At 38.3% G+C, this 144179-nt stretch overlaps 6 protein-coding genes, 1 long non-coding RNA gene and 1 pseudogene across 12 annotated transcripts in view; 2 read left to right on the top strand and 6 right to left on the bottom strand.

Annotated features, from left to right (window-relative positions):
• The window catches only part of LOC127437586 (activating molecule in BECN1-regulated autophagy protein 1B-like), a 22656-nt gene extending 6365 nt beyond the window's left edge, over positions 1-16291 (bottom strand). Inside the window, exons 1-17 of the mRNA XM_051692608.1 lie at positions 16041-16291; positions 14869-15078; positions 12741-12799; positions 12443-12626; positions 12066-12238; positions 11882-11948; positions 9845-11316; positions 9637-9723; positions 9063-9245; positions 7673-7753; positions 7434-7534; positions 7080-7190; positions 6675-6863; positions 6300-6454; positions 5771-5910; positions 1954-2052; positions 1620-1819 (exon numbers count right to left, since the gene is read on the bottom strand). Of these exons, the coding sequence (XP_051548568.1) occupies positions 1620-1819; positions 1954-2052; positions 5771-5910; positions 6300-6454; positions 6675-6863; positions 7080-7190; positions 7434-7534; positions 7673-7753; positions 9063-9245; positions 9637-9723; positions 9845-11316; positions 11882-11948; positions 12066-12238; positions 12443-12626; positions 12741-12799; positions 14869-15000 (3433 nt within the window). The 5' untranslated portion in view covers positions 15001-15078; positions 16041-16291. The remainder of the gene's footprint in view (positions 1-1619; positions 1820-1953; positions 2053-5770; positions 5911-6299; positions 6455-6674; positions 6864-7079; positions 7191-7433; positions 7535-7672; positions 7754-9062; positions 9246-9636; positions 9724-9844; positions 11317-11881; positions 11949-12065; positions 12239-12442; positions 12627-12740; positions 12800-14868; positions 15079-16040) is intronic.
• Positions 16292-18027: 1736 nt separating this feature from the next.
• LOC127437561 (D-glucuronyl C5-epimerase B-like) lies at positions 18028-24459 on the bottom strand. The gene is made up of 4 exons (XM_051692555.1): positions 24262-24459; positions 22002-22586; positions 19915-20154; positions 18028-19656 (listed from the first exon to the last, which is right to left on the bottom strand). The coding sequence occupies exons 2-4, from the start codon at positions 22528-22530 to the stop codon at positions 18632-18634; spliced, it is 1794 nt and encodes a 597-aa protein (XP_051548515.1). The 5' UTR covers positions 22531-22586; positions 24262-24459; the 3' UTR covers positions 18028-18631.
• A 630-nt stretch (positions 24460-25089) lies between these two features.
• Positions 25090-38132, bottom strand: LOC127437812 (NADPH oxidase 5-like). Of its 2 annotated transcripts, none has more exons than XM_051693001.1 (17): positions 38013-38132; positions 36861-36996; positions 36355-36505; positions 35714-35924; positions 33971-34208; positions 33721-33874; positions 32784-32959; positions 32325-32507; positions 32103-32235; positions 29161-29303; positions 28497-28667; positions 28346-28390; positions 28131-28255; positions 27462-27546; positions 27277-27376; positions 27025-27191; positions 25090-26418 (listed from the first exon to the last, which is right to left on the bottom strand). In XM_051693001.1, exons 2-17 carry the CDS (start codon positions 36978-36980, stop codon positions 26287-26289), a joined length of 2334 nt encoding a protein of 777 aa, XP_051548961.1. In that variant the 5' UTR covers positions 36981-36996; positions 38013-38132; the 3' UTR covers positions 25090-26286. The 2 variants fall into 2 exon arrangements, with proteins under 2 accessions (XP_051548961.1, XP_051548962.1); XM_051693002.1 differs by having other exon boundaries at positions 27025-27117.
• A 3549-nt stretch (positions 38133-41681) lies between these two features.
• Positions 41682-50837, bottom strand: LOC127437559 (histidine ammonia-lyase-like; annotated as a pseudogene).
• Positions 50838-57985: 7148 nt separating this feature from the next.
• LOC127437689 (unique cartilage matrix-associated protein-like) lies at positions 57986-64368 on the top strand. Its single transcript, XM_051692761.1, has 5 exons — positions 57986-58132; positions 58316-58381; positions 58470-58565; positions 62550-62648; positions 63782-64368. The coding sequence occupies exons 1-5, from the start codon at positions 58075-58077 to the stop codon at positions 63859-63861; spliced, it is 399 nt and encodes a 132-aa protein (XP_051548721.1). The 5' UTR covers positions 57986-58074; the 3' UTR covers positions 63862-64368.
• Positions 64369-64524: 156 nt separating this feature from the next.
• LOC127437687 (calcium/calmodulin-dependent protein kinase type 1D-like) lies at positions 64525-95387 on the bottom strand. Of its 4 annotated transcripts, none has more exons than XM_051692757.1 (11): positions 94910-95387; positions 77213-77344; positions 75891-75965; positions 73281-73419; positions 72949-73078; positions 72784-72859; positions 72571-72683; positions 70391-70469; positions 70001-70088; positions 69720-69867; positions 64525-66174 (listed from the first exon to the last, which is right to left on the bottom strand). In XM_051692757.1, exons 1-11 carry the CDS (start codon positions 95002-95004, stop codon positions 66071-66073), a joined length of 1179 nt encoding a protein of 392 aa, XP_051548717.1. In that variant the 5' UTR covers positions 95005-95387; the 3' UTR covers positions 64525-66070. The 4 variants fall into 4 exon arrangements, with proteins under 4 accessions (XP_051548717.1, XP_051548719.1, XP_051548720.1 ...); XM_051692759.1 differs by lacking the exon at positions 94910-95387 and adding an exon at positions 84639-84765 and having other exon boundaries at positions 64541-66174; XM_051692760.1 differs by lacking the exon at positions 94910-95387 and adding an exon at positions 77440-77528 and having other exon boundaries at positions 64541-66174.
• A 1034-nt stretch (positions 95388-96421) lies between these two features.
• LOC127437690 (uncharacterized) lies at positions 96422-98479 on the bottom strand. Its single transcript, XR_007896590.1, has 3 exons — positions 98215-98479; positions 98030-98107; positions 96422-97293 (listed from the first exon to the last, which is right to left on the bottom strand). It is a non-coding gene; the product is annotated as an uncharacterized LOC127437690 (long non-coding RNA).
• Positions 98480-109135: 10656 nt separating this feature from the next.
• On the top strand, positions 109136-140771 carry LOC127437725 (potassium voltage-gated channel subfamily C member 1-like). Of its 2 annotated transcripts, none has more exons than XM_051692829.1 (4): positions 109136-110988; positions 126941-127874; positions 130472-130648; positions 136704-140771. In XM_051692829.1, the coding sequence occupies exons 1-4, from the start codon at positions 110422-110424 to the stop codon at positions 136811-136813; spliced, it is 1788 nt and encodes a 595-aa protein (XP_051548789.1). In that variant the 5' UTR covers positions 109136-110421; the 3' UTR covers positions 136814-140771. The 2 variants fall into 2 exon arrangements, with proteins under 2 accessions (XP_051548789.1, XP_051548788.1); XM_051692828.1 differs by lacking the exon at positions 136704-140771 and adding an exon at positions 133041-135237.
• Positions 140772-144179: the final 3408 nt, after the last annotated feature.

Here is a 144179-nt window from a genome sequence, read left to right as displayed (position 1 = left end):
TGGATCCAGCTCCATTCCTGCTTCGTGTTGGACTCCACTGCTACGTGTCTCTGAGCGATGATGACTAAATGCAGCCGGTGCCAGCCAAACATCACTTCAGTCTATTACAATGGACTTCAGAGGATGAACTGATGCCAATTCCAACCATAAGACATGGGATACTTCATATGCCATGGCCTGAACCTTGGACTTAGGATAGACCTCAAGGAAATTACCGACCCGTTGAACTGCAATGCACATCACTGAATTCTGCCTGAATCACCTTGGTATAATGATGGACTGCACTCTTATAATGGAATACACAGACTGTCAATTAACTGCTAACTAAAGCCTTCATCAGCCAACTAACACAGGACAATTGCATCTGTGTGAACGTCTGCAGTTAATCCAGGATGGACTTCAAAGACATTAGTCATTAATCTTTTTAAACACTGACCTTAACACTTACTTAAGTTTAATAACTTTAAACCATGACTTGCACTATACATAAGTAATATTGGCATTATATTCGTGATGTTAGTACTTATTATCAAACTACACAATGATGATTCTAAGACATTATAGATTTCACAGTTTCATTTTCTGTTAAAGCATGATTTTCCGTAAAGCTGCTTTGAAACGATGTGTGTTGTGAAAGGCGCTATACAAATAAAAATGACTTGACAGTGCAATGCATAAAATCATGCAGATACGGGTCAGGAGCTTCAGTTAATGTTCACATCAACCATCAGAATGGGGAAAAAATGTGGTCTCAGTGATTTTGACCGTGGCACGATTGTTGGTGCCTGACGGGTTGGTTTGAGTATTTCTGTAACTGCTGATCACCTGGGATTTTCCCACACAACCGTTTCTAGAGTTTACTCAGAATGGTGCCAAAACAAAAAACATCAAGTGAGCGGCAGTTCTGCGGATGGAACACCTTGTTGATGAGAGAGTTCAATGCAACGCTGACAGAAAGGCTACGGTAACTCAGATAACTCCTCTGTACAATTGTAGTGAGCAGAATAGCATCTCAGAATGCATAACATGTCGAACAATGAGGCGGATGGGCTACAACAGCAGAAGACCATGTCAGGCACTTTATTAGGACCATAGTGTTCCTATTAAAGTGCTCGTGAGAGTATATGTAAAATCTAAATTATGATTTATAATTTTTTCCTTTTGATTTAGGGGTGAAATGTGAACTGTACATGTTTTCATGGGATTCACCCACTAAAGGCCAAGGCATGCTTTGGTTGTCTGCATTGCTGATCGCTCTGCGCAGAGTATGCGTGACGCAGATTTCGTCATCAGCACAGTCTGTGCATTTTCTCAACACGCGGACAGCCCTCGTCTGAATGCATCATCAGCTGTCCCAATAGAGTATCTCAAAGCCGCTGTAGTGGGCATGAGTTGAACTCGTTCGTATTCGTTCGCAGTAAGAACGGTATACTCAGAAAGACAACACAGTCGACCGGGCACGATCCGATCCGGAACGCACAAAAACAAATTATATCTGGGCCTTAAGTCACTTTGGATACAAGCACATTCTTCACTTATGCAAATGTTAGAAACGCAAACAATATTTATTTATATGGCATTTTTATGTCTGTTATGAGTTTAGAAAGTATGTGTCTTACTGTGTCTGGATGTGTGCGTGTTCTGGAAGGTGCTGGTTGTAGGAAGTTCTCTCTCCGTCTGTGTCTCCGCGTTCTGCAGTCGCACCACTGGCGTCTGCGTCCCCTGCGAAGTCACAGAAGGAGCGGGCTGACGCGGCTGCAAGCCGATAGCGTTCATGAGGCCCATGTCTCGGTCGAATCGCCAGCCAGACCTGCTCGTCCTAGAAGAAATAAAAGCAGATTAGAAGCATTTTATTTGCTTGAATAATAATATAATTCTAAACTATGGTAAATAATGTTTGTTATGAAAAACGTCTGAATCAAAAATGGAATTCAGAATGCGTTCATGTCTGACCCTGGACGTTCCACTCCACGAGTTCGGCTGCTGCTATTGACTGTAAACAAAGTATCCGAGTTCAGATCCGACTGACTGTCTCCATCACTGCGGAAATCACTGTGAACAAAGAGATTTTAAACTTCACTGTATTTACACATCTAAGGGAGTTATTTACCCAACAATTACCTAAATCATCTCTGATCATGTTTTTTTGAAGTCAACATGAAACAACATTCTCCACCCATTATACTACCTAAGTAATGTGATGTGTTTCTGAATAAAACAGAATATTCAATGAGAATAAAACAGTAGGGCGGTCATAGCTTGGATCATGAAAAGTAGAACTAATATGGCACTATACCTGAACGTGAATTTGCAGTAGATTGCAGAGGACAACTCCCCTCCTGACAGATCCACATTTGAGGAGGCTTTTTGACAGATGTGGAAGCTCAAGGTCAAATTCATTCTCAAGTTTCAAATCAGACGTTATTTGCTATATTGTCAAACCTTTATTACATTACCTGGCATTACTGGGTTAACAATTGGCAAGATTTAAGATAGGCGGCATTATCTATTACAGCAGCCTAAAACAGTGTCTCAATAGCTCTTTAGTTATTGCTTAGCATCAATATCCTGTGCGGCCTCGGTGACTTCATCCGAAAAGGAAAGTCGTTTCAGAGGCGTTTCAGAGTTTTCTTTTGAATATCATGCACTGAAGAAACGTACACAATAAGACCAGAAACATGCATTAAGAAAATAAATATGGAATTCCAAAGAAGCAACTGATTATTGCAACATTGCATCTGTCCATGTGGGCTGTGATCTTATTATGAATCCATCAGTTTGGGGGAGAAATCCTCGAAAGCAATAAACTGCAAAAAGACACCGAGTGCAGAGGTAATCAGACATGTAACCTCATTTAAAAAACAATAATTTTCTGCATCTTTCCATTGGAACACTCGAGTTTCCTGCCACTAATGAAGACGGTAATCTAATGAAAGGGCCTGTCCGTGGCATCAGGTAACATGGTTCAAATCAGAAGACCTTATCTACCCAACATATCTGAAAAAAGTTTATCATCTATCATTAGGAACTCATTTGTCGGGTAAATTATGAAAGATGACGCAATGACAAACTGCTGTCTGAAATGTTTAACTCCCTTGAGTCTATATTGCCACGAGCTTTGGCACGTTTATGAAAATATCTGTTTGTAAAAATGCGACTTGTCACGTCGTTAAATAGTTTTGATTTTATCAGCAATTTCCATAGCTACTGTACAGCCATTAAAAGGCAAACTGCAGTAACTCATGATGTTTTGGGTAAACTACACATTTTGTCAAAATTAAGTTTTGATGGAAATCGGGTCACTTAGGTTTTTCTGATGCCACTTTCAGTTAACCACTAATCTACATGCTCTAAAACAGTGTTTCTCAATTGGTGGGTCATGACCCAAAAGTGGGTCTCAGGTCTGTTCGGATAGGGTCGCTGACAGCAGGGATAGGACAATGCCATTTTTTGACGGCCGTCCAAGCTAAATTTTGGAACTCCGAATCAAATTTTATTCTGAGCTTTATATATGCTTCTCATCTACAACGCAATAATATCGTGTTTTTTTCTTTCCTGGTTTTTGCGCAAGCCATCATAGAACTGCTCACACCAATGATCTGCTCTGCTCTAACCTACTGTATCTCTGGAGTGCAAGCGCATCAACAGGTCTTTCCTCGTTATTGTGGCGCAGTCCACAAAACTGATGTGACCCATTTGAATTCTAGAGAGAATTTCTAGTTTAAAGCACTATGGTGGAAGTCCTCTCAAACAGTAGACAGCCCTGGCATGCTAAACAGCACCAAGAAGGAAAAGGGCAACACTTTGCTATGCACCAAAATATTGGTACTATTTTTTCATAACAAATACTATAATTTATTAGGGGTTCAAGCACGAAGTGCTGAAACCCTGTTGTAATTGTCAAGATTTTTATTATCATTATTATTCTACACAAAAACTTATCGTGCAGACCAAACCATAAGGCCTAGAGATTTGAAACTTTGGGGAATGGTTGTACTCCAGCTGGCTAGCCATTCGCATGGACAGTTGGTGGCGCTATAGTAAACAAAACAACAACAACAAAACTTTTTGGGCCATAACTTTTGAACTGTAAGGTCTAAAAACTAAATTCTAGCTCCACCCACTTGTTTTCAGGCTATTTTTTGCTTGATTGTTTACTAAACATATTTTCAAACTAGTCCTAGGCCGTTTGCCCGATCGAATCAAAACCAGTGCAGAAAGATTGTCTGGGTTCCCAATATCAATAATTATCAAAAAAAGTTGGAACTTTCGATTCATCGTCGCAAAGGTACGTCAAAACGTACGTAGCGGGCATGGCCACTTTTACTTTAACAGTTATAACTCTTGAACGGAATGAGATATTTTCACAAAATTATGTAGGAGGTCAACCTGAGGACACATGAAAAAAACTGCGCACCTCGGCCACTTGGTGGCGACACACCAATGACGAACGTAAAAACGGCTCTAACTACAGAATCGTTGGTGCGACCGTCTTGAAATTTTGCAAGCAGTGTCTTTGTCCAAGGTGCTATCAACGTCATTGAGGAAAGTCGCATATTTTAAAAAACATGGCTGCCATCGACCAATCAACTTTCAGCAGCTATTTGAAACGGTTAAAAAAGATGGATCGAAATGAAATTTGAAAAAAAATTAAAAATGATAAATGGCCACAGTGAGACGCTATCATGTTTTACATGTGTATAAATGGTTGTATATACTGCTGTATTTCAGACAGACACACATTATTCATATCATATGATAGATCTCCTCATTCTGAACAACTTTGCCTCAAGAACCATTGTTGTGAAACAAACTGTTTGTTAAATATTTGAAGATTAAGATTAAGATTACTTGAAAAACCTACTTTTTCGAACTAGTCCTAGTCCGTTCACCCGATCAGAACCAACCCAGTGCAGAAAGATTCATCGCAGTTCCAATATCAATAATTATCAAAAAAAAGTTGGAACTTTCAATGCACCATTGCAACAGTACGCCAAAACGTACGAAGTGGGCGTGGCGACTTTTTCTTGTAAAGTTAAAACTCTTGACCGGAGGAAATATTATCACCAAATTAAAAACACTTATGTAGGAGGTCAATCGGAGGACACATGAAAAAATTGCATACCTATGTCCCTTGGGGTGCTAGAACAGTCAGGAATGTAAAAAATACCACATCTCTGTGCTAGAAAGACTAGCTAGATTGCCCCAATCATGGTAATGAGGAGTCATGCATGGTTTTACCTGTGCTTATATGGCATTGCACTGTAAATATACAGTAAGAGCAAGTACATTAAGGGTTTTAAAGTCTGGACTTCCGAGACTTATGGACAAATTTTGGACAAAGATTTCCTCCTGTGTGTTCTGTTAGAATGACACTTGATATCAGGGTAATAAATATAACAGGCTCATATAAATAAATGGGCTAATCAACTTTTAAAAGGGGGGAAAGAAAACGTCCTTTATCTTTTGTTGTTGGCATCAACAACAACAAAAATAATGTCTATTGATACACGCCCTTAGACTTGAAAACCATGAACAAAACTACGCAAGATAAAATAAAATGCAACCAAAGCTACATTAAATACAGGTAACGTTTTGTACTAAGTTGGGTCGCCACTTGATGTCCAATGTAAAATCTGGGTCCCAAAGTAAAACGAGTTCAGAAACACTGCTCTAAAATATCTGACCAGTCCTCAGACATGCATGTATGAGACACAATCAGCTGGGTGTCTGCTGTTTTAGCTGGCTGTATTAAAAATGGGTCACTCACACTGGCCTGCAGATGACCAGGTCCCCTTTGTTGGTTCCATAGGCCAACCCAATGCCTGGCTCCGGAAGCCACCGAGCGGAGTTAATACTGACGTGTCTCCTCTGGTCTGGAGCCATGGGGTAGACCACATTAAACATCATCTGTTGGAGTAAACAATCAAACACATGGGAAACAAAACTACAAAACTAAAAGCAGAGTCCTCTTTGGAATGACTTTTATGAAAGTACTGCAAATACAAATTTAACACACTAGTAAAACCACACTAATGTCATCAGAATCATCACTCTAAATGTCTCTTAAAGGGATCGTTCACTCAAAAACTTTCTCGTATGGAAAACAAATGCAAAGAAAGTCAATGGTGACCGAAGCTAATATTCTGCCCAGCATCTCCTTTGTGTTCCATGGAAGAAAGAAAGTCATATGAGTTTGAACTGTCCCTTTAAAGTTGAGGGTTATGGGTATACTACAACATATTTTCAGACTTTATAAAGTCTCTCTTCAGAATTCTGTGTCATTTTCAGGCCCTTACTCTAATGGAGGTCTCTCCTCCATGTGGCTGCTGCAGGCGGAACACTTGCGCCACCATGTGGTCAGTGGTGGGATGCAGCAGGATCCGTCGAGAGGCCAGTCCCACCATCACATAACAGCCCATGGGAGAAAGACTTACTGAGATTGCGTTCGGGCCTAAACAACAGGCAAAATTTAAAAAAAAATAATAATAACATAATTTGAGTCACATATTTAATTTTTACGGGTTCCAAACATTCTCTGATTACAATGTCATTCTTTTGCAAAACTCTAAAGAGGAAGGCCAAATATAAAAAAGTATCTAATTCATGTCAAAGCCTGAACTGTGCTCCACCTCAGTAAAACTGAGGTATAAAAACTGCTGTTCAACACTGACCGAATCTCTTGGTGTAGAGCATCTCTCCCAGGTTATGGGGTGCGAGGGAATAGACAGCCAGAATGCCCTCATCAGCAAAACCCCGCTGGCTGCTGGGAATGAACACTGCCAACAACTGCCCGTCTGCTGAGATATCACAGCTGGCATCATTGTAGATCTTACAGTGAGGAACCAGCACATTCACAGAGGCTAAAGATGAACAGGAGAGAAGAAAACAAACATGCAATAGCGTCATAATGGCCATTTAAATTTGGTAGTAAAATGACAACTGTCCAACAGTAAACCTCCGAAGAGTCCCAAGATATCTTCTTGTCAAAAAAGCCATAGAGTTTTCAAGAAATTTCAAACTACCTATCTTGATTCAGTCATGCAAATTATATGTGCAAATGATTGTGAAGAACGTACCATTGCTGATCTCTGGAAGGTCAAACTTAGTGAAATCCCACCACTGTAACCTGTAGGTGGTGTTAGCGATGTTACTGGCCACGGCCGACTGACCATCACCTATAGACGCACCTGCAGGAAAATATTTGGGGTAGACCTATAAGAGACTGGTGCGCCATATCTCAAACATCATCTGAACAGACTTTTGAAATCTTTCTTATCTAATATTAAATTTGTATATCTACAGTTTCTGACATTATAGACCCTTTAACAATCATACAAACATATATTTTTAATTAATGAATAAACAAGCATTCTACATGAATTTCAGAAGGAATAATAATAATAAAAAAAACATATAACATCTCAGTGTACCTGCTAATACTCTGTTAATAGAGGAGTGAGTGGCCAGGCCTGACTGACCCCTTTCGTGGAAGAGTCCAGCATAAGGCAAATACTCTGGTAACAGGAACCTCCTAAAAAAAATAATAAATAAATAAAAATAACTCTAGATGTTCGTTCACCCCTTGATATGGTGGGAAGGAGTTCAAAGAAATGCATTAATTCTTTTTTATATCCTGTAGTGCCAAAAATTATTTTCTGATCTCACAGACCGTGGGACAAAGCGCCCGAGAGAGGGGGCCGACATTCGAGCGTTGCGGGGCATTCTGTGTCTGGTCCTGTCTCCTGGTTCCCTGTGATTGGGAGTAAAAAAAAAAGATAAAAGTTAAATATCTTTTCAATGATATTTTACTTGTGTTGTTCTTGTACTTTTAAAGTGAACTATAGCAGTAAAATAGACAACGCACTAGTTATATTACAATAATGTAATAGTAATAGCAACAAAAAGCGATTGGACGATATGGGTATCCCACGATTCGGATCGATATACGATATGAGGTTCACTATTCAATATAATAACACAAATGACAAAATATGACAGAAAATGTTGTTTATTTTTTTGAAAAATGTTTGTGCAAAATGCACATTATAATTTCTCATCAAAATAAAATTCTTTAATACACAATATCAATTCTCAAAGTTTAAATAAGAGTTTCTCATATAAGATCACAAACAAATAAGCCTTTAAAAATAGTGGGCTACATTCAGGCTGATCAGGTGCACAACAACAGAACTGAACAGAACCTGTCCTGAAAAAGTATGTGAAAGTGTATATTTATTTTTTTATCATTTGTCATCATTTCTGTAATCTTTTAATAATATAAAAAAATCTGCATTCTATCAATTAATATTATATCATGAAACTGTATATATAATAATGTAATGAGCTGTCAGTGGTTGAAATAATACGTACAATTTACAAGTTAACATTGAGTTTGCACTCATTTGTATTATAACAAGCGTTAAAATGGTACTGTCATTTTAAGAGTTCAGCGTGCGTCTCACAGACTCGCACAGGTGTTCTGGTTCATTTGTTAACAAGAGAGAAGTCTTGTTTTTTTAGCACATCCGTACTATTTGTGATTCAAATTACTATTTATTTTTACTTTTTTATTTGACTGTAAAGAACAGGAAAGGTATCAAAAGACACATTATTTAACATAAGTGGAGTGTGGGATCTTGTCTTTGATGGAGACACATTACACAGAAGAAATGTTCTATTTTAATCTCAAGCACTTTTCAACAAAACAAGGCCATTCAAAATCCAGGTATTCCAGTATTTAAATTTCTAAAAGCTAAATTCAAGCACTTCAAGGACCTTGTGCGAACCCTGTAAACAGTGTAGAAAACAGTGCAATAGAAGTAAAATTAAGCAATGGAGAGATTATGATGTTTGACAGGTCATTTGACTTATGATCACATGGACAGAATTTATTTTTGTTGAAATTTCTAGTGATATGGTTCGTCGTTTCTTTGATTTGCGATATTTTGAAATTCGATATATTGTTTCATCCCTAGAACAAACTATTACAAATAAATTAGTATTAATAAACACACTTATAGGTCATTTAATACTGAGGATATGAGTATTATCAGACTTACTCAATGTCCTCATAGTCTCCATCACTGGCCTCTGGTGGCGTGGAGGAGGGGTTGTTGGACTGGCTATCCAATTGAGAGTTTGAGAGCGTCCGCAGGCGATTCTGTAGGGAACGCTGTCGAATACTTTCTCTCCGAGACAGATACTGGATCATCCTCTGGGCATAGTATGCAGCCGGAGACAGTCTGAGAAAAAGAGAGGTCACCCTATATAATAATTGTAATAATAATCAGGTCTGTGTTACAGTAGTAGCAAGTGCGCAAGTACGCGAAGGAACATTCCCACCCAATGACAGCGCTCAATTTTGTATTGCTTATTATGAAATATGACTGAGAAGCCCCTTTTAAATATGATTTTTTTTCAAGGCCCACCCAAATGGTCTATAGGTTAATAATATTATTTTCCCAGCCCACATGCCCCATATCAAAGCATGTGGCCTTCATGACAACAGCCGAAAAGGAAAGTCATTTCAGAAGTTGATACGTTTAAATGAAAGAGATTTTAATGAAAATCATACACAATAAGTCAAAAAGTGTGTATTAAGAAAGTAAACAGCATCAGTTTTGAAACGGGTACCTGGCAGGGTCTGGATATATTGGATGATCTCTGGACCCTGATATATCATACCGAGAGAACGGAAAAAGTGAAGATTCCAACAACCTCCTGAGACAAAACAAAAGATGACAAACCAATAAGTAACAAGCAACATGATGTAATAACCAGATTTAGATGTCACCTGGTTGCTTTGTTTTCTTTGTTCAAACTAAAAAACAGACATTCCTACCTCCTGAGTGAGTCCTCGTCTGGATTATCAACAGGCACCTCTGGGTTTAAGGCGTTTTGTGCTGCTTCAGAGGAAGCGCTGGCCGTCGGCTGCCGGTACACGCTTTCCCACTGCCCTGACTCCTGGTTATACACTAGACCCATGGGCTGCTGCCCCTGTAGACCAGAAGAGGCTTCGCCCAGCTCCATAGGCCTCATCTCAGGGGGTTGGGCCTCCACTATGGCACCCTGACCTGGGTCCTCAAAAGGAGGCACTGAAAGCGGCCATGACGGCCCTTCTTGAGAGGCGGACGATGAGGACGTCTGACCGGAACGCTCCCAGCGCTGGGTGTCGTGGTTAAAGGTAAGAAGGTTGTGGCATGAACGACAGCGATTGGGGTGGTTTTGAGACGGACCTGCGACCGCACCTACATTCCCAGTATTGGGAGAGGAGCTATGATGGGAAGGCCCTGGACGTTCAGTGTCCATGCTACTACTGAGCAGCTCCTGCATGGGTCCCGGTCTGCCCGCCACTTCTCGGCTGCCACCGGGTCGCTCTAATTCCTGCATACGCTCGTATTCCATGAAGTAGCGGCTCAGGTTGCATTGCAGAACGTTCCGTATAGAGGCAGGATTGTTTCGTTGGGTGTTCTCGTAGAAAGGGTGGTGCCCGCTGCTTGTGCCGTCGTTGGCTCGACCCCGGTTGGGTTCTGTGCCAGGCAACACAAGGCCCCGCCCCTCGGTAGCAGATGTGTATATGGGTGATGATGAGGAACCATCGGGGAACCTACGTAAGGAGAGAAGATCCATAGAGGAGGAACTGGTTCTGGGAGGGGGCACCACACCCCTCGAATCTCCCCCAATCAGACCCAGGTCTTGTTCATGCCCCGTACTAAGCAGACTTCCAGACCAATCGGCCCCTGGGAGACGCCCGGGAACCTCAAGAGGGCTGGGTGTCTGTGACCCTATGGGACCAATAGTTCTATGGGGCAATAGACCTCGATGTGTAGAGTTTCCAGAAGTTCCACTGAACACACTGCTAAACGCAGAGGGGTGGTCTGTGGAAGGGCGGGTCTGACTGGGGGTGGGCGTGAAGGCAGAGGGACCCAACAGAGTCTGTGGTTGAGGCAAAGGGTGAGAAGAATCCGCAGGCTGGAGAGACGTTGGATTGTGCGTCAGTAAGTTCCGCGAGGCGGCGCAGCGACTGCACAAGCAGCCCAGACCCAAGTGCTGCGTGCAGCCCTGTAAGGCAGTGTGGTCGCCTGGATCTGCCCGCACTGGGTACTGGAAGCGGGGTATGCTGGGAGACTCTCGGGGCTCTAGGGACGGGCGGGACTGATCGCTGGATTGCACCCCAGATGAGCGGGAGGATAAGATGTGGAGGAAATTGTGCAGTATGGGTGTGCGACGCACGGGTGGAGAACGCAAGATAGAACGTTGGCGGAATAAAGCCATTTCCATACTGTCCATAGGGACCTCTGAATCATCTTCATTCTATTTAACACACATACACAAAAACATCAGCAAGACACTACAAATAAAACCCATTATATTTGGCTATTTTTGGAATAGCATTCTACTCTTACTATTTCTGCAGTATGCATGCGATGAAAAGCTTGCAAATTTTCCATATACACCGAATACCCGGATGACCTACTACATTTGCCAAAATGCACATGTGCAAAGCACACATGCTCAAACTTGCCCTTTTACTTCCACGATTGAACAGAAATTATATCAAACTCTATTTTTAACTCATTATTTGACAGGACTACAAAAAGTTAACACATTTTTTTCACAAATTTGAAATAAAAAACAACAACTTTTTATTCCCAAGAGGATAACTGATGAGATGATAAACGTGATGGGTCGTGAGACAATGTAGCATACTACTGTTAGTTTACATGTGCATAATGTATAGTGTTTCACACACTATTTTTTAAAACAGTGTGCAGTATGCTAGTACTTTATTCAGAACAAAGCCACAGTCATTATATGAAAACAATCATGCAAAAAGTAAACAAAGTATAGATATAATGAAGAAAGTGCCATTTCTCACCTGCTGGTTGGATGGGTTCACAATAGCAGTCAAAAGATTATGACCTAGAGGATCAAACCTCACCAACCTGTCCCAAAAAACAAGGATTAACAGTTAAAAGATTATGGGAAAAGAACATTAAATACCACAACAGCAAATCAAATTAATCTGAAAAGCCATAACATAAACACGTCTGCTTCCCCACCGGACACGTTCAGTCTCGCTGGCGGTCTTGACAACCGCAAATGGCTCTGGTCTGCTCCAGTCCCAGAAATGGAGTTCGTTGTTGGTGGCGATGAGGAGAAGTTGAGCAGTGGGGTGGAACGCAAGAGAAGCAATTGCTACATTACTTTCCGTGAACCAGCTCTCACTACCACCCTGTGAACAGAACATTCATGTAAATGATAAGTCTGGGCCTCTGGTGTGTGTGTGTGGCAAAAAACACGAGAGGAACTACCTTGGGCTGCTATTTTATGGTTTGGAAATCAAACATGAAGTAACAAACAAGATAACAGTGTTTGCTAAAGGGGAAGGTCTGCACATCATTTAAATATCTAAAGTATAAACCGGACTGGTACTCACATGTAGGTCCCAAATGCGTACTTCTCCATCAAGGCAACCAGAGGCCACCAAGCCAGGAATGGTGGGGTGAAAGGTCACACACCAAGGCGTCCGTCGGTGACCCACCAGAGAGTGCAGGCACTTTCCAGTTTTGACATCCGTGATGTAGATGTTATGGTTGACATGCGTTGAGGCAACAAGATTCCTATAAAACATGCAAATAGAATGTTAGAAAGGGGATCCTTTCTAACAGCATCCAGTGTTTCTGTCTCATTGTTGATATCTATGTTTCTTTTTAGCTATTTATTTATTTTTTTACCTATCTGGGCTGAAGGCCAGCAGGAAGGTTGATCGTGGATTATCAGGCAGCTCTACTTTCTGTAGAAAAAAAAAAAAGGCATAAAATACTTTAAAAAAAATACATAAACGCTACAAGTCAAAAGTTTGGACATGCTTGAATTTATGAATTTTATGATCTTAAAAACCTTTTGATCTAAAGCCACATGCTTACGTTTTTTTAAATTAGCTTTGTAGACAAATATAGGTTAAATAAGAGAGTTTTGATTTGTTTAACATTTTGTTGGTCACTACATACTGATAAATCCATACTTCCATAGTGTTTTTGTACACTTTTGATAAATTTACTATCATTCCAAAATGTCTGTCCAAACCCTCAACTTTGGAAATGAATAGCTTTTATGCAATTTATTTACAGAAAGCTTACAATATATATTATGAAGAAGTTAAACAAGTTAAGCTCATAGAAAGCATTTGTGGTATGACCTGATTGTTTGATATTGATTACCACAAACAAATTATTTAAACTTGTCCCTCGTTTATTGAAAAAAAAAAAAAAGAAAAAAAAAAGAAAACAATTATTGCTGTTATAGTAAGGCACCTACAATTGAAGTGAATGGGGCCAGTCCATAAACATTAAAACACTCCCCCGTTTCAAAAGTATAGCCATAACACACAAACGTTATACCCGTTAACATGATTTTAGGGTGATAAAATCGGGTACTAACTTAATCTATCTGTGTAAAATTATATCCAATATTACTAATATAACTTAGTTGTCATGACGATGCAACACCCTGCAAGCAATTTTATCACACTAAAATTCATGTTAACAGAGATTTTATCATAATAAAAACATGTTAACTCCTATAATGTTCAAATCATGTGAATTTACTTTTGAAACTGTTTTATTTTTATTTTATATATATATATATATATATGGACTGGCCCCATTCACTTCCATTGTGAGTGCCTCACTGTAACCACAATTTTTTTTTTAAACGAGGGATTCATTTTTCTTTTTTATGGTAATCAACATTATGCCACAAATGCTGTCGATTGAGCTTAACTTGTATTGAACCATCAACATTCCTTTAATAACAGGCTTGAAATCCCTTTAATTTAATGGACGCTTGTCATAGACTGTAATTACAAATTTACGCCTTAATTTAGCAGTGTAACTCTGTCAAACTTTTGTATATTTCTTTTTCTTTTTTTTTTTCCCTTTTCTCCCTGATTTGGAATTCCCAATGCGCTCTAAGTCCTCGTGGTGGCGTAGTGACTCGCCTCAATTTGGGTGGCGGAGGATGAAATCTCGGTTGCGTAGTGACCGTCAATCCACGCATCTTATCACGTGGCTTGTTCAGCATGTTACCACGGAGATATAGCGCGTGTGGAGGCTTCAGGCTATTCTCCGAGGCATCCACGCACAACTTTCCACATGCCCCACTGAGAGCGAGAACCACATTATAGACCACGAGAAGGTTACCCCATGTGACTCTACCCTCCCTAGCAACCGGGCCAATTTGGCTGCTTAGGAGACCTGGCTGGAGTCACTCAGCACGCCCTTGATTCGAACTCATGACTCCAGGTGTGGTAGTCAGCGTCTTTACTTGCTGAGCTACCCAGGCCCAAACTTTTGTATATTTCAAATTTTTTCATTAATATAAATTTCTAACATTATTCTTTGTTTTATATTACCCTAGAATTCATGAAAAAATTAAAAATATTGTCAAAGCTGGAGCGACAGGGTTTCAAACAGCAGCTGAGAGAGTGACACTAAATTTGGCATCTTTCTCTCTTTTGACTGCCATTACTCATCTCTCTCTATTTGTTCTTCTTTTGGAAAGTTGTGGAAACGTAATATTGCATTTTTTCTTTTTCTGTTTGAGCAAATGGGAATGCAAAAATAATATCTGCTGTGGTCTCCCATTCACTGCTACAGAAGTTTACATCCACATTCCTAACACACAAATGTGAAAAGGTTCCTTTGTGACCATGACAAATATAAAAAAATAAAAAATAAAAATAGTAAAACTCATTTTACCTTCCCTCTGATTATGAAAATCATATTAACTGGACTATATAGGATCGTCCGCTCAGCTGTATAAGCCAGAGAGAACCACTAGAGATAGTGGGTGATACTCTACCTGGCTCTGCCATTTCATCCAGCGGGTCCTGTCCTCCACCAGCTGCTGCAGGAGCCGCTGGGAGCCCAGCACGCGAGCTCCTCTCTCTCGACCCGACAGGATCATCACGGAGTTCCTGTTCTGCGTGGCCATTTCTCACTTTTGGACTCTGCGGCCTGGCCGCTGGCCTTTCTCGCACACAAACACCAACTCAGCAGCCGGCCATGCAGACTGCAAGAGAGAAATAACACAAAAAGCAGACGTTAGGGAGTATTTTAGTCTCAGTCCACGCACTTTTAACGGATCTTTGATCAATACAATCAAAGTGAATGGCGACTAAGGCTTACATCACCTTTTGTATTCCACAGTAGAAAGAGTCATTCAGGTTTGGAACAAAAATAAAGGCAAGTACATGACAGAATTTTCATTTTTGGGTGTCAGTGATCATTCCCTGCTTTTCTAACCATATTTCAACACACATATGCATGTTGCCTAAATGACAGCTCATCTTCTGGCAGAAGCCTGAACTAATATGACTGATGCAATTACACGCTTCAATGCGAAGTTTTTTCGGCGTAGGTAATACAAATGTCTCTTGAATATAGCTCTTTTGGAAACACCACGATCTGTTTTGGTACAATTGGGCCCCCGGTTGGAGCCAAATCCTCAAGTCACCTTCGCTGCACCATATTTTAAATGTCAGAACTATAAAAGGAAAATCTCTGGGTACTTTGCCGTAACGTTTAACCACAATTTGAAAGTTACTTCGATCATAATAAAAATTTAAACACAGATCAATAGAATATTATGCTGCTGTGGCAATTAAAGCCCTATCGGATGTGCTGAACCGTGTAAACAAACAAGGCATTTAAATAAGCCCCATGCCAACGAAACCAACATACACATGTGATCAAAAGCAAACCAACACAAACAACATTTATAAAGGCATTAGATGCGTTTTCTGATCACGTAACTAACAAGAACTGACTGTCGTGCCGCCCAAATATGGAAACTAAACAGAGGCTACAACATTAGCCACCGTTTATACGCTATAAATATTACTTTATTTGTACATATTTTAGCTCTGACATTCGCACAACCACGAATTCAAATCCAAACGGTTTAATCGAGATACAAATGTCATCGAACATAAAATGTTATCGAAACTGTGAATTTATGGAGGTTTTACAGACCTGTTTTGTTGTGTTTGTCACTGAAATGTCATCGAAGGTCTGCTAGCCGCTTTGCCCGTTAGCAGAACTGGTTTCCAATAAACCGACCTGGACTGACAACCGAACGATCCGAACCACCAAGCAGGTTACATTCATGTCTTTTTTGAGTATCTCGATTAAACCAGTGAGATTATCGGGACACAGAGAGGTTGTATTGAGGTGGTTGTGGGAGAAAAGATGCTAGCTAGCTAGTTTGTGGCTAGCTCGGCGTAGGCAGGCATACTAATCGAGAGCAGACACAGCCGTGAGCTGCGTTAGATTGAATAATCGATGCAAGAAGGTCCCCGGTTCGAGTCCCAGTGTTGTGTCGAAGTCTGTTCTCCCTATGTTTAGTGTTCAGTCCCGGTTAGTGTTCCCCATAGTGGTGTTAAAAATTAAACAGTGGGAACAGACTTCGACAAAGGGGAAACATAGGGGCAACAGACTTCGACAAAGGGGAAACAGACTTCGACAAAGGGGAAACATAGGGGCAACAGACTTCGACAAAGGGGAAACAGACTTCGACAAAGGGGAAACATAGGGTCAACAGACTTCGACAAAGGGGAAACAGACTTCGACAAAGGGGAAACATAGGGGCAACAGACTTCGACAAAGGTGAAACATAGGGGCAACAGACTTCAACAAAGTGGAAACAGGGGGAACAGACTTCGACAAAGGGGAAATATGGGGGAACAGACATCGACAAAGGGGAAACAGAATTCGACTAAGGGGAAACATAGGGGGAACAGACTTCAACAAAGGGGAAACAGACTCCAACAAAGGGGAAACAGGGGGAACAGACTCCAACAAAGGGGAAACAGACTTTGACAAAGGGGAAACAGACTTTGACAATGGGAAAACATAGGGGGAACAGACTTTGACAAAGGGGAAACAGACTTCGACAAAGGGGGAAACAGACTCCAACAAAGGGGAAACAGGGGGAACAGCCTTCGACAAAGGGGAAACAGACTTCGACATAGGAGAAACAGACTTCGACAAAGGGGAAACATAGGGGGAACAGACTTCGACAAAGGGGAAACAGACTTTGACAATGGGGAAACATGGGGGAACAGACTTGGACAAAGGGGAAACAGACTTTGACAATGGGGAAACATAGGGGGAACAGACTTCGACAAAGGGGAAACAGACTTCGACATAGGGGGAACAGACTTTGACATAGGGGGAACAGACTTCGACACAACCCCCTATGTTTCCCCCGTTAGTGTTACCCGTATTGCCTTTAAACATGGGGGTAACAGACTTCGACACTAACCTAAGGGGAAACATAGGTGGAACAGACTTCGACAGTGCCGTTAAAAATTAAACATAGGGGGATGAGACACCCCCTATGTTTAATGGCACTAAGGGGAACACTAACCGGGGAAACATAGGGGGAACAGACTTCGACACAACACCGGCTCACCCAGGGCATTTGTGTGTGGAGTTTGCATGTTCTCCCCGTGTTCACATGGGTTTCTTCCGGGTGCTCCGGTTTCCCTCACTGTCCAGAAACATGCAGGTTAGGTTAATTGGAATCTCTAAACTGTCCATTGGTGAGAGTGTGAATATGTATGTCTGTGTGTGTTAGCCCTGTGATGGACTGGCCACCTGTCCAGGGTGTTTTGCTGCCTTTGGCCCACTTGGATATGCTCCAGCACTACACACGACCCTAGATAGGACATGCGGCTATAGAAGATGGATGGATGGATTTTTAACTTGTCTAGAAGTGCAATTGCTCGTTGTTTTTTAACATTTGACTCAGACCTGCCATGGTACTTTGCTTTCATATGCCATGTACCATGTCTAAAAACATATTATTGTGTATCTCACCTAATCTTAGACATGCCTTGTCTAAATCACACATCAGAAGTCTTTTTCAGTTCATTTTTAAGTAGCAATGAATAGACAAAGGAAACATTACCTGTTTTAAAATATGTTAAAACATTTATTTTAAATCTTTAATTGCATACTGAAAAAAATAAAAATAAATAAATTCAAACTGTGCAACTGTGTTGAGAGTCATCTGATTGGATTGTGCTTCACAAACTAAAATCCAAAGAGTCCAAAGACCACATAAACTCAATAATTATAACTCAATAAATGCAATAATTATAACATATGTTATGCTTTGTTAAACTATTGCACGGCCATACAGTAATGATGATAAATGCATTATATCTTAATGCACAATTATTTGTTTGGCCTCTCACATTTACTAATTTTACTTCACACATCTTCTGATTTTCAATCAGATTTTATTTCAGGGCAAAACTGGTGTGCTTGCTTTCAAGTATGTAAATAGCTATGCATTGCTTCTTACATTCTATTATATTATATTCTAATATACCATAACACTTTGAAAATAAATTATATTACGTGACTTCACATTCTCAAAATCTCTACAACAGCTCTCCAGAACGACACCTAAAAGCAATCAAGTAGGATACAATATGCACCTTTTTCTGAGAATAGTAAAATTGTTTGTCCAAAATTCTGGTTTTGATTCTCAAACAACAGCCAAAGATGTGATAAGATCTGATTAAGGAAATCATGACAATTAGTTTTTCCTAGATTTAGTTGTGCTTGGCACGGCCTCCTTTCAGGTACGTCTTCCAGCGTTTTACGTACTCCCTGAAAATGGGGGCGCTGTCAATCGATGCAAGCAGCTGTAACTGGTTAATATGAGTGGTGTGGTAGTCCCAGCGTGCTAAATTTGGTGCTACGCCCAACGTAAAGTGCCTGAGGTCATAAACGGTCCCAGAGCCCGTGTCGAACAATGGCAACATGGCCTTGAGCGACTCCAGTCCTTGACTGAAGAGTACGCCTGGTTCTCGGCCAAGCTTGTTGCCTGCTGTCTCCGCCACATCGTACAGTCCAATCAGAGAGTAGATAAAGCCATTGAGAACAAACGAACTTGGCGTTGTGGGGTATTCCTCATACCAGTCGAACCTGTTCATGAATGTCGCCTTGACACCACGTTGTTCCGAAGTCCTCTTGAAGGGGGATGTTGCACGTAGAGCGGCGCTGAGGTATGCGGGGTTGTGCGTGACCAGGTACGCCCTCACTAACGTTGACATGGCCTGGCCCTGGGCCATTGCAGAGTACCATCCAGGCTCCAAGCTCTTGAAGCCCTCTCCGAGCTTGCGATTCACCTTGATTGGCCAACCGCCATGCTCATCCTGGTTATGAAGAAGCCAATCGCTTGCAGCAAAGAAGGCGGCCATATGCGCGGTGGAAGACACGGTGATATTGCTGATGAAGCCAGAACCTCTAAGAACCAGGTGAACCACGCGACGAGGCATGATCTTGGTCGCCTTGACCACTTTGGTGTTAGACAAGCCAACTCCTTTACGCAGGTCTGTCACTAAATCACGACTCACGGTAATCCAAGATGCGCAGGGTCCGATGCCGTAGAAAACCTCTCTGTCTTTGAACGAGAGGAGAAGTGGGCTTGTGATATAATGGATGGTATAAGGAGCTCCCTTTTCTGTTGTCTCCAAAACAACAGAGACACTGCCGTTGGAGAGGAACTTCACGTCAAAGGTCAGGACAAAATCTTTTGGGTTATCCAGGAGCAGAGACACACCGTCTGAGTTCTCTAGGGAAATAAAATGAAATAATCATATTATATTGAAGTAGAGGACCAATGAGAGCCAAACAACCTAGGTTTTGTCTCTTTAAGTCAACATGAAATGGCATTTGTAACCCATATTTTCTTCTGTAATATGAAATTGCAAGATGATATGCTTGGAATTCCACAATTTGGTTCTCTTGAGAGAGATTTGCATTTGTAAGAGTAACAAAAAAAAAAAAGACTAGACTACATGGGGCACAGGTGATTATGCTGACTTCTTACCCACTGTGACAAAGTGGTGCACAAACCCAGTGCGACTTTGATCCTGAAGCTTGGAGAGAGAGCAGCCCTTAGGGATGACCCACTGACTCGAGCCACCCTCTCTCTCCTCTGACATGCCATAGACCTTTAGGTCAGGCGGTTTCTCTGTTAGGTTCTTGCTGTAATGGCTCAGTCCATATTGAGCAATCTGAATGGGGTAAAAATACCCTTGAGGACCCCACTGTGTGGAGACTGGTACACCTTTAAAAGAAGCAAATAAAATAAAAATAAATAAAATACAATGTTTACAGGTAATAAATGATACTGAGCTGCAATCAGTTACAGAAATGCAATGACTCATTATGGAACCATTAAAGAGGCCACTTCATGTGTTTTTATTAGGGCTGTTGATTGAATGTGTTAATTCAGTTTGATTAATTATACTGTATAAAAAATAACGAGTAAAAAAAAAAATGTACTTAATTATTAATTCCCCCGGACCATAATAAGGAATATTCCTACTATGGGAGCAATTCAAGCTTGAAGTACCACCTGTTTTCAGCAGGGTGCAGTAAGCGAAACTCCAGCTGTCTAGGCAACGCACAATTGTACAGACAACAAACCATGCCGACGGAACAAAGGTACCTCAGTTTGTTCCTGGCAGGCAGCAGATGCCTTAACCCCACCCCCACCCTTATCCTAACCATAAGGAGCCTGTAAGGCTGAGCAGCCTGCCAGGAACAACGTGTGGCACCTTTCAACCATCGCGACAAACAACACTGTTGCTTGACCCTAACGAAAGCGCAACATGAGGACGGATGCATTCTTGCCTTCAAACTCAGCTGGACAGAGTGCAATTCCAAATGCGAGGATCTTGAGACGTGTTTTACTAAAGGGGTTCGCACACCGAATGCGTCTGATGGACGAAATGCACGTCCTAAAATTCGAAACAATTGTTTACTATGAATGTATGCACACCGCCACTCAGCGTCTGTCGGCGGCGCCCCCCTACAACTCCGGAGGCTGCTCAAATTTCTGCCGCGCCACGGAGCGCAACTCGAATATTTTCCATTAAATTCGACCCAAATCATTAGCAATGGACATATATTATTTACTCTAGCCTTGTTCATTCTTTAAGAAGGGAAAAACCTTGCTAACTTTTGCATGTATTCTCTGTCACATGAACCTCATGGACGCGCCCTGTGTTTGATACCTGTGCCGTGTCCTATCCGCGAAGTGGCATGGCGCTTCTCGTCTAGTGTGTGACTGCCTTTAGTTTCAAACTACATTTAACTTGATACAGGGACCTAAAAACTTTGTTTATGATGCAACACAAGCAAAAAGAGATGCTCCAAAAATTTACACAAAATGTGTACATTGACGCGTCCTTAGAAAAGCCCTTATAATAAATCTATCTCTGACAGATTTACGAATTCAATTCAATCATAGACGAATGATTGGCTTATTTTCAATAATATGGAAATAAACAACATATTGCCTTCTAAAGCCACTTTTGTATTGTCTTATCAATGCTTTACTTGTCAGCCACAATAATGAAATGCATTTTAATTAGGACTATCTGAATTACTATATTTCATAATAATGTAAGCTATATATTGATAATTATTTAAATATAACAATTTCTAATTATTTAATAATTAAATATTGATTTATTGTTATTGTAGGTCCTTTCTCAGCAAATATTTAGATGTGTGATTAATTGTGATTAAAAAATGTAATCATTTGACAGCCTTAATTATTATAATTTTATTTTTTCCCAGAGCTGCAATTATAAAGTTAGAAGAGTTTTTGCACTAAAAACACATATTTAGTTTTTCATGACCATTTTCCACCCTCTCTCAGGCCCTTAGAATTAAACAAACTGTTTTTGCTGCTGTACCTTTAAGAATTATCCCATTTGCATGTAAAAAGGGGGCAATAGTCCAAATTTTGACAAACTTTCTCTTATTTTACTCTTAACAAAAGTTCTTCTAGGGTTTAGTTTCGATAAATGCTCTTTGCAGACTGAATGTTTTTACAGTATGTTTTCATAGTCCACTGAACTCTTTCATCTCATAAAAACAAGGAAAATTTTAAACTTAATATACCTTCCACACCGCTGATACATTTCACCCTATCCCGAACTTCCACATTATAGCCCTCAAAGGACATGAAGACCCCATCAGGGTGATAGGGCTCCCTCTGGGTGTACACCCGTGAGTAACTGTGGGAAAACTCGAAGTGTTCCACCCCCTCATACTGTACCAGCCGCCCATACACGTCGAAGTACCTCTCCACCCAGCTGAAGGGCAGGTACACCTCGCCCCCTTCTCTCCGCCCTTTTATGATGACATCCTCATTGATAAGGCAGTCAATCTGCTCATAGGTGACCTCTCTGGACCCCGGCGGGCCCTCTGGGCCCTGTCCGTTCTCCTCTTCCCTCTCTGGGGTGGGCACAGACTCAAGTTGAGGTCTGATCTGAGTGGGCAGGTCTTTGTCGCTAGAGCACTTGTTCCAGAGGAGTATGGTGATGAGAGCAAACGCAGCACAGATGAATATCAAAGTCTTGTGATTGACTCGTGCAATCAAGCAGCGCATTGTCACATCACAGCCATTGCCAGTGGCAGTGGAACACATAGAGTAACATCTCAGGATCCGCTTATGATCCAGTGAAAGTGATTAGGGTGCAACATCTGCAGACGGAAGAAAATGTTAGGTATAGTTTACCCAAAAATAAAACCCATACAATGAAAGTGAATGGTGACTGATGACACTGGAACATTCTGCCCAACAAAAAAATGCCCCATCTTAAATTCATTTTCTAATCTTTTATTTAACATCTGATATATTTAATTATATTTTATTCTAATATATATATATATATATATATATATATATATATATATATATATATATATATATATATATATATATAGTTATGGGTTTAGAATTGGTTTAGTGCAGACACTGTAGTGACTGTCAGAAAGCTGCAAATAGCAAGTGTTTTTGCATAGCAAATATGATGTTTTAATGTATAACTTCAAAATCTACTGTGACAGTAGACAGTATAGAGCTGTATAATTTAACATAGGGAGAGGTAAATTATTTAAAATGTATTTTAGCAGAGTGTTGTATTGTGTAAAGATTTCTTGTGCATTATTCACAGCTAGACTTCAGTATTTGACATTGATTTGATTTTATAATAAACAGCTTTATTTGTTTTGATTGAGAATACATATCAATTAATTGATTTAATTGGAGTATTTGACAAAAATGGATGGCATGCTGTATGTTTTTATAAGTTTAGAAAACAAAAATGCCCCATGAAAATCAATTTCAGAGTGCAAATATTGGCACTTAAAGGAATAGTTCACCCAAAAATGAAAATTCTCTCATCATTTACTCACCCTCATGCCATCCCAAATGTATATGACTTTCTATCTTCTGCAGAACACACAAAAAAAGATATTTAGAATATCTCAACTCTGTAGGTCCTTACAATGCAAGTGAATGGTGACCAAAACTTTGAAGCTCCAAAAAGCATTTAAAGGCAGTGTATAATTAAACCACAAGACTCCAGTGGTTAAATCCATGTCTTCTGAAGTGATATGATAGGTGTGGGTGAGAAACAGATCAATATTTAAGTCCTTTTTTTACTATAAATCTCCACCTTTGACCAGCCCTGACCAGTGGGTAGCGATATGCACGAAGAATGCAAATTGCCAAAAAAAAAAATTTTTTATGCTGCCTTTATGTGCTTTTTGAAGCTTCAAAGTTCTGGCCACCATTCACGTTCATTGTATGGGCCTACAGAGCTGAGATATTCATTAAAAAAAAATTTTTTGGGGGGGTTCTGCAGAAGAAAGAAAATCATACACATCTGGGATGGCCTGAGGCCGAGTACATGATGAGATAATTTTCATTTTTGGGTGAACTATTCCTTTAATAATAAAGTTAATGTCTGACACTGGGTCCACCATTTTGCCAAAACCATAGACTAACTACAAAATGTGACATCAAATTCCAGTATCAACATATCACTACATAGCATGTACACAATACATGAGTATATATGTAAATATATTTAAGTCTGTCAGTAAAGGCTGGCACTCATAACACATGTAATTTTAAAGTCTAACTATACGTCAAATTACATTATAATATGCATATTTTCTTGATGCGACTTAGATGGCCACATTATGGATGAGACAACAATCTGTTCAGCATTTCCCCAAATAAATCAGCGAATGAATATAAAATCGAATCGCATCACTAAAGCTGAGATTTCTCATGTGATTTTGAATGCGAGGGAGGGCGTTGAGCGACATACAGTGCTATAAATTGAAATGAAGGCAAACTTACACCCACCTGAAATAAGTGCACTGTCCGTGCGGCGGTGTATGAACGCAAAATATAGACGAGAACAAAGAAATGTATATGCGGACAGATTCTTCTCGCTCCAAACCTGCAACGTTGTACATGTCACCGATGTACTGATGCGGCACTGGCCAATGAGAGGCGGCAGATCTGCGTGTCAGCCAATCAGCTATCAAATAGGTGTGACATAAGGTGATTATTGAGACTGATAAACAAGCCCACATGCGTTTAATAAGATTGCATTCTATTTCTTTTTATCCAATTTTCTTTTTGTGTTTTTTGTTTTGTTTTTAGGATTAGTAGTATTATTATTATTAAAAAAAATTTTTTTAAACTTTATTATAAGGATTATCGATGTTTTATTATTTAGTAAAGATAGTAGGCCTATTCACTTTGATATAAATATTCCTATTATAATTCCTAATTATTAAATGTTAAGTTGTTTAAAGGAGAAATCAGAATCTTCATGAACTTTTGTGATAAGCAGTGTCCATACTGTCACTATCAATAAATTGTGGTGATCTTCTTGTGTTGCGTTGTTGAACATAATCGCAAGATGTCACTATTTACCAGGCTAATATAGGATGGAATTTCATTGTTTAAAACGGGTTATCTATCCGAAATGTTCCACAAAATGTAACAGTTTACAACAGAAAAGGAAACTAAATGCAACAGGTATGGACCACAACTTTCTCTTGTTATAATTTTGAACCAAGAGCACCTACCTCCCTTCTACCAAGATAGCAAACATTTTAATTTTAGAAATCTTAAATTTAAAGATAATATATTTAATGTACAGTACTGTGCAAAAGTCTTAGGCACATAAGATGCTTCACAAAAACATTTGTCTTAAGATGGTTATTTATATTTTTAGCTTTAGTGTGTCAATAGGAAATATACATTTTAGACTCCCAAACATTTATTTTGCAAAAAGAATAGAATAGCCCTAATAGAAGAACAGGGAGCCCTGCAACAGATGGCATGGTCCCCACAGAGCCCCCCACTGAACATTGTGTCAGTCTGAGATTAAATAAAGAGACAGAAGCAATTGAGACAGCCTAAATAGATAGAAGAACTGTGGCGAATTCTCCAAGAAGCTTGGAACATTCTATCTGCCAAAAACCAAGAAAAACTGTGTCCAGGTGTACCTAGGAGAAATGGTGCTGTTTTGAAGGCAAAGATGGTTACACCAAATATTGATTTTTATGTTTACTGTACTTTATATGACATTAATTGATAAATAAAAACTATTTATGGCATTATTTTTGAAGACATACACACTATGCAACATTTTTCCCAAGTGCCTAAAACAGAAAAACATAATATTCTGTGTTCTGTATCAGAACCAGAGGGGCAACACTTACACATACACAATGAAGTACAAAGAACTAGCATGCCATTTGAAGTAATTCAAATTTTCTATCTACTGTATTTTGTGTGTGTGTGTGTGTGTGTGTGTGTTTGTGTGATGTTAATCATTATTATGCCTAATAATGCTTTGTAATATTAAATCTATTAATGCTTTGGTGTTGTAAACTCTTGTTTATGTCATCAAAGGTTTGTTGAATATTCAGATTTTTTTCCATTGTTTGTTCTTTTACATATGGGTATCTGATGTCTCTTATAAGTTAATTCAATGTTAATATTATAAATAATTAATAATATGATTTACAGGAAAACTTTAAATGGCACCAACTGAAGTGTCTACTCTCTCATTGAAGTTAACACTCACTCACATCTATTTTTACACTATTATCTGATAAAAACAAAAGCTATACATGATGCATAATAACCAAAATCAACATTGTAAGACAATTAATAAACAAACATACATACAGTATGTATTCAATAGAAGCGTTGAAATGATTTTTTTTCTGGCTTCTGACACAGAAGAATAATGAGCCTAGATGAACTGAAAAAGCAATATAATACATGTTTAACATCAGAAGATTGCTAGTTGTGACTTGAGACCAATAACTGGTGAAGCAAGACCTGAATTGAGACATTTTTAATTCTTCAAAAATGTTCTTTGTAGAAGTTGAAGCCAAAATGTTCACACTGGGCCTTGATGGCTTTGGCCAGAGCAGGAGAACCGCAATAAAAAACATGAACCTTTCCTTTCTTTTCCTCTGACACCTTCTGAAACACCTGTAAAGAATTCAATTTTAAATCAAACATATATGCTCACAAAAACACTTTTAAAATGACTGGGTGAAATACAAAAGAAGAAGAAGAAAAAAAAAATAATAATGTTAGTGCTGGTAAACCCAAAAATAAATAATTATATGAAACTAAGAACAAGAATGATGCAAATATAAACCACGAATATAAAGAACAGAACAGAACAGAATAGAATAGAAAAGAAGAAAATAAAACAGAATAAATCAGAATAGAATAGAATAGAATAGAATAGAACAGGACATAATAGAATAGAAGAATAGAATAGAAGAAAACAGAATAAAATAGAACAGAACATTATAGAATTGATCAGAACAGAATAGAATAAAGTAGAATAGAAACTAAAAGAATAGAACAAAACAGAATAGAACAGAAAATAATATAACAGAGGAAAATAGAATAGAATAGAATAGAACAGAATAGAAAATAAAAGAGTAGACCATAACCGAATGGAACAGAACAGAAGAAAACAGAATAGAATAGAACAGAACATGACAGAGTAGAATAGTTTAGAACAGGACAGAATAGAGTAGAATTAAACAGAACAGAACAAAATAGAATAGAATCATTTCATACCTTTGCCCAGTCTGGTCTGCCTGGCTGGGTTCGTGTACGAAGCCCTGTAATTGAGTCTTTCTTTTCTTTCTTGGCCAGCAGGTCCAGAGCCATCTGCAAACCAATCGCCTTCATGTCATTCTTACTGAGGGCTGATGTCATGTACATGTGCATCTCCAAAAAACGTCCTAAAAACAGCAAATAAACATGCAGGATTGGCCAACGGTAGTGTTGTTTCTGCCCCATCCCTCTCTTTCTTTCATTCTCTTTTACCCTCTGGTTCTTCATCCGCTTGGTCCATCTCCAGTTTGGTCAGAAGACTCACAAACCACTCAAAGGATTTCTGATCTCGGTTGATCCAAATGAAGTCCACCTGCAGAAATTTGAGAACAAAGATTTTAAAAAAGAATTTTAAATAAAACTTTTTCAATGTAAATTTGCCAAAATACCATCCTCACCTTCCTCAGCTTCATTTCATTGTCTTTAATGGTCTCGCACCAGGAGTAGTTGCAGCTGGGGCAGTTTTGCTTTCTCATGCGGTAACTGGCAACAAATGGTAGGTTAAATGTGCACTATTTCAAAAAAAAATTGTTTATCCCCTTTTCTCCCAATTCGGAATGCCCAATTCCCACTACTTAGTAGGTCCTCGTGGTGGCGTGGATACTCACCTCAATCCGGGTGGCAGAGGACAAGTCTTAGTTGCCTCCGCTTCTGAGACAGTCAAATCCGTGCATCTTATCACGTGGCTCATTGTGCATGACACCGCGGAGACTCACAGCATGTGGAGGCTCATGCTACTCTCCACGATCCACACACAACTTACCACATGCCCCATTAAGAGCGAGAACCACTAATCGCGACCACAAGGAGGTTACCCCATGTGACTCTACCCTCCCTAGCAACCAGGCCAATTTTGTTGCTTAGGAGACCTGGCTGGAGTCACTCAGCACACCCTGGATTCGAACTTGCGACTTCAGGGGTGGTAGTCAGCGTCAATGCTCGCTGAGCTACCCAGGCCCCAATGTGCACTATTTTTTAACTGTTGAACAGAAAGAAATGAACAGTACCTTTAAAAAATAAAAAATCTTTAAAATGATGTGATTTGAGAAGTTGCATGCGTGTCTTACCGGCACATGATACTCTGCAAAATGGATGCAAAGGGAGTGATTCCGATTCCAGCTCCAATGAGCACTGCATGCTCAGACGCAAAGATCTGTCGGGTGGGAGTGCCAAAAGGTCCGTCCACATAGCACTGACCAAAAAAAAATTTGACATCTTCTTAGAATTAATATGCAGAAATGCAAATGGTCCACCACCATTTAAGCTGTAAAACAATACTTGCCTTAATGTTACAATATCTGTGATTTTCACTTAATTTTGCTGAGAGCTGAAAAACAACAGAGGATATGTTACCACAACTGCAGTTACTGTATGGACCTTAAAATGTAAATAGTACACATCTGTTTTGTTCAGCAAACAGACAAAAAACTCACCTCTCTGGTGACTGGACTAGCATCTCCTAGTTCTTCATGGGCCACTGGGTCTCCAACAGGATTTTGATAACTTGTGCAAGTTCCGCTCGTCCGGTACAGGGTCAGTTCAACAGCACTGTCTTTATTAGACGCCACTGTTCCATTGCAGCCTGTGGGTATGAAAATATCTTCCTACAAGGGAAAAGAAGTGTACATTTCTATTAAAGGGATAGTTTACCCCAAAATGGAAATTCTGTCATCATTTACAGCACTCACATTCATGTTGTTTCAAACCCATATGACATTCTTTTTTGTGTGGTATCCCAAACAATAAAAAAAAAAAAAGTGAATGGTGACAAAAGAAAGTGAAACTTGGATATTCTGCCAGATCACTCCTTTTGTATTCCATGGAAGAAAGTCATACAGGTTTGGAACAACATGAGGGTAAAAATTATGACTTTAACTTGTCTTCCCATAAAATAAATCGCAATATTTGTTTCAAAATGTGTTGGAGAGAAGCCAGTATAGACAATGCAAGAAAATCAATGAGTCTTGTAACATCAATAATTGAGAATAAAGAACAAACATCCAATGGCATTGATAAAACATGACAATAATGAATAATTATTATTGTGTGTTTAAACTCCGGCCCTCAGAGATTGGGGCGATGAAGAAAAGCATAGACCTGCGCTCTCCTCTGGTGTTGTCTGTTCCTCAGGCTGGTGGTGAGCCTCTTGTTGCTCATTGCTTGACTCTCTGGCTCTCTAAAATACTCGTACAGGCGGTTTGTCCACTGGCCCATAGAACGAACATGGAGCCACAGCATATCTGTTTATAAGAGAAAATAAGAATCAGTAGGGGACATAAAATCACTTTATACAGTCATAAATAGCCACAAACAATTGTTTTAGGGTTGGAGTTGCACCAAGTAGTCTATTAGTTCTGCACTACAACGAAGACTGCAGATGCTGCATGACACATTTTGATTAATTCACATTAGGTATATGTTAACCCACCAATTAGTCAACAATTTTCAGTCTGAACTCTGGAAACTTGTTTTTATTTCTAATAAATATATGACCTTTGGGAACCTTTAATCACTTCATACAGTCATAAACAGCCATAAAAACTTGTTTTACTTGTTTTTTGTTTGTTTGTTTTTTGATGAGTTGATTTTTGATTTTCTTTTTTTCAATAGTTGACAACAAAGACTGCAGATGCAGATGCAGATTTTTATTTACAGTTATGCTCAAACGTGCATACCCTTGGAGAATTGGAAATATATGTACCATTTTTAAAGAAAACATGAGTGAGCAGGCAAAACACATTTCTTTTATTTCTTATGAGATTCATATTCAATTGTAGGTTATAACAGAATGGCACAATCATAAAACAAAACATGGCAACAAAGAAAAGAACTTGAAATGACCCCTGTTCAAAAGTCTGCATACCCTTAGACCTTTAACCCGTGTATTGCCACCTTTAGCATCAATGACAGTGTGCAGTCTTTTGTAATAGTTGTCTATGAGGCCCCAAATTCTTGCAGGTGGTATAGCTGTCCATTCGTCTTGGCAAAATGCCTCCAGGTCATGCAAAGTCTTTGGCTGTCTTGCATGAACCGCACATTTGAGATCTCCCCAGAGTGGCTCGATGATATTAAGGTCAGGAGACTGTGATGGCCACTCCAGAACCTTCACCTTTTTCTGCTGTAACCACTGGAGGGTCAACTTGTCCTTGTGCTTAGGGTCATTGTCGTGCTGGAAAGTCCAAGTGCGTCCCAAGCGCAGCTTTTGTGCAGAAGAATGCAAATTGTCTGCTAGTATTTTCTGATAACATGCTGCATATACCATCAATTTTCACAAGACTCCCCGTGCCTTTAGAGCTCACACACCCCCAAAACATCAGTGAGCCACCACCATGCTTCACAGTGGGGATGGTATTCTTTTCACTATAGGCCTTGTTGACCCCTCTCCAAACATAGCGCTTATGGTTGTGACCATAAAGCTCTATTTTGGTCTCGTCACTCCAAATTACAGTGTGCCAGAAGCTCTGAGGCGTGACAAGGTGTTGTCGGGCATATTGTAACCGGGCTTTTTTGTGGCATTGGTGCAGTAAAGGCTTCTTTCTGGCAACTCGACCATGTAGCTCATTTCTATTTAAGTATCGTCATATTGTGCTCCTTGAAACAACCACACCGTCTTTTTCCAGAGCAGCCTGTATTTCTCCTGAAGTTACCTGTGGGTTTTTCTTTGTATCCCGAACAATTCTTCTGACAGTTGTGGCTGAAATCTTTCTTGGTCTACCTAACCTTGGTTTGGTATCAAGAGATCCCTGAATTTTCCACTTCTTAATAAGTGATTGAACAGTACTGACTGGCATTTTCAAGGCTTTTGATATCTTTTTATATTCTTTTCCATCTTTATAAAGTTCCATTACCTTGTTACGCAGGTCTTTTGAGAGTTCTTTTCTGCTCCCCATGGCTCAGTATCTAGCCTGCTCAGTGCATCCACGTGAGAGCTAACAAACTCATTGACTATTTATACACAGACACTAATTGCAATTTAAAAAGTCACAGGTGTGGGAAATTAACTTTTAATCGCCATTTAAACCTGTGTGTCACCTTGTGTGTCTGTAACAAGGCCAAACATTCAAGGATATGTAAAATTTGATCAAGGCCATTTGGGTGATTTCTGTTACCATTATGATTTCAAAAAGGAGCCAAACAACTATGTGATGATAAATGGCTTCCTATGATCACTATCCTTAAATAAAAGACAGTTGTTTTGCATGATCAGTCATAGTCAAAATCGATGCCAAAATTTCACAATGTCTGCCAGGGTATGCAAACTTTTGAGCACAACTGTACATAAGGTAAACACTGACCCACAGACTAGTCAACTTTTCTGGAAAACTAGTCGACTGGTAAAAGTAAGTAATCTTACAAGGCATAATGTTTTGTTTTGTTTTGTTTGGCTTTTGATTAGTTACTGAACCCCAGATAATTAAAAAAAAAAAAAAAAAATTTGATCTTTTGGCTGTACAGTCATAAAAAGCCATAATCAGTAGTTTTATTTGTTGTTGTTGTTTTTTTGTTTGTTAGTTTTTTGATGAGTTGAATTTTGTTTGTTTCTCAGATGCATAGGTAAATGTCTAAACCTGCTGGTCATTACTGCCTGCTGCACCTCTGCCGGTGCCTTCAGTTGTCCAGCTACGGGGTCAACAGCTGGGAGCCACCTATCACGGATGTTTCGCCCCATCAATCCCAGAACATCTCCTGGTGGTGGGGCAGCGGTCAGGGACGTCTTCCTGCCACCCCCCCACCCCCATCCCGCAGCTGGACACCAGATCCTCTCGATTGGCTCTCGTTCTTGTTCTCCCATCAACACATTATTATTTGATTTGATTTGATCTTATTTTGGCTCTAGTTGACAATAAACAATTTACGTTAGGTAAACTTTGACCCACAGACTAGTTCACTACTTGTCTGGACAAATAGTCGACTGGTAAAAATAAGTAATTGTGCAAGGCATAAATTACACTGGAATTAATAAGTTTAATAACAACAAATCAATGAAACATATTTGAATAGTGAAAGACTAACACAATAATGGTTTCTATGTGTTTTACCTTGCTGCTCAGGGGCACTGCTGATGGTAAACGGATGCCATTCGTATTTGGCGATGACAGGGATGTTTATAAACACATAATCTCCAGGTTTGAAGTGAAAGAAAGGAGGCCTCTTGATTACCAAATGTGTTACCTTCAAAGAACAACCAAATAGCAATAGTGGTTAGGCATAGAGTATACATACAGTAGGGTTGTATATACTGTATATGATGCAGATGGTACCTTTGAGGGCAGTAAGTTGACTTCAACAATGTACAGTCCACCCATGCGAGAAACTGCTATTCCGACCAGCTTTTCAATGAGGAATACGATGCCTGGTACCACAAACCACTTCCAAAAGTTGGCACAATGTACAACCAACAGGGCCCAAACCCAGATATAGGCAAGATGAGACCAGTAGAACACCTACACAAACACAAACCAGAATTTTAAACCTTCTATTGAGACAAAAATATTGAAAATATAGGGTGAGTTTATTTAAGCATATGAGAATAGGGTCTTTATTTGTAGGAATAATTAGCAATTACATTGTACAGTTCTCTGCAAAGTTTTTAACTGCCTTAAAATAACAGCAAAGAACTTAATATTTCCCAATTCAACAACTATTCACAAAAACGAGTATATGCTGATTGTTTCATAAATTTAATCAGCAAGTCATGAGTCTTGGACTATACCCATCACCTCAAAATGGCCACTGCGTCTGACAAACGTGCTGGAACACACCACCATTATGCAAATGAGAACCTGCAAAACCACACCAGTAATGGAGGCAGTGCCATTCACCCAACCAATACCCGGACGACTGGTGAACAGATACTCCCACAGCTGGTACGCTCCATCATTCTGAGACATACAGGCTAACAACAAGGAGAGCATGTATAACATCATAAATTATTTGGGATATCTGTCACGAAGACATTGCCTTTTTGTGTTACATTTAAAAAAGAAATGGTTCACAAATTAAATTTCTGGCATTCTTTTCTCACCCTCGTGTTGTTCCAAACCCGTAAGGAGAATTTTTCGAAGAACCCCAATGACAGTTCATATTGACCATGGCTGTCAAGCTCCAAAAAGGAAAACACCATAAAAGTAGTAACTATTGTCCAACTTGTGCACTATACTCCAAGTGTTTTGAAGTGATTACAGTAGTTTTGTATGAGGAAAAATATCAAATTTAAGTTGTTATTCAGTGATAATATTGATAATTTCTTGTCTATCCCGCTTCCAAATCCAGATTCAAAAATGTTGCTTTTGTTCCTCACACAAAGCTATTGTATGGCTTCAGAAGACTTGGAATACAGCACGTGAGTCATATGGACTACTTTAATGGTGCCTTTTTTTTATGTTTTTTGTCTTTTTTGGAGCTTGACAGATGTGGTCACTATGAACTGATGCTGTATGGCAAGAGCTGCGTTAATATTCTTTATAAATGTCTACTTTTTGTGTTTCGTGGAAAAAAAAAAAAAATAACAGCACAACCGACGTGAGGGAGAGTAAATAATGACAGAATTTTCACTTTTTAGGTAAACTATACTTTTACTTTGTATACTTGCAAAATCAGACCTAACATTTAAATATTCCATTTAAACTAAAAAATAACATTTTCATTACAGATTACCAAAGTTCATGACATGAGCTCCAGTGTGCACAACGGAGAAGATCAAGATAGCGTAGCCCACGATCTGATGTAGCAGAATGGTCTGGTCTAATGGTAAGACCCTCACCACCCAGGTAGCACGCAGCCACGTCAGACAACGTCTCAACATCAGCACCTGCAGTTTCAGCCAAGACAAAAGAGTGCCCACTGTCACTAATCTTAGGAAACTATCTTTGAAATGTGATGTCACCTCCCAAGGATCTCAACCCACCATAACAAAAGTGCAGTTGAGGTTGAGACACTGGCCACAGCCCCTAGCTACCATGAACCAGGGCCCTCCGTTTGAGTTCTTCAGCATTGCGATGAAGAAGAGAAGCACGTTAAGGAGGGTGTACATACAGAGGAAAAGTAGCTTGCGGCTGTTGTTGTGCCAGTACGCACGCGTCAGGTAGCGAGGGGTCTTCCGTTTCTTCTGCTCCAAATCGGGAGGTTTTAGCCAGTTAGCGGCACTGGAGAAGACATAGGAACTCAATGAATTAAAGTTTTTAATTTCTAATTCTGCCAACAGTTTTATCCAAATTGACTCCGCCTGGAGCAACTTGGGGTTAAAGCTGTATGAAAAATCTGTCAATAATTACCCTCATGTTGTTCCAAACCTACACTGAAAAATAAAATTACTAGGAACATTTACTTAATTTTTTATTTCCAAAGTTTTGCACACTTTTTCTAAGTACATTTTAATGGCATAAAAATTAAGTAAAATCTACTTAACTTCATGGCATAATATTGATTAAAGTGAGTAAATTTCACTTAAACATTTTAGTTAATGCAGTAACTTTTACTTACAGATCTGATATACATGGTACTTACATGAACTTAATAAAATCTAAATAAAAAAAAAAAAATCTATTTAAATCAGAAAATGTCACTTTTTGTACTTATGAACACGTTTAACCCTACTAGGCTGTTCGGTCATTTTTGACCGATTCAATTTTTTTATTTTTTTATTTTATTATTATTTTTATTTTTAGTTTCCTCAATCTGAGTGGTTCAAAACTTGCTTACTTTATTTAGAAAAAAAAAAGTCTAAGTGGTCATTAAAAAAATGTGACACCTAGGCTGTTAGCAGTCAAAATTGACCAACCAAAGGAAATGAATGGGAATCTTTTATGCTATATATACAGTACTTCACCACATAATCATTTTTTTCAGTGCATATGCTGAAATTTATTCTGTTAAGCCAAAAGCAAATTTTTAAAGAATCGTTATGCAGCTCTTTATCCTACATGACAGTTCTTACTGAAAACGTAAGAGCACACACACACACACACACACACACACACACACACACACACGCGCGCGCACACACACACACACACACACACACACACACAAAAAAACACAATAAAGTATCATAAAGTTAGTATCATAAGTATCATAAAGTTTGTCCAAAAACTCTATATTCTATAAACTCAACACTCTTTACTCTTAGTGTAAGCATACAACAAAAGTAATGAATGAAGAGAATGCAAATTAAATAGTTATTCATTGAAAATATTTCTCTCTCCTGAAGCGCTGAAATCTCATTCACATTCAAAAAGCTGCATTGATGCATCACGACAGGTTTGACAACATTATTGAAGCCAAAATGCTGCTGGCTTGGACCATTTATGGACTACATTTATGTCATTTATACAGTGCTTTTTGTCCTTCTCTGAGTTTTGAAGCTGTGGTCACTTTGAACTATCTTTGTATGGGAAAAAGCTGTGTGAAGATTCTTCAAAACAGCATACAGGTTTGGAACGACAATAAATCACAGTAAATAATGACAGAATTTTTGTATTGGGGTGTCCTATTTTTGAGTCCCATGCTCAAGGACAAAATGACGATAGTTTACACCTTCTTGTGGGGTTCGAACCTACAACCATTCACCACCATAACATTCTACAACTTGTTTATAAAGCTAATAGTGTTAGAGGCTCTGTGATATGTGTAATGAGTGTATTTATCCCACCTGATAGTAAGGTTCTCCATAACTTCAGGGAAGTTCTCCAGCTCAGCCTTCAGCTCTTCAAATGTTATGGAGCCGCTGTTGTCTTTATCGGCAGATTCAAACAGCGCCAAGGTCAAGTCATCCAGCTTTTCCTCTGGGAGAGATATCGCGCTCTCACGCAGGCAGGACTTCAGAACCGTACGCAACTCATCTGGATCAATGGAACCGCTGCCTATTGCCCGACATTGCAAGAATACATTTTTAATACTCATTGTTTAATAAATTGATGGGTTTAACACAGCTTGACATAATTTTCCCAGTTAGGACTTGTTCCTAGATCAACTGCCTTTGTTGTTCCAGGAACATTTCAATCAATAAATCACAGTCCTTTGATATTGGGAATACTGTAGGGCTATTGTACCAGGAACACCAAAGGATATAGATTTAGGAACATGTTCTGCTTGTGTAAATCATTCTATGCATTAACACATCAGTACACTTGGGAATCAGAGATGTTTATATCATTTATATCATTTATCTAAGTATTTAAGTACCTTCAGAAAAAAAATATTAACTCTGTGCTTAAAACGTGCTTTTACACTCAATAAATACAATAGATTATGTAATGAAAGAGTAAACTATGATGGTATTGAACACCTCACCATCCACATCGTAAACCTGAAAGAGGAAATGCAGTTTGTCGGTCTCGCTGCCGTGGATCAGAAGATCCAAAGCTTTGAGAAGTTCATCCAGACTGATGGAGCTGCTGCCATCAGAGTCAAACAGGGCGAAAAACCTCTCCGCAAAAAATGACTATAACAATAGAAGACAAAAAGAGAATAAAGATGTTAATTTAAGACTTTTCAGAACAGACTGCATTGCTTTAAGTCAGATGGTTTGTGGTTAACTTTTAAGCCTTGATAAAAAAACAAAGAAGCAAATTTATTTCATTCTAATGAATTAAGTTAGCTATTATGCATAAAATAGGATATATAGATTTCTTAATATATATGAACACAATATATTTTGCACAATTCTGCTTTTCAAGTAAATATACCTTGTTTTAAAGATACCTAGATATGTTTTTCTAGAAAACAAGACCAAAGTGTTTTTTTGTTGTTTTTAGCATTTGCATTTGCGTTTCCAAAGGTGTTCAGTCAGCTCTCACCTCTTTTACTTTCAATGCCTTTTTAAACTCATCAAGGTCGATTTCTTTGTCATCTCCTGCAATGCTCTCGAACTGCTTGGTGACCCATTCCAGCCAGCGTGTATCGTCATCTAGACTCATGTCTCTGCTCCACACACTGTATCAGCATTTTCATAAACATGTCTTATACAAATCTAGTCAAATACTTCTCTATAAGTTTTCTTTAGTCTAAAACTAGGCTGAATGGACAATTTTGTGCAGGAAATAAGTTCATAGGCAGAGATTTCTGGATTTAGTACTGTCCTAATGTGGTTGTAATAATCAAAATCAGTGGTGTGGTAGTTTAAAAGCAATTAAAGAGTGACCACATTTAAATAATTAACTTGAATGTGGAAACGTGCTCTAGAAGTGGTAGTCTGGAAGTGTATGACCTGGTTGTCATCATATAGATTTTATAAAAGCTTACATTTGCATTATTTGTTTTAATAAGTCTGAATATACATTATCCACTAGACCAGTAAATTAAAAAAAAAAAAAATATATATATATATATATATATATATATATATATACATACAGTAGAGACACCAGTGAAAATTCTTCTATTATGCGTTTTTCTACAACAACAATAATAATTGTGAAAAAGATTCACAAATTGTAACAAAATTCCATCAAACTGAATTGAATAATCTTTAATAATATATATATATATATATATTTTAAGTTTGTTAATATTACACAATTCAGTGTAATGGTATTTTGTTATGAACTTGAAATGCGTAAATCTTAAAAATAGAGTAAACATTTTTCGAGTGTAATTTCATTAAAAAAAATGTTTTTATTTTTATTTTATTATATTATATTAGCTAAAAAGTTGAATAAAAAAATAACATGATAGTACAGAAACTTAAATATTTTGTATTAATTTCACTTTATATACCGTACTATGTTTTGAATAATTCAAAATCCTAAAACTTTCTATTTTACATGTTTATATTAAACGTTTGGAGCCTACTGTATTTAATCTTTTTAATTAAAAAACTAGACTAATAAGTGATATGTACGCAGGTAAAGGTATTTAAAGATCTTCAGAAATTTAACAAAAACAATTTACCATGAGTGTAGCTACAATGTTCACTCAATTTCCTTTTTTAAACAAAAAGAAAACATTACCTTTGAAAGAAGTATTCCCTTTCGGCTCCTCACAAAAATGTCCTCACAGACAAAAATGAATAGGTATAAAAATATACTGAGGTTTTATAGCAGTCTCAAGTTGTTGCAGCTCCAGTTAATTACATTTCAGAAAGAAAGAGAGAGGGAGAGAGAGACAGGATAAAGAGAGATAGAGAGGAAGAGGGAGGCTGAGCCATATTGTTATGGACATTCAGTATCTCGTACACACAGCAGCTGCCCCTGACATCCCTGTGTCTGCTGAGCGGCCCTCAGTATAGAACTGTACTGCACTTGTGATCAAGAAGAAAGATAAATAAATAAATCACAGCTAAACACTAATTATAGGCTTCATGATGTTTATCATGTAAAGCAAACTAGAAACTGCGAAATGGAGAGGATCCAACCAAATTCATGTAAGGTATAATGTAAAGTTGCAAAATAAACCAAAACAGGGTGATAAGGATCACGATTTGTCATTTACAATTACTTATATGTAACTAAGCTGAGGTTTTCAAATGATAGAAGATGAAAAGAACCCAAGTACATTTTACAAATTACAAATTGGTTACACTTTAGAATCAGGTTGTATTCGTTAACATTAGTTAACTGCATTAGTTAACATAAACTAACAATGAACAATACATTTACTGTACTTAATCTTGGTTAATGTTAATTTCAACATATATATATATATATATATATATATATATATATATATATATATATATATATATATATATATTTACATTAAATGTGTTGTATGTGGTTAGTTAATGCATTTTAAACTAAAATAAACTAACAATGAACAATTGATTTTTTTTGATAAACAAACAATAACCAAGATTAATACATGCAGTTAAAAAATATTGTTCATTGTTACTTCATAATACCTAATGCATTTACAACCCCAATTCCGAAAACGTTGATACAGTATGAAAAATGCTAATAAAAACAAAAAGGAGTGATTTGTAAATTATATTCAGCCTTTGCTATATTGAAAGCACTACAGCTAAACATTATATGATGTTTTACCTTGTGAATTTCATTGTTTTTTTATTTTTTTTAATTTTTATGTACAGTAATTTCAAATCAGATGATTGCAACACACTCCAAAAAAGTTGGGACAGTTGAGTGTTTACCACTGTGAAATTTCTTCTAATAACATTTATTAAGCATTTGGGCACTGAAGACACAAGTTTGTTAAGTTTAAAAAGTGACATTTTCCCCCATTCATCCATTATGTAGGTCTTTAGCTGCACAAATGTACGGGGTCTTCATTGCTGTATTGTGCGCTTCATAATGCTCCACACATTCTCAATTGGAGATTGTCAGGACTGCAAGCAGGCCAATCTAGCACCCACACTCTCTGCTTATTCGGCCAGTATGTGGTATGAAGTTGTCCTGCTGAAAATTCCGGGATGTCCCTGGAAAAGATGGTGCTGGATGGCAGTATATGCTGCTCCAAAATGTTTACATATCTGTCTGCATTCATGTGTTCTCACAGATGTGTGAGTTACCTATGCCATGGGCAATGACACACCCCTGGCCCATACAGACACTGTCTTTTGAACCTGACGCTGATGACAGCTGGATGGTCCTTTTCCTTTTTGGCCCGAATAACACGATGGCTGTGTTTTTCAAAAACATTTTGAAATGTGGACTCATCGGACCAAAAAACACAGTTCCACTATTCTACTTTCCATCTAAGATGAGACCAAGCCCAGAGAAGTCAGCAGCGCTTCGGGACAGTGTTGATGTATGGCTTCTCCTTTACATAGTAAAGTCTTAACTTGAGTGGTGGTGTTGACTAACAAAGGTATACTAAAGTTATCCCAAGCCCATGTTCATGATATCCATTACAGATGAATGATGTTTTTTAAGACAGTGATGTCTGAGGGATCAGAGATCACGCGCATTCAGAAATGGTTTTCGTCTTGCCCTTTATGCACCGAGATTTGACCAGATTCCTTGAATCTTTTAACTATATTGTGCACTGTAGAGGGTGAAATGCCCAAAATCCTTCCAATTTGCCTTTGGGGAACATTATTCTCAAAGTGCTGGATTATTTGCTGAAGCATCTGTTGGCAAATTGACAAATCTTGAATGATCATTGCTCTTGAAGGTCTAGTCGTCAAATTGTTATTAGTCTTAAAATTGCCACTGTCTCAACTTTTTTTGGAGTGTGTTGCAATCATCTGATTTGAAATTACTGTACATAAAAAAAACAAAGAAATTCACAAGGTAAAACATCAGATAATGTGTAGGTGTAGTGTTTTCAATTTAGCAAAGGGTGAATATAACTTACAAATCACTACTTTTTGTTTTTAATAGCGTTTTTCATACTGTACCAACTTTTTTGGAATTGGTGTTGTACTAATTAACAAATAAAACCTTATTAATGTGTAGCTGATTAATTAAATTTGATTATTACACAGCACACTGGAATACTCAATTCTGACTGGTCAATGGCGCCATCTAGCAGTCTGACATCTCTGAGTAACAACCGCACATTCGGGGATTAAAACGTATCAGACTGCTTCTCGGATCACTGTGCAATCACTACAAGTAAGCCAATAAAATAATTTAAACTCAAATTAATATTTAATGTCTATTTATATATTTATTTGGCAAGTAGTCTTGTAATAACATGAATAATGAGCAATCAGACAGTCATTAACTACAAAATATAGACAAACAGAACTCTGACACAAATCAGAGGGGGATTTCAGCTGTTCTGCAATTTATTACTTGTCACTTAATTACATAATTTCAATGCAAATCAATCTTTTATGTTTATTTATTTATTTATTAGCTGTGTAATAAGTGGGATAATGTACAGTCAGACGGTTGTCATCACAAAATAAACCCCTTCAGGGTGATACAAGACCCCTCCACTTCTCTTCGGTGTCCTGATCACCCTGTCGAGTTATATTTTGGGGTGGTGGGTGTCTGTTTCGTCCGACTGGGGGGAGCACAAGAAGCAGGCTACACCACCCCCAGTACATCTCATATGTGTGGGAACAATGTGTGTGTACAAACTATAAACAAAGCAATAAATGTGATTTTACTCCTTTTTCAGCATGAGCCGATGGAACTGACACAGAGCAATGAATTCTGTTAGCAAAAACAGTGTTTTAGGAGAGTAAAAACAACATTTCACATGACAGTGAGTCTCCACAAAAAGACCAATTCCACCTGTCAAAATATCCAACATGACCACACAGGAAATCGGAGTGTTAGTTCAAGAATGAGATCAAAGACACTTCCTTTAAGGCAGGACTGATACAACTGGTCCATAAACATTTCATTATCTGAATAAAAACATAAAAGACTTGGCTGCCCCTCACTGTGTGCTTTCTTCATTGAAATTTGGAATATAAAATAAACATTGATATTAAAAGACATTTATTCACTATAGTGCTGATCAAGGGGCTAATCCAGAGACTGACAAACTGCATATACAGCTGCAGCGGAACATTTTACAAAAACATCCTACAATGACTTAATTCAGGGAAAACAACACCTGAGAAAGCAGTGAAAACATTTAAACAACAATAAGAACTAAGTTGAAATATGCACAAATGCTGCCCACTGAAGAAGCTCTATATGAATTCATGCTAATTTTTTGAATGCGAGACTGCAGGATAGTATCAGTGTGTGTCATCTCTGTCACTCCAGCCTGACCCGTTTCCATGGTGACGGGGGGAGATCCAGAGTAAAAACTGTGGGAGAAGAGGGGTGGGACTCTGGTATGTGTTCCATACAATATTTCTCGATGTACGGTCCTGCAATATTCCACACCTGAATGCAACAGATAAAAACAGGGAGATAAAACTAGTTTCATGTCAAATATGCTCATGAAGAAACAGATATCTAATGCTATGCTATCAGTCAGACAAAATGCTTAAAACGGTGCACTTTTGTATGCATGTTCTATATAATTAATGTATATAATTACATACAGTACAACATGTACCATACATACAGTAATATAATATACACTCACCGAGCACTTTATTAGGAACACCTGTACACCTACTTATTCATGCAATTATCTAATCAGCCAACTGTATGGCAGCAGTTCAGTGCATAAAATCATGCAGATACGGGTCAGGAGCTTCAGTTATTGTTCACATCAATTATCAGAATGGGGAAAAAATGTGATCTATGTGATTTCGACCATGGCATGATTGTTGGTGCCAGACGGGCTGGTTTGAGTATTTCTGTAACTGCTGATCTCCTGGGATTTTCACACACAACAGTCTCTAGAGTTTCAAGCTGACAAAAAAGGTTATGGTTACTCAGATAACCACTCTGTACAGTTGTTAAGAGCAGAATAGCATTTCAGAATGAACAACATGTTGAACCTTGAGACTGATGGGCTACAACAGCAGATCACGTCGAGTTCCACTTCTGTCAGCCAAGAACAGAGAGCCGAAATCGTTGAAATCACTGAGATCAAAGTTTTTCCCCATTCTGATGGTTGATGTGAACATGAATAAGTAGGTGTTCAGGTGTTCCTAATAAAGTGCTCATGAGTGTATAACATAATTATAAGAGCACCAAACTTACACAAATGCTAAACTTGCAGAAACAAGACTGCATATTATAATACATCTATAATGCATCAGGATTTAAAAAACTTCTGTTTGTAATATTAATTATAAATGTATTTTATATAAAATAATTACCATTCTGTTTGGACCATGTATATCAAAAGCTAGACCACAATAACACATTGAAACTTTTCAATTATCTGAAGAAAATGTCAGTGGTGCCTGCCCGTGTTGTGGGTAGTTGCAAGGGTGTTTCTATGTGGTTACTAAGGTGTTGTGAGTGGATTTTAGAGTACTGCTATGTGGTTAGGATATTTTTGTTGGTTGCCAGGGCATTGCTAGGTGGTTGCTTATTGGTCCAAGTCAAAAGAGTCCTGGTCCCTATATATGTCTCGGTGCTCTTTCAATGTAAGTCTATGGGATTTTTTTGCCCGCATTATGGTCTGCCGTACATCTGGTCGCTTAGAAAAGTAATAGCACACCTCTCCTCAAAAAGCCACAAGATTTAAGGTATCATCCATGTGTGTGATGGTTACAGTGATTCTTGCCTTCTGGTCAACGAGAAGCCGATGCACAGCTTCAATATCCGGAGCCATGAATCTGTCTTTGATCCAGGGCCTGGGGATCAGATAATGAAATGCAGACAGAGAGAAAACAGACAAGGAGGAAGAGGCTCATGAAAAGATGTTTGATAATTATTAACCATATGTTCAGTATTTTGGGGTTTTTGAGGTTAGTGTAACACTGTTCGACCCACTTGACTGTACTGCGCACAAGGTCATACATTTTCTCCAATAGCGTCGTTGTACGGAGGGGGCGTAGAAACTCAGTACCCTGACAGGCTGCTAACAGCTCAATAGCCAACACTGTAAGCAAACAAAAAACAGACATATACGACTTTGTTCTCACTCAAAATCACAGGCATTTAGCATTTTTTATCTCTATTTGAAGATTGGTGGTCTGTAGACAAATGCAATCACACACACAAATTTTATCTTGCACATTGTGTGTGACGCACATTTTGTCATCAGCACAGTCTGCGCGGACTGTCCGCGTGCAGCCTAGTGTATTCTAGACATGTGAACAGTTCACATCCAGTGTTAATCTTGTCAACGAAATTACTGACAAAAATGTTCGCTGACGAAAGTTTATTCATTTTGTATACAATAATGAAGATGAGAAAAGATGCATTGTAAAGATAATGAAATGGTTTTAATTAAACCATACTGTTGACGAAAATATGATGAGAAAAAATACTGCACGATTTTAACAATGCATAAAATGAATGTTACGGGTTCAATTCAAGTTAAGCTCAATCGACAGCATTTGTGGCATAATGTTGATTACCACAAAAATGTATTTTAACTCATCCCTCTTTACTTATTTATTTTAAATTATAGCCACAAGACATAAACAATATAAGTGTAAACATGATTTTAGTGTGATAAAACCACTTACTAACCTTTTCTGTGTCAACAAACCCTAAAACTCTAAAATGACAGTATAAATTATGATTTAAACAACTTTTCAGCTCAAATAATACATGCATTTTAACAGAAGAATTAATAAAAGTGATAAACTTCACATTTCTGCTTTTAAACCCTCCAAAAATGGGCCCCATTCACTTCCATTGTAAGTGGCAGTGCCTCACTGCAACATCAATTTTTGATATTTTTTTTTAAAGGAGGGATGAGTTGAAATCAATTTTTGTGGTAGTCAACATCATGTCACAAATACTCTCAACTGAGCTTAACTTGTATTGCACTTGTATTTACTCAATCCAGTTATGGTACACTGCAGATAAAACCCTAACTTAAACGCATCCTACATATGTGAGCTTAATCAGCTACTGTATATACACAACATTAACGTAATGTCACAACTTACATCTGCACAGACAATCAAGCAAATGAACAGGTGAATTTAAACCAAGATACGCGCTAGTTACGCTTGCATTGTCAATATGCCATTTCCTTAAAAATGCGCCAAGTGTAACGCAATATTCCAAACTGTCTAAACATGAGGAATTCACAACAGATTAACTTGTAAAAAGTAGCTAGTACTTAAGTACTAATTACTTCTTGAAGTATTGGCTGTCCGCGTCACACTTGCTGCGTCTTTGTCCAGAGTCCATGCATTCACATGGCGTTGACTATGCTAAAAGAGTATTACAAAGCAGTTATATTGCGCATGCTTTGAACATGTCCGTACAGGCTTGTGGTCAAAGAATATACTTAGAAAGCCTGAGCACTCGACCATGCTCTGGACATAACAGCACGCAGAAAAACTAAGTATCCCTTAGCTTTTACTTTTTAGGTAGGCCCCATTCTGAAACACTGGTGGTAATAATTCTCTCCTTGCATTATGAATAAATATCACAAATATTCTGAAGCATTATTACAAAACTGTGTCTTTGTGCTTTGCACAAGTTACATTTCAATCATCATAATCCTTCTCCACTAGGGGGCACCACAAAAGTATAAATTTTAGTCATTTTGAACTGCTGTGGGTGTCAGTGGGCATATGGGAGGTATGGGAGGTTGATATCAGGTATTCGACCTTGTTCGACGTGCTCCACCACTGATCGTTTGCGAGCAGCCCAGCCTCCCATAGACACATGTAGCCGCACTAGTAGACAGTGAGTCGATAGAGGAGGGGTGGCAAAGTACTTTGTTCTCTGAAACTGAAGAGAACAAATGTGTTTTAGTTAATGGTCAACATGACTTCAGTATTCAGTCCAGTAGTCAAAATTTAATCAAACTGTCACCTATTTGTTTTAGAAAAAGAGAAACTTTTATAAACGTTGATATTGACCAAGAGCCACGGCAGTGCAGTGTGCAATCATGAATCCAGAGTTCAGGCCTCCTTCATTGACGAGGAATGCAGGCAGCTCACTAAGAGAAGGATTACAGAGCCTTTCAATATGTCTCTCACTGATGGAGGCCAATTCATGCACTCCAAAGCCTATAAATGGAAGAAGAGAGAAAGAGAGGGCAGAAGGCAACAGAAGGATGTTACTGATGGTGATGCGCTTTGCTAAATAAATGGCTTTATTGTTTTTCTGTTTTTGAAAGGTGAAATACCTTTGCTGGATGTTCTCCGTGGAAGTTTCCGCCAGAAATGGTCTCACCTCTCTCTGCGAATACCATCTAACTTAAAGTCAAGGCCAAAAGAGCAGAAGATCAAGAAGTTTAACAGGTCAAAACTGAATGAACAGACTGGCATATGTTGCGTTCAGCATGTTTGTCCACAACACGTGGTGCTGATGTCCCCGTCAGACCTTTTAACTTCTCTAACAAGCAAGACTTCCTTGGTCAGCCAGCTTTACCACCAAGGTTTGCTGGTGAAAAGCATGGCTATGCTAATTTCACCAGTTACACTGGCACCAAACCAGCATTAACCAGCCTGAACCAGCATGGAAATTCATCTTATAAATAGGTGTTTTAAATGGGGCATATTATGGCAACATGCTCCAAGAGCAAGCTTTACAAGAAGATTTGGTACAAACTTCTAAATAAAGGATACAGGATAATCTGTGGCGCTGTTGATTTCATTATTAATGATTTCCTTGACAAACTCTATTGTGTCATTGATGATTCCATGGACCTGTGAAATTTAAGGCAAACACTGAATAAAAATTTGGTTTAGATGTGTTACAAATTTTATTTTGAAAACACATTTTTAGATTTGTTTGGGATTTCCAATGGGAAAATCCCACTGATGTTACCTGTGGACAACAACGCATGGTGTAGGCATCTTGAACACGGTCGCAAATCCGATGGCTCTCTGGAAAAATCGGAAAAGCAAGAGTAGATACCTCTAAATGGTTTATCATAAGCTTGGAGTATATGAGCACTGTGGATTAACCTGCAGTTTCAGATGGGTGGTGATCAGAATCCAAAAGGGAGCGGAAACGCAGGGCCACCTCTTTCTGTCCTGGATGAGGACGCAGTTCATGGATATCTGCAGGAATTCTTTAGTTTTTTCTTTAAAATTAGTTCCAGTAATTGAGGAAATGCAATGCCAAGGAAAATGATCAGTGGACAGCTAAACATATATACAGAACTCTGTTCACAAGTCACATTTTGCAATATAGGTCATATTTTGTCTATATGCATATGACAAAATATATTTAAAACATACTGTAAATGTATGTTGCAAACAGCATGGTTCAAAAAAATATATTTTTCAAATAAAAAATATAAATGTATATATATATATATATATGTATATACAGTATGTATGTGTATATATACTATATATATACAGTATATACAGTTGCAATCAAAATTATTCAACCACCCTGACCAGCAATACATTCTGGTGATGTGAATTAAAACACATCAACTAAAACCTCAGTAAACAGTCAAAGTAAGTTTTTAATACACATTTGAATGATTTTGAGAACAAAGAGTTCAGTTTACCCAAATTTTAAAATAAAAAATAAAAAAATTCTCTCCACAAATGTCATGTCAAAAACATTCAACCCCCAAAGTCAATCATTTGTGGAGCATCCTTTATCCTTAATAACATCAAATAAATGTTTCAGGTAAGTGTTCTCAAGCTTCGGACACCTCTCTATTAGAATGTTTACACATTTCTCATGAGCAAAAGCTTCCAGCTCATTGACATTCTTTGGTTTCTGTGCTGGCACTGCTTCCTTGAAATCCCAACAAAGGTTTGCAATGGGATTTTAATGATGGACTGAATGGGCCATTTAAGGACATTTCACGACCTATCCCTGAACCAGATTTTGGACAACTTGGATGTATCCTTGGTGTTATCGTCTTGCTGGAAAGTCCAGTGATCACTGAGCTTCAATTTACACACTGAAGGCATCACATTTTTCATGCCAAAATGGCCTGATACCTGAAAGAATCCATGGTGTCAGTCACATAGTCAGGATAGCCATTTCCTGCAGCTGCAAAACACCTCCGTAACAGGACTGACTCAGCTCCATGCTTGACTGTGGGGATGGTGTCGTTCTTGTCATCACCTTGTCATCTTACACCAGACGTACTGCTGACCCATGGGTCTAAAACTCATTTTCAGTTTAGTGTCATACGTCTATAAAACCTTCTTCCAGTACTCCACAGGTCTTTCCTAATTACTTCTTGAATATTCAGTCAACTGGAGTCAACATTTCCCCTGGTGAAGTTTTGCTTTCTTCCACACCCCAAGAAGGTTGCTGTTGTACCATATTTAAAAAATGTATGAATGGTGCTGCCAACTTTGTCTATTGGGAATTGAAGTGCCTTGAAAATGTACTTTTAGCCATGACCTTTCTTGTGTTAGGGAGACTATTCCATAGTTTAGGAGCCAAATAGGAAAAGGATCTACCTCCTTTTGTGGATTTTGATATTCTAGGAACTATTAACAGGCCAGAATTTTGTGATCGTAATGAACGTGATGGAATATAGCGTGGTAGAAGGTCACTTAAGTACTTATATAAGATATATAAGATATATATACTGTATATATATATATATATATATATATACAGTTGCAATCGAAATTATTCAACCCCCCCAAGACAGTAAGGATTTACAAAGGTAAGCTTTTCTGATGACCCAGAATTTTTAAACTTTACATCTATATCAGTTGAGTGACACATTCAAAGTCATAGTGTGAATATATAACCTAATATTTCTAAATAGCAGAATTTTTTAAAATACAGCCATGTCATAATTATTCAGCCCCTATTGCATGTAGCTGTTTCTTAAATATGTAAGGCTACACAAGTAATTGTTTTAAAACAAAATTAAGTCATCAATCTGCAGTGGCACTTATTTAAGTTTTAGCATTGTAAGCAAAAATGTATTTCTATGCAAAAAATGCAATTAAAAATAAGCTGTCTCAAAAGCTAATAGAGGAGATTATTTCATTACACTGTTCAGGACGCAGACACACTCACACAGTTTAAGTCTAGATTAAAGACTCGTCTATTTAGCCAGGCATACACCTAATTTATCCATCAACTCACAATTAGGCTGCTTAAGTTCAGTCTGCCGGAACCAGAAACATTTCTCAGAAACATTTCTCATAATCTATAACTCTGCAATAAATTGAATGGCATCTATGCTAATATTATTCTATTTGTTTCCCTGTCTCAACCCCGGGATTCATAGCCAGATCCAGCTCCGTTCCTGCTTGGTGTCGGACTCCACTGCTATGTGTCGATGAGTGATGAAGACAAACTACAGCCGGTGCTATCCAGACATCACTTCAGTTTATTACGATGGACTTCAGAGGATGAGCTGATGCCAACTCCAACTGTAAGACATCGGATACTTCATATGTCACTAACTGAAACTTGGATTTAGGATGGACCCCAATGAACCTCACCGAAATGACCTGCCGGTTGAACTGTGATGCACCTCATTGATCTCTGCCTGCATCACCTTTGTCTATTGATGGACTACACTCTTGAATACATAGACTATCAATTAATTGCCAACAAAAGCCTTCATCAGCCAACTAACATAGGACAATGCATCTATGTGAACTTCTGCAGTTAATCCAGGATGGACTTTAAAGACATTAGTCATTAATCTTACAGTTCATACAAAATCTTTGTTTAAACACTGACCCTTAACACTTACTGTAGTTTACTATTTTTAAACCATGACTTGCACTGCACACAAATAACTAATATTGGCATTAAATTCATGCTGTCTAGCCAGAGGGGAACTGGCCCCCACTGGGGGCCTGGTTTCTCCCAAGGTTAAATTTCTCCATTAACCAACATCTTATGGAGTTTTGTGTTCCTTGCCACAGTCTGTGAATAATACTGTCATTGTCATGCTGTTTGTTTGTCCTCACCACTATCAAATGCTTTGGTGGTCCCCTTCAGGACTTCCAGGGTCAGAGCAGCAATGATGTCAGCCTGCTGGGCGATGGCCTCAGCTCTCTCCACGGCCTCTGCTCCCAAAGAAGTGATCATCTGTGTCCCATTGATCAAAGCCAAATCCTGCAGACAAAGATAAACATATCAAATCCACTAAAAACAGAGCAAAACCATGTAACTAAAAATGATAAAAGTCAATGAGCCGATTATTTGGTCAGCTGCATGCTTTATCCCAGGTGTCCGCGATCCTTTAAGAACAGACCTGCAACCCATTTTTGGGTCGTGACCTACCAATTGAGAACCACTGTTAAAAACTATAGATCAGATAGGTCAAGGACACACATTTTTGACTTACAAAACAACTGTAAGTCAGTAGAGGAAGATACTGACAGAACAGAACAGAACAGAACAGAACAGAACAGTCAGGCGATTAACCGTACCTCCTTTGGCTTCAAAGATATGGGTTTCAAACCATGAACCCCCAATACCTGTGGAAATTATAAAGGTCAAATGTGACTTTAAAGGCTTAAAAAAGAGAGTAAATATGTTTATGCATTGGTTTCTTTATTGCCAGGCAAAGTTTTGCAAACACAGCATCAAATACATTTAAACCTCTACAGAAATCCAATTTATGGTCATATATAAAGTACTGTATGAACACATATATACTGTAAAATTATAGTTAATATTTGGGCATACAGTATTTGTACATATTAAAATTCCAATCTGATTTGGTAAAATTTACATTACATGCACAAAAATTGAAATTTTTGTAATATTTTGAAAACATACAACTATGTGACTTTCTTATAGCATATAAGGCAAACCATACAGTACATAAACATACATTGCCATATATCAGATTTCTGTATTTCTTTTGTTACCAGTCAGGAAACAAAAGATGCTCACGTATTTGGCATCTGCCCAGCCGCTCTTGGGTGACCACATCTTGCCCCCTCCCATTAGACTGAGAGCAAGGTGAGAGAGAGGGTCGAGATCTCCACTGGCACCTACTGTTCCCTTCTCTGGGACGTAGGATAAACAGGATGCTGATAGGATAGGAGAAGAAAAATCACAGTAAATTACCAGCTATAAAATTCATACACAAACAGAGCAAAAACCAAGTATACCTTAGGGAGAAGTTCAAAGAATCTTTTTGCTAATATTATTTTAAAGAAGCTTTTATTCCCAGTAACTGATTTAAAAATATTTCTTAAAATGGCACACCATGTTTCATATGCTGTGCCAATGAAACCAAACAAGCAATACTCCCTTCAGACAAAATAATGAGGAATGCATTAATGTACCATTGAAAGCCTGTATCATGCTGTGCAAAGTCTCCAGTGACACCCCACTGTACCCTTTGGCCAAAACATTGATTCTCAGGGCGAGCAGCATTCGGGTCCTTTCAGGGCTTAAAGGGCTTCCTGCTTCCTTCCAGACCTACAGTGAAAAATCATCAACAATAATAATCATTCAGTGGATAAGATCAAAGTTGGTTCAATATTATTTCAGTCAGTTCAGGAAATTAATTTAACTCTCATACTCTGTTTGGGTTCTGAGAGGACCAAAGGGCGCTTTTAACAAAAAACAAACAAAACAAAAAAACAAAACAAAACAAAACTGAAAATAAAATAAAACAAAACAAAACAAAACAAAACCAAATGCAAAGGAACAAAACAGAACAAAAAACAAAACAAAAAGCCTAAACAAAATGTAAAGCAAAGCAACATAAAAACAAGACAAAAACAAAAAGCAAAGCAAAACAAAAATCAAAGCAACAAAACAAAAAGCCAAGCCAAAAATAAATAAATAAATAAAGAAATAAAAATTAAAAAAACAACAACAACAACAACAACAAAAAAAAAAAACAACCAACAACCAAACAAAATAAAATAAACATAGAAGTATCAGGTGGATACTTTGACCTTCCTAATCTTATGAAATTGATTTACCAAATCCTGTCGTGATCCCATATACAACAAATCTGTGTTTGTTTTGTGCTAAATAATTTAAATAAACAAATAAAAATACAAAAATAATCAATCAATCTACCAGTCAGGTTTACAGTCCAAGTTCAACTAATTATATAACTTTTTCTTTTCTTTTTTTTACTTTTTAGATACTGTATATCAATCAGTAATACCCATTGAGTGTATCTCCAAAATGCTCACTTTTGTTTTCTTTTACAATGGTATCCAGAAGCTCTCTAGATTGCACAACCTTCTGCTCTGCCTCTGGGGTCAGCTGAATGTCAGATTAATTTCAATTAACAAAAATGTGAAAATGGAATTGTTGTATACATCCACCATAACCAACTCACCTTGATCTTGTAGAGGCCTTTCCCTAAATTAACCAGATCTGTTGAGCTCAGGCTGTTTCCATCTAGAGAAATGTACTGCACATAGATAGTTGTTAAAAATAACACAAATGATCATGTTTTATTTTATATATCGGTACTTTCCATGAACAGGAAACATGGCCTCAAAATCGCAATTTTATTCTTCCCTATTTTTCAACAAATGGTAATTGAACAAACATGCTTAACCTTTAGAAAATGTTGATCGTTAACCAAAGGAGGTCAAACTAAATATTATAAGAGCTGTTTTATTTTCTATTCATTTTGTAATTTAAAATTGAACTTAATATTGTTTTTCTTACTACAATGAATTATCAGTTCAATGTCAAATTTATGACATTATTGTATGATTTTAATTATAGATTCTAAATGTTGGACTAGGTGAGAATCTTGTATGACAATGTGATAAGTTAAAGCCCATTTAACAATATCTCCAAGAAATCCTCAAATATACAACAATAACAGGACAAGTAAAACTGTAGTATAAAGATACAGATGTGAAGTCCCAGGTTGACTTGTTATGAAGTCTTGAGATATGGTGTCCCCTTCTATAGCTGCAGATAACGGTAAAATAACAAGTTATTGACTCATCTTGCAAAACAAGATTTACTAGTTATGGTAAACAACTCCAAAAAAGATGACTGAATTCTCCACAAAAAAAAAAAAAAAAAAAAAAAAAAAATCACAATGGCACCATATTTATAACATTACCAAGTTCCACAAGTCATTATCTTCAAGCACATCTTCTATGATATCATCAATGTCCAGCAGCCCCTGTCCCTGACATCTTCTGAATACAAAACGCACATCTTTAATAAGATGGATCCCTCCATTATCAGGTTTGTTTTTGATGTAGTGCTTTAGAGCCTCCATGCCCAGCCATTTAATGGTGCAGGTGACATCTTTGCATGGAATGGATAGCCACTCGTCCCGAAATGGACCGTGAAATGAGGCATTACACTGGACCGAACAACCTGCTAAGGAGTGTGCAAACCAGCAAAGCAAACCAGTTCACTTGCTGGTGTACACATATTCCACTGGACCAGTCAAAAGCTATTCTTTGGACCCCTCGTTTTTGACTCCGACAGAGTGCATGGTAGTGTTTGAATATGTTATCTCAGCACCAAAGTTTCTGCAATATAGTATGGTTGTCAAAAAAAAAAAAAAAAAAAAAAAAAAAGAATATATATATATATATATATATATATATATATATATATATATATATATATATATATATATATATATATATAGACAGGCCCCATTTCCAGCAGCCATCACTCCAACACCTTATCCTTGAGTAATCATGCTAAATTGCTAATTTGGTACTAATAAATCACTTGCCATTATATCAAACACAGTTGAAAGCTATTTGGTTTGTTAAATGAAGCTTAACATTGTCTTTGCCACAGTATGCAATAGACTGGCATGTCTTAAGGTCAATATTAGGTCAAAAATGGCAAAAAAGAAACAGCTTTCTCTAGAAACTCGTCAGTCAATCATTGTTTTGAGGAATGAAGGCTATACAATGCTTGAAATTGCCAAAAAACTGAAGATTTCATACAAAGGTGTACACTACAGTCTTCAAAGACAAAGGACAACTGGCTCTAACAAGGACAGAAAGAGATGTGGAAGGCCAGATGTACAACTAAACAAGAGAATAAGTACATCAGAGTCTCTAGTTTGAGAAATAGACTCCTCACATGTCCTCAGCTGACAGCTTCATTGAATTCTACCCGCTCAACACCAGTTTCATGTACAACAGTAAAGAGAAGACTCAGGGGTGCAGGCCTTATGGGAAGAATTGCAAAGCCACTTTTGAAACAGAAAAACAAAATGAAAAGGTTAGAGTGGGCGAAGAAACACAGACATTGGACAACAGATAATTGGAAAAGAGTATTCTGGATCTTAACCCCATTGAGCTTTTGTGGGATCACAAAAAACTCTATCTCAAAAAAGTTTGTGCAGTTCAAATAAATAAAAAAGAAAGAAAAACACTAACACAAGAAGTCTGTGCACAAATGAATGAATGAATAAATAAATAAAAGATGATAAGAACTAAAGACGATCCACTGTGAATCCAATTTACATGTTTATTACAAATAAAAGTATTTTTACCTGGCATGTGGAACTTTTGATATGAAAAATACTACTTTTGGCATAATAACATTTTCATTTTGGCAGTTTTTTAAAGAGTAACACTGACACAAAATAGTTCAAGCACTTCAAGATAAAATAAATAAATATTGACTAACCATTCAATTTTAATAACAAATAAAACTCACATTACTTGTAAAAAAAACAAAAAAACAAAACAATAAATAAATAAATAAATTATCATTGCTTTTCTCATGGGATCTTTCAGATTATAAGGCCACATGACAAAAATTGTGCACAGTTTAGAAGATTAAGGGGCCGACACAGTTTACCCACTTTCCTCCTATGTGTGTTATTTAATCACCACTGCTGTCTGTACAGTCTGTGTACATTATCTACATAACAAAACTGTTAAGTAGTGTGACTCTCTGCCACTGAGCAGTTGCATAGTCATGTAAAATGTTGGACTATTTAATGTGTCACCCTGGGCTGTGGTGGATTGTGGGATTCTTGCAATGACAGTGCAGTAAGTGTGGTATGTTATAGGTTAACAGTGGTCTCTAATTATACATAATGCATCAATACAAATTTCTAAATTGTATTTCATGTAGTCCTAGGCTTTTGTGGGCCACAGCCCGATGCCTGGTGATAAAGGGATTGTTCACCCAAAAATGAAAAGTCTGTCTTTATTTACTCACCCTCAGGTTGCTTCAAACCTGTATGACTTTCTTATCCACTAAACAAAAATAGAGATGCTAGGCAGAATGTTCAGTCTCAGTCACTATTCACTTTCATTGCATATTCTTTTTCTACTATGAAAGTGAATGGTGAATGATGCTAATTTTGTCTAAAATGTCAGTTTGGAAGAAGAATTTGATAAGATCCCTTCAAGTTTGACACCTACAAGCGCAGCTTGTAACTGACTCTTTAGTGCAACAAAATACCTTTTCTGCCATTGCAATTCTATTAGCACTGGTGCAAGTGCTATTCATCTAGGATTTTTCTTAAGATAGGGCAAGCATAAGGTAGATAAGCCTTAAGATAACTAGAGTGTAGTTTGTATGTAAAATATCTCTACAGAAAGACTGACAACAGCAGTGATGGAATACCACACGTACACATAACAATCCCCCTAGCCAGACTCTCAAGTAATACATGATGGGGAAAGGCATTCTTAAAGGCTTATTAATATATCAAATCCAAATGGGATTTAAAAAAAAAGTTAAGTCATTTGCAGTGTTTGTATAGTGTAATTAAATTATCATCAAAGCTCAAAAGTGTCCACTACATGGCCAAAAGTATGTGGACAGCCCCTTATAATTAACAGGTTGGGCTATTCCAGTAATTCCAGTGTAAACAAGTCTTAATGCCACATCATACAGTGACATTCTAGGGAATTCTGTGCTTCCAAATCTCTTGCAGCAGTTTGTGGAGGAGGGTCCTTTCTGTTCCAGAATGACAATGCCCATGTGAGCAAATCGAAGTCCAAAGAAACACAATTTACTCATTTCATTTACTCACCATTTCAACATCTCATGTTAAGCAGAATAACAGTCTCAGTCACCATTCACTTTCATTGCATGGAAAAAATATATTTTTATGTTCCACAAAAAAGAAAGTCACATGGGTTTGGAACAACACGAGGGTGAGTGAATAAGAGAAATTTCATTTTGGGGTGAACTATCCCTTTAAAAGGATTAGATAATGTAACATAAATGTCCTTCAAGAATTTAAATAAAATGTTCTGATTTATTGCATTGAAAGATTAATTCACCCTACAATGCTAAAGTTTTCCCTGCTGTTTTAATGCTGTACAAGTTTGCTCTAAAAAAGAAACAGGTTTTGATAAATCTGGATTTGCCGCTCCCCTTAGGACAGCGAGTAAATGACCATGGCTGTTGCACCTGAGATCATGAACAAGTTATTTACACTTTGAGTAAAATCATAAATTTTACTAAACTAAAATGCCACCCTGTCAACAGAGATCCATTAATTCTTTTATTAATATCTACATTAGACATAGACAATATATAAACGTAAAAATGTCACACAGTGGCTCTGTGGTACTATCAAAACATTCCTCTATTTGTTAGAGCATCCCAACCAGCCCGACAAAGCAACCTTGACTCAACCAATGGTGTGCCAAACCAATGGAAGACAGGGGGATTGTTCAGAAAATAGTTTTTATTTTCGCATTTCCTTTCTAGTTGCACAGAAATGACACACAACACCTTTAAAGGGATAGTTCACCCAAAAATTAAAATTATCTCATCATTTACTCACCCTCATGTCATCCCAGATGTGACTTTTATTCTTCAAATTAAGATTTTTAGAAGAATATTTATGTCGGTCAATTCAATGCAAGTGAATGGTGGCCGGAACTTTGAAGCTCCATAAGTAGTAAACTATAAGTAACAAGTAATAAGTAAACCATAAGACTCCATTGGCTAAATCCATGTCTTCAGAAGCGATATTATATTTTTGGGTGAGAAACAGATCAATATTATGTTCTTTTTTACTATAAATCTCCACCTTTGTCCACCCCCTACCACTAGGTGGCAATATGCATGAATAATACAAATTGCCAAAAAACAAAAGAAGAAGAATGTGGAAGTGAAAGTGGAGATTTATAGTAAAAAGGACTTAAATATTGATCTGTTTCTCACCCACACCTATAACATCGCTTCAGAAGACATGGATTAAACCACTGGAGTCTTATGGATTACTTTTACACTGACTTTGCGTGATTTTTGGAGATTAAAAATTCTGGCCACTATTCACTTGCATTGAATGGACCTAGAGAGCTGAGATATTCTTCTAAAAATCTTTGTTTGTGTTCAGCAGAAGAAAGAAAGTCATACACATCATGTGAGTAAATGATGAGAGAATTTTCATATTTAGTGAACTATCCCTTTAAGACGAATTAAAAAGAGTGAAAATGTCACATGTAAAAAACTCTGCCTCGATTTTGAGGGTGAAAAAAGAGAACAGTTTTGGAATGTTTGCAACTGTCTGGTGACAGCAAGGAATATTTTAAGAGGCTCATCACTCATATGTGAAACACCTTCTTGCAGAGTCCACAAAACTCTTCTCTCTTTCACCGAAACAAACTCTCTCTCTCTCCCTCAGTTTTTCTTTTATATCTCCTTGACATATCCTTTACATATTCTCAAGTCTCAGTTCTCAAGCCCCAGGCTCTCGGAATGAGGCCTTCACAATTTCATCATTCATTCAGTTCTGGCACTGACTAGATGCCAGGCAGAAAAAAAAAAAAAAACTTCACAAAGTGAACAGAGCTGCAGACGTTTTCCAAAAGCCTGGGGTTTGAGGTATGAGAGGAGCCTCTTGTGTCAGATCACACCCCTCAGGTGCAAACCACTCTCCACAGAAGCAACATTTTGGTGCTCTGGGGACATGAACACGTCTTGGTGAAATCCTTTGCTGCAAAAGTAATGTTCTCAATGAGAGAAAAATGTTTTGTGTGTGTGTGTGGTTGAATGTACTGAACACAACAAATTTGCAGGGTAAAATGAGGTAACTGGCATCATAGGAGATCATGGCATCAACTCCACACTTCAAAAAACTTTGAATCTAAAAACTAGTGCCTTTAAATGGATTTAGGAATCAAAGACTTCATTTTCAGAAATGTTGGTCTATGTCAGTGTTTTAATGAATGCTTAGTCACACTGGTTATTTTCTGTGTTGATAAGTATCCTAACTAACTAAATGTAATGACGATGCTGCTAACTTTACTGCATTTTTCAGTAGCATGACAGAAGCTCAGCTATTTTCACAATAGTGTAGCTTTTCCAGTAACTAACTACATTTTCCAATGAGTCAAAATTATTTTTTGTGGTAATCAACATTATGTCACAGATACTGCTGATTGAGCTTAACTTGTACTGAACCCAGAATATTCCTTTAAGCAACTTGATTCCATCTCTAAGAAAACAACCCATGTCATTTGACAATTCCCAGAGTGGTCCCTCAAAATCTGATCCATTCCACCTTCCCATTGAGGAGTCACCCCATCCTCCCCCCATCCCAAAGCAACACATTCCCCAATCTCCACCCCTCCTTCACCCTCCTGGTCGAATTCCATTCACTGCGACCACAATCCCCATCTCAGGCTAGACGTCCCCGAGAATATCAGCTGGTTATCCTTTGTCCCTGTTCTTCCTTGGCTCAGACGCAAATCTAAAAATGTCCTGGACGCAGCCTGTTCTCCTCACCTGTCTGGTTGTATTGTTCGCCCTTACCTGTGAGTAACCGGACCTGATAGTACTGACCCACAGATCTAATACTCCATGAAAAGGGTGTTGAATCACTGGACCCTCTTGGATTCCCCTGGATAATTCAAGGATTCATTAAATTACTTGTCCTTTGTGTCTGTTGTTGGATTTGGAGGCAAGAAACAACAACATAATTTTTTACTCTTTTACAGTTTTCCAAGGGACTGACAGCACAGCTGTGTCAGATAAGAAGGATTCAAAGGCAGCCAACCCTCAAGGTGACCAAAAAACCCAATGTTCCCTTAGATCTCTCTCAAGCTCTACAGGTCTTACCTAAGTCCTCATCAATGCTCTTCTTCATCGAAGGTCCACTGTGGAAGATCTTCATGCCTGAAGCAGATGCCTCTAATTTCTTCAAACGCCGAAGTAGAAGGGCTGCGAAAAGTCAGGATGAGATAAATGGTGAGGTTATTTGTGCTTCTTTGAAAACTTGACTTGAATTCAAGTAGGGCAAGGGCAGTCCCCTACATTTAAAATGCATTTGCAGATGATTTTATCCAAAACAACTTGCCTTGACAGTATACGTTAGATTAGTTTGTGTTCCCTGGGAATTGAAACCATAACACTGGCTTCACTACCATGATGTTCTACTAGTTGAACTCTCTCTTTAAGTAGAAGGGCATAAAAAACAGTGCATCAGTCTTGTGGCTCGTAGGACTTTTTAATTGGACTCTGTAGTGGAAAACTGAAAGCCCTTTTAGTAGTGGTCACACAGGTGTAATCGTGACCACTGTGCTTTGAGCGAGCTGTGGAATGCAGGGGAGGCTAACCACAGCTCATAGCAGGAGCCACAGGGCAGCCTGGAGAAACCAGCCTTCAGTATTCAACTCCTGCAGCTGTGGTAGTACTGTTTTTTTAATGGCTTTCCTTTGGCTTTGACCTTGTTAGTTTGTGGTTATTGGCTCTCCACAAAGGCCATGTAACCCAGACTGAGTCATTGGTGATAATGCATGACCATGAATTCAATTACTGTATCTAGACAAAATCCTCTGCAAAATAAAGAATGCACACTAGTCAGGTAGACATGAGTTTTGAAGATTGAATTGGTCAAATGCCAATTGCCATGAACTTGGATTAGCATAGATAATAAAAACACCAGTATTATCGTCCAGCTCTTCTTGAGGAATCTAATTTCCTTGATGTGGAAGTGCAATTGCCTAAAATTATTTAAATGTGTTCATGACTATGTTAAAGGTGCAGTATGTAAGATTCAGAAACCCTTGTTATTAATGACACCTGTGGCCGTTAAGTGAACTGCAGCCAGCTACCTGTTACTCGTGCTCGTGCACACACTCCATAGAGCATCCAAAACAATGACGTAACGTACAAAGAGACTGAACGTAATTCATCAGCATCATGCTGACAGATGAGGTAGCATAATTAAAATTACACAGTTATGATTGTTTTACTACAAACTTTGAGACTGTATATTATATTTGACTCTACTGTGCTGGAACAGGGCTAATTAAAGTGTGGATATAGGTCTGACTATGCGAGACTGTAGTTTGAAGTAATCACTTTTCTTTGCATGATACATTGACTGCATTTATACGATAGCCTATGTCGGCGTTAGCTGGCTAGCCAGCTTTATCAATAGCTGTTAGCTAAATTTGGTGGATGATGACAGTAACTGTTTATAAAATAGACTGTACTTTATAAATATGTTGACACAATTCAGTATTGATGTGATTCCATCACAACTGTCATTTTGATATATCGATGCGCTATTGTTTTATAATAATAGAATGTATATATTTTCTGTATAACCAAGTTACGTTACACTAATGAATGGGTCTTTTTGTATTATCTTGAACATTGTCTAGCATTCATTTCATGTGTTATTGTAGTTTAGCTAAAATTACACAGATCAGTCCTTATGGCACTATATTTCACATGTTTTGCAGTTATGTATAAGAAGAACAATAAGAAGAACGCCAATTCAGGGTCGGTTTTGATCCCCAAAACTGAACGAAGGTCCCTCCAGAAATCAAATGCCCTGCCAATGTTCATTCTAGTTTTCGCTCGACCACGATCATGTTACCACTTAGCCAGATGGGATTCAGTAGATAAATGTTTTTGTTTTTTTTTGGCTTACTCTGAGTTTGTGTATGAGTCAGTGTTGTGCTGGGAGCCGGACGTCTGCTGGATTCTAAGATAACATTACCTAGTGTTGCAGACTGTTGTCGCTGTTGAATAGCGGAAGAGAAGCTATTACTATCAAAGGCAAGGCTCTCGGGAGCGTGCATATACGTCACATCCTTTGGATTTTCCCGGCAAAAGCGACCCGCTCCTTTCACATGAAAATCAGTCTGCAGGCTTTAATATGCAACCTAGGAAGTCCGCGAAGGGCTCATTTTTTAAGTTGCGTTTCAAGCCATTCACACATTGGCTAAAAATATTATTACATGAAAAGAATATTGCATGAAAATTGTTACGTATTGCACCTTTAAGTCTAACTTGTGGTGTATCACATGTAAGAGACCTTAGTGAAGGTAGACGCCCCGTTAAATTTGTTGCTAAGGAAAATGATAGTGTTGGGTTTGAGTCCACCTTAGTTGAGTCCGAGTCAAGTCTGAGTCTTTAAACAATCAAGTCCGAGTCGAGTCCGAGTCCAAAAGGGGCTGAGTCGGACTCAAGACCGAGTCCATAACAGGCCGAGTCCGAGTTGAGTCAGAGTCAGAATTAATCTATTCATGAATCTGAATTCAAATTGTAACCATAAACTCAACATCAATATGTTAAGATTATTTTATCCTTCATAACTAAGAAAAACAATTTGTCAATATAAATGCAACAAAAACACCTCTACTGCATTTAATATTCACATTTTATTAGTATCCTGCTGAACAAACTTCAAATGGGTTTCAGAGTGAAAGCATATGCTTTAGGTGTATGAAGACAAAACTGTCCTGTTGACTTTTTCAATTATTTGTTGATTTTTCCCCTCCACTCAAACACACTAAAGAAAGTGAAAGCTGTGTTAGTCATTATAACCAGAGTTAATATTATTTAGAATTTTGATTTTAGTTTTCAATTTGTCCATTCAATTTAGTTTAGTTTTATCTAAAATTAGGGGTGAAATACATTTAATGTAATTAATTAAATACATTTAATGTGTTTAATACATTTGATAAATGTTAACATTAAAACATTTAATAATGCCCATAAAATTAAACAGAAAATAAAACAGAAAAGATCAGATACCGTTAGAAATTTATTTTTATTGTTTGTCATTGCATCACAAATGCCATGGACTCGGCTGGACTCCAGAGTCCAGAGTCCTAAAGGCTCGAGCCTGAGTCAAGTCCTAGTAAAAAATGCATCCGAGTCCGTGACAAGTCCAAGTCCATTAAAACTGGACTTGTGTCTCGGACTCGAGTCCAAATCCGAACTCGAATATCCCAACTATAGAAAATTATGCTTAAAGGGACATGCATAGAGTCTGTTCAATGGGTTGGACAATCTAAATGTTTTAGATCATCTCTAATCACAACCCATACATTTTTTGTCAACTTGAATTCTTTAGGCATGACGTATTTTGAACATTTCGGCAGCTGAGCAACCAATACAAAGATATTAAACTGTACAAACCATTGAACTGACTGTACATCCAACACGGTCTTTGAGAAGTCGTAATAACAGCAAGAGGTGACAAAACCGTATGAAATCATTCAAAAATTTACAACTTTTCCTCTTTAAACATATTTTTCCTAATTAGTTTATTCCCTAACCCAAACCTAAACCTTACCATTATGTCGTACGTTTTTGTACGAGCCAAGTCGTATGATATCACACCATTTCGCCATCTTGTACGAAATATTTTGAGTTATCATGAGATTATGTTGGAATGTTTATCTCTCACAGCCTCATTTTCAATCGCCAAAAATGAAATATTGTGTCTACACTAAGCTCTATGGCTACAATAGAGACATCGAGTTATGTAGTACAAACAGTGATCTAATCACCCACACCCCTGCCATTATAAGCAGCATTGAATGAATTACATACAACGAAACTGGATTGTTGTGAATATTTAATTTAATTTAATTAGCTGTCTATGATGAAAAAAATACTTTTAGCCCAATTGGATGTCTAGCAATCTAAGGGCATACTTGTGATAGATTATAATGATATTGTTTAATTATTTTCATAAAAGGCTAACATAGTTCTCTCAGTTATTTATGTGTACCATGTCTAAAAGCAAACCATATTTTGCTTGATTAAGCCCAATGGAAACCTGGAACTCATAAGAAAAGGGACGTTTGTTGTCCTTGATACTCAAATTAGAGATTTAATGCAATTTTAGAGCAATTTTTGAATATTACCTAATATTCCTGCGCAGATTGCTTTATTTCTCTCACTGACATCTTTATTTCATACTGTTAGCTGAACAGAGGCAGAGACTGGCTGCAGACAAGAGGAAGAGAGAATATCACGAGGAACAGAGTAATGAGTTTGAGAGTTATGCTGAAGAGGAGCATGATGGTGAGTCACAGATTTACTCACACTTACCTGGCAGCCTTTTTGGATCTGGCAGCATGATTAGCACTGTGTTCAGCATTCAGCACAGTTTACATTCACTGAGGCCTATTAACTCCATGGAAACATAGTGTAGTTTTGCAAAGCAGAATTAGCAAATCATAAACTAAATATCATCTGAGAATCCTTAATAATCAGTTTTTAATTAATCTTCCACTTGACAAGTTCAGACAAGTTTGTCTCACGCTCACACATTTACCTGGTGGCCATATTGGCTCAGGGAGTATTATTAGCATTCAGCAAAGTTTGCATTCACTGAGGCTAATGAACTTGGACTCTACTGAAACATAGCATGGTTTTGCAAAGCAGATTTATCAAAATTAAATATGAGACTTTCTGAGAATCCGAAGAAACCATTTTTAAATTAAATATTTACTTTTTAATAACTGTACTTGTATTCAGACAAGTTTGTCAAGTCCAATTGACAAACTTCCCTTCCACTTCTACCTCTGCTGAAAAAAAAAAAAAAAAACCCTGGTCTTCACTGATTTAAGATGGTTTTAGCTGGTTCAAACTGGTCTAGCTGGTCTCTCAGCCAAGCCAAGTTGATGCTCAGTTGGTTTTAGCTGGGAGGCTAGCTCGTCTCCCAGCCTGACCAGCTTAAAAGTGCCCCAAACCCCCTTTTAAACCAGCCAAATGGCCATGCTGGGAGACCAACTAAAACCAGGCATCTTAGGCTGGCTATAGCTGGTCTTTTCAGTAGGGAGCTCAGACAAATGAAGGAAAATATGCTTTCTATGTAAAAAAAAAACAAAAAAAACAAAATTGCACTATTCATAAAACAAACTATAGTGTAAAGTTGTAGGGGAAAACACTTGTAACTGTATACAGTAAAATGTATTAGGCTACTATTCAGCATATTCATATTCTGTACTATGGTAAGTGATATAAATGCCAAGACAGTGCATTATTATGCAATGCTTTCTACTGTACATTGATAAGCTGATATTAGGTAAACCCTTTGCACTTGCTTTGCAGTTTCAAATACGTAACAGTTACACATATAAGTGTACTATAGCAATCTTTACACATAAATTACTTTGAAGTGTTACATTTCTTAATTCTTTGCACTTCTCCAGAGCAAGATGAGCGTACCAGAGAGAAGACAGAGCAGTGGAGACAGTTCCACTACGATGGACTTGACCCATCTTATGAATAAAACAGACACACGATCTAAGACAGCAGTTACCTACAAGGAAAGGGGTAGAGGATACATTAGAACGTCCTGACCAGCAACATCTGAACAGATGCTGCAGTGCTCCCTCATGCAGGCCAAGGCAAAATTATAAAAAAATTTCTCTGGGTTTCTGGCACGTTTGCAGTAAACATGCACAGGCAAGAGTGGATATCAATGTAGACCTGTTTGGGTAAAACTGTATTCATGCATGTGGCATATATGTAATCCATGTATCATAGTTCTTTAAAAAGATGTACATTTATTCCAATATTTTTTATATAAGCTAGTATAATCCTAGTAGTTTTACTAATATTTAGTGAGTTTTTTGTTTTTTGTCTATAAAGACAAAAGGCTTTTGCACAACTCCTATATATTTTATGCTGTTGAAGAGAAGCACAAACTGATCACAATATATTGAAATTTGAAAATCTGTGCAAGCAGATGCTGAAAATGAAAATAAGCTTCAATATTACCTGTTTTTCTTACTCGAATAATAATAACAAGTTGCTTTTTGTTCGAGGTGATACTGTCAGAGTTGATGCAAGCGACATTGTAAATTTTTGTAAGTTAAAGGATTTCGTAGCAACTCACTTTGGTTTTTAATAAAAACAATTGAAATTCAAATAACTTTGAACAACAGCCAAACATTGGTGTAATCTTGTTGTTTAATTAATTTTTTTTAATCAACTCACTATACACTCACCATAGAACAAATCGACCTAGTAAACACTGCCATCATTTCTGCAAACTGAATGAAAGATCCAGCACCTAGCTGTTAAATTCAGAGGGCTGGTGTGAAGACCATTTATGACACACAAGATTTAGAGCAGAAGCTGTTTGCAACTCTCACAGTCATATTTCATGAGACACATCTATTCGAAACAGCTTCAGCTGAAATGAAAACTGTGATTTATGCATTCATATTGTACACGAACAGTGTGTGACATTTTTGTAATATTTTCTCACTTGAAACAGGCAGCACAAGTTCAGCAAATACAAATGTCCGTCAAAAATAGCTATTCTGTCACTGAAACTAATTCAAACTCATTCATTATGATAACAGTTTGTATTACAGTGTCCATGTTGCATACATTACACATTAAAATGTTACATTAAATAGTTAATTCAAGCACTCACTATGTAATTACACTGTAACATAAACACTGCAATGCAAAGTGTGACCACAATTCATCTGTAAATGCCACAAAGTGTTTAAAGTCATTAAAAAAAATCAAAGCTTAGAAATGTATTTAAAAAGTAAATCCAAAACATACACAAGTGCATGTCAACACTATGGATCATTTTATACAGACCTTCAAAAACATTTGACACACAAATCACTCCAAATTCTTTTACAGATATTAACAAATTGTTGATAAAACCATTAAACTTCACATTTACATATTTTTTATACAATAATCACATCCTTCACTCACTTGTTCATATATGCAAGACGCATCCAGAACCAAATTTCCAATTTATACACGTTGGATGACAATAAACATGGCCATAAAGTATTAAAGCTTGTAGATTTACTACATTTACTTCTCTAGACATTCTGTTAAAGTGATAGTTCACCCCAAAAAGGAAAATTTGTTGTTTCATTCAGTCTAACATCCCCATATTGTGTTCCATGGAAGAAAGGCATCCAGGTTTGAAACAACATGATGGTGAAGCAATGATGACAGAATTTTATTTTTGGATGAACAGTCCTTTTAATGTTAATTATCTTTTATCGTTTGGTTTGTTAAAAACAGCAGCAGGTTCAAATACAGCAGCAACAATTACAACAGCAACAGTTTTATGAATGAAAATAGTTTCATCTACACAAAGCTTGTGCTTTCACTTTCTTTCTTGTTTTAGTTTCTATTAAAGGGATAGTAGGGGGAACTGTCCCTTTAAGACTCTTAACAGCATGTTAAATAAACTCTTCAGTTAAAATGCCACATACATCCCTGTCAGGAGCTTTGCACAATAATACAGTCCTCATAATCAAATCAAAGCCAATCACTGCTTCGCCGCTGTTTTCAAAACAGTCTTGTGGAACAGATATCGTGCCTTTGACTTTCCAAAAAGGAAAACCGGTTTGGAACACATGACTGAAGAGGATTAAAGTTACAGATAAAAACTTTTTCCACCATACTTTCAATGTGTAGTAGTCTCCAAGTGTGCAGTCTGACAGGAAGTGATGTCATTTGGAGCAGGTGATGATGGTGGTGACCGTGGATGGCCGTGGACGACGCTCAGGCATTCCCGTCCTGGAGGAAGAGTTTGACGCTTGCAGCATTGCTGAACCTAGACAAAGATAATACCCTCCTCAAGGGCTGTTCGACAACACGAGTAAATACAACATACAGAACATCAAACAGTAGATGAGTTACTCAAGGACATCAAACAAGGGTCCTCTGTCAAAGAAACAATTGTAAATTTGAGCCTGATCTTATGAAAATTTCATGACTGTGGAGACATTTTTGCAAAATGATAGTATGTGGTTCATTACATGATTTTAAAAAATGTTTTTCCCCTTTTCTCCCCAATTTTGGAATGTCCAATTCCCAATACTTACTAGCTCCTTGTGGTGGCGTGGTTACTCACCTCAATCCGGGTGGTGGAGGACAAGTCTCAGTTGTCTCCGCTTCTGAGACAGTCAATCAGCACATCTTATCACGTGGCTCGTTGTGCATGACACCGCGGAGACTCACAGCATGTGGAGGCTCGTGCTACTCTCCACGATCCACGCACAACGTACCACTTGTCCCATTGAGAGCGAGAACCACTTAATCGCGACCACGAGGAGGTTACCCCATGTGACTCTACCCTCCCTAACAACCGGGCCAATTTGGTTGCTTAGGAGACCTGGCTGGAGTCACTCAGCACACCCTGGATTCGAACTCGTCAATACTCGCTGAGCTACCCAGGCCCCTCATTACATGATTTTTAAAAGAGTATTCCGGGTTCAATACAAGCATAATCAACAACATTTGTGGCATAATGTTGATTACACAAAAAATCATTTTAACTTGCCCATCCTTTATTAAAAAAAGAGGTTACAGCGAGGCACTAACAATGGAAGTGAATGGGAGCCAATTTTTAAACGTTAAAATGCTCACTGTTTCAAAAGTTTAGCCACAAGACGTCAACAATATGCTACTCCATGATGATGAAATGTCAACAAACCCTAAAACCCTAAAATGACTGTAAAAATGACAAATTAAACAACTTTACAGCTCAAATTATACATGAGTTTTAATAGAAGAATTAATGTAAGTGTTTTTATAAAATTATAAGCTTCACATTTCTGTTTAAACCCTCCAAAGAATTGGTCACATTCACTTCCATTGTAAGTGCCTCACTGTAACCTTGGTTTTTCCTTTTTTAACTCCATGCGACCCTGCGTCCACATGTGTGGACATTGTATTTTGGCTATGTTACACGCAACGCATAATTCAAATGAATTAAAACCGAGTGAAAACTGTTCAAGACTCTGCACGGTTATTTAAGGGTTAAACTTCTGCCGCACCACGTCACGTGACAACAGCATGATGTTGATTTCCAGGAAGCGCTGCTACGGGCATAGCACCAACAAAAGTGCCTCTGGTAAGAAACTCCTTTAAGTTTTTTGATTGAAACCTATTCGGTTGTAAAGAGTAGCGTCTCTAGTTTCGTTTGACATGCCGCTTTAAAAAATCCATAAATTTTTCGCGCTGATAAACATGATGTCCACATGTGTGGAAATTAGAAAGAAAAAAAAGTTTTTCAACATTAACACATCTGTGGTTCATTTCACTTCATTTTAATATAAATTTTGTTATTTTTTTATTTTGTTATCACTGTACAATACGGTTCTATTCATTAACATTATTAAATGCATTCCTATATATTTACTGTGCATTTTCACATTGAGAATAAATGTATTCATGCAAAAGCTGAAAAATGTTGCTTTAAGAAGCTTTATATGGAGTTAGGATGAAAATAAGGTGCATTTCTAACTGTTCTGAGACCAGTGCAGACAGACAGCACACTGGAGGTTAAGTCATTCACTAAATAGAGAGCAAGGGAGAAAGCGTGCATCCTATTGCTTTCTATGCAGCTAAGTGCATTCACTCCTAAAATCTGACCAAAAGTTCAGTTTCAGGCTGCAGATCATGTTTGCACCACTCAACATGTTTGGCAGACATGGGACAATGATAATCAGTACATAGATTCAGAATTTTATAATGTAAAATTGTATTATAACATGGTTGGCAGTGATTGGATGATGCTGGCCATTATTTTTAATCAGAACAATTTATTCAGCTTTATAGAAAATCAGCTGTAATGTCTATAACGTCTCAAAAACATGAATAACCAACACTCCTGGACACATAATAAAAACTGGACTTTCTATAGCTTGGTATTACTTAAAATTTCAAAACTTAGTCCCGCTGTCCACAAATGTGGACATCAATTTTTAGGAAAACTATTTGCTCTAGAATTTTTTTGTTGTTGTTTGTTTATTAGGTGCTACTAGTTACAAATGAAAAAGGGAAAAGGAAAATGCACACAGCAGTCATGCGGGGGTCTCAGGGGGTTAAAGAAGACGACTCAAAATAATTTTTTGTGGTAATCAACAATTTGCCACAAATGCTGTTGATTGATCTTAACTTGTATTGAAACCGGAATATTCCTTTTAAAGGTGCAATATGTAACAATTTCATGTAATATTCGCCTCTTTTTTTTGCCAATGTATGAACGGCTTTTAACGCGACTTAAAAAATGAGCCCTTCCCGGACTTCCTAGGTTGCCTATTAAAGCCTGTAGACTGATTTTCATGTGAAGGGAGCGGGTCACTTTTGCCAGGAAAATGGAATGGATGTGACGTTTATGCGCGCTCCCAAGAGCCTTGCCTCAGTAATTGCTTCTCTTCCGCTATTCAACAGCGACAACAAACTGCAACACAAAGTAACGTTGTCTTAGAGATGGAATCCAGCAAACGTCCGGCTCCCAGCACAACACCAACTCCTACACAAACTCAGAGTAAGCCCCCCAAAAAAGCAAAAACATTTATCTACTGAATCCAGTCTGGCTAAGTGGAAACATGATCGTGGTCGAGTGAAAACTAGAGTGAACATCGGCAGGGCATTTGATTCCTGGAGGGACCTTCGTTCGGTTTTGGGGATCAAAACCGACCCTGAATTGGCATTCTTCTTATTGGACAGGTAAGCTTACATAAATGCAAAACATGTGAAATATAGTGCCATAAGGATTGATCTGTGTAATTTTAGCTAACTTGATCTTGCCTGCACAGTAACTGTCATAAACAATGTTAATCTGTAATTATTCAGCAAGGTAAACTACAATAACACATGAAATGAATGCTAGACAATGTTCAAGATAATGCAAAAAGACCCATTCATTAGTGTAATGTAACTTGGTTATACAGAAAATATATACATTCTATTATTATAAAACAATAGCGCATCGATATATCAAAATGACAGTTGTGATGGAATCACATCAAATTGAATTGTGTCAAATATTTTCCCATTTACCTAAACCCAACTGATAGTGTCATAAAAAGCAAACGTGACATGAAAAACGCAATTGCTGAAGCAACCACGTCATTTTGTAGAGCTTGTCCATACCTGTCAGTTGAACTTATCATGCAATTTGATCGCACTAACCAGGAAACTGCTGCAATAAGTTCAACGAGTACACATAAAAATCATTTTGCAAAAATGTAGGTACAGTAACACGAACCTATGAGACCAGGTTGGTGAATTTGTGAGTGATTAGAGTGACAGTAAACAATGTAGTAAAAAATTCAGTAAAAAATTCATTGCATCATGGCAGTAACTTACAGTCATTGCGGTTGACCGAGGAAACGTCGACTGATTGACTCTTCGTTGGCATCATTTGATTCTGTTTCCTGTGCTGAGATGAATCTATACTGCTGCCGAGCTGAAGACGCCTCATATGTCGGATCACTGCGGTAGCATTAAATGCTTGCTGATGAGAAAAAAAAGGAATGGTAGATAGAGAAACATAAGACTGAAATAATAAAAATTGAAAAACTGTGTGAACTGTCCATTAAAGGCTCTGCATATAGATCTCCAAAAGATGGAAAAAGATGCCCACTCACCCTCCATTTAGCTTTCGCAAAGTTTTTCTTCATCTGTCGACTGACTGATTCATGGATGTTCTTGCAGAGAGCAGTATCACCTGCTATCCTGGAGTTAGATAAAAGAGTTTACGGTTCAGGCTACTGCAGTATCATCTGGTATCCATGAGGAGGCAGCGTCTTATGATATACGACCATATGCACCAGTATAAACATGCTTATATAATCTATAAACATGAAAAACTTGAGCTTTGGGCTTTGTGTTCAATAACACTCTCGTGAGGTCACTATAGGAATAACTAGAGTTGTGGTTAAGAATATGGGACATTTGATTTGGTTAATTCAATAATTCATTAATTGTATTTTTGAGATTCACCCATTTTACTCTGATTTTACTTCTTTGTCACTCACCAGGGATGCCTAAGAGCCTCTTCACAAGTGAGCCTCTTTTCAGGATCTTTCTGCATCAGGTTACTGATGAAGTCTTTAGCTGCGAAACAACACAATTGCAATAAAACCGGAATCAGTTACACAAGGGTTCAGATATAATTGTGAAAAAATGACACCCTCCTACACTTTCCTCAGACACCAGGGAACAGCTTGTCTTGTGGGTGGCGAGTTGTTATTTTCTAATGATGCTGAAATCGCAGGGCGCCAGATAATGCCTTTCAACTGCTGATTTATATCTATAGCTGCAATATCTCAGTGGTTACTTTCAGAAAACCCTCATTAAAGTGATGGTCAGGGGAAATTTTTTTGTGACTGTCAGTGACAAGTAAATACAAGTAACCAAAGTCGTGTGGAATGAGGGGTTTCAGTGGGTGGGAGAGAAAAATGATGTGAAGATGGGTGTCATTTTCTCAGATAGTAACGAGCACAACAAAATATTATGTCAATAACTATAACTGATTCATTTCACACAGAGTTCTCAAACTTAATAAGGAATACCAAGGAGTGTTTTTACAAATCTTGTTTAAATGAAACTTTTTTTTTATTTGTATTACTTTTATTGCATTATTTGTCTCAAACTTTGATATTAGATTCCCATATTTATTAGAAATGTACTACTTATCCCTATACTGGGTAAAATAGTGTCAACCACAATGAGTGATGTTGTTACAACCTATGCCTTTACCAATAGGGGTAGTAGCACTAATAGAAAACATTTCAAAGGGATAGTTCACTGAAAAAATAAAAATCCTGTCATCATTTACTCATTCTCATATTCTTCTAAACCAGTGGTTCTCCACTTTTTTGGATGAACGCCGTGGTTCTCGCAGCACTGTAATGATCAGAGGTACGCGTTTGAAAGATCGAAACCGGTCTGCAAATAAAAACGCACCTGCTCTGCGCTCGTGCTGCTCTGTCCATGAAGCCATACAGGTGCATTAGCAGAGGCTGTGACTCCACCTGTCTATTTGACGCCATTAATCCAAATACCTGTATAATGGAGAACTTGTATATTCCAAGTCTAAATAAATATGTTTATGCAACGAGGAACTTGACGATAGATTTGATTAATATGTCGGATAAATGTCCTCCATTTGTGATCTAACGATCCCCTCTCAATTAATTTGCTCTCAGCGTCCCCTGGCATCCTTTGAACGCCCCCGTTGAGATCCCCTGTTCTAAACCCATATGTCTTTCTTTCTTTCATGGAACACAAGAGAAGCAATTCTGAAGAATGTTGATGCTGCTCTTTTCCTGTGAAAGTTAATGGAGGCTGAGGTTGTCTGTCCCTAACAGTGTTCCAAAGAAAGCTTGAGGGTGAATAAGGTGCCGTTCAGAGTGAACGCATCCTTGCACTTAAAAAGGCTGACACAGCGAAATGAATAAAACAGAGGGCAGGTGTCTCGAGACATTTTGAAGTTGAAGATCAAAAATGTGACGGAAAAAATAGAGAGCCGAGGAGCAAGTCAAAGAAGTCCGTCAAGCACATGTTTACATAGAAAAACAATTGACTAACAGTGCAGACTGATGTAAATATGGTAATGTGTAATGACAATTTCCCTTTAAATTTTGCCTAATTTTACTGTTGTAATGACATTTACTTGTTATATAACAATAATAATCAATAATAATAATAATAATGCTAATAATAATAGAAATGGCATTTAATTTGATTCTATTTGATTTCATATTTGAATCAGGAAACATTTACATTCAAAACATTAAATAAATTGTATAAAATCAAAGATGAGGCATCCCTCATCACCACCCCAACCTCATTTAATTTAATTTCAACAGGAAACATTTATCCCTCATCACCATACCAACCTCTTTAATTTAATTTAATTTAATTTAATTTAATTTAATTTAATCTAATTTAAACAGGAAACATTTACATTCAAAACATTATATAAATAGTAGAAAATTTAATTGAATTTAATTGAATTTAATAATTTTAAACAGGAAACATATTAATTCAAAACATGAATTAAATATTAGAAAATAAAATTATAGAACAAAATAAATAAAGGCTGGTGGACATGTAGGATTGTGATTTCACCCCTGTATAAAATTTCTAACTGGTTAAACTGATGTTTACAACTCACTCCATGTAACAAATCCTCCCTGGTCCCCCTGCTCACCTGAATCAGAAATATCGTCCCAGTATGGAGAATCAAACTCGTACTCCGCCCTCAGTATTTGCTCAAACAGTTTAGAGTCATTTTCATCGTAAAACGGGGGGTAACCACATAACCTGGGGAGGAAAAAGGAAATCAGCTATTTCAGTTTTCTAACCTCCTGTGCTAAAGACCTCTTTCTAAACAACGGGATGTAAAAACAACTGCTGTACTAACAGGATGTAAGCAATAACTCCAATAGACCAGCAGTCCACAGCTTTACTGTAAGGCTTCTGTGCTAACACTTCTGGTGCTGAGATACAAAAGGAGAGAGGAAATTCAGATTCACACTAATTGCAATTTAGTGAGCTATTAGCAAGCCCAGTGGATTGACAGCCCTACCCACGTAACCTGGCGTCCCACACGTTGTGGACATGATGTCATTGGCCGCACCCTCCATCTTGGAAAGCCCAAAATCACTTATCATGATCTTGGACTCTTCATGTGGGTTAAAATACAGCAGATTCTCTGGCTATCGGGAGACAAGAGAAAGAAAGTTACGGGGGGAAAAGTCAGAGAGAATTATTTACTACTTCTTGTTTCCCAAAGAAGTAGAAATGAGTGGTCACGGTGTGGTGACCTTTTACGTCTGTTCCTTGTTGCAACTGCCCTTATATAATGAAACTCTATGCCTCTGTATAACGATTTGTTTTGGGTGTAAGTGAAACCATCACCTTTAGGTCTCTGTGGACGATTCCCAGTGAATGCAGGTAGTTAACCGCGTCCAGGACCTGTTTTATTAACGCGCTTGCGTCCTGCTCAGTGTAAAAGCCTCTCTCCACGATTCGATCAAACAATTCACCACCTGACACACTGAGAAATAAAATAAATTTGTACTTAAAGACCCTATGAAATCACTTGACAAGTGGTTTTCTTTACTGTGTTGACGTATTTCCTAGGGATGTGCACTGATGTTCGACATTCGGTTAACCGTTCGACGCGCAACTCTTCGAATATCAAGATCACTCTTTGGTTATTGTACACGTGCAATAGAGGTCTTCAATCCGACCCAAACTCAATGAGTTCCGACAAACCATTGGGTTTTCCGTTCGGGTTTGGGTCAGTTTTTTAAGTATAGGACGAGTTAGGATCTGTTCAAGCATGCTTTTGTGTGAATCTGCACTATTTTTCTATATACTCTTATTACACGCTGTACGGACATCTTTGACTGTTGCGCTGAATTGCACTGTTTTTTCTTTCAGCGTTTTGCGCAGGATCGCCGCATTTTTAGACAACAAGAAACGTAAAAAAAAAATTATTTTCTTTTTAAACATCTTGAATCACCTGCGTTGTGTTTCATTCGTAGTGCTGCGTTCTGAAGAAGTTTTAAAGAGGACTTCATGTGACTATTACAACATTAAAAATGATTCCAGTACTCCAGGTTTGTTTGTTATTTTGCCGAGCAAAGTTTCAGTGCTTGATAAACGGTAAGACCCTTTTGCTCTGGTGTGCATATATACATATTTGCACACAATTATATCAATAATTAGACAAGTTCAATGTCATTTGATTTTAAACCATATAAAAATCAAAGCACCCTATAGAGGCTATTTAACAGCAGCAGTGTAACTCCAAGCACATAACAATACTTGCGTTCGCTCCCTCACGGAAATGTGAACCTGCCCAGGGAGAGCTCATATACAGGCAGTGACAATTTGATAATTTTTGTTTGACTTTAATGTGAGATTTTATAATTTGAAGATTTATGTATTGTGCTATTTAGGCTTATAGCTCACTGTGCACTTTATTTGCTGCTATTTTGCGGTTAACTGAATGTTACAAACAGTAGCTGTGCACATCCCTAGTATTTCCTACTGAAACTTTGGGCAGGACAGTAATTTAAAAAGCCTCTACCGACCCACTTTTTCAGCAGTCTTGGTTCCAGAAGTATTTTCCCATTCATTTTCTTCCATAGGGATTTCACAAAATCATTCATAAAAGAGTTCCAAGCCATGAACCAAACCAACCAACTTAATCCAACCAACCAACCAATCAGTAATCCATATGATTCCAGTGGTTAAATTTATGTCTTCAGAAGTGATATGACAGGTGTGCGTGAGAAACAGACCAATATTTAAGTCCTTTTTAATTTAACAGAAACAGAAAATATTGATTTGTTTCTCTCCCACATCTATCATATTGCTTCTGAAGACATAAATTTAACCACTGGAGTCGTATGAATAATTTTTATGCTGCCTTTATGTGCTTTTTGGAACTTCAAGGTTCTGGTCACCATGCACTTGCATTAAATGGACCTACAGAGCTGAGATATTCTTCTAAAAATCTTAATTTGTGTTCTGCAGAAGATAGAAAGTCATACACATCTGGGCTAGCATAAGGGTGAGTAAATGATGAGAGAATTTTCATTTTTGGGTGAACTACTTCTTTAACGTCTTTAATCAGGGGAATGAACAACAATCCCATGAAGCATTGCGAATGCTATAATGCAATTCAAATCGATGGAAATATTTAAAACTACTTATTTAAAGTTTTGATTACAAGTACCAGTGTATTTGAATTTTATTGCAAAATATCCAGATATGTGCAAATATATAAGTAATTTAAGAGTGTAGGTAGTCCGACTCGATTGCGTCATTAACAGTGCGTCATGCGAGTGTACGGTCACTGCAGAGCTCTTTTGGTGTGCTTTTGGTTGACCGCGATTCTCTGATTGGTGGATTATTTCCCTTCAAGATTCAAGGGTAGTTTAGTTCTTTGCCAGAAATTCCACTATTAAACATTATTTATTTAAAAACAAAGATAAAATAATGCACACCGATGGCTTCAACAGAAGCATATACTATCGATTAAAAACCTCTGAGCTCAGGTAGATCTGTCTTTAGAAATGTGTACGTTTTTGGTAAAATCAATTCCCCTATGGAAAAAGTAAATGTTATTTTTACTTTCAGAACCACACTGTTAGGCTCTATAGGCTTCAGTTACATAATAGCCATAAACCATGTCACTGGGTTATGGGTGGTATTAGGGGTAGGGACATTCCCATTCTAGAGAGCATACAGTAAGATTGGACATAAATCTGTGTAGTGCAAGATGAGTCATACAAATTTTTGGTTCAATTTTCTGGAAGAGAAACTTACGAGTACACTAGCATAAAGATGGCTTCAAAGTTAAATAAACATGGACTAAAAGCAACAAAACTCCAATTTAAATTTTATGAGGTCTTCTAAAGTACATAACATGCAACTATTCCACATGACATAAGCCATAGATTTTAAAATAAGGAAACAAGATGTGGAGGCAAACCAACAACAGCTACTACTCACAGTTGCATAATTAGATATAGATGACTGGGGCTCTCATAAATGTCTTCCAGAGACACAATGTTCTCATGCTTGATCCTGAAAAGAATAGACAGAATATTTGGTCAGTTACAATGAGTAACAGCCAAGTGGCGAATGCCCTTGATTGGATTATGAAGGCTTTGTTTTGGACGGCTGATGTTGGCTCCCATCCATACAAATACAATGGTACATCAAACACAAACCTACGCAATTAACAGAACTTAAACTAGATCATGTAAAGTGAGTTTTTTATAAATGATATATAACCTACAAATTATATTTATGATATTTATGCTATTTAACCTAAAATGTATATTAAGGATGAGCACTGAGTTGAGAATTTCAGGTATCACTTATGTTTAAAGCACAGATAGTGTTGGGAACGTTATATGCCGAAGTTTAATACATGTACTTAGGGGTTAGTTAAAAAATGTATCTTTAAAAAAAATCATGAACTAGCTCTTTATAATGCAATGCATTCACTGGCATCATTCTGACCACTGTGTAAAACTATGTCTCGACTCCAGCTGCATGCTGCAGTGTTTTTATTTGCCTGCGTCCCTTTTGCATTCCCTTCTTGCCTGAACGCCTTTTTACCATGACAACCGCAAACCTGCGTTCGGCCTCAACGTGCGATGAATAGCGAGGTCTGTGGCGGAGGCCGCATGAATCATTTGTACGCCCTTTAAAATGCCTTTGACAGAGACAGGTAGGAGTCAGCAAAGGTAGGAGGCTGTGAGGGGCGTGTCACAAAGACTGAGTCATCTCCCGCTCGCTAAATGCTGCTTCTTTTTAACTTTAGGTTGAGCTGCAAGAGGAAATTGTGTAAAATTTTGTTGTTGTTTTTTTTTTTACATTTTTCTTCATAACTTACAGACTACTCCAAATCTACCTACCATCTTTTTGTACAAGAGACATATTTATGTGCCAAGTAACAGCACCAGTCATTTTTTTTAATTGAGAAAGACTTTATATAATATTGAGTTAAATACAAGGAGTGAGAATGTTAAAATCTCCCCCATTATGTATTTAAAGCCAAAGTCTAATAGTTTATAATAATTTAAAAAGGGTTAAACCCCTTTACTAAAATATATTGATCATCGGATGTCAAGAACAGTCTTCAGCTAGATACTTCATGAAGTTCATTGCGCATTATCATTCATTCTTTTTCTCAGGCAGAGGGGGAACTCTGAGCATGTGTGTTTCTTCAGAATGCGACTGAGGAAATTGTGTTACAATTGCCTCGGTCTGCCCTAATGCATGTTGGCTATTTTAGGTTTTTCAGTTGCTTTTTGAAAACGTACTTCCTCAGCACTGCAATCTCATTTTCTATTCCACTCTCTTTTCCTCTCAGTGCTTTTTTTGGGATGCATTTCACTGCATACATCGCTCCTGTGGTCTTCTCTTGAGCCAGGACCACCTCTGAAAATGCCCCACTGGGAAAAAAAAACAAAACATTAAAGAAAGAAAAAATACAGTTAGTGGTTGATTATTTTGGAAAGGAACAGATCATTTTAATGTCATTCCAAACCTGTATGACTCTCTTTCTGCCTTGGAACACAAAAGGAGAAATTTTGAAGAATGTACTGGTCACTGTTTTCCATGCAATTGCAATGAATGGTGACTGGAGCTATCATGTTTCAAAAAGGATACAAAATTATCATAAAAGTAAACCATACAACTCTTTTGTGATATTCCAAGTCATCTCAAGCCATATAATAGCTTTGGATGAGAAACAGACCAAAATTTGGCTTATTCACTTACAATATTCCCCTCTAGTGAGCTGGAAACTTAAGAACCGTCATGGCCGTACTGTTGAGTCAGTGAGTTGAACTTGAGAATGGGATCAGTTCAATTCAAGAACAAATCATTCCTACTGGTTTAGTGAACTGGATCAACTAGATTCATTGAAAAGATTCAAGTCATAGACCCCGTTTACAGCTGGTATTAAGATGCGTCTCGGGTGATACGATCACATGTGGTCAGGTGAAACACATCGCTGTATACACCTGTTCACTTAAATGCGTTTCCTGTGAACACTTGTGATCGGATTTCAAGGGGAGGGTCTCTGATTCATGGCAACATACATCAGTCACTATGTCAGTGTGTTACTGCATGACATTAAAGCGCAAAAAATTCATAAAAGACAAATAAAGAGGGAAAAAAATCACTGCACTGTTTCTCCCAGATGCAAACACAACATTTCAAGCAGAATTCTTTGTTATTTTTAGTGGATTACCTATTTTAAAGGAGCTTCAAATGAGTCAGATTGTGTCTGTGCATGTTTATGTTAGACAAAGATCTGAAAAAGATCTGTGAAGTTCTCGTGCTTGTGTATGTATCCACTTTTTTAAGTTTTCTGCTCGTAACCGGCAATTTTAAACTCTTGTTTTAGCGCAGTAGTTGATTGACAGGTGAGGGGTGGTGCTTTGCTGTTGTCCTGGATGCATCAGGATGGATTAGCATTTACACATCAAATGCGATGTGGTCATATGTGTTTTTGACTATCTTTATTTGAGGTTTTTGTGATCCAATCACAAAATGTTTTAGAACCCCATTTAGACCTGTATTTAGTGCTTACCACATGTGATCGGATCACCCGAAACACATCTTAATACCATGTGTAAATTTGGTCATAAAAATTCTCATGATCGCGCCAATTAGAGCTAGGGCTGATGCCATTATTTTCAGTCAATAATGACTTAATTTTCAATCTCTTGCTCATCCTAAGCAATCATATGGATTAAAAAGACATGATAGCACACAAACTGTATGGACCACTTTTATGATGATCTTGTTTCCTTTTTGAAACTTGAAAGCTCCAGTCACCATTCACTGAAATTGCATAGCAAAGAGCGGCCAGGACTTTCTTCAAAGTTTCTCTTTTTGTGTCCAAAAGAAAAAATAAAGTCATGCCGTTTTTTAACGACAAGCACATGATGACAGATTGTTCATTTTCACGTGAAATGTTCCTTTAATATAGACAGGACACAGAGATAAAATAAGGTCTTTTATAGCTTATGAGCCTAATTGGAACTCATTGAAGCTGTCAAGGTTAATACATACATAAATACACACAAATACACACACACATTAACTTCTCCAATTCTTTAAGGATGTCCTATGATATGCACTATGTGTAATCAGTTGGCCACTGCGGCCTGTCGCTAAGCCTTTATTGGTCACTGAAAATCCACTCGAATCCCCTAACACACACACACCCGGAGCAATACACAAAGCTTGGAACGAAAGGGCATATTTCAGTCAAAGGGTTTCCTGAACCGTTTTATCAAACATAGGGCTTGGTGCCTTGCCAAAACAAAGCATTTGTCATCTGTTTCTTAAACTGTACAGTTCAACACTCATCTATGACTGAAACATAAGACCCTCAGGGGGCTGGAATTGCAGTGACTCATTGGCCAATCGGCAAGCAGGTTCTGTACTTTGTAAGCTATGTGTTCATATGAAAGTGCAAGATTGCAGTGAGTGCAGCGCTCATCTCTGCTAGGATTAAAACTGGCAGGAAAACGACAGCGTGTGGCCAGAGTGTATTAAAAATCAGATTTGACACGTGTAATTTTTAGGAATTCAGACACCTTTTACATAAATCTATCAAAAGATCATAAAAGTATATATACAAAGGAAAAAGATTTAGGCTAAGTGAACACACATCAACAACACTAAATTGCTGATAATGTAACCAGTCCTGCTTGACCTGCTCCAAATGGGATTAGAACCAGCATCACTGGCATAGGAGGCAGGCACGCTAACAAAGAGGCTAAAGGCTACAGCCTCTAGAATTGATTGTTAGTGCTCCTCTTGAGGCCAGGGGAGTGAAGTTTACACACTGCACAGCACGTACCAGCTGGCTACCGTTACACTAGGATGCCATGGCGTTGCTATGCGGTTGCTAAGTTGTCCTGAGTGGTTTCTAGACAGCCTGATCTCATGAAAATTCTGTTACTGTGGTGACATATGTCATTTGGAAAATGACATCACATGGACCTTTACACATAGTTCCAAGGAGAAATGTCCACTGTGTGGCGCCAAAAGTGCGTTATATATTCTCCCAAACAACCAAAGTTATCGTTTTACTCATGATTTGTGTAAAAAGTGATGAGAGAATAAAAGTTGTTGTTGCAAAAATTTATTGAGTATAAATGTCATTGTTGCAGCGCCTCTAGTGTTCATTTTATCAGGAAACTGCTGCAATAATAACAAGGAGCCACGTTAAAATTATTTTGCAACAATGAAGGTGTAGTAACGTGCTACTTTGAGACCATATTCTGGCCTCTAGATATGGCTTGGGTCCTCCTTTAATGCAAGTCTAAGGGATTTCTGGGTGAAAATTGTAAGCCTGATCTAAAAAGAACGCATATCCTCAACAAGTAGCACGATTTTAGGTGTCATTCATGTCTGTAGCCCAAAATTAATACTTAGGGTTAGGGGTTTGTTAAATATGCATGAACGATCCATGGGTGTGCCATCAATCGAACCAGATAAGCAGGTGTAGTTTCATGTCAGTTAACCGACCAACAGTAGAGGAACTCGTCAAAGCCACAGGAAGTAGTAGTTCAAGGAACTCAACATGACATACAGTATGTGTATCACACCTTAAGGTAAAGACTATCAAAGCATGACTGTTCATTTTCTAACTTCACTCAGTGTTTCACTATGGGAATCGCTTTGGGCGTGACCACTACGGAAGCTCCTATGACACCACGTCTGTTCTTGACAGCCAGGTCGACCTGTGACTAGGCTCCGCCCCACATATATCTCCTAGGTCAAAACCTACAGAAGTCATTCGTACTTTCTTCCCATGAGGAACTACAGCAAGCTCTCTCAGCACATCTGGATTTTCCGCTGATTTCACTTAACTGTTCAACAGACGGACCGTCATTGGAATCTGTCACCGAACGCGAGGTCGGTTGGACTGGATTGTGTTGAGTGACATCTTTTTAAAGTTGAGTTTTTTAGCTGTTCGCTCAGCTAAAATTTAGGATAGTGTCCGCATCAAGGCGAGCTATTCTCTTCAGCCTATCTCGTATTAAATTACGACGGTAGGAACATTTTGGCATCAAGTCAACTACAGGCTTTACGCATCAAGGCGAGCCTTTAACACTAACAGGCTAACGTGTTGTGATGAGTCTTGGGATTATAACTTCACTCTTCAGCCATTATGTCGATGGTCATCACCCCCGCCAAAGGGAATGAGTCGAAGAGCAGAGAGGTTGCATCCCGCCCGTGTCCATCATCATGTGGAGCTACCATCACGGGCAGGGACCCTCACCCTATGTGTATCATGTGTATGGGCGCAAAGTACGCTCAAACGTCGCTCGTGGACCCACAGACATGTGTCCACTGTGCATCAATGCCAGGGAAAATTTTTAATAGAAGGCTGAGAGTGGCGGTGGCTAACCAACAGGACCCATGTTTGTCTGGAGCTACTGCAAAATATATGGCTACTGACCATCAAACACGAGCTACTACGAGCTGGGCGGACATGATGGAAGCCGAATCCCCGGACATGCCTCCACTGTTTGAAGGGCTCCTCACACAGGAGGAGAAAGAGCTAGGTGAAGAGGACGCAGAGGACGATGCTAACTCTGACCTCCTCGATTTAGAATTGGAAGAGGAGGAGGACAATTCCCCCTTCCCTGCCCAACAGTCTAAACCCCCTAGCATGGCCAACTCGGTCTCTCAGGTGGACAGTGGCCTGCATGAGGTGTGTAAATGAGCCACGGCGAAGTTGGGTTTAGCTTGGCCTGCAGCCCAGGATGCCAAAGGAGCAGAGAGAGACCTTTACGATGGAAAAAAGGTTACTGCCTGCTCAACCCACCATGAGACAACCCCTGCCCGCCATGCTGGCTTGCATGAAGGAGGTGTCCTGCCATTGGTCTAGCCCCTTTAAGAGCAAGTTCCCTGCCAAGGGATATTCTAAGTTGAAGATTCAGGGGATGGGAGAGCTGGGGTTGACTGGACCACCAGCAGTAGAGTCTTCAATGGCATATCATCTACACCCAAACCGGCACTCTATTTCTGCTTCCTCTCAGATTCCGCTGCCAAGTAATATGGAACGGCTGACTGCGTCGATCTATCAGAGGATGTATAAATACGTGGTGTAATCAGTGTGCTCGCTGAATGCAGTGACTTTACTGTCAGCACACCAGGCAGAGATTTTGGAGGATATGGGGCGACAACTAGACACTGGCGTGCCGAACCTTGTACTCTGGGATGAAAATTGTTTGGTGAAAGATTTAATTCTGCGCTTTTCCCAGGGCGCAGTACAGGGCTGTGGTCATGTAATGGGCTTGGCCGTGTCAGGTGAGACAATGTTATGGCTAAACCTGTCAGGCTTGGGTGACGCTCAGAAAGCGGAAGTCATGGACGCAGCTTACAACCCCACTAAGGGTCTGATCGGGCCGGCTCTTTAGAAAATGAGGGAAACCAGCACCCTCAGCAAACAGGAGGATGAGACCTGTAACCTTTGTTTACCATGCCAGCAAGCACCATGACCACCCTCTCAGCCAGCTCGGCAGGGCTTTGCAGCATCCGCGGTGGCAGAGAGAGTGAGGCCAGTGGGGACTAGAAGTCAAAGACCTGCTCACGGCAGGTAACAAGTCAGTCGACGACCAAGAGTGGATGGCTTGGGACCATGGGGAAAACATTCGTTTGCGGCCGTGGTGGCTAGGAACCGCCCACCTCACCCCAAGGATCGGAAAAAGAAGAGTGCGACCTGACATGCTTGTGTTCCCCTGCCCTCTCTCTCCGCCAGCAAAGAGAAGGAGGTGGGAATCCAGCCCCCTCATTTTAAGTTCTATAAGGACCCTCTCAGTAAGTTCTCCTCAAGTTCATTTCAGGGGAATTGATAATAAAGAATGCATTATCGGCATTAAGGGCGATATGCTCCCTGAGTTCGGAAAACATAAGAATAAAAGATGCACTATCGCAGCCAGGCGAACAGCCGAGGGCGATATGTTCCAAAAAACACAAAGAAATGCCTATCCGGTGACAGTGATGACGTCTTCACTGTGCGACGCCAGCAGGGCGGAAGTGTACAGGGGGCCTCTTTCGGCCTGCATAGACAATTGCCATGCATGTGCATGTGCAGTTCATCCGTGGGTTATAACTATGGTTTCACTGGGATACAGGCTACAATTCACCATGAAACCACCCAGATTCAACGGAGTGGTAGTTTCGGTGGATGAGGGAGAGACGGCTCATGTCCTGAAGGCCGAAATCGAAACTCTGTTATACAAACGGGTGATCAGAGTAGGGTTTTTGCTTCTGTTAATTTGTGATTCCAAAAAAAGGAGCATATCTCTCCACCCTATTTTGGATCTTTGTGTGTTAAACAAGCACCTACAAAAGTATTCATTCAGAATGTTGACACACAAAATACATTGTCGATCGATCCGCCCGAATGATTGGTTCGTGATGATCGATCAGTCAAACGCATATTTTCACATAGACATTTTCCCGTCTCACAGGAAATTTCTCAGGTTTGCATATCGAGGCACAGCTTACGAGTTTCAAACTATTCCATTCGGGCTTTCTTTAGCCCCGAGGGTTTTCAGCAAATCTGTGGAAGCGGCTCTATCCCTGTTATGAAACGGGATAAGAATATTGTCCTACATAGACGATTATCTGTTATGCTCTTTGTCGAGAGAGCAAGCAATCAAGGCATAATAACCAAGCTAAAAAAGCCAATGTTGTTAAATAAGCAACTATTATCTGAGGAACCTGCATATACATACCTGTTATACCCCTTAATTTGCATAGCATGAGGTTAGTGTGGAACTTGGATCTTGTATTCTGTGGTCCATAACCTCTCAGCTCAGCACTAATGCTGAATTTCTCCTTCAAATGTCAGTGAGTTTCAGAGACTATATATGGTGTATGAGATGTGGGTGTAATCACATATTGTGAGATGTGAGGGAACGTCAAATCAGATCTCAAGAATAGAGATTTGATGTTTTAAAGAAATATTCTGGGTTTAAAACAAGCTCTTTTGACAGCATGTGGCAAACAAAAATTGCAATTACAGAAATTAACTTTCAATGGAAGTCTCTTGGGCAAGGCATTCTGAAAGGTTTACATTTTTAGTTAAACCATTTAAAGTTGTATAAATCATCGATTTAGTGGGGGGGGGGTTGGGATGTGTTTTTCTGTCCCCTTCTGCGTATCGTGACCCCCTTCCGAATACTGCGGCACCATTTCGCGGCCCCCTTCATCATATCGTAGCCCACTTTGGCATATTGCAACCCCATTTCAAAGCCGGTCCACAGGGAAAAGTCCCGGTTCTCTCAATGGCCAGTCCGCCTCTGATCACACGTGAAATCAACATGTTGCTACCGAATGTACCCTGAAATCAACCCCATTCAGCTGAGTCATTGACAAGTGTTATCCCCCTACAGACATTTTTGCATCAATTCAAGTGAGTTTACTTTTTCCAGTGGCGCTACTGATCATCATAGCATCCTCAGAGACATGGGTAATGGTCCCATGGAAACCAGGAAGTAATCACGTTCACATAAACAATAATAAGCATGATTCAAAAGTTGAATTTGCCATCTAAGATTACATTTTTACTCCCCTGATGTTTAGGATTAGGGTTTGGGAGTATGGTCAATAAAATATGCATTTGTGTTGACTGTATTTCATCACTTACAACTAAAAATACAACCCACTTTACAACTCATTTTTGGCACCACTCTGTGGACATTTCACCTGGAAACTGGAGCTCACACATGCCCATACGTTCACCAACACTTCCAGCTTTGACCACTGGGGGCAGTGGTTCCAATTTCGGTAAGTACAGATCGATTTCAGCAGAAGAACTTTAGACCTACTGTCGCCAAAGTGTGATCAGTCTGAAACATCAAGTAAAAGTTACTAGGTTTACTGGCTTTACATAGGAGATGAAATATTGGACATAACTTTGTACAGATAGGGTTAGTAAGCAATTTTATCACACTATTCTCATGTTTAAACATATATAATGTTTAAGTCTTGAGGTTATGCTGTATTTTACAGTGCTTTGCCACATAGACTTCCAATGTAAAAAATGATTTTTGCTTGTTTTTACAAACTGAGGGACCCTTTCGATAGTACTTAACTCTTACTGATTGATACATTATGTCTGAAAATGTTTTTTTCTCAACAATATTGTTTAAGCATAACTGTGATGCTACAGCTGTAGCCAGAGCCACAACAACATTCTGAATGTATCAGCACTTAATGTCAGGGACTTAAAATGGTTCAAGGAATGAAAACAAAAATCAAAAACAAACAACATTTTTAGCAGAACGTAACCGAAAACCGGAACATTTCAATTGTTCCAGAGTGAAAACGTTATTTTTAAATGCTGGAAACCAGTTATAACAGTTATAATTTCATATTTGTTACTATAATTTTTTTCATGAAACCAAAGGCCAAAGGCAGTATATTTTTGGAACTACACCACTTCCTGTTGGCAGAAAAAATGAAACATAAGCTTTGAACCTGAAGGAAACTGCTGCATCACACATTTCTTTGCCTAATTGTCTATTTTGGATGTTGTATTCTGTGAATGAAGACCTTTTTAACAACTATGTATAATTTCAACATATACATGCATAGCTAATTCAGATACAAGGAAAACATTATTAGATGTAAAAAGTACTTTTTTTCAGTTGTTTTAAGTCTTCACTGAATTATTGTTAGATATGATGCATTAATACAGATTTGATGCTGCTGGGTTTTGACTGAGAAGCAGATCTGTAATTAAGATTATATTTAACTGTTAATTAACTGTATGCTTGTTATGATTTCTATTGTGATAAATCACAATTTGTTTTGTTTATTTTGAGGTAAGTGGCTTATTTTTAAGCTTGTTTTTCCAGACCAATTGCTTGTTTTTCTTGTGAGATCTGGCAATGCTGCAATTGGTGTTTCACCCACCCCTTAGTGCAGAGTACTGTCATTTTAAAAATAACGTTATTAACCGTTCTTTTATTTTGTTCTAACCGGAAACCATTTGGAAAAGAGGCTGCGGAACTTTTGAACTGGAATGAAAAAATACAGTTTTTGCTCAGAACTAACCGAAATGAAAAACATTTAGTTCTTAGTCCCTGCTTAATGATATCAGATGAATTCAGGTAAACTGGCACCTTCACTAGAAAGGTAACAGGATTAAGACAGGATTAATGTGAAATTGTTAAACGATTAACACTGCACTGATTGTAATTTCACTTTTAGAGAAACATGGAGAAGTATAGATGGAGTTTAAACAATGGAATTGTAAAAGTATTTCTGTGTATGGGGGAGGATGGGTGGAGATTGCGTGTAGGTTTTTGTTGAGTCATTGTGGGGAGGAAAGTCTGTGCTATTTTTGACAGGAGACAAACTGCAGCCACAAACATATAGCCAATCAGGATCCCATATTTAGCATCAAATGGGAGTAAAAATTGGCTTTGGCAAGTAAACAAAACAGAGTTACCCTCCAAGAGCCAGTAACTTAATACAAGATTTAGGTTGCAAAAATGCAAGAACGACTTTCTGCCCCTCGCTTACCATCTACAATCTTCAAATTACTTTTACCTCAGTGGAAAATCTTCTGTGACACAATGACTGCATGTTTGTCGCTAATATGCAAGGAAAAAACAGGAATACAAGAATCTACATTTATAATTTGGCTTCAAACACTTAAAAATGTGGCTTATCCAATCCAAGTTTAAATGAGGAAATATCTGTTTTATAATATTGAATTTTGCATCCTCAGCTCTGATTGAACGACAGCGGTTCCAAGAATCTGTGCTGGTTTCCAAAATGTGCACATTGAATTCTATAAATGTGAAAAATTCTAACCAATTTTGAAAGTTTCTGTGCATTTTCTGAAACAATTTGGCAACATTTTATGACCAGCTGCTGAAATGTTTGCGTGCTGATTTCAGTTTAGTGGCTCTGAAGGGTGTCGACACCGGACACGTCTGGCAGACGACATGGCGCGTTCTAAAATTCAAAACAACTGTTTTCAATGAAGGTACGCACACTGCCGCCGCCACTCAGCGTCTGTCGGCAGCGCCCAGCTACGACTCTGGAGGCTACTAAAATTTCTGCCATTCAACAGAGCGCAACTCCCATATTTTCCATTAAATTCAACCTAAATCATTATCAAAGGACATAGATTATTTACTTCGTTCTTCAGCATTCTTCATTCTTGAACAAGGGAAAACCTTGGTAACTTTTGTGTGTACTGTCTGCAACCTGAACCGCATCGGTGTGCCTCGTGTTTGATACCTGTGCCGTGTCCTAGCTGCAACGCAGCGTGGTGCTTCTCGTCTGGTGTGCGACCACCTTAAGAGTCTGGAAAATCTTGTGTAAGGCACATTAGAGAATCTGTTATGCCATCTTCAGGATGGGAATCCTGGAGAGATAATCCAGGTAATGCGTGTTCTAGATTTACATTTGCTCTTCAATAGCATTGCAATAATTTTTATGTAATTTTCAAAAGATAGTTCACCCAAAAATGAAAATTACGTCGTCATTGTTGTCCTGAACTTGTATGACCTTCTTTCTTCTGTGGAACACAAAAAGAGTATGTTAGGCAGAAGGACTGACATCCTCAGTCACCATACAATTTTCAATACAATGAAAGTGAATGGTGTCCTAGACTGTCCTAGATTCTAGAGTCTAGACTGATTGATCTCACAGTGAAACTGAAAACACTTTGGCTTTTCTTGAGCTAAAATCGGTCTGTGCTTACCGATGCAAACCAGGATCTCCCACGCTGCTGACACGACGGGCTTCCAATTGCAACACAAGGGAATGTAAAAACGCCAGAGCTGATGCAAAAATGTCTGATGGGAGATGGCGCTTGTCAGTGAGTCGGCATTATGTGCTCGATCCTCAGGTACTGGAACTTTCGGACAATGTTGGTCATTCTGCCTACCATCTCATTTTGTGATCCACAGAAGAAAGAGAGTCATAAGGTTTTGGAACACCATGACGAGGAGTAAATAATGACAGAATTTTCATTTTTGGGTGAACTATAACTTTCAGTACCCCCTGGGTTGTGCATATTCCTGGTTTGGAATCACTTGATGTAATTGGCCAAAAGACTTCTTTAAAACAAGCATTGGACAAAACAATGAATCAATGGAAAAAAGTACATTCAAAATAAAGAACAAAGATGATCTGGACTCTGAACATGTCTTAAGGCAATTAACACTATAGGCACTAAAACAACAGTGACATTTATTTGTGAGCATGTGAGCCGAAAGTGTCAAACACCACAAAATGACGTGGTTGCTTTAGCAATTGCATTTTTCAACTCTCATTTGATTTTTATGACACTATCAGTTAGGGTTAAGTTTAAGGTTTAGGGTAGAGATGTAGGTTTTGTTGATTTAAAAATCAATAGAGCATGACCCTTAAAAATCTCATCCCTTTGGGAGAAAATTTCACTTGCTTTTAATGCCACTCAGTGGACATTTCACCTCGGAACAGCAGTGACTGCAAATTTATATTTTGCAAAAATGTCGCTGCTATAGTCACGTAATTTTCATGAGATCAGGCTGTGCACATCTGGACGAGAACTGGAGAAATCTGCTCTTCATATTAGAGAGGAAGGTCTGGAGACGACATGATCTTTTGAGTCTGTTTCCCTATTCTTTGGCCCCTCCTCAATCTGCACTCATATAATCCACAGTCAAGAACTAAAAGCAATTGGGGTGGAGTGCTGAACCTCAAATGACATGCAGTCCGATTAAAACAATCCTCACACATGTACACACATGGCTGTGATTCCTGCTGTCGGTCTGCTGAGATGTGATATCACAGTGACATGGATTACTAGAAAGAAAAAAGTTCCCTTTGGACTGAGATTTAGAAAATATCCTTTATGGAGAGTAAAAATTGTTACACACTTTTAATTGCCTTAACTTAGCTACTATGCAAATGAAACAGGCTGTGATTGGTCTTTTACCACTGAAGCCATTAATATTTACTAGTGGCTTTAGTGGCTTCAGTGGTAAAAGACTAAGGCTATCAGAAGTCTTTTAGCATGCTATTGTAAAACTGTTTGGCAATATAAATCTTAGCACTCTGAAAGAGCTGAGTGTTAACTTTAGAAAGACCCCATTTTAAGGATAGCCTATGACTCACCTGAACTGACTGACCTCATCTACCTTTGATTCATGTTGTCTTCTGATGTTTAGATCTACATTAACACTCCAGTTTGAATGCAACAGCATTCTTCAACAGAAATCTATTTTCTGATTTTCCAGTATATACAGGTGCATCTCAATAAATTAGAATGTCGTGGAAAAGTTCATTTATTTCAGTAATTCAACTCAAATTGTGAAACTCGTGTATTAAATAAATTCAATGCACACAGACTGAAGTAGTTTAAGTCTTTGGTTCTTTTAATTGTGATGATTTTGGCTCACATTTAACAAAAAGATTCTTTATGGGGTTCAGGTCTGGTGAGTTTGCTGGCCAGTCAAGCACACCAACACCATGGTCATTTAACCAACTTTTGGTGCTTTTGGCAGTGTGGGCAGGTGCCAAATCCTGCTGGAAAATGAAATCAGCATCTTTAAAAAGCTGGTCAGCAGAAGGAAGCATGAAGTGCTCCAAAATTTCTTGGTAAACGGGTGCAGTGACTTTGGTTTTCAAAAAATACAATGGACCAACACCAGCAGATGACATTGCACCCCAAATCATCACAGACTGTGGAAACTTAACACTGGACTTCAAGCAACTTGGGCTATGAGCTTCTCCACCCTTCCTCCAGACTCTAGGACCTTGGTTTCCAAATGAAATACAAAACTTGCTCTCATCTGAAAAGAGGACTTAGGACCACTGGGCAACAGTCCAGTTCTTCTTCTCCTTAGCCCAGGTAAGACGCCTCTGACGTTGTCTGTGGTTCAGGAGTGGCTTAACAAGAGGAATACGACAACTGTAGCCAAATTCCTTGACACGTCTGTGTGTGGTGGCTCTTGATGCCTTGACCCCAGCCTCAGTCCATTCCTTGTGAAGTTCACCCAAATTCTTGAATCGATTTTGCTTGACAATCCTTATAAGGCTGCGGTTCTCTCGGTTGTTGTTCATCTTTTTCTTCCACACTTTTTCCTTCCACTCAACTTTCTGTTAACATGCTTGGATACAGCACTCTGTGAACAGCCAGCTTCTTTGCCAATGGATGTTTGTGGCTTACCCTCCTTGTGAAGGGTGTCATTTATTGTCTTCTGGACAACTGTCAGATCAGCAGTCTTCCCCATGATTGTGTAGCCTAGTGAACCAAACTGAGAGACCATTTTGAAGGCTCAGGAAAACACTTTGCAGGTGTTTTGAGTTGATTAGCTGATTGGCATGTCACCATATTCTAATTTTTTGAGATAGTGAATTGGTGGGTTTTTGTTAAATGTGAGCCAAAATCATCACAATTAAAAGAACCAAAGACTTAAACTACTTCAGTCTGTGTGCATTGAATTTATTTAATACACGAGTTTCACAATTTGAGTTGAATTACTGAAATAAATGAACTTTTCCACGACATTCTAATTTATTGAGATGCACCTGTACAACACACTTTTTCATTAACTGACTTTACTAAACATTACACAAGAATTATGAGAGACTAAAATATAGCACAGATGGATGCTATCAATTCTTAATAAACTGTTTTGAAATATGACCAGCTGAGCTGACAAGAGCCACAAAAACCTTCTAAAACCAACCAAAAGACCTGCCTGTCCAGGCTTTTTTACAGACTAGTAAATAAAATGTCTGATGTTAAGGAATTTCACCTGTACAGAACATCAGAATATTCTTACAGGCCATAGGCGGAGGGTGAACTAACTGCAGGGTATTAAAAAATATGAGTTATAATAATGGGCTCATAGGCTTATGGTAATAATAATAATAATAATACATTTAAATACAGTTATTGCCATCTGGAGCCATACATTCAGTCAGGCTTAAATTGGCCTGCAAATGTTGGCACCTTTGCTTGTTTGTCAGTCTATTCTATTTCTTTTATGCACCGACACCATATTTGTTTGACACATTTCAAATATTCCGGCTCCATTTCACAAGTATACTTGCTCAGAAACTTTTCAAGTTCATTATGTTTCATGCCCCCACATACAGACTCGAGTAGAGCTTCTTGGCTGCGTTCCATTTCAAATTTGTATCCCCTTCTCTCACAAACTTCACTCCGTCTCATGGACTCGGATGTACGTCACTGCTTACGTTGTGCGAGTGTCCACTAGCCTACTGGCGGAAGACGTGCAGTGGGTTTAACTGGAACACCATTAACCCTTGATCACTTGGAGCATGTTGAAGGCTGATGTCAATATGTGGAATTATTTAGTGATTTTTGCACTTGAGAAAACCATGTTTTCGGAGATTGATTTCAGAGGCTTATGTATAAATCTTGTATGTTTATTTATTGATTTTTTTCATTAGAATGAATTGTTAGAAAGGATTAATCAAGATTTACACAAATGAAAATGTTAATATAACAATGAACACATAGGCTATAACTGTGTGATAAACAGTTTAAGGTAGCTACAAGTATTATGCAGTTAAATCTCAATATAACTTTTTAAACTGCTTAATTGACCTAACTTCACTTCCATCATACATTAGAGCTGTGTGGGGGTGGGGTTTATGAAGTGCAATCTGCCATCACGTCACAATCGAGTTGCATTGTGGGATATGGAGCTGCCTGAAGCGTACATCAGTGTAGGCTCGCTCCCTCGGTCAAAATCGAGGAGTTGAGGGTCTGTCAACAGAAACTTACCTCGCTCACTGAACGAAGTGGAACGGACATCCAAAATGGCAGCGGGGATTCCCCCAAGGGGAAGTGCTTAGGGGAGTTAGCAAGTGGATGTTAAAAGTGAAATGGAACGCAGCCCTATTGTTCTGTGGTCCGATCTCTAATTCATAGAAATCGTGAAATACTGTATGAAATCAACTGCTCACACATTTCTGAGATCAATATTCAGTAGCAATTTTGCTTAGTTTATTTAAAGGCTGTATACCCTGGGGCAGGGTGAGCAAGAGACAGACAGTGGGTGTGGCGTCAAGCCTCAGAGAGGCATATATTGGAAACAATAATAAACATAAAAATGTCCAAAAGGGGAAACAAGGTGTCCAGGGGGGAATAGTGTTCATAATAAAAGGGGGAATCTGGCATCCTCGCGGTGAACAGGGCTCCGTGAAAGGGGCGGGGTAGTGTCCACAGGAAAGCCCAGGCACGGGCTGGGTCAGTCAGCCGCTCACGCTCCCCTCCAAAGTCCACGGCGCTTGGGGCGGCGGCATCACTGATGGCCTGTCTTCCCAGGCCTGAGGCAAGCGTGAGGGGAAGGCGGCCCGGCATCTAGCCTGTCGGCGGCAACGTGAGCTGTTCACCCCCGGCGACTCATTACGGCACCCGGGGGTCCGAAGAACGGGTCCGGTAGCGCGTCCGCTGGTCCGATCCCTCCCAGCTTTGGTCCTGGGCGTGCGAGGATGCCAGTGTGTGCACACATGGATATTTGAAGCCGGCTCCCCAAGAAGAGGTGTGCACTGGGTTTTAAAGACAGCGGTGATGAAGCATTATCCCCATCAGGTGTGCTTCATTCACCTCTGACCAAACGAGGTCAGCTTATTAATTATGCACCTCTTTTCGCTCTCCCGCCCAACTCCCATCGTGAGCCTGGCTGAAGGGTGGCCCTAAGAGGCGGGGTGACGATGACGAGCCAGAGGGGCGGATCATTCCGCCACATCAACCTCCCCCAAGTGTCACCCCACCGGCATCTCCTCCCACGCTCACATCCAATCATGGAATCCAGAGCTGGAGGTGCACACTCTTTAGCCGCCCACACGGGAATTCTACTTCCTCAACCAGGCCCTACGGTCGGAGTGGACATAAGGGGGATACCTCTCTGGGCCAACTCCTCCTCTCACTCGCACCCAGGTGGGAACAGAGAAAAAACATGACAGCCTCAGCCAGCTACAGGGTAAATGCTTATTAAGTGCTCCCGTCATGAGCCTAGCTGAAGGGCGGCCCTAAGAGGCGGGGTGAAGATGACGAGCCAGAGGGGTGGATCATTCCGCCACATCTCCTTAAGTTTGTGCATTTAGCCTACTTTTAAATTGTAAAATAAGTGGATAGTTTAGCATGTTCAAATGCAAGATGATGACTTACCTCGGGCAAGAAGAAGATAAACTTGTTCCAGCTGTCATCTGATTTTCATAAAATAAAAATATATTTTTTGTAATTTCATGTAAAATACTAAATCAAATAACTATGTTCACAATTAAGTGAAATAATGACAGAAAAATTATATAACAGAATCCCAGTCCAAGAGATTCATCTGAAAAAAACAAAACAAAACAAAAAACAAATAAGCCTATATGTATATATACCTGTATATATATATATATATATATATATATATATATATATATATATATATATATATATATATATATATATATATATTCTATGAAATATCATACAGGCCTATGAATATACATATTTAGACACATAAGAGAAATTACACGATTTTAAGGTTCCCCACCACCGAAATCTCAATTTAACCCCTGCATTCAAGACAAAATATTTTATTAAATGGCATCTACTACCAACTGTAAATGTTCACACTCCTTACAAAACCTTCCGGATGAATAAATGGTTATTATTGTTGTTTACACAGATGCCAGTAGGCTACTCATATTAATAATAATTTTAACGACTCAATATTAAGCTTCAGCAAGTAAATATGCACAATTTATTTTATCGGCATAACAGCAAATTAAATAATATGTAGTAAGCACTCTTTGCTAATGCAGCAAAATAAAAAAATAAAATTTTTTTTTTTAAAAACGAACCGTTTGGACCTGCATACGCCATTAAAAGTGGTCCCGCACATATAGGCTTATGTCTTGCAGTTGATTTAAATCTTTAGAAATTAAAATCAAATCCAGTGGAGAGAGTCTTCTTCCAAGCTCAAAGAACGATGATGAAAATACACTATGTGGCCAAATGTTTGTGGACACCATATGTGCTTTTTGAACCTTCAATTTCAAAACCATAGGCATCAATTTCACCCTTTGGTGCAATAACATCTTCCACTCTTCTGGGAAGGCTTTCCACTATACTGTATGTAGTGACATGGCTGCAGGGATTTGCTCACATTCAGACACAAGTGCATCACTGAGGTCCGACACTGATGTTGGGCAATGGGGCCTGGCTTTCAGTTGGTGTTCCAATTCACCCCAAAGGTGTTCAGTGGGGTTCAGGTCTGGGCTTTGTGCAGGCCAGTCAATTTCTTCCACATCAGACACAGTAAACCATTTCTTTATGGACTTTGCTTTGTGCACAGGGGCATTTGCTGGAATAGAAAAGGGCTCTCCCCAAACTGTTGCCATAAAGTTGGAAGCACCGAATGCCCTAGAATGCCATTGTTTGGAGTAGAATTATGCTTTATCTTCACTGGTATTAATGGAGTAACCAAACTCTTTAATTAGAAGGGGGTGTCCACACATATTTTCCCATATAGTATATTTTCAGCCATCTCCATGCTGAATCAATTTCAAGTTTGATTGGATAGACTACTTAGACTACTGATTTAAATGTGAATGCAACTATAATCTAATAAATATGTATTAGTGTAAGAATTGCACTACGTTATTTTATATTTGTTTTAAAATGGCAAATTCTTTCAGAAATAAAGACAACCCACGCAGTGACTCAAGCGAGTTGTTTCATGATGAATTTGGCCATGACCACTGATCTAGAGTCAGCTTTCCCTCCTCGCTAGTAATTAAAGTTTGTATATGAGGTGGGGTAACTGAGACAGTTTACTGGCCAGGGGAAGGCTAAGCCTCGCCATCCTTACACACGCTCCGCCTATGCTTACAGGTCAAACTTTTGGAACAAACTAGAGGTCGATGAGGCTGCTCAATGTAGATTACAAAATCCGCCTGTCATTTACAGCGCGTGTGAATGCATTATAAATACTCACGTCCCGAGGATCTCCTTGAACTCAAATATCTTTCTGATGTCATCCACTTGCTTTTTCCAAGATCCATTCACAGATTCTTCGCTTCTCCTGGCCATGGTGCTTCCAGGTAGTAGAGCGGTCCCTCCGAATAACCTTCTTAACCCGTAAATTTTTCCAACCTTTCTGCAGCCACGCAAACTCGAGTAGCAGTCCCCCTTGTTATCTAATCGGTGCCCGCATTTCGTTTCAGCCCGATCTGTACAGCTAAACAGAACGGTCGGGTATTTGCCGACGTACTCGAGACTCTTTTATCCAATCCAGTGGACTCGCTGCGGTTCCCGCATCACTGACTCACGCCGTGTCGAGGTGAAGCGCGCTGGCTAAACCAAAGATCTAACAAACGAGCAGATGTGTTATTCCGTTAAGGGATTCAAAGTAGGGTTGGTTGACAATGGTGCGACTGTTGTCCGGTAAATAAACGGTGAGTCTGCGTGACCGGATGAAAGCAGACGGCTGAACAGACTCTGCGTCAGGAACGGCGGACCTGCTGCGTAAGGTGTAATAGTGCACTCATTATTTTTCGTCCAAATTGACAAAATAGCATGTAAAACAATTTTTGCTTTGTTTTTTGTTTAAGTTAAAACATTCCAAATAAATAGACTGGATAAAAGAATATGCAGAATTGAATACAGAATATTTAGAACAGAGCAGAATAGAGATTGCAGAGAATAAAATAATAATATTAATAATAATAAAAACATCGGTAACATTTTACAATAAGTTTCCATTCTTTCACATCAGTTAATGCATTAGGTATCATGAATAAACAATGAACAATCTCAGTGTTTGTTAATGAAAATAACATTTTTCATTGTTAGTTCATCGTGCATTAACTAAGGTTAACAATACAACGTTTGAATTTAAAAATGTATTAGTATATGATTACATTAACATTAACCAAGATTAATAAATGCTGTTAAAGTTCATTGTTAATAAATGGAAACTTATTGTAAAATGTTATCAAAATATCGTACAGAACAGAATGTGTGCAATAGAATAGAACAGAATCAGATACACAATTAAAAATATATACATATATATTTTAGACTATTTTATTCATGTTTTCCCTTTCATTTCTTTTTCACTCCTTAACCTCAAGTAAGAAATATATCTATTAAATGTTTAGTGTTTTCTCTATCTGTATATTTGACATAGAAAGTTAATAATCCTTGAAGGGACATTTCACACCGAAATGAAAATTCTGTCATCATTTACTCACTTTCATGTTGTTCCAACCTGAATGACTTTCTTTCATTGTTTCATTGAATGTTTGGGAATGTTAGACTCAGTCACCATTCATATTCATTGCATGGAAATAAAGATGCAATGAAACTGAATGGTGACTGAAGTTTTCAAAAGCAGAAAATGTTAAATGAATGATAAATGATCAATAGCTAGACTTTTTCTATTTATTTATTTTTAATCTCTAGAATGAGCGTTCAAGTACAAATCCAGTTTTATTCACACAACAGTATCGCTTTTGGGACAATGCATATAATTCCACATTATAAAAATGCGGGATTTGGATGGGTTCGTCATGACTATAAATAAATAAATAAATAAAATAAAAAAAATTCATAGTAGTGTAAACACTCTGATTAACAATTATGTTGTTTGTGATTTCCTTGTCTTTAGCTTTCATTCAATTTTTGAATAATTTGTGTTTAATGTCATGTGGTTTCATTTCGTAAACATACAGTGATTGTTTTTGATAACATCCATTGCCATAATCAGCTCACTATACTGATTCTACATTCATCTGGTAAAAGTCAACAACTCAAGTATCCATTTTAAACATTTAACGCACCAAAGTTTTGATTTGTAGTGTCCTTTTCAAAATGCCAGTTCTGTAACATCACAACATCCATTTCATGGGTTTAAAACACGCAACCGTGATCTTTATTTCTTTTCTTGTCTCCCTACAGTAAAAAATAAATGTTAAAGCGCTTTGAAAAACCATACACACTGTGCTTTAACAATCTTTTACTTTCCTCCTGTTCTACAACTTTGAACTACAAATTCACACTCATGTGCAAAAAAATTTCAGTAAACAGATGTTCCCTTGTGGGTAGTGCAAGGAGATGCATTCAAAGATTAAATCAGCAATATTGCTCTGTTGCCTGAACAATTACTGACAAAGCTTTTCATTTGCTCTTAGTGTACCAGTCATAGCCCATCAGCTACAATGACTGTTAATTTGTTCATTGACAGATTGTTCGTTTATGGTTGTAGGATCTGTGGTCTCAGGAGAAGGAAGCAGTCAGGATGGCTTCATGTTGATGGTGGTGAAGAGTGCCGATGCCCACCGCGGGAGCAGGCAGTGCTGGTCTACTGACTGACCTCAACTGAGGGAAGACAGACAAGATCAGCAGGTCAGCATCAATCAGCTTGTCATAAATCAAGGTGCATTAATCATCAGTTAAAGAGACAGTTCACCGAAAATTGTGTTATTTCTTCTGCAGAACACAAATGAAGATTTTTAGAAGAACATCTCAGCTCATTTGGTCCATTCAATGCAAATGAGTGGTGGCCAGAACTTTGGAGCTCCAAAAAGCACATAAAGGCAACATAAAAGTAATCCATACGACTCCAGTGGTTAAATCCATGTCTTTTGAAAGGATATGATAGGTGCGGGTGAGAAACAAATCAATATTTAATACCTTCCTGCCCAGTAGGTGACAATATGCATGAAGAATGCGAATCGCCAAAAACAAAAGAAGAATGTGAAAGTGAAAGTGGAGATTTTTATTTTAAAAATGACTTAAATAGTGATCTGTTTTTTTTTCACCCACACCAATCATATCGCTTCTGAAAATGTGGATTAAACCACTGGAGTCATTTAGATTACTTTTATGCGGCCTTTATGTGCTTTTTGGAGCTTCAAAACTCTAGCCACCATTCACTTGCATTGTATGGACCAACAGAGCAGAGATATTCTTATAAAACACTTTGTTTGTGTTCAGCAGATGAAAGAAAGTCAAACACATCTGGGATAGCATGAAGGCGAATAAATGATGAGAGAGTTTACATTTTTTGGGTGAACTAACCCTTAAAATAAATGCCTTTCTATTAAAGCCTTACCTGACTGTTGGTCAAATCTCGGTGCTACAAATGACCAACAGCCCATATTTTGTGGCTCCTCTTGACTCCAAATAAATTCTGCAATAAGAAAATTACATCAAAGAAGCTTGATGTGCATTTTCACAATGCAAATTAACACAACGATTTGAGTGGCCACATGAATAAAAGTTGTTGAGCAACCTTACCTTTGGCGTTTGTGTATTTATTTAGTTCCTGTTGCAGGGCCTCTGTAGGGAAATGACACAGTTCCTCGACCCTGATCAGCGCTGTGTTTTTTTCCCACCTCTGGTAACGTTCCTCTGTGCTTCAGCAAAGTGTAGTAATGTTAACCCGAGCACAACAGAACCTGCTGCATGCTGCAGGAGAAGAGAAATTATACTTTTTGAATGTTCCTCTAGAAATACTGTATTCAAACGGTCCTTAATGTTTGTATGGACCTTGAACAACGTGTTAAATGTGACTGAATGCGATACCTTGCAGGATTGACATAGGTATCGCCAATGACAGGCTTAAATGAAGTTCCTGGTCCCATTTCAGCAAAGTTTGATACTGTCCCCTAGTGTCAAATAGTGGTAAGTACGCCATAAAAACAGTTAAATCTAGAACTACAAACAACAATTCACATGAACAATGTGTGTATTTTACTCTAAGACAACTTACAGGGAAGCGCAGCAGAGTTTTGGGAGACACTACGACCAGTGGTTTCCGGAAGTTTCTAATCATCTGTCTCCGCAAGAGATGGAAGTATTGAGTTGGCAGTGTAGGGTTCACAACACCCATGTTCACTGTGTCACCATCCACACCCTCTTCTTTACTGTCACAGAGCTGCAGAAGAGAGGATGTTATACACATTATAAGTGATGGTGGAACATTCTGTGGAAAAATGCATGCCTAGACTGATAGAAAAGTGTGTGTGTGTGGTGGGTTAACATACTACTATTTGGTAGCGGCTGTGCAAATAGCGATAGACACTATATACACTAACTGTAAATAGCAACAAAATGCATCTTTGCAAATAGTGGCAGATACTATTTGCACCCCTAATTAAATACTAACATACAGTGTAGGGGATGTGTAACAGTGTGTTTGTGTTTATTTAGAGTCCCAAAAACATCCTACACCAACCCTTACCCCTAAACCTAACCTTCCCTTACAAAAATTAACCATGGTTTTAATACAGTAACTATAGTATCACCATGGTATTTTGAAACAAAATCACAGAAACTACTAAATTAAACATGGTCACTATATTAACAACATATTACTGTAGTAAAACCATGGTAAATTTACCAGGATCAAATCTTTCTCTCAATTCCCCGACTGTCACCAAATCACTGCAAGGCAGTCAACCTCTATATTCATTTTTATTTATTACTGTAAGTAGTATTAAATATTAAGAGTGGAGACAGGAAACAGGATGGGGAAAAGTGGGACAAAGGGGGCAATCGAACCCAGGTCTGTCCACACAAAATATACACATCCACACCGTTTTTACACACTTCGTCATTGCAGTGACACTTGGGGGCACAGTTTGTTTTTAATCTCTTAATTTCCACCAGAATATTTGAGTGCAAATAGCCACACTGTGTGGGCAGGTGCTATTTACACCTAGTGCAAATAGTCACTCCGCTACTATTTTTGCTGTATGTATAATGTGCACAGAATGCTGAATTTCTGTATGCATGGAATACCTGCATGACTTACTGCATATGCCAAAATGTGCAGTATACAACAAGCACTGTATTCCAAAATGCAATGTGCCTGACCTTTAATTTCCAGTCTGACGAATGAGCCAGAAGTTTGTTTGGACTCGATATAGCTTGTAAAGCTATTTTCATGGTGAAATCCAGGTAAAAAAAAAAAAAAAAACAGGTAAAACAACAAAAAAATCTAAATAAGATGTTTAAGATCCATTTTTAATACAAATTCTTAAACTTTTCAAGGATGTCGGCAAAATTAAATACATTTCTCAAGAGGGCTGGAAAAACCACAGTCCAATAAAACGTTTAATGAGCTGCAATTTTATAATACCTCCTTCTGAACTATATATTTAGACTGCTAAATGTTAAGACAAACTTTTACACAAAACTGGATTAAATATGCAAATTATGCTTTTATTTTCCAAGATACAAGACAACATTTGCTGAATTAAATATTAAGAGGTAGACGGATATATTGCATTAACCGATTAAAAAGTGCCGATGATTGTTTATTGGAACTATCGGTTATCAGCCGGTAGTTGTTTTTATTCCCTCGTTACTAAGGAAGGGCAGATAGATCCTAAAATATCGATACTTCCGATACTGATGTTGTATCAAATATATATCGATCCTCACACAAAAATATAAATTCTAACATTTATTTGTTTAAACTAGGGATATTATTATTTGATTACCATGAACATGAACAATAATCATAAGCTTCAAAGTGAAATAAAAAGGATTAGGCCATATAAGCAAATACTTGTGCAGGATAGGAACTATTTCTTCTTCCATTCATCTTAACATGCATAAATGCTGAAAGACACAAGCAGACAAGCGCTTACGCCGTGACGACTCGTTCAAACAAGAGGGATCAATGCCTTGTAGAGGTAATGATAGAAAATCAGAGAAACAGCTTCTGGAGTAAATCCACACTAAAATAACAACATTCTAAAGATGACATTTCTTATAATGAGTTTGTGTGTAATTGTTGTTAAATAATTTAAAAAAATAATTAATCATGCTTTTACTACAGTAATATTGTAGTAGTAACCATGGTTAATTGTGTGGTAACTATGGTTTAACTAAATACCATGGTTAAACTATAGTTACTGCAGTGAAACGATGGTTAATTTTAATAAGGGTCAACAAAACAGAAGTCAGAACAGAATTTTCTGTTAAGGCTCACAAATGTAAATAAAAATCAAATAAATAAATAAATAAATAATAATGACTTGTAATAATATTTTAAATTACCCATTTTATCCCAAGAGATTGCGAAAAAAAAAAAAAAAATGCAATAGAAGTATCTGTATTGGTATCGGTATCGACGATATTTGATTTGAAATTATCGGTATCGGATTGAAAAGAAAATAAGTGGTATCGCCCATCCCTACTCGTTACTCTGTGGCCAGCGATGGAGGATTCTACAGTTCTTATAACAGCAAAAGAGGTATAATAAAAACAATCACTAACACCTCGTGGGGATTTGCTGTATCAAGATCTTTCATCAGTGATGGTATTCATCCAAATTTTTATCCTCACTTCAGTGCATATTTTATTTTGATTAGAGAGTCAAGTGTTCTAAATTGAAGCGAGGGCATGCAAAGAAAAATGCCAGTATACGGAAACAGGCTCTGTCAGAACATACATTGTGTCTCCAACTTCATATCTTTTGAATATTAATAAACCTTATTCCTCATTAAACCTCACCTGGTGAAATATACATACATATACAGGATGTATGACCTGTCTGTGCAGAGTGGATGTGATTGAGGGGGATATACATGTCGTTGGTCTCCTGACACACAATCATGGTGTGACATTGGCTGAACGTGTCCTGGCCCACATCTTGACTGCTGATACGGATGTTGAATCCTGCAATACGTATGTATACAGGAACATGCAAATCTATCACAGATGGTGTTGTACTGTTTTAAAGAATACATTTACTATCAAGATGGTGACACATTCTTTGTGTTTGTTTCTATTTAGTGAGCATTTCTCTGTATAATGCAGAGGCAGTCTGTGGGCAGTCTTTAGCTAATGATGCTCAGATAATGATTCCTACCCTGGCACAGCGGTGTGCCAAATGCCAGGGCTTCCGCTGTGGACCAATCCAGTTTTGTTCCCTCTTCAAGTTTCTGTAGCCGAGCCTGTGATAAGTCAACACCAGACATTACTTACATGTTCATATCAACCAGACTCCATCAGTGTTAAAGGGAGCAACATGAGGGTGAGTAAATGAGGACAGAATTTTACATTTTTGGGTGAACTATCCCTCTAAGTTGTATTTAACCTGGAACATTCCTTTTAAAGGGATAGTTCCCCCACAAATGAAAATTCTCTTATCATTTACTCACCCTCATGTCATCCCAGATGTGTATGATTATCTTTCTTCTGAAAAAGACAATTTAAGATTTTTACAAGAATATCTCAGCTCTGTAGGTCCATACAAGGCAAGTAAATGGTGGCCAAAACTTTGAAGCTCCAAAAAGCACATAGAGACAGCATAAAAGTAATCTAAATGACTCCAGTGGTTCCATCCATGTTTAATCCAAATTCTCCTGCCTGCCCAGTAGGTGGCGATATGCAGGAAGAATGCAAATCACTGAGATCACATTTTTTTTGCCCCATTCTGATGGTTGATGTGAACATTAACTAAAGCTCCTGACCCGTATTTGCATGATTTTATGCACTGCTGCCACACAATTGGCTGATTAGATAATAGCATAGATGATTGTTGGTGCCAGATGGGCTGGTTTGAGTATTTCTGTAACTGCTGATCTCCCGGGATTTTCAAGCACAACAGTCTCTAGAATTTACTCCGAATGGTGCCAAAAACAAAAAACATCCAGTGAGCGGCAGTTCTGTGGGTGGAAACGACTTGTTGATGAGAGAGGTCAACAGAGAATGGCCAGACTGGTTCGAACTGACAAAGTCTACGGTAACTCAGATAACAGCTCTGTACAATTGTGGTGAGAAGAATATAATCTCAGAATGCTATTCTGAGATGCTGGTTGGTGCTGTTTTGGCAGCACGAGGGGGACCTACACATTATTAGGCAGGTGGTTTTAATACTGTGGCTGATCGGTGAATAATTATATGTGCAAGACTTTACAGTCAGTTTCTCCATAATGTCAAACACGCACAGACCTTGATTCAGCGCGGAGATCTGCGGCAGCTCAGCGTCTCTCTCCGGACTCTCTCTCGGTCTGCAACCGTACACTCCCCGCTGTGTGTGATAAAAACTCGCTAAAACCGGCGGTCTGGCCCTGAATGAACGGTGGCAAAGCCTGTGTATGTGTAAGTTTGTAAGCATCATACCCGCAGACATTGTGGAAAATAAATAAATTAGACTCCGTCAAAACTGAAATTCAGTTTCCCCAACTCTCCACGCATCCTATAACGCAGCCATAACTGTGCGCGAGACGCCGCTTCCGAAAATGAACGACTTCTAGGCGACTCTGGCCGAACAGGTACGTCTGTACAGGCATCTCTGTGATCCAGCCATGCGGGACCATATAGAGGCAGCCAGATGGCACATAATTCCTGGAAAGAAACTGCAGCCACGGTGGGGAAAGAAGCGATTTGCCGAAATGTATGGACAAATCTGAGAGACAAGTTTGTCAAAATCAAGAAAAATGTCCATGGAAGAAGCAGTGACCCAGGCGGATACAAGAACATTTCGCCAATTTTAAACGAACTTGGATGACTGTGCCAGTTTGTAAAGCACCGGGAAACAGAATCGAATATGGAAGTTGTGGTGAACAAAAAAAAATAAAAAATAAAAAAATAAAAAATAAAAATAAATTGGTTTAAAAACATTTCAGTTAGCCAGAATATAGTCTGACCTGCAAAGAGTAGATATATATATATATATATATATATATATATATATATTCATTATAATTTTCTGACCATGACCCGTGTGCAGTGTTCAAAAAAAGTAGACAAGATGAACCAGAAACACTCTTGTGTTTCGTTTAGAAAACATGTCTTAAAATCTGTCTTATTCTTTTTTCTAATGCTTTTTAAGCACAATGAATGATCAATGAAAAATTTGTTCTGAGTTAGATTTAATTAAATTCGTTTGGTTGGTGTTTTATGGATGAAGCCAATTGTGTACCCATGCTTTTTAAAGTTTTGCTGAAAAAGTAGAAAACAACTGGAGACTAATTGGTAGATTTTGCATTCTTGTTTATGATATACTTTCTGTGTTCACAGAGTGTGCTTTTTAATTATTATTTTTTTACTTATTGCATTTTTTTTTTAAGGAGGTAGATAACGTGAATAGAGAGAAACGTACAGAGACAAGCAGCTCCACGGCCACACAGTCACCTGGAGCATCATCATCTGCATCATCATCTGCAACACCAAACACCGTGACCTCCAGCAGCAACTCACCAGTGTTCCTTATGCCATCACCACCTCCCATCTCCCCACTTCCTGTAACATCCCACATTCCAGCATCTCCAACTCCATCGTTGCCCTACTCACATGCACCGTCACCAAGAGGCATTGCACAGCAACAGTCACCATCTCCTATAGGCTCCTTGCGTAAACAAAAACGGAACACTGAAGACGCCCTGCTGAGGAGATTGGAGAAGCTGGACCAGGAGAGGGAAAGTGCTATGCAGCAGGACAATGAAGACTACAGATTTGCTGTAGAAACTGGACCCAAAGAAGAAGTCTGATGTGAAGTTTAAACTCCATCAGGTGCTTTTTGAGGCTTTGAGGATGACAAATCATAGACTCTTTATCTGCACTTTTTAAGTAAAGAACTTTTTAAATGTTTTTTTTTTTTTTTTGTATGGAAAGTCTATTAGTTCAAATAAGAATTAATTTACATAGGATTTAAAAAATATTGTCTTAGATTTTTGTACATACTGTTGGAAGAGGAATACAACCAAAAGCTGAAGATTTTTTTGGGGTATACCATGTTTTCATTCATCAATGTCTTCACAAATATACACAGTCACTACACTACACTGACAGCGATAGACAGTAATTACCCCCATTCTGTTGTCTCTATATATATAAAGAGACATTTACATGATGGGCGGCCATGCAGTGATCATTCTGTAATAACATTCATTTGTCTCTATACATAGAGATATTTGCATTGCTAGGCGAACATAATTGCCTGATTTTATAAATGTGAGCAATTACATTTGCAGGAAGCACCAACTTTGTGCTTATGTCTAAAGTAACTGCTTACATTTACAAAATGAGCCTATGATACCAGAAATAAGCCTGTTTATTGAAAGTAAAGGTCCATGTTTAATAAAATTAAAAAGATATTTAAGAGATTGTTGTTCAATTTAGTTTTAAACACATGTTCTCATGTTTATATTTTTTGTTCTAATGTGACAAGTAATAATCTCAAGGTTTACTGGGTTTTACATGATTCTTTGCTTTTTTCGTAGTGTGGGTTTCAACATCGTCATGTGTGTCCTCTCTGCATGCATGTTCAAGACCTCAAATATGACCTCAAATATAAGTCACAAAATGTCAAGTAGATCATAATTTGTTAACCAGTATTTCAAATACCTTAAAAAAGAAATCAGTCAAATTGACCCACAACCCAATAGGAGTGTTTACACGTTAAGAAATGTAACCATACCGGACAGAGAGCAAAAGCCTAAATAGGATTATAATACGATCAGGAAGTGTTCTATAAGCATTTTTGGTACCTTTTATATAATAATGAGTAAATACAAAAACTAGGTTTAAGTTTTATGCTTTTATTACAAATGTACTTATAAACAGTTGTACATCAATAAAAACAGATAAATACTTTAAGGCATGCAAAATAGGCACACAAGACAAAAACAACACTGTTCAACTACTAAGTTTGCAGCACTACTACTGTAAACAACCCCTTCTGATGACAGTGTCCTGCCAAGGTACAAGACCCTGTGGTGTGAGAAAAAATGACTTTAGGTCATTTCTCACGACGACTGCAGCCTGGGATGCTCATGCACTGGACAGTCTTCCTGGCTCAACCAAGTTGTTGTCTCCAGACACAAGCCTTCTCCATTCACCTGGCATGTGTTCCCCTGATGCTGTGGTACCATCTGCAAAATATGGTGGAATGTACTTTGATGCAGGAGATGTTGCAGCATCTGTGAGGGCTAACATATTGTGAAGAGCCACACAGGCCTTCACAACATCCACTGCCTTTTCAGGCTGGAACTCCATGGGTCGCCCAAGAATCCTCCAGCGTGCTGCCAGGATGCCAAAAGTGTTCTCAATAACTCTTCTGGCCCGTGAGTGTCTATAATTGTACACTTTATGGGCATCATCCAAGTTGGCACCTGTAAAACAGACACAAGTGCACAGATTTGAGAAACATGTTCTATTTTTATGTGTTACATTATGTTTACGTCCTGTATATGTCATATTACTTAGTAGTTTATGGTATAAATAATATATATATATAATTATTATTATTTTTTTTTTACCTGGATAAGGTCGCACCAAGTTCACATACAGTGGAAATGCAGCATCTCCCAGGAACACATGTGGCAGTTTGGTGTTGGTGCCTGGCAGGTTTTCCTGCTGTGGAAGTTCAAGGGTGCCGCGAAGTAGCCTGGAACCAAAAATACTGTCCCTGAAAATCCCACCATCACTTTCACGTCCTTACAAACCAATGTTCACCATATTGAAGCGATATTTGGCATCGCAGACTGCCATGAGAACAATGGAGTGTGTTCCTTTATAATTGTAGAAGTCATTCTCAGCGTTTGGTGGTGCCTTGATTATGACGTGTATCCCCAAACAGTTGGGAAAGTCCTGCCTGATATCGAACCATTCATTGCCTTTTGGTGGGGAGACAAAATGAGCGGTGTATTCGCCATCTCTGTGTCTAGTGGGATTTAAAGGAAGGGCATTCCATCTTCTTCGTCTTTTAGACAACAACAAACACAACAATTCCTCCTCAGCATTCAGCAACTCCACACAAGACGCCATATTGTTCCGGCAAACTACTTATTCTCACAGCTACTTCCTGTTGGTTTAAAGGACGATTACTCCGAGTCGCCCCCTTTCGTTTCAAATAATATTACAACGGCGAGCGCGTCAAGTATAAACGCCTCGTCCGTTTGGGGAGGTGCGCGCGCAGTCAGCGGAGGCTCGTGGTGCAGAGCCAGGAGAAAGTATAAACAAGGCTTTACAAAAGGTGCCATGTGCACCGCCACGCGGAATAAGGTCTAGCGCACTCAAAGCGCACGACCGCCCACTCCGCGATGACGTCATTATGCCGCGCGCTCCCTCGCGCTATTGTGGACGCGTCTTGTAGAGAGATTTAATTGTGATGTTGATATATTTTGTACGATCTGTGGTCTGCAGGCGGAAACATTTTTTCGTTTATTTTGGAGTTGTCCTTACTCGACTTGTTTTTGGTCTGATTTCTGCACGATTGTTAGAGATCATATCATTCCCAGCTTTCAACTTTGTTTTGAAAATGTTTTATTCGGATTTTTAGTTATGACATGCCTCTTCATCAGGGTTGGGGAGTAACGAAATACATGTAACGGGAATACGTACTTAAAATACAAAATATAAGTAACTATTCCACTACAGTTACAATTTAAATCATTGGTAATTAGAATACAGTTACATTCAAAAGTATTTTGATTACTGAAGAGATTACTTTGCATTTTATTGTCATTTGTTTCATTTAATATTTAGTCCTTTCAGATGGAAAACATTTATACATATAAATGATGCGATCCAAAGTGCATTTGAACAGCTGTGAAACACTTTCTTATGATGTGGTACATTCATACGAGCAGAGAGAGGAGTACGTTTGAAGTAAGTTTGGAGCAGAACAAATAGAAATAAACCTTGTGTAAATTGTCATCTTTACACTAAGCTGAAATGCTATTTCTAGTCATTTTACATGCACATGTTACCAGGCACGATCATATTTCTTTATTAAGAAAATTCACGTTGGATCATAATTTCTTTTTTTCTAGTGAGACCTTTGATATTAGGGCAAAAATTATATTCTTGATAATAATTTTTGTATTGTTTTCCTGTAAAAATATCTTAAAAATCCTTAAATCAAGATCAATTTGATCAATCTTGTTTTAGAAACAACACTGCATAAGATATTTAGGTTTTTCAGAGAATGCATTTATAACATGTGTATTTTGGCAGTTTTTATAGTTAAAACAAGTGAAAAAATCTACCAGTGCTGAAGAAGTAATCCAAAGTATTTAGATTACGTTACTGACCTTGAGTAATGTAACGGAATACATTACAAATTACATTTTACAGCATGTATTCTGTAATCTGTAGTGGAATACATTTCAAAAGTAACCCTCCCAACCCTGCTCTTCATAAGGAATATTATTTGATTAATTTGCTGCTTTTGTTGGCAAAGTTTAGTATTCATGAATGTAAGTATGGTGGTTATAAACCATTATTTGTAATGCAATACCAACAAATATGTAAACAATTTGATATTTTTATATAAACTGTTTATTTATTTATCTTATTATTTTTTTTTTCCTTTTTCTTTTGGTCTTTTTTTGTTGCTGTTGTTGTTTGTGTTAATATACCTCCTGGCTATTGTTGTAAAAGTTTTGTAAGCATTAATAAAAAATACAGAAATATTGTGGACGCGTCGAATATAAACCGGCAGATGGGAGGTGATCATTTCCTCAACGCCTGTTGGCTGGATCTACAGCTTTTGTTTGTAAGAGGGTTTTGACAGGTCATGTGTTGCCACTGCGAGCTATTTCTATTATTTTATAAATGTCTGGACACGTGTGTGTGAACTAGGAGATGTTTTTAAGAAGCTTCCAAGAGGAAGGACATATATGTCAAGGATAACTTGTTTATAAAGGACACTGACAGTCTTAAACACCAAAAAGCTGCATAAACAGATATATTAAAAATAGCATGACAGGACAAACAGTGTCTGTTATGAAACAGTGTTCATTATTACATTTGTATTGGAACATAGCCTGCAGATTTTGTGAGTAGGCTACTGTAGATAATCAAATAAAACTGACATGCACAATCTCACGTGGCATATATCCTGATAAAACTGCAGAAGAGAGGTTTAGATTGAATAGATTTGGAAAAAAGGCTGTTAAGTTGTTCAGGTTGGTTGGATAACACTGATGTCAGTACACTACTCTATGGACAATATATACGAAATTATAATTGTATTTATTTATTTCATTTATTCATTTATTTATTATTATTTTAGTAGTCCATAACAAGGCACAGTGCCTATTAACGCCTTTTAAAAGGTCGCCGGAACAGGATGCAACATGGAAATGTCCCATTACATTTTACAAATCACCCCCTGTACGTACACCCTCTCCACGCGTTCACGGACATACACCCCTCCCAGGCAAATGTGTTTTGATTTCACTTGTGCACCACCTACCCATCGCCAGATCGTCCTCTAAAAACAGCTCCAGCACAAATAAATAAATAAATAGGACACGCGCCTCGGGCTTGAGAACATGTTGCATTTTTGTTGGCGTGGAAACCTTTTCAGCGAACGTGAAATGAAAAGAAAGACCCTCCCTTGTTGTTGCTGCTGCTGCAACGCATATTTCTTCCAAAAAAGAAAAAGGGGCGTTCCCCACAAACATCTTTAGCATCCGTCGGCTCTGTTTTTAAATCGTTTTTCTACCTAAACATACGCTAGACGGACGTTTTTCAGCGTATCGCGCCGGAGCCGTCTCAAGTTAAACAGAACCTCAACTGTTAAAAACGCGTCTTGAGACACCTTTGGAACGTGTTTGCTCTGAACGGCCCCAAACTCACCAGCCACGCTGTTGTCATCGCAACCGGACTGCTTCAGTGGGACTTTGAACGCATCAGTGGTTTCACCTTTTTAAACCCAGCAAACTTGGAACGTTCCCTCAACATTTGCGTTTGGTTCCCTCGTTACCGTTTGGTTATTTTTCTGGGAACCAATTCCTAACGTTTAAGGAACGTTCTAGTAACGTTCTATTTATGTTTTTATTTTTTTTATTTTTTTTGTAGTAGCCTACCCGTATACTGACGTCCCCAGAACGTTCCGGAAACCAAAAATTGTAACGCGCCATCGATCGCACCCGTTCTGAATGCGTAACTATTTAAGAAGCTGTTGTTTTTGTGAAGGCCAACAGAACTGCTGAAGGCAAAGACTGATGCTATATGCTGTGTCTTCTCCAGGAAACGGACGTGTAGCGCTGAAGACGTCCTTTTTTTCCCTTCAGAGCTGTAACACAATAGGGACACTGGAGTTATGAGGCTCGACGGATAACTGGCGCTGTCCGTTCAGCACCACAACCAGATTCACCTTGCGCGCAATGACACCGTAGAAAAACCCTTTGCCCGCCCCCCCAAAACCCTAAACGAGGAGTCGGGATCTTGGATTATTTAAAGGAAAACGGGTTGCATCTATCCTTTGGAGTCATTCAAGTCCATTTAACCATTGTGGATAAAGCGCTTTTGGATTTTTATTGTTGATCTCAAATGGTGAGAAAGTGTGGCATTGCGCACCAGCGATATAGCTATTGGTCTACTTTTATAATACAAATCATTTGCACTCTTTCTGAACTTTGCAATGTTTGCAACGCTGATTGGTTTGAATCGGTCTATACACATGTGTTGCACGGCTCCCACCAGTACAATGATGCCCGGCGTTGGTAGGAGATATGACTAGAAAGGAACGCGATGGGCCAAGGCGACGACAAGGATCGCATCGTGATCAACGTCGGAGGAATCAAGCACCAGACCTACCGCAGCACCCTGCGCACCATACCCGGTACACGGCTGTCCTGGCTGGCGGAGCCCGACGCACACAACAACTTCGACTATGATGCAAACATCGGGGAGTTTTTCTTCGACCGTCACCCGGGCGTCTTCGCCCACATCCTCAACTATTACCGCACGGGCAAGCTGCATTGCCCGGCGGACGTGTGCGGACCCTTGTACGAGGAGGAACTGGCGTTCTGGGGTATCGACGAGACGGACGTAGAGCCGTGTTGCTGGATGACCTACCGGCAACATCGGGAAGCCGAGGAGGCTTTGGACAGCTTCACCGGAGGTGCTCTCGATCTCGGGCACGAAGACCCTGAGCCTGATGGGGTGGTCGAGGCGGCTGATGGCGACGAGGGCGTTGAGATGACCCGGAGACTGGCGCAAGGCGACTCGCCCGACAATAGGTCCGGGCGCTGGAGCCGATGGCAGAGGAAGACTTGGGCGCTATTTGAGGACCCGTATTCCTCAAGATACGCGCGGGTGAGTGTCAGTAGATGTTTTACTGTTTAAACGTAAACCAATACAATTCTGCAGACCGCTTGACGGTCAAATGATCCTGATGAACACATCATTGATTCTTGATTTGATCATTTGACAAAGCAGTGATTGATACATCCATGCCAGTTGCCACCAATTTATGTTGTGGAAAAAAGAAGTACAAAGGGGCACTTAAATTTCAACTCATTGGTAGAGTGACCTTAAAATAATAGACCTTAATTTTTATTTTTTTTTATTTTACAAGATTATTATTACAACATATTCAGGATTGGGGGAAACCCAATGTAAAAATGTAAGAATAAACTATTGGAAAACCATCAGTTGACCAATAATTTGAAATTTATTCAAGGAATATTCCGGGTTAATATAAATTAAGCTAAAGCGACAGCTTTTCTGGCATAATGTTGATTAGCATAAAAATTAATTTTGACTTGTCCCTCCTTTAAAAAAAAAAGCAGAAATTTGGGTTACAGCCAGGCACTTACAATGGAAGTGAATGGGGCCAATCCGTAAATGTTAAAATACTCACAGTTTCAAAAGTATAGCCACAAGATTTAAACAATATGCATGTCAACGTGGTTTTAGTGTGATAAAATCTCTTGCTAACCTTTTCTGTGTTAAGTTACATCCAATTTTACAACTTTGTTTTCATGACGACGTAATGCTATAAACCCTAAAACAACCATAAAAACAACAATTTAGCAACTTTACAACTTTTAATACACAAGTTTTAAGAGAAGAATTCATGTAGGTGCTTTTATAAAATTATAAGCTTCACATTTCTGCCTTCAAACCCTCCAAATATTGGCCACGTTCAATTCCATTGTAAGTGCCTCACTGTAACTGTTTTGTTTTGTTTTGTTGTTGTTTGTTTTGTTTTGTTTTTTTAAGAAGAAGAAGAAGAAGAAGAAAAGGAGGGAAGGTTCGAAATAAATTTTTTTGTGGTAATCAACATAATGCCACAAATGCTGACGATTGAGCTTAACTTGTATTGAACCCAGAATATTGTTTCAAGACTGTATTATGTTCATTTTACTCTTTAAAAAATCATGAGAAATCATGGGATGGGACAAAGGTGCACAATAAATTGTGCCATGTATGTTTTTTAGTGCAATAATTTCTTAAATAGAGTTCTGGATATTTTCTTTTAATGGCATTATGGTGAAGAATTGATTTGGCAAATTTTGCACCATAATGCACCCTTGTTTCATTGTCTTCTTTTGCCTGATGTATTGAAGGTTACTGAGGGACTGTGACGAACCGACTGGCTAGGGGTTAGAAATAAAGATGGCTCATGTCCTTGCTTGTCTATACAGATCATGTTTACTTCAGAAGCATACCGTGCCAGTAACTGCTGCTCACCCTTTTGATGTGTGACAAGCAGCAACTTTCCCTGGAGACACAAACACACACACACTGATACACACTCGCAAACACTGGAATGCACACTTAAGATGTACACACCATGAAGCATAAAGTGTTTAAGGGCATTTATGATGCAAAATCCACACTTCCCTTGAGCTTTTATGGGCATTTCATTAGCCCATTTCAAATGTCAGCTCTTTGCCCTACCACTCCCCTCACCAATGTCCCATCACAGTACTCAGCAGGAATCCTGTAAGCTCTTAATTGGAGCTGAGCACCATCCCAGCATTTCTCGAGTTTTGGCAGACAGGTTAAAACAGGTCAGCGCTGTACTGAATCTAGTCCGCCACATTGGCACTGACAGAACAGGGGATGGCCAGCCTCCAAGATCTAAGTGAACAGGCTGTAGAAGGAACTAATAGAAAAAGAGAGAGATTTAGGTAGTTTTATTGATGCACTTTAAAAAAAATATTCTTTGGCTGAACTTAATTCAATTACGGAATGTGGTTCCACACATTGTAAATTGATTTTCTTAATGTTTCAAAAGTATAAAAATTATTCAAATAGTCCCAACACAAATTGATTGAGTAAATGTCTATTGCACAAATTTAATAGAGCGCAACAGTCTGGTCCCGGAAGTAAAAATCACATTTGTTTTTTTCTATAGGCGAATAAATCTTTAATGATCACTTCTAGGGGGCCTGGGTAGCTCAGCGAGTATTGACGCTGACTACCACCCCTGGAGTCGCGAGTCCGAATCCAGGGCGTTCTGAGTGACTCCAGCCAGGTCTCCTAAGCAACCAAATTGGCCCAGTTGCTAGGGAGGGTAGAGTCACATGGGGTAACATCCTCATGGTCACTATAATGTGGTTCTCGTTCTTGGTGGGGCGCGTGGTGAGTTGTGCGTGGATGCCGCGGAGAATAGCGTGGGCCTCCACACGTGCTACGTCTCCGCGGTAACGTGCTCAACAAGCCACGTGATAAAATGCACAGATTGACAGTCTCAGATGTGGAGGCAACTGAGATTCGTCCTCCACCAGCTGGATTGAGGTGAGTCACTACACCACCATGAGGACATAGAGCGCATTGGGAATTGGGCATTCCAAATTGGGGAGAAAAGGAGAAAAAAAAGATCACATCTAAACCTTTAAAGATGAACCTACTGTGAGCTCCAAGGTTGTTAATCCATGAAGCCATCAGTCCATGTTATTTCAACTTCACTTTTAAGAAATCCTGGTGAAGAACTCCTCTACCTACGATCCTGAAGGGAAACGATTCACCAATCTTAGAATCGTGGTCAACAAAGCATGCCAAAAGAGCTGTGCTGCGATCGCACACTATGAATTTAAAATTGAGTCAGTCTTCCTATACTCTGAAACTACTTACAGTATATATTTGTAAATATCTCAATATTTTGCAGTAGAATTAAAATATAGTTTATACACTTATAATCAGCAACTTTAAATCAATATTTTCTGATTCTTTTAAGTTCTTATTCACCTCAGAGCTGGTTGGTTTGGTTCATGGCTTAGAACTTCTTATGAAGACTGTAATGTAATCCAGATAGAAGAAATGAATGGGAAAAATACTCCCAGGACCAAGACGGCTGAAAAAGTGGATGGGCACTGTTGCCCTCTATTGGACTGCATGCAAAGTTGTAGTAAAATATTTGAGAATTTTGTTGTATTAGCTCACTTAAATTAAGTAAATTGAGAGAGAAGCAAAAAAATTATTTTTGGAGTGTGGTCTGGACATCCAGTGTGTTTTAAACAAGCAAGAGTGTTGGTTAGACTTATTTCTAGAGCAAAATGTATTATTAATCTGGCTCTGGGCTGCACTGTCAGGAGCCAGGCTGTCCGACCCTGGAATTAAGAACAAGTGCCACCGCTCCTGGCAGCACCACAAAGAAACATACAGTAAACCATGCTCAGATGCCCGATAGCAAGCAAGCAGTAATGAGCTGCTGAAGTCCGCTTATGGAGATAGACTGCAGCCAAGATTTCTGATTTAGATAATCTGCAAGACATGTTTTTTGTCAGAGTCTGAGCAATCACTGATGCATGAAGAAAGAGTTGAGTTGCTGCATCAAATATGTATTTCTGGTAACGGTGCTGGATTATTTTTACCTCGTTTTCTAAATGCAGTGCCGCTCAAGAGTGGGCAGCTGCAGAAAATATGCTGTATTATGCTGAAAATTGTGGCTAGACTTGGTGCGCAGAGGAGCTCTAAACTATGTAAACTGTGACTTATAGTGTTAATAAAATGTAAAGTTTAAATAATTTCACCAAATGGAACTGCACAAATACTGACTGTTACAAGCAATTTTCCCCAAACACTACCCTTGTCTTCCATTGGTTGAGGGACAGAAAGTCCCACACCCAATCTCATGCTATTGGTAGAACCAATGTTGTAGTGTTGGACTGCTCAAAGAATCATCCTGTTTACAGTTTTTTTTTAAATGGCAATCAACCTATGCTTTGCTTACAATAGTTGTCCTTCCACATCAACTTAGGATAGGAGAAAGCATATTAACATTGAAAAAATTACATCACCTTTAAGATCCTGTGAGATTGTCATGCATGAGTCTTTTTCAAATAGTTCTTCAGTGGATTCTCTTGGTAAAAGAGATGTGTGTTTTCCCGAGTCAATTCAACTGGGACAAGTTATTTTTAGGTCCTTCCCATCAGGAAGAATATCTTAATTACATTAGAACTTGACAACTCAATTACTTGCGGTTACCATAGTTGACATCTTGCTATCTTTATCTAAACTAAAATCACGGAACCCACGGCAACATATTGTATAAATTAGCAAAAGGTTTGGGCTTCTAAGGGTCACGGATGGACATCCAAGGGCAAAAATGCTTGATTCAGTTGAACAGACGGGACTCTTAATTTTATTCGGAACATATTGGATTGCTTCCCTATTTATTATCTTACATGTTCCTGGTCTTATTGTGGATGATTCATTGGTGCATGTCAGTCCAAATGAAAAAAAAGTTTGTATTCATCATAATCTTTAATGAATGTAATAACTTACTCTGCCCCAGAAATGGCTTTCCTTTTCTGCTGAAGTCCAAGTCCCTCCATTCCACCCCTCTCCTCCAATCACCTGGATCCATTTGTGGTATGGAACGCTAATTTTTCCAATCAATTCCTGATGGATAAATGTATGTTGCGTTCTGTATTTTTTAATGCTGAATATCTTATTTTACTTTGAAAGATGTCCAATTTCTAAAGACTGCTAAACACTAAACACTGCTGCTAACAGTGTTTCACATCGACAATGTGCATTTGACACATTGAAATATGTATGATACATATTTTCATAATGTTGTTTAAAGGTTACACTATGGATAGCATGTTCGTGATATTTTCTTTAAACCTTACAATCCCGTCCCACCTGTTTTCTAGGCAGATATTTTTCAAGATTATTAAACATTTTGTCTTATTCATTTTACATTTTCTATATCTGTAGGTACTAAAAAAATGAAATGCTGTTTGATTTCTGCTATAATTGTGATACAATTGATTGTTGCAAATGTCAAAAGGTTTTTGTATTTAGCAAAACACAGTATTGACCCTCTGTTAAAATGATGACACTACCTTACCTTGATTAAGGTATTTTGATTAAAGAAAATAAAGCCTAGCTTGAAGACCATTATTTTTGTATTGTATTGTGATATTATTTTATGACAGTTAAGCACCTCCCATTCACATTACCCTAATGCAAAAAAACAAAAACAACAAAAAAGTGCTATATATAAATAAAACATAGTTTTGTCATCATGCTAGTATTTATTGTACTGCTTGTACTGTACTGGGATAATAAGCGACTGTTATCGCAAAATAAACCCTGACAGCTTGATCAGGACACCGATGCAAAGCGGGACAATGATTGTACATTATTACACAGCAACTAACCAAATACACACATGAACAAAAATATTTATTTGCATTAAATTTTGTAATTATTTGAGAAGAAATACATCACTGAACAACTGAAATCCACCTCCGGTTTGTGTCAGAGTTATGTTGGTGTTTATTTGTAATTAATGGCTGTCTGATTGCTCATTATGCATCTTATTACAAGACTACTTGCCAAATAAATAAATGAATGCACATGAAACATTGATTTAAGTTTAAATGATTTTATTAGCTTACTTATAGCGATCGCACAGTGATCTGAGAAGCAAGAAAGATGACTTGCAATACCCGGATGAGCAGTCTGATACGTGGATGTGTGGTTGTTACTGAGCTATATCAAACTGCTAGATGGCACCATTGACCAATCAGAATAGAGTATTCCAGAGAGCCGTGTAATAAGCTGATTTTAAAAAACAAAACAAATGTATTGCAGTTATGTTGTAATAATTGTTTTATTTTATTGGTTTTAAAAATTATTGTTTTATAGTAATGGAAATTTTATGAGAATCTGCATTGAAAATAATGGGAATTATAAAAACAACGCATAAGCAAAATGTCCAGATGCAGCACAGTAATAAGAATTTGGGGTGAACTGTGCTTAATTGTCATGAAAATAATGTCACACTGCAAAAAAAATAAAAATAAAAAATAAAAATATTAATCTTAATATTCCAATAATAGCTGCATTTTCTTTCTGGAAAAAATACCTTCTTATTTTTTTCTTGTGATTGTTTTGGAGTGAACTTTATTTATTTATTTTTATTTATTTTTTTTTTTTTTGGAGAGAGCGAGAGAATCACTCAGGAATAGCAGGGAAAGTAATGGTCCCATTAAAGGGTTCCAATTTAGTAATAATCCAACCGCATGTCATTCATAAAGCTGCAAAGCTGGGGTATGTGTGTGTGTTTGTGTTTAATGAGAACATCTCATATCTCAGCCGTATGATCAGCATCATGGCAACATCAGCCAAACACAAGCAAAATAAATCAGTGCCCGGCCACCCACTGACTAATACAGTTACCTTCGCTTTAAGTGAATTTCAACATCCCCAGCTCTGCATCTTACACATTTTTCCAAGGACTGAAAAATGAAAATGGGCTTCTAAACATAGACTAAAAGGATGCAAATGATGACACTTTAGAGCAACCATCAGCACGTCTGCCGTCAATGTTCCTCGGGTGTGATAATGCACTATATTCACTGAATCATACTGTAGAGTGCTAGACTTTGAAGTTACTCAGGACTTCTGACCAATCAGGAAGCTTTGTTAAGTGTAACAGAGACCGCCTACTATATAGGCCTTGGTTCCATAAATATTTTTCCCATTCATTTTTTCAATAGGGGGTTCAGAACTTCTTTATTAACATATCTAAGGCATTAATCAAACTATCCAGTTCCAAGATGAATCACACAAAAATCTTGTGCTGCTGTTTACGTTTCTGTGGTAACTTCTCTGATTGGTGGATCTCTTTTTAGGATTATGGGAAGTGTAGTTTTTCCCAAGACTTCTGCAATCGGAAGAATGTTCCAGGTTCAAAACATGTAAAAAACAGCATTCCTGGCATAATTTTGCTTACAACAAAAATTATTTTAAATTTGTCCCTCGTTTATTAATTTTTTTTAAAGCAAAAATCGCTGTTACAGTAAGGCGCTTACAATGGAAGTGAATGGGGCCAGTCCATAAACATTGTTTCAAAATTATAGCTACAAGATGTAAACATTATATGTGTTAACATGATTTTAGTATGATGAATCCCTTACTAACATTATCAGTGTAAAGTTATATCCAATATTACAAATCCGTTGATATGACAAAGTAACAATTATAAGCGATTTTATCACATTAAAATCTTGTAGAACAGAGATTTATCACACTAAAGTCATATCAACATACAGTATGATGGGTGTGTCTCAATCAGCTTCCTAGTTCAGTAAACATGGCACTGATCAGGAAGTCTGTCTCAGTTGCAAAATCGTTCCAGTGCTCTGAACTCTTTGCTCCTTAAAAATTCTCAGAATGCAATGTAAAAACTAGAGAGCATCATTGCTGTTCTTGGTGATTGAGTCGTAAGTGTCCCAATGTTCAGTGGATGAACACCCTTGCCAGTGCCCAGATTTGTGTTCAAAATTGATACTGATTCACGACAAAGGGAGCTAGGGTGCTGATTGAGACAAAAGGAAAGTTTATGTCTTGTGACTGTAATTGTGAAACAATGTGTATTTTAATGTTTATGGACTGGCCTCATTCACTTCCATTGTAAGTGTCTCTGTAACCACAAATTTAAATATACGAGGGACGAGTTCGAAAATACTGTATTTTCTTTGGTAATCAACATTATGCTACACATTCTGTTGACTGAGCATAACTTGTATTGAACCTGAAACATTTCTTTTAAACATTATATACATTTATACAGTACTTTGCAAAAGGCACTAAATCAATATTTGGTGTGACAACAGTTGTCTTTAAAACAGCACCAATTATATGAGGTAGTTCTGGACAGTTGTTTTTTTTATTGTTGGCAGATAGGATGATCCAAGCTTCTTGGAGAATTTGCAACAGTTCTTCTATCTATTTAGGACAGTTCTTCTGTCTCAGTTGCTTGTTTCTTTATGTAATCCCAGACTCAGTGATGTTGAGATCTGGGCTCTGTGGAGGCATACCATCTGTTGTAGGGCTCCTTGTTCTTCTTTTATTAAATTCAATTTGCAAAGGGAATGTTGAAATAAAAAAATTATATTTGATACACTAAAAGAATAATATATAAAATAACCATTTTACGACAAATGTTCCTGTGAAAAATTTCCACCATCGGGCTGAGCATGGTATGGAATGCTTAGTAGCATTTCGACTGGAGCACGGTTCAGCACAGCACGATTATAAACCGTTCTTGGCCCGGAATTCTCGACTCGGTTAGTTAACCATACTCAACCATGCTGGCACAATGGGTTTAGTATGTGGTAACTCATTTAATGCATCTTCATGATTTTATTATGATGGGTTAACTAGTATTGTAGCTGACATTTATTTATCTACATGCCTTTTTCGTCAGGGAATTAGATTACTAGCTCATATAAACTCAAAATACATCAATATATTCTCATATACCATTTTCATAAAATACTAATATAATACTTTTACTTTTCTGCATGTTCGTGTCCAGTGGTAAACACAAGCCCTCATTAAATGATGGTAAACCTCAAGCCTTTTTCTCTTTACTTTCCTTTTAGCGACATGGTCTTTGCCTTTGCTGTTTGTTAGCAGTGTAAAACCAGGGGAAAAAAGCAGTCCTAAATACTGGAATATGCGATCATATATATATATTTATTTATATATACAGCAGTTACAGAAATACTCAAACCAGCCTGTCTGGCACCAACAATCATTCATGTGATTATCTAATCAGCCAATCATGTGGCAGCAGTGCAGTGTATAAAATCAAGCAGATACGGGTCAGGAGCTTCAGTTAATGTTCACATCAATTATCAGAATGGGGAAAAAATTGTGATTTCAACCGTGGCATGATTGTTGGTGCCAGACGGGCTGGTTTGAGTATTTCTGTAACTGCTGATCTCCTGGGATTTTCAAGCACAACAGTCTCTAGAGTTTACTCAGAATTGTGCCAAAAACAAATAACGGTGAGCGGCAGTTCTGCGGATGGAAACACCTTGTTGATGAGAGAGGTCAACAGAGAATGGCCAGACTGATTCGAACTGACAAAGTCTACGGTAACTCAGATAACTGCTCAGTACAATTGTGGTTGTTGGCGCTGTTTTGACAGCACAAGGGTGACCTACACAATATTAGGCAGGTGGTTTTAATGTTTTTATTTTAATGTTGTGGCTGATCAGTGTATATATACAGGTGCATCTCAATAAATTAGAATGTCGTGGAAAAGTTCATTTATTTCAGTAATTCAACTCAAATTGTGAAACTCGTGTATTAAATAAATTCAATGCACACAGACTGAAGTAGTTTAAGTCTTTGGTTCTTTTAATTGTGATGATTTTGCTCACATTTAACAAAAACCCACCAATTCACTATCTCAAAAAATTAGAATACATCATAAGACCAATAAAAAAAAACATTTTTAGTGAATTGTTGGCCTTCTGGAAAGTATGTTCATTTACTGTATATGTACTCAATACTTGGTAGGGGCTCCTTTTGCTTTAATTACTGCCTCAATTTCGGCATGGCATGGAGGTGATCAGTTTGTGGCACTGCTGAGGTGGTATGGAAGCCCAGGTTTCTTTGACAGTGGCCTTCAGCTCATCTGCATTTTTTGGTCTCTTGTTTCTCATTTTCCTCTTGACAATACCCCATAGATTCTCTATGGGGTTCAGGTCTGGTGAGTTTGCTGGCCAGTCAAGCACACCAACACCATGGTCATTTAACCAACTTTTGGTGCTTTTGGCAGTGTGGGCAGGTGCCAAATCCTGCTGGAAAATGAAATCAGCATCTTTAAAAAGCTGGTCAGCAGAAGGAAGCATGAAGTGCTCCAAAATTTCTTGGTAAACGGGTGCAGTGACTTTGGTTTTCAAAAAACACAATGGACCAACACCAGCAGATGACATTGCACCCCAAATCATCACAGACTGTGGAAACTTAACACTGGACTTCAAGCAACTTGGGCTATGAGCTTCTCCACCCTTCCTCCAGACTCTAGGACCTTGGTTTCCAAATGAAATACAAAACTTTGCTCTCATCTGAAAAGAGGACTTTGGAACACTGGGCAACAGTCCAGTTTTTCTTCTCCTTAGCCCAGGTAAGACGCCTCTGATGTTGTCTGTGGTTCAGGAGTGGCTTAACAAGAGGAATACGACAACTGTAGCCAAATTCCTTGACATGTCTGTGTGTGGTTGATGCCTTGACCCCAGCCTCAGTCCATTCCTTGTGAAGTTCACCCAAATTCTTGAATCGATTTTGCTTGACAATCCTCATAAGGCTGCGGTTCTCTCGGTTGGTTGTGCATCTTTTTCTTCCACACTTTTTCCTTCCACTCAACTTTCTGTTTACATGCTTGGATACAGCACTCTGTGAACAGCCAGCTTCTTTGGCAATGAATGTTTGTGGCTTACCCTCCTTGTGAAGGGTGTCAATGATTGTCTTCTGGACAACTGTCAGATCAGCAGTCTTCCCCATGATTGTGTAGCCTAGTGAACCAAACTGAGAGACCATTTTGAAGGCTCAGGAAACCTTTGCAGGGTGTTTTGAGTTGATTAGCTGATTGGCATGTCACCATATTCTAATTTTTTGAGATGGTGAATTGGTGGGTTTTTGTTAAATGTGAGCCAAAATCATCACAATTAAAAGAACCAAAGACTTAAACTACTTCAGTCTGTGTGCATTGAATTTATTTAATACACGAGTTTCACAATTTGAGTTGAATTACTGAAATAAATGAACTTTTCCACGACATTCTAATTTATTGAGATGCACCTGTATATATATATGATGAGGAGGAGGGCGAGGCCGGGGCGTGAGTCCGCACGGCTGGACCCCAATCTGGCTAATCAGCCGAGGAGAGGGATAAGGCCGAGCCGGATGTGTCAGTTTGGGAGAGAGAGAGCCACACGCAGCTGCCGTGTGTGTCTTTTTGTTTCATTAAATATTACTTGGACTGTTCAGCCAGTTCCCGCCTCCTCCTTGCCCATTTTTTACCCTGTTACATATATATAGTTTGTCTTGAAAGGTTTATACAATTTCTTTATGGAACAAATGTATGGAATTTTTACTTCCATAAGCCTACTGTTGAGCTCTGTTAAGAATCATTAGAAAACTGTAGCAGACCAATCACTGGCACTTCCTCTGAGGTCATCGATGTGTAATGGGAGAGCGATCAGGAGGAGAAAGCGATCATGTTGTGTCCCTTGAGATCAGGATGATCAGGCTTTTCTTGTCTTCATCTTGATCAATGGGAGAGTGAAAAAACAACGTCCTCATAGATCAAGCCTTTGGCCATTGGGATTTGGAAGGTTGTGAGAATGTGCTTTTGCCCTGAACTTCAGGAGAGCAGAAGTGATACAGTATTTATGCAAGAACTGTTTTACAAATATTCGAGGTGAGATTTGTAACATTTGTTAATTTGCACAAATTACATGGAATGAAAAGGCCTGGGTTCTGTGAAGGAGAGATTGACAGAGAGAGAAACAGTGGTGATGATGTAATCCATCTTACCTTGATCAATTATTAACTGAATTTTTACTATCAGGCTAACTGTTTACCTTGCAACATACAGTAGGTTTGTGGGAAGCAGGGCAAAAAACCTTGAAATAAGTGCTTTGCACTTTCTTATACAGCACATTCGTCCGGAAGCTGAACACTTTGATTTACAACTCAAACATAAACTCCCAGCTCTCTCCACCCTAGTACCTTCATCTATTCCTCAATTTTCCTCTTTTTCATTACCATCACTCACTTTAAAATAGTTTCTCAGTCTCAGCAGTCTTTTATGACAGTCTCCCTGTTCTGGTCCACTGGTTCTTTGTAAATGGTGACCAGGCAGTGCAGCACTTATATACCTCACTATACACTGTACTCACACTCCACACTGCCTTTCCACATGGGCAAAAAGAAGACAAAGTGATCCTAATGGTAGGTGAAAAGCCCTTATTTGTGTGTTTTTGCGTATGTGCTAGTAGACTTCCTCAGACAAAATATTCCTCCTCCCCGCAAATAAATCACATCAAGGGAACTGCCTCTGTTAGACTAAGCACTGGCTGACCCAGATATAAACTGCCAGTGGAAAAACCAAAACATTGCTTTGAGGAGGGTTATTAAAGTTTATAATGCTTATTATAGTACACACACACACACACACACACACACACACACACACACACACACACACACACACACACACACACATGTTGGTGCAGCTATCATTATGAGGACTCTCTATAGACATAATAATTTTTATACTGTACGAACTATAGATTCTATCCCCTAACCCTACCCCTAAACCTAACTCTCACAAAAAACTTTCTGCATTTAAAAAAAAAAAACATTGTTTAGTATGTTTTTTAAGCAATTTGAATTATGGGAACCCTAGAAATGTCCTCATAAACCACATTTCTAGCATAATGTCCTTGTAATTACCAGTTTGTAACCTAAAACAATGTCCTCATAAACCACACAAACAGAAATAGCATTCTGAGATGATATTCTTCTCACCACAATTGTACAGAGTGGTTATCTGGTGGTTGATGTGAACATTAACTGAAGCTCCTGACCCGTATCTGTATGATCACCCAATTGGCTGATTAGATAATCACATGTATAATTGTTGGTGTCAGATGGGCTGGTCTGAGTATTTCTGTATCTGCTGATCTCCTGGGATTTTCACGCACAACAGTCCATGAATTTACTCCGAATGGTGCCAAAAACAAAAAACATCCAGTGAGCGGCAGTTCTGTGGATGGAAACACCTTGTTGATGAGAGGTCAACAGAGAATGGCCAGACTGGTTCGAACTGACAAAGTCTACGGTAACTCAGATAACTGCTCTGTACAATTGTGGTGAGGAGATATAATAATATTTATATATATTAATATATATAAATATATTTCCAGTATATATATGTAGATGCACACACTGCCTGGCCAAAAAAATAAATAAAAATCGCAGTTTGGATTTAAGGCAGTATTATGATCTGGGGTTGCTTCAATTGGTCAGGTCTAGGCTAAGCAATGTCATGTGGCAATAAAATGAAGTCAGCTGAGTATCTGAATGTGCTGAATGACCAGGTTATCCTATTAATGAATATTTTCTTCCTTGACGGCATGGCAATGCCAAGATTCATCAGGCTCAAATTGTGAAGGAGTGGTTCAGGGAGCATGAGGAATAATTTCCACACATGAATTGGCCACCACAGATTCCTGACCTTAACCCCATTGAAAGTCTTTGGGATGTGCTGGAGAAGACTTTACGGAGTGGTTCGACTCACCCCTCATCAATACAAGATCTCGGCCAAAAATGAATGCAACTCTGGACGGAAATAAATGTTGTGATGTCGCAAAAGGTTGTCGAAATGACGAATGCGTGCCGTAATCAAAGCTTAAGGCGGTCCAATGAAATATTAGAGTATGCAAATGTTTTTTTGGCCAGGCAGTGTATACACTGAATATGAAAATAATATACTATATAATAGATATGTAGATATATGAAAATAATATATACAGTATTTTAATTTCCGTACATAATGCATGCAGTTTTTCACATAGTTACCAGAAGATTCCTTGGTAGAGAAACAGGGTAAACATACACTTACATAATTCCACCACAAGCCATTATTCCATCATCCTTTGTTGGGGCTCCACTACTGAAATCCAGTTCCATCTGTACATGTTTGCCATTCCCTCTTATAGTAAGCTACCGTGTAAATGGTGAAACCCTCCCCCACTCTTTTCAAAAGACTCAAGAGACCGACTCACCAAATCTACTTGTGTTACCTTGCCAGGGGCTGACCAGGAGTCCCAGGCTGGGGATACTACGGTTAAATTTATCCCGAAGTGGTGGAGGACAGCTAGGTTGGTACCTACTGTTATTCTATGCTGTCCTTGACCTTGAGAATGAACAATGACCTTGAGTTTGCGCAGCGAACTCTGTTGAGCCCCCTAATGTTGAGCCCCCTCATGCTGACATGGCACTTTTCAGTAACACGTTTAGAAACTGAAGATGCAACATTATCCAAGCATTCTTCCTGTAAATTCTGCTGAAATGGATGTTTATGATGTTTATGGGCAATTAGTGTTGGGCAGTTGGCTTCTTATGTAATTTGATTGTGCTTTGAAGTCGGGACAGCATTTATAGTGGAAATGTGTGATAGCATCTTAAAGTGTTTTTAAGAAATAGGCAGATTCAGCTATTATTAAAGAAACAGTTAATTAAAAAATGAATTCTGTAATTAACACACAATATGTTTTGCATTCCCTTGCAATAGCTTTATCCATCCCTTATGAAAATTAACCATGGCTTTACTACAGTAAAATTTACCAAGGTTCATAATCATATTTTAACCATAATATATTTAGTACAACCATAGTAGTAATACAGAAAAACCTAAAATATGGGAATACTATCATTCTGCCGAAACATAGTTAGGAATTTTCCGGGTTTAATACAAGTTAAGTTTAATCTACCTCATTTTTGTCATAACGTTGATTACCACAAAAATTTATTTTGACTTGCCCCTTCTTTTCTTAAAAAAAAAAAAGAAAAAAAAAGAAAACTACAATGGAAGTGAATGGGGCCAATCCGTTAATGTCAAAATACTCACTGTTTCAAAAGTTTAACCACAAGACATAAACAATATGTGTGTTAACATGATTTTAGTGTGATAAAATCACTTACTAACCTTTTCTGTGTAAAGTTATAGGCAATTTTACAACTCTGTTACCATGACAACATAACGCTGCAAACCCTATACCCCCAAAATGACCGTAAAATGATGACTTAAATTTTAACAACTCAAATGATACATACGTTTTAACCAAAGAATTAATGTAAGTGCTTTTATAAAATTTTAAGCTTCTTATTTCTGCCGTTAACTTTCCAAAAATTGGCACTCATTCACTTCCATTGTAAGTGCCTCACTGTAACCTCGATTGTTGCTTTTTTTTTTTAAAGAAATGGAGGGACGAGTTGAAATTATTTTTCATGGTAATCAACATAATGCCACACATGCTGTTGAATTAACTTAACTTGCATTGAACCTGATCAGAACATTACTTTAATGGTTAATATGTGGTACATGTACCATGGCTCCTACCAAAAAAACAAAACAAAAAAAAAAAAAAAAACATGACCTTATGAAAATTAACCATTGTTTCTCTATAGTAAAACTGCCGTAACCAAAACTGTAAAAACCATGTTTATGAAAGGAACCATGGTTTTAAAAACCAAAAATTAAACATGGTGTTACTATAGTAAGACTCAAGTAATCATGTTTTTTTTTTTTTTGTGTGTGTGTGTGTGTCTAATAATAATTTACTAGACTTTTGAATTCTATTATTAGAATTATACTAAGTCTAATAATAATTTATTAAACTTCTGAATTATACTTTTGCATCCTTTTGAAGCTTGAAGAGGTAGTCACCATTAGCTGTCATTCTATTTTTCACAATTTCTCCCTTTGTGTTTAGAAAAAGAAAGAAAGACATATGGGGTTATAACAACACACGGCTGAGTAAACAATGACTGAATTTTCATTTTTGGGTGAACTATCCATACTTGCACTACAAAAGGACATTGAATAGTACAGAAGTGTGTGGTTTGGGATGCACCTTTTGACTTCGATGGTATCAAAAAATGCTTGTGTTTATTATTTGCATTACAATTACTATTATTCTTATGACTAGTATTCTTCTAATATGCAAATATTTTCAGTGACGGACAACTTTTATTTTTTGTCCTTTTTAGAGCTTGGCAGCTGTAATAATAATAATAATAATACAAAAAGTGCCCATTTGTGTTCACAGAAAAAAAATATATTAGCATACGGGTTTGCAATTTCATACTGTGAGTAAATAATGACAACATTTTCATTTTTGGGAGAACTATTTCTTTAAGGTTCATTCTTCCCCCTTAAAGTTCTATTTCATAATCTCACTCTCTTCTGTCTTTTTTTTTTTTTTTTTCACAGTGGATAGCATTTGCATCTCTGTTCTTCATTCTGGTGTCCATTACCACATTCTGTCTGGAGACTCATGAGGCCTTCAACCCCATAATTAACCATACAGAGTCCACCAGGGTAGGCAACGAAACTGTGGAAAGTGTGATTTCTGTGACAGAGACCATGGTGCAGCTAACCTACATCGAGGGCGTCTGTGTTGTGTGGTTTACATTTGAGTTTCTCATTCGAGTGACTACATGTCCAAACAAACTGAAGTTTGTCAGAAACACCCTCAACATTATCGACTTTGTGGCCATTTTACCTTTCTACCTGGAGGTGGGGCTGAGCGGACTTTCCTCGAAAGCAGCGAAAGATGTGTTGGGTTTCCTCCGCGTGGTGCGATTTGTCCGAATTCTACGTATTTTTAAGCTAACGAGACACTTTGTGGGTTTACGCGTACTAGGTCACACGCTCCGTGCCAGTACCAATGAATTCATCCTCCTTATAATTTTCCTTGCTCTTGGAGTCTTAATCTTCGCGACTATGATCTATTACGCTGAACGTATTGGAAGAAACCCCAACGATCCAAACGCTAGTAATGACACGCATTTCAAGAACATCCCCATTGGCTTCTGGTGGGCTGTGGTTACTATGACGACACTCGGCTATGGCGATATGTACCCTCAGACGACTTCCGGCATGCTGGTGGGCGCGTTGTGCGCCCTGGCGGGTGTGTTGACTATTGCTATGCCTGTACCTGTTATTGTGAACAACTTCGGCATGTACTACTCTCTAGCAATGGCAAAACAAAAACTACCAAAGAAAAAAAATAAGCATATCCCACGAGCACCACAACTGGGGTCGCCCAACTACTGCAAGTCAGCCATTAACTCTCCACGACCCAGTACGCACAGCGACACATGCCCCCTGGCACAGGAAGAGGTTTCCGAGGTCAGATACCAAGGTAGGAACTAATATTTTGAATCTGTAAATGTCTTTTACTCTGACCCTTAAAAGAAAATGGGCCATTCCAAACATACTCTACGAAAGTACGCAGCTACCAAAAAGCTCAATTTCATGCGCTGTTGCGTTCCAAAATGTGTCAGACCACAGTTCATAACAATGCAGGTACGCATTGCATTCTCAGCACTGCCACGGGGTGCAATGGTGAGTTTCCTCTTTCAAGTCAACTACTATCAAGTCGGAGCAATAGTTTGAAGAGAATGTTGCTAAGTTGTAAGTGAAAGGCAATACATTTATAGCAATGTACCTGAATAATAACATATCTGGTTTTATGGCACAAACATTTAAAGATAACTCTATCGCCCCATTGAGTACTGAAGTTACCACCACAGTGATGTATGTTCAACAGGACCGTGTGTTGGCCAATCGCTAGCATCTGCGTACATGTACTTGCATAAAGTATGTTTTTGGCCTAAGACTTCTATGTAAACACGCTCTTTGCACGTAAAGTGAGATACAATGTTTATTCATGGTATGTGTGTTTGCTTTCGAGTCCAGTATACTGTAGTTGACACTGGCCCATACTTCAATAACAATCTACTTGAAAAATAGGACTGGGTAAAAATATCAATTTTCCGATTAATCGCAATCTTCATTTGAACAAACCCAATATTGATTTTTAAAATCCTGATCTATCTTTTACTCTATGTGCAACCCTTTAAAATGGAAGTAAATCACTCGCATTTGCGACCAAAATTCATGCTATTCGATTAAAAATGCCTGTGATTAGCCACTGGCTGGTAAATGTTCAGATTTCACTCCCCAGTGACTGAGGTGCATTGTGGCAAAGATGTTCAGCACCAAAATGTTTAAAGTAAATGTTTGCTTTTACGCATTTTGTGTGCCCAAAGAGCATACACACAATCCATTTGTCAATATACTGTATAACATCTCTTTTAATACCCGTTCTGTTCTCTACAGTAAGTTGTTGATAAAAAAACAACAAAAAAAGAAACATTTAATTCTAATCACAAATAGCACAGATGCGGTAAAGAAGCCATTCAACTCGGGGGGCCTTGGTAGCTTAGCGAGTAAAGACGCTGACTACCACCCCTGGAGTCGCGAGTTCGAATCCAGGGCATGCTGAGTGACTCCAGCCAGGTCTCCTAAGCAACCAAATTGGCCGGTTGCTAGGGAGGGTAGAGTCACATGGGGTAACCTCCTCGTGATCGCTATAATGTGGTTCGCTCTTGGTGGGGCATGTGGTGAGTTGTGCGTGGATGCCGCAGAGAATAGTGTGAAGCCTCCACACGCGCCATGTCTCCACGGTAACGCGCTCAACAAGCCACATGATAAGATGTGCGGATTGACGGTCTCAGACGTGGAGGCAATTGAGATTCATCCTCCGCCGAGTCACTACGCCACCACGAGGACTTAGAGAGCATTGGGAATTGGGCATTCCAAATTGGAAAAAATAAATAAATAAAAGAAGAAGCAGTTCGACTCCACTCTCATTGAAATGTGCTCAACCAAAACACTTCTGTGAGATGCTCACCGAACTGCTGCTATTCTTAAAGGGGCAGTACCATTTTAGCACTTGTTCTACATATCAATGTAAATACTTGTAAATAGTACAAATTATGCATGTAAACAATGTAACTAGATATATAACATTATATACAAAGAGATATACAGTATATGTAAAGTTAAAATGTGACAAAAATGTAAAACTAATGATAAAAAAAAATTTTTATTAATATTTTCTTAATGTACCATCTCCCCTGTATAATTAATAGCAATAGCTTTGAGAAAATTTCTTTAATATGTAATGAAATATACCCAAATTAATCAGAATGAAAAGCTTGTGAATCAGAATCAAATAAAATTGGGAAATCTGTATCAATACCCAGTCCTGTTGAAAAACCTATTAGCAGAGCAAAAAGGTTCAAGGAATCAAAAGGTAAGACATGAATTATGTATGTATACCTAGATGAATCTATGGTAGGTTTGCTTTTTGGAGCAGACACTGATAGTGATCAATATATATTTCCGGTAAACCTCTGAGTAGCTATTGGTCTTGTTGGTGAAAATTAAGTGCTAAGGGTTTTAGTAAACAAGACACCTCTCTCTTTGTCTCTATCTGGAGTTGATGTTACAGAAGCTATAACTCTTAGGTTCTGCAGCCATCAAGGAAATTAAGGGGCAATGCAATGGTTTCCATACTCTCAAAATGGATCTTTCGTATTCCTATCTGTCAAAAGCTGTGTCAGAGCTTTCTCTGGTGTGTAAGCACACTAATGCAGAAATTCAACATAATGAGTCTAATTTCTAGTCTAATTGCTAGATTGATCCAGGAGAATTTGGCTGGGTGTTAAATCATTCATATTATTATATCAGCTAAAATTATATTACATTTGAAAATTTCAGTTATCAAACCCTATTGCAGAAAAATATATGACATTTGTATTTTAGCAGGTTTGAGCTTTGAAACAGGTTTGGCTTTCAGAATGTATCACTGTGTTGATAGCCCTAAATAAATTCTGCATGTCACCTTGCATTCATCTGAAATGAGTCATCTCTCTTTGCCTATGGCTGGAGATTTTAAAGTCAATGGGGAGGCGTCCAAAGCTGCCTTGGCCAATGAGGACTGTCCTCACATCGACCAGGCGGTGTCGCCCGAGGAAGTCTTCAGCCCCGTGGACCGCGAGAGACCCTGCTTCCTGCTCACCTCCGGAGCAGAACGAGCCAATCACACAGGGGGAAGAGTAAGGAAGGGTACGTAACCAGCCAATCACTGCTAGGCGTCCGAGCACTGCCAGTGCTGTGTCTGAAAATGAAGCAGCTGTCAATCAAAGATGCTCATTCAGTGCAAATCGACCGCTGTCACTCAGCATTCTTTTTTGCAGTCTGATAGCTCCTAAGGTCTGGTTGACAGGAAAAGCTGTCATAGAAATGACATATCCAAGTGAGCCGTTAACAGGCTTCTTTTGGTTTTTAGCTCAGTCTATATAAAATGTTCGGGAAGAACATTTGGTGCCAGTTTTCTAAATATTTTCATATGGATGCTGTATGTCAAAGGACCACTATGCAATTACAATATGCGCCAGGCTCCAGTTTCAATTAAAAAGTAATGTAACGATGTACATAACGAAATTATGACCTTATAACTGAACGTTGTAGAAAGTTTCAGTATATTGCCTAGCAATGTGCTTGTTTGCATGCAGATTCACAATGGTGGGTGGTACTGGTGAATCTCAAAATGAGATGCGGCATGGGATATGGGGCATGTGGTCACATGATAAGAACTCAGCCAGTCAGAAGCTCTTGGGAACAATGTTAGCAAACAGAGAATACAACACAAATTACATCTATAAGCAAGTCCATGCTAATCAAGATAAGAGGCTAGGTTATAAAAGTCAACATGAAATTGTATTCACAACCCTGAAACAAACTTTCAATGTACTTCTGAGTGAAACAAGATATTCACCGAGACAAACTGTAGGATGGGACTTCGTTTTATGCATCAGGTAACTGATTGGATTGTTAAAACTGGGCGTTATGTACCAGAATAAAGGTGGTTGGAGGGGAAGGGTTGAAAAGTAAGAGAAATTTGTGATGTTAGGTGAAAAGCGAAGTCGTTTCTGAGGCGGAGCTTCATTTCGATTCGATAAAAGATAGCAAAGAATTAAAAAAAATAATTCTGTATTGACTTTCTCAATGCATCAGTCCAGAGATTTGGACTGTGTTTATATTCACGTTCTTACACCAATTATTCTTTATAAGCCAACAGCCTGTAAAATTAATCTAAATGCCTTTAAAGGCTTTCCTTAATTGAGGTTAGATCACAAACGGTTAAAGCAAAAACCGATCGCGGAGATTTTTGTCCATTGCCCCAATTTCGCATTGCATGTAAACTCATTTACCAGCATTTCTTACAGGCTTATTCAATTTGCACAAGCGAGTATGATCATGCGCAATCTTACACTGATAATGCCTAAGCTGTGTAAGATCATGTAAATGACTTTAACGTTTTTCCTTTATCGGGGTATGATCATAAACGGTTTAAGCATAAATCGATCGCACATGTAAATTTTTGCCCATTACTCTGATCAGCTTATCCGACATGTGCAAGTGTTGTGTGCATGACTGTTTATGTTTTGGTGTCAAAAGCAGAGAATAACACAATGATTTCAAATGTCATGTAATTCAGTTTTCTTGGGTTGTCAGATTTTTGGAATAAGCTGATTTTTGGTAGTTATCAGCATATTGGTGTGCATGTAAATGCACACATAGTTAATCTAACGCATAGATAAGTCTCATGTGAACGCGGCTTTAATGGTTTTCCTTTATCGGGGTAACATCATAAACGGTTTAAGCATAAACCAATCAGCACATGTAGATTTTTGACCATTACCCTTCATTTGCATTGCATGTAAACACCTTTACCAGCGACTTATCTGACTTACTCCAGCGTTGAGCACATTACTTTTTATGTTTTAATGTCAAATGCAGAGAATAACCTGATGATTTCAAATATCACGTAAATGCAGTTTCGTGTTTTGAATTTTTTAATAAGCTAATTTTGGTAGTTATCAGCGTAATGCTGTGCATGCAAACGCACAAAATTTTGGTTTCATGTTAACTTTAAGAATCAAACTGCTTCTGAAAAGCTTGCAAAAACCTAACACAATGAGCAATACTTTAGGAAAATAAACCATAAGAATAAGATAGGACAAATTCTTTTGATGTCTTTTAGCTGTTAGTTTCTCTTTGTAGCTTATCAGCTATATTGATAAACCGAGTATAGTTGTTTTGTGGTTGGGCTGACGTGTCTGGCTGAGTTCTCTGATATCTCTCTGAATCTGTGTGTGCTGTACAGCACTGTGAAACCACCCCATGCATGCAGTAGACAGTCTGAAGCATAGAACGCATGGAGTTGGTTTGGCAATCAGTCAAATTCAACTAGCTAACTATTAACATAACAAGTACATGACAGGGGAACGCACAAAAAAACAAAAACAAATGCGCAAACACACACATCTGTCTACCTACCTGCCTTATTAAGCATATTTTTATTCACAAACACAAACCGTGGCAGAGAGTCTTTGTCTAGAGTTGAAGGCTGCTCTGAGGTTTAACTGAAAGCCCTTTTTCTCTTCAAATGAAGGTTATGAAAAGCCATGGAGCCATAGCAGCATGTCTGGAGGCGTGGCCTCAGTGTCGGCCCTGTCCTGCAGTCCGCCCTGTCTCATGCAGCAGGCCCACTACCCCATCCCATCCATCCTGTAGCATGGAGAACAAAACTAACCAATCAGAGGCCCGCTCTGCAGTGCTGCGCTGAGATGCCTGCTCACACTGTATATCATCCATCTCTCATTAAACTCTCGTTCATTTGACACCTCTTCTCTTGCTTTTCCCTTCTTTTTCCTATTCCTGACTACTTCCTCTTTTCTTCTCCTTCCAAATCTTTTAGTTTTCTTCTTTCCTTCTATCTTTTCTACCTTCTTCTTCCCTTCTTTTCCCTTTCCTCCTCCTTCTCTTACTTTCTCTGTCTTTTTCCTCTCCCCTTCTTCTTCCTCTTCCAGTCTACTTCCCCTTCCTCTTCTCTTTCCTTTCCCTTATACTTCTTCATCCCTTCTGTCGTTTCCCTCTTTCCTTCTTCCTCTTCCCATCTACTTCCTCTTCTCTTCTACCTTCCTCTTCCCTTCTCTTTCCCCTTCCTCTTCCTTCTCTTACCTTCTGTCTTTTTCCTCTTACCTTCCCCTTCCTCTTCCCTTCCCTTATTCTTGTTTGTCCCTTAAATCTTCCCTCTTTCTCTTTTTCTCTTCCCATCTACTTCCTCCTCCTTTCTCTTTCCCCTTTTCATTCTTCTCTTCTGTCATTTTCCTCTTCACTTCTCCTTCCTTGTCCCTTCTATTTTCCCCCTTCCACTTCCCACCTTTTCCCCTGTCCTTTTCTTTTTATTCTGTCTTTTTTCTCTTCCCATCTAATTCTTCCCACCTACTTTCCCTCCTTTTTCCGTTCTACTTCCTTATCTGTTTTCTTTTCTCCTTCCTCTTCCCTTTTACTTCCTCTTCTCTTTCCCATTCCTTCTCCTGTGTCTTTTCCCACTTCCCTTCTCCTTCCATCTTCCCTTCTCTTTCCCTTCCACTTCCTTCTCTTCTTTTCTGTCCTTTTTCTCTTCCCTTTTCCTTCCCATCTACTTCTCCTACATCTACCCCTCTACTTCATTGTATCTTTTATTCTTCTTCTTCTCCATCCTCTTCCCTTCTCTTTACTCTTTCTCTTCCATTCTCCATCTTCTTTCCTCTTCTCTTTCTTCTCTTCAAGGTTCTTCATCTTCCTATGCAGTGGCCATGTCTTCCCATACCTCTTTGTGGTCTCATTTCCTTACCCCTTTCAAAACTTCTGCACATTCATTGTTTCCCCTTCTCTCTCTCCTTCATACCTCCTTCTTTTTCCAAACCCTTGGGTGTTTCTAAGCTGTGGTTTTCATTAGGTGCTATTGGACACCATTTAAAAGAATAAAAAGAAGGGAACTATGGAAAATGGCTATTTCATATATAGTTCAGCAGTATGAAAACAAATATGAGATAAATTAGTAACACTATACAATCATGATTCTAGTGATGCACATGTCAACAAGATAGAAACTTGACGGAAGAAACCTAATTTGCATTTGCATGCCTTGCATGGGAAACTATCTGAGAAAAAAGTAAGTTTAATGAAAATATGTAAGACAATTTATGTTTTCTCATCCAAAGCTTCTTTAAATATATCTGATGCAGAGTATGATATCATTTACGATGACATACAATATATGTAGCATATTACAGTACAATGAAAAAGTTTTTTTTGCAGACATTTTGCCTTTCCCCAAACTATGATCTCTGGTGTGTTTTAAGCACCCTTTATCTGTTAGTAGCAGCGGTCGAGTAGACCATGTGGTTTTTTGACAAACAAATTAAGATGCAAATAGTGAAAAATGCACTTTAACTCTTTCTCGACCAGAGCGGGCAAATTTAGTCAAAAACATAGTTACAACTATAATACCAGCTATCAAAATAAATAATTTTATTTTCACAACAATCTACGCATATTTTTCATACAAATGCGGTTTATCTTATACACGTGTACATCTCATTGTCAAACATTGCTTTAATACTGTAGCAAACCACACACAAAACCACAACCACAGAAAATATGCTATGTAGCTGTATAATGTGCAGAAAACGTCTTTTAAAAAGAAAAAAAAGTACTTGGGGAGAGGTAAATGCATGCACTTTTATGCAAAAAAATACATATGCGAATGACAAACTGTAAATATGAACCTTGCATGAAATAAATTTTGTATCCAATCTGTATATAGACTCTGTTTTCTTTGAAAGAACATGCATACATAACTTCCCTGTTGCTTGGCAATAAGCTCTGCCTGTATTGTGATGTCTCTTTGATCTTTCACCCCTCTTTATCGGCAAGCTGTTTTTGTTTTTTTCCGGCAGCTATTTTTTCCAATCCCTTGGACTTTAAACCCCGTATTTAAAAGGATAGTTCACCCAGTATTGAAAATCCTGTCATTTACTCACCCTCATGTTGTTCCCAAACCCATATTACTTTCTTCTGTGGAACACAAAAGGAGCTGTTAGGTAGAATGACAACCGCAGTCACCAATGAAAGTGAATGCAAGATGCAATGAAAATGAACGGTGGTGACTGAGGCTAACATTCTGCCTAACATCTCCTTTTGGGTTCCATGGAAGGAAGAAAGTCAAATGTGTTTGGACTATCATGAGGGTGAACTATCTCTTTAAAAAAAAAAAAATGATAGCAATTGTTGCGATTATGCATCAGTGAAACTAGTGCATAATTCAATACAGTTAAAAGGATGCAAAACCACACTTGGCTCTTGAAAGGTCAGAAAGGTCAAAGAGAGTGTGTGTGACCTCCGGGGGGATTGAAACAGGATAGCCGAGGCAGGACTAGCAATGACTGTGCCCTGTTTCACAGACCGGTAGCATGCCACACCTCATTAACCGAGCATGAGAGTCACACTGCGTTTCAACTCACCCAATCACAGCATGTACTGAGCCAATCACGTTAAAGGAATAGTTCAATCATAAATGAAAATTCTGTCATCATGTACCCAACCTCATGTCATTTTAAATCTGTATGACTTTCTTCCTTCCATGGAACACAAAAGGAATGGTTGCTCTTTTCCATGCAATAAAAACAAATGAGGACAGAAGCTTTCGAGCTTCAAAACAGACACAAAAGCACCATAGAAATGGTCTTTCTATGTCTTCTGAAACCATGTGATTGCTTTGTGTGGGAAAAAGATACAAATTGTTAGAACTAAAGCAAAATTTAAGAGTCAACAGTGAGTTGCATCCTTTTTGAAGCTTGAAAGCTCAAGACCCCATTAGTAAATATTTCAAAATGTTTTTTTTTCATGTTTCATGGAAAAAAAAAACGCCGCATACAGGTTTCGAATGACATGTTGGTGAGTAAATAATGACAGACCTTTAATTTTTGGGCGAACTATTCCTTGTACAATAACCAGTCTACATTAATGAGTGCAGCTTGGAAGATGAGCATGGTAAAACCTGCGTTTACCATGAGCCTGTGATGGAAGTCATAAGTCACCTGCTTGATACTTCATGCATCCCAGTGGATGTTTGCTTGCACGGTTCGAGGGACAACAATCCCGCCAGACTTCTCCATCTGTCCCCCCTCCCCCCTCCCCCATGTTTCTGTGACGTTCGTTTTTGTGTATTAATATGATTTTCCTTGTTGTTTGTTGTTGTGGTTTTCTCTTCTTTATGTGTTTATAGAGACCCAGCGTGCCAACCGAAGCAGACAACCAACCGAGTCAGTGTGTGTAATGAACCATGGTGTACCAACCACTATGTGTGTCAACCATAAAGCCACATCCCCCACCTGATAGTACCGTATTTAGCGTGTGTTTGCGTAAAAGTGTGTGTGTTTTCGTTTGTCGTAGATTAGCATCTCTCTTTGAGTTGTGACTGAGAATTAATTCAGCTTAGATGTAGCACAATAACCCTGAGAAGTTGTAATCATTCAGCCATATGTAGCGCTATTTCATTCGTGGTTAATTGTGCTGTCGTGCTGTGCAAAATGCCTGGTGAATTTCCGTTCACGAGTGACAATGTTGTACACAGTGCTTGTGTGTGCTAGTGTTGTGTAAACATTCTTTTTTTCTCATTGAAGTGTTTGTTTTCGGTTGTTTAAATGTTGTGAAAATGTTGTTCCAATCACTTATCACCTTTCAATGGGAAAAAAACAAAAAACAATCCATGTACTTTGTGGTCATGTCCATGTAGTGATCAAGTTAGCTAAGAAAATTGTTTTCCAATGTTTTGTACTATTGTAGTTACCATGTAGAGAATGCCTTTTGCGCTGTTTGCACAAGTTCACTTTTAGATTCCCTTTTGTTGAACAAACGACTAAATATTTTGTAGCTTACATGTTAGGTTGGTAACTTTCGCGTTAGACCATGTCCTAACCAGGCATGACACGAAAAACCAATAAAAGCGATAAAGGTAAAAATCTTTTTGTTAGATTTTGTGCCACAACCGCATTTAAATATGAGCAACAGAACTTATTTCTGGGGCGTCATGCAGGGTAGCCCCACCCAAAGTGAAATCTTATTGGTAAAAAAATTCAGTTAAACAATAAATACATTCTGATTGGCTGTCATTGTGTCGCTTTGCGTAGCTTTTTGCGTCCCATGTCAACAGACAAATTATTTATCGCTGGAAATGTCACGTCATTCTTGATTGGGACTCTCGATTTGAAGGAAAAATAACAAGGCTAGTTAGCGCATCACTGGGACCAAACTCACTACCAGCATTGTGTTCAACAAGAAAAGTCTTTAATAAAGTTTAAAAAAATGCTTAGATTGAATTTGAAATTTCAGAACATGCAAGCTATTTTGGAAGCCACCGACGAAAACGGTTTTACGTGAAACTTTCACAATAGACAATCCTATACAATACAACATGATTCTTAGGTGTTCATTTATAAGGAACATTATTAGACACTTTGTTCGATTTGAAGGAAAAATAACAAGGCTAGTTAGCGCATCACTGGGACCAAACTCACTTTGTTTTGAACAAACTACCAGCATTGTGTTCAACAAGAAAAGTCTTTAATAAAGTTTAAAAAATGCTTTGACTGCATTTGAAAATTCAGAACATGCAAGCTATTTTGGAAGCCACCGACGAAAACGGTTTTATGTTAAACTTTCACAAGAGACAATCCTATACAATACAACATGATTCTTAGGTGTTAATTTATAAGGAACATAAACAGGGTTTTTGATGGACTGAGTAAAAGAAAGGAACCGATACAGTGTCTTAGGTTTGTTTCGATATTTATTTTTCATTGTTGTGAAAATGTCAAGTAAACCCAATTCTTTGGGACCAAACTAGCACACTGCCAGTTGTGTCTTGGGAATGTCAGCGTTGGGTTCTTTCCTTAATATACTGTTCAAAGACCCAGCCTCATCAGAGCACCAACATCAGTCAAAAATGAACTAGTAATAAATATATTTAAGTAGAATTTCAGAGGTTGGTTTTGTGACTAAATAGTCTTGGAAATAGTAAACATCGGACTAAAAAAAGGTGAAATCCCAATCGTTTGTGCTGTTTTGTGAGACGTCCCTTGTGTGTTTCAGCACACTGCAGTGAAAAGTATGGATAGTTATTTAAACCAGGTGGTGTTTTCATTGATGGTTTGAGCTGACATATTGTTAAGGCAATTTTGTGTCTTTTTGTGAAGAGGAAGAAAAAAAAACCAACAAGATAAAAACAGAAATAATGATAATAAAAGCACTAAAAACACAGATTTTGTGTTTCGTTTGTTTTTCGAGTGTATAAGGCACTGCTGATGCAAAATTAATTTATCTATACAAATTATAACATGATGTATGAATGTACAGATTTTTATAAATTATATTTATTTTCATGCCAAGACCCCATACGTTTTGTTGCTTTTATTCCATGTCTGTTAGCTTTGAGGTAATTTATATGCTTATGTACTCCTAAAAGTGGACCACATTAACTCTTAGCAGGTAAATGCATATAAAATGTACAGTCTTCTCTTCCAGGAACAAATATTGACTCATCTTGCCCTCAATGGTGTATATAAGCTTTTGTCCACTAAAATGCTCTCTAGAATGAGAATGTATGTCAAAAGGGTATAAAAACTTATTTTGAAATGCACTGCCCCAGCTTTCTGTTTCAAGAAGTAAATACGTCAACACAGGAAAAAAATTAGCTCGTTAAGCCATTTCATGGGGACTTTAAGTGAAACTTAAAGGAATATTCTGGGTTCAATACAAGTTAAGCTAAATCGACATCATTTGTGGCATAATGTTGATTACCACAAAAACATTTTTATTTTGACTTGGCCCTCTTTTTCTTTAAAAAAAAAAAAACAACAACTACAAAAAAACGCACAAATAATTTTGCAAAAATATAGGTAAAGTAACTATATTCAATGAGACCAGGTTAGAATTGGCATTTTGGATGAACTATCCCTTCAACATAATTTATTATACATTTTAGAACATGCCCTATAAAAAGTAATAATAATAATAATATTAATAATAATAAGAAGAAGAAGAACATACCCTTTACTTGTCACAATGTCCTTGTCATTTTTAAAACCTGACAAGTGCCTCTCATGTAAAAGTTCTTAATATTTGCATACAGCTGCAAATAGGCTTAGTGTTGTTAAAAACATTCTATGATGTTTCCTTTTAACCTTTCTGATGTCATATGCATAATGTGTGAATCCACATTTGCCTCTTTGAGACTTTGATCTAAAATCTGTCCTTTACAGGCTTAAATGAGTCTTTCTGAATAATTCATTAAGACCGTAACATAAGCAAACAGTCTTTGTCTGTCAAAACCCAGTCAGAGAGCCAAAAGCTATAAACCTGTTCAGCTTGCAGCCTCTTCATTGCTCTTCAAACTGCACAGTGCCATGAATGCCCAGCTCCACAGCCAATCAGAAGAGGCGCAGTGTCTCTGAGGCTTGGGACTGATTGTGGTTGTGTGATGTAAAAGAGGGAACCATTTCCCCACATTCATGTTCATTCCAGCCCCAGGAGAAGATTCCACCCCCTAAAGAGAAAGATGACATATCTCCCACAACAATATCACAACTGTGTTCACAATAGAAATAAGAAAATTACAGTATGAACAGCGGAAAAAAATGTCTCAATTATACAAACAGAAAACATAGCAAAACCTATGAATGTTGTTGAAGAAAACAAATATAGCTGAGTCTGAGTTTATGATGCCTCAAAGAGTCTATATTTCTATGTATTAATATAGAGACAAACAGACAGACCACTTTGAATAAAAGCATCTACAAATATACATGTCAAATTTTAAATGGGACATTAAAAATAATTGCTATGAATGATAACAATCACCAAAGACCACATGGATACCAGGTTGCATCTACACACATCATACTTCTTCCTGGAATTGAATGCCTCTAAATTGTCCAGCTGGTGGGTGTGGTCAAGCCTGCATCACCATGGAAACACGTGCCACGGCAACATGGTTACATAACAGGTCCCGTTGCCACGACAACCAGGAGCCAGCATGCTTTCTCAAGGGTAACTCATTTTCTCAGATTTGTTGCCGCCCCCTCTTCTTTTCTCTCTTTCTTCCACACTCCCCTTTCACTGGAACACCCCTTTCTTCTGTCTAACTGATAATTTCATTGTTATCTTTTTTGTAAGCTAGCTACAAAGCATGCATTTATGAATTTTCCTTGACAAGCTGAATTACTGATAATATAAAATATATGCCTGTTTGTTCACCATAAAGACCGGTAGAATCATTGTGCATGGCATTTACATTGTAAATGTAGAAAGTATGGCATTTAAATGGTAATAAAAATGTATTATTTGCTAAATCAGTTTCTTTGAGTGTGGACGACATGTTATTCACAAACAAAGGGCCCTAGAGCATTCAGTCATTGATGCACAGCAAACTGTTCCCATAGCAACACACTTATAGAACATAGAAACTTACAGAACAGCATACTAATGTAGATAATAGAAATAATTAAATAAAAAGGCAGAGAACACTCTGTTTTTCTTTTGCTCACTAAAACACACTGTGGTTATCTATATGTGGGAGTCTTTGCACAAAGTCAAGACTCGAAGATTGTAATTTAAAGGAATAGTTCACGCAAAAATAATAATTACAGTATCTCATCACGTCTCAAACTTGTCTGATTTACTTTCTTCTTCAGCACACAAATGAAGAATTTTATCGAGATATGATGAGAATATATCCATACAATGCAAGTCATGGGTCCAGCACTTTCAGGCTCCAAAAGTATGTAAAAGCAGCACAAAGGCAATCCATCCGTGTTTAATTCATGTCTTCTGAAGCTATATGATCAGTTTTGGGTGAGAAACAGACCAAAATGTAACTCCTTTTTCACCATAAATCTTTTCATTGCGGTCAGTCGTGATTTGGGGCTCAGTTACACTTCCTCGCGCCCTGTGCATGTACACATGCTCTATCAAAATACCTTTGTTTGTTTTCTGCAGAAGAAAGAAAATCATCATAGTTTTAGACGGCATAAGGGTGAGTAAAAGATGACAGAATTAACATTTTATATGTATGTCATCTTTTCCCCATGTTAAAATATTTCTATTCTCCTATTTCTATTTTTTTTCCTCGAATCCTGCGTAAAATACAAAATGTTTAAAAAATCAGTTTTGAATGATTTTTCTCAATACTTTTGAGCATCGAAATAAATATGAATATATTTATAATTAGGGCTACTGCCTTCAAATCTGAAGTATGGGCCTCCCCTTAAATGATTTCACTGTCAGTCTAGGCCTGGTTTAATAAATATGATCGAATCAATATGGAATTCATCTTCTTTTTTTATATGGGACAATCCCGTATGGGATGGGTAGCAACCCTATTTATAATCAATATTTCTTTCAACTCATCTACCATCTTGGACAAATATTACGTATTTTAGAAGGCATCATAAATTGCCTTGATTGAAAGCATGCCTATTATGCCTGAAAATGCTGTCTAGTTAGGCTGCATTACTGATAATACAAACATGATGCAAAATAATAATACTAATGATACTAATAATAAATAAATAAATAAATAAGAATCTGTTTCAAAGCACACAAAGAAACATATTACATGAGTAACTGCAAGAACTTTTTATAATAACTATAGGATTTAGCCTCCAGCCTTGTCCGAGTTGCTGAGAAATTAACAGATATGGCATTGCAAGAGTTTCCATTACATAAATAACTTAATATTCTTTTCAAATGATGGCTCATTACTCTCTGATGTCCTGATACAATGGCACGAGAGTGATCACAGCACAAAGCCACCTGCTTAATTACTCCAGTAACAGATACTCATCTCTTTACTAAAGCTGGGAACGCAGCGCTGAAAATGTCCTATTACCGAAATCCAGACATTGAACTCTCAAAGGCACAGAAGCCAGAGCTGTGGTCTCAGCATTCCTTCTGGCAGTCAGGCTTAAAGATATCCATTAATCCTTTCGTTCTCTCTCCCAGGCTCAATGTCAGAGCAGTCACATCCCATAATAAGCTACTTTAAACCTAAAGATGTAGAGTTTATTGCCATGGCAACTGTGATGGAACCTCAGCACAAGAGAGGATAATTTATTTCTGGTTTTCCACTTAAAATATTGTCATTCATCACATTGTAAAGTATTTATACTTCATGGTAGCAATAAATGTACTGCCTTTAATCGTTCTGATTTAAAATGTAACGCAGTATACATGCAGCATGCAAATAGTTACTGTAATGAGAATCACTTTTGAGGAAAATGGGAATTATAACAAATTTGCTTGCACCACTAATAAACTCAATGTCCTGTTGTATCAGAGAACTACAAACACTTAAGTTCAGCGTACTTACCAACAACAGCACGTTATGTTCAGATTTGTACACAATCTGCAAGAACAGAGAGAAATCGATAAAAAAAAATATCAATCAAATACCTATTACATGCTCTGATCACAACATGCTACATCCTAGCACAAACACAATAATCACTGACAGACAATGACCAGACCTCAGTGATTCATCACCACCCAGACTAAGAACTCATTTCACATGAACACACACTCATACACATAAAAACACACTTTTTCCCAGAGCTGAAAAAGCTACTTTAAAACTGTAGCTTGCCAAGATACAAGCTACTCATAATTAAAAGTAGTTAATGGTACATTCACGACATGTTGAAATTACCACAGTTATGAGTTTCTGACATGTAAAAAGCATTTGCATCTTCGTAGAACTCGTAATTACAAGTTATAAACTCCGAATTCTATGAAAGCTCTGACTTGACAGTCATGCCGTCAAGTGAAAAGAACCAATATGGCAGTGGCCTCTACAGTTAAAGGTAATAAACATACAATATTTCTGTTTGATATGCCATTGTTACCTGGAGCACATTCTTTGTTCTTAAGATTTTTGCAAGAACATATAGTGATAAATATTTTGTTGTTGTCAATAACAAAACCATTTTGGCAGTATGAGTGTTGTCATAAAAATGAATAATTTCTGAGGTCCCAGGACGTGAATAACTCAGAGTAGAATCTCTGAGTTGCCATTTTGTAATTACAGTAATTCCAACACAACATGAACGCAGCATAAACTACAGTCAAGTCACTCTTTTGAAAAAGTATTTAGCTACACTAAAAGCTACTAAGGGACAGCGGACTGAATGCAGTCTTGTGCTAAAAAAAGCTAAAAAAAAAAAAAAAAGTTAATTGACACAGTGTCTAAAAACCTTGGTGCTCCTGTACAAGATGCTGAAAAAAAGGGAGACATTATTTATAATTTAATCAGAGCCAATTCACTAGAAAGACTACAATTTCCAACACTACATACAAGAAAACGGACTGTTAATAAAGCTGCGTCAATAAAACTGCAACACGTCGCACTACAACACTGCTCATCGGCAGGGCCTGACCATTTTCTGAGCATAGGCGAGATTGCGATTGTCGGACGTGGGGGTGGAAGTTTGAGATTTGCGGACGTGGTGGTGTATTAGTGTGGCGACCGCGTAGTTGGTGCTCCCAAATGCCGGGGGAGGGGGGGATGTGGAGATTGGGGGTGTCTTCCGATTTGGCCGATTAGTTCGCCTATGCCTAAAAATGGCCCTGCTCATTGGAACAAGCTTGTGAATGAGAAAGTTTCGGGCTGTTCAGACCGAACCGCTAAAAAGCTAAATCTAGAACAAGG

This window comes from Myxocyprinus asiaticus, chromosome 48, assembly GCF_019703515.2.
Source record: "Myxocyprinus asiaticus isolate MX2 ecotype Aquarium Trade chromosome 48, UBuf_Myxa_2, whole genome shotgun sequence".
Classification (NCBI taxonomy): Eukaryota; Metazoa; Chordata; class Actinopteri; order Cypriniformes; family Catostomidae; genus Myxocyprinus; species Myxocyprinus asiaticus.
This window is presented reverse-complemented; position numbering and strand designations above follow the sequence as displayed.

Excerpts from the sequence above, each read along its gene's own strand:
- LOC127437561 (XM_051692555.1), bottom strand. The coding sequence starts at position 22,530 with ATGTGTTCCACTGCCACTGGCAATGGCTGTGATGTGACAATGCGCTGC. Across the intron at positions 20,155-22,001 it reads ATGTATCAGCGGTGTGGAAG|GTGTACCAGTCTCCACACAG; the intron begins GTATATTAAGTT and ends CTTCTTTTAAAG. Across the intron at positions 19,657-19,914 it reads GCACCACTTTGTCACAGTGG|AGAACTCAGACGGTGTGTCT; the intron begins GTAAGAAGTCAG and ends TTATTTCCCTAG.
- LOC127437812 (XM_051693001.1), bottom strand. The coding sequence starts at position 36,980 with ATGAGTCTAGATGACGATACACGCTGGCTGGAATGGGTCACCAAGCAG. Across the intron at positions 35,925-36,354 it reads TCAGGTTTACGATGTGGATG|GCAGCGGTTCCATTGATCCA; the intron begins GTGAGGTGTTCA and ends GTCGGGCAATAG. Across the intron at positions 32,508-32,783 it reads GACGCAGTGGCCATTTTGAG|GTGTTCTACTGGTCTCATCT; the intron begins GTGATGGGTATA and ends GTGTTTGTGTAG.
- LOC127437689 (XM_051692761.1), top strand. The coding sequence starts at position 58,075 with ATGTCCTGGACGCAGCCTGTTCTCCTCACCTGTCTGGTTGTATTGTTC. Across the intron at positions 58,382-58,469 it reads AAAGGCAGCCAACCCTCAAG|GTCCACTGTGGAAGATCTTC; the intron begins GTGACCAAAAAA and ends TCTTCATCGAAG. Across the intron at positions 58,566-62,549 it reads AAGTCAGGATGAGATAAATG|CTGAACAGAGGCAGAGACTG; the intron begins GTGAGGTTATTT and ends TCATACTGTTAG.
- LOC127437687 (XM_051692757.1), bottom strand. The coding sequence starts at position 95,004 with ATGGCCAGGAGAAGCGAAGAATCTGTGAATGGATCTTGGAAAAAGCAA. Across the intron at positions 72,860-72,948 it reads TGGGACGCCAGGTTACGTGG|CACCAGAAGTGTTAGCACAG; the intron begins GTAGGGCTGTCA and ends TTTGTATCTCAG. Across the intron at positions 70,089-70,390 it reads GAGGCTCTTAGGCATCCCTG|GATAGCAGGTGATACTGCTC; the intron begins GTGAGTGACAAA and ends ATCTAACTCCAG.
- LOC127437725 (XM_051692828.1), top strand. The coding sequence starts at position 110,422 with ATGGGCCAAGGCGACGACAAGGATCGCATCGTGATCAACGTCGGAGGA. Across the intron at positions 110,989-126,940 it reads ATTCCTCAAGATACGCGCGG|TGGATAGCATTTGCATCTCT; the intron begins GTGAGTGTCAGT and ends TTTTTTTCACAG. Across the intron at positions 127,875-130,471 it reads TTCCGAGGTCAGATACCAAG|ATTTTAAAGTCAATGGGGAG; the intron begins GTAGGAACTAAT and ends CTATGGCTGGAG.